Consider the following 117,167-nt stretch of genomic DNA (forward strand, 5'->3'; position numbering starts at 1 on the left):
CCAGTTACCTATGAACTGTACATGCCTGAGCGTCGCAAGAAGCATCAGATATTTCATGTCAATTTGTTGAAAGAATGGTGTGATCGGCCAGCATCTTCACTAGAGTGTTGGGCTCGTGCCGTGGTCGAAGAGGAGGAACCACGGGAGCTGTTCTTTCCTTCTCCAGCAGGTCAACAACTAGTTCCTGATGTGAGTCATCTTACTTCCAAACAACAGACAGAGGTGAAAGCAATTATGCCTGCTGATCTTTTTAGCACTAAACCAGGTTGCACCAATCTCATCCAACATGAGATACGTCTCCACTGTCCCAATCAAAAACCTATTAGGGACACCACCTCACGGGTTCCTGCGAAGCTGATGCCAGCATTAAAACAAGAGGTGGAAGACATGCTTGACATGGGGGTCATTGAGCCATCTAGAGGTGAGTGGTGTAGTCCAGTGGTTCTAGTGCCGAAGAAAAATGACCCTAAACAGAGATTTTGTGTGGATTTCTCTAAACTCAATGCTGTTTCTGCTTTTGATCCTTATCCGATGCCAAGAGTAGAGGAACTGATTGAGCGTTTGGGGAACGCTAAGTATCTTACGACATTAGACCTTTGCAAGGGCTACTGGCAAGTACCTTTGACTGAGTCTTCGAAAGATTTGACAACTTTTAGAGTTCCCAGTGGACTTTATCGCTTCAGAACAATGCCTTTTGGTCTGCACGGTGCACCAGCCACATTTCAGAGGTTGGTGGACGAGGTTTTGAGAGGTGCAGATGGGTATGCTGCAGCATACATTGATGACATTGTGGTGTTTAGCGAGACCTGGGAGGATCATGTTCAGCATCTTTCTGATGTCTTTCAACGGATTAAGAGAGCCGGGCTTGTCATAAATGCACACAAATGTCACATTGCTAAGTCTGAGGTGGAGTACTTGGGTTACGTCATCGGGGGTGGGGTCATCCGCCCTCAGGTGTCAAAGATTGAAGCCCTGAGTGCCTACCCACCTCCTACGACCAAACGGAAAGTGAAATCGTTTTTGGGTCTGGCGGGGTGGTATCGCCGCTTCATTCCCAACTTCTCTGCTAGAGCAGCAGTCCTTAGTGACCTTACTCGCAAATCTAGCCCCACAAAGGTTAAATGGACTGCCGAGTGTGATGCAGCTTTTGTTGATCTTAAAAACTGTTTGTGTAGTGAACCTGTTTTGCAGTGCCCGGATTTTACCCGGCCATTCACTTTGCAGACGGACGCTTCCGGAGAAGGACTTGGAGCAGTGTTGCTGCAGGGTGAGGGTGAGGATAAACGACCAGTGGTGTATATAAGCCGTAAGCTCTTTCCTAGGGAAATGAAATATTCCACTATTGAGAAAGAGGCACTGGCAATAAAATGGGCTCTGGATACATTGAAGTACTATCTAATGGGTGATGAGTTTGTTTTGGAAACTGACCATCGTGCATTACAATGGATGAACAGAATGAAAGACTCTAATGCCAGAATCACTAGATGGTATCTGTCCCTACAGCCATTTCGCTTCAGGATCCAGTATAGACCAGGGCACAAGAATGTGGTGGCCGATTTTCTGTCCCGTTCCATGGAGGAGTGAGTGCCTTAAGGGGGGGGGAGTGTGACAAAGTGGAGAAGCAGTTGTAATTCTCTCCATTTGTCCCATATGTGTTTACCTTTTTTTTGCACATTATACACATTATTCTGTTTCTATGTATTTGCTATGATTTGCTATTTGTCAAGTAACATTGCTTCACTCACTATCCCGGGTTTGTTTGTGTAAGCGTTTTGTTGCCGGCAAATCAAACATTCTGCAAATTAAGACAAATACTAAGTTATGTTTCTTTATACTTTATTATGTTACAGATTAAGTCATTTGTTCATACTTACTCTGTTTGTCTTTTCAGTCTTCATGAGTGTCAGGTGTGGGGAAACGCCCGCTTGGCATTTCCTCATTTTAAAGTCCTGATCATGTCACACATGACATCATCAGGTCAAACCATGTGGAGGGGTTTCTTTTTCCAGAGAGATGCTTCCTTTTGTTTGTGTTAATGTTTAAAGGGATTTGTTGAATGTTTTTCCTTTTGTTAATACTGCCATTTAGTTGTGTAAATGTGCATATTAGAAGTGTGTAGAGATTTTGTGTTTTTAGATAACCTGAGTAGAGTTTTAGATCCCTCAGTTGAGTGAGTGGTACTGGCTGGGCAATTGGAGGGAAATTGATGGCCCTATTTAAAGCCAGTCTCTACCAGATGCAGGAGAGAGGAGAGGTGAGCTGTGTCACCAGAGCCATGTTATGTTGAGTTTTGTTAAATGAATTGATTTGGGGAAAGTTTTGTTAAGTTATACATTAAATTAAGTTCACTGCAAATAAATTGCTCACCTTGGAAACCCAAAATGTCTGCATAGTCTGCTTCCCTACCACCTTCCTTGACGTTCGAGTGTGACTACCTCACAGGCATTCGTCTATTTTCCCTCCTTTCGTGCTTTTTCTTTTGCAGAAGCTTTCCTTCCTTTCTCAGGACATCACAGCGGAGGCATGTGTCTGACAGAAGATTAAAAAGTACGAAGAACCAGAGAGAAAGAAAAAAAAACACCTCAAAAAACGTGTGCTGCTTGCCGTGTCAGACACGATTCCCTGTTGCCATAGAAACCAGGGTTCTGTGATCTGCTCTCTGCAGAGTAAGAAGGCTCATCTGGAGAGGATTTCATGTCTCTGGCTGTTCTGGAGGGTCATCTAATAATTCACACGTACTGTCTTCTTCCCATGCTGCTCACAGCAATCTGGCTCTACTTAGCTCAGCGAGCAGCAGGGGTCCCTGCTCCTCCTCGCAGCCACCCACTGAGGAGATATCTGAGTATACCGATGCTGTGGCAACAGCACTGCACAAAAAATATGACTGTGATTACTGTGTGGTGCCGAGGTTACATAAGGCTTTAAGCCAGTCATTAGGAAAGATGTTTTTAAACATTTGTGAAATCTGTAGTTGGCCCTGGACCTGCTCGTAAATGTTGATGTTTGCCGTGCCGGATTATTTCCGTTTCACCTTTGGTCTGACAGGAAAGCCTGCGGTTAATTCCAAACTCATGGTTAGACCGCAGGCCTCCCTTCAGTCCCTAAAATTAATCAACTCTGAAACGAGTTAAATGATGCTGTACTTTTGGATCTTTGTTTTACCAGGCTTTCAGGAGTATTATAGTGTCACTATAAATTAACTATGAAATATTTCTTTTTAAACTTGATTTCCCCTCCCTTCCATTTGATAACAATTTAGATAACAGAGTTGCTGATCACGTAATCCATGTGCAGCAATGCTGCTTGCGTGCTTGCATCAGGTTCAAGCACCACAGCTGCTCCAGTTTACATCTGACAAAATAAGACCAAAAATGGTACGATGCTGCAACAGAAAATATTGATCTTCTTCAGCATCATGGTTTATTTATATCCACTGAGGGATTTGACTTTCTAATGCAGATCATGAAAATAACCAAAAAACGTACATTGCGGATTAGTTATAATATTAATAATCGTAAATATTACTGCCTATGGTGATGAAATAAGGCTTTGTGGGTATCGGCCCTTTTGGTACGTCATGAAGCAGCACAACAATAAAATACTTCTCAGGAACATTTCTCACAGCATTATGCTAATATCAATTCCAAGAATCCTCCCAGACGAGATGTAATGAGAGCGAAACGGTAAGAACATCAAGTCAGAATCTCAAAGAAAGCAGATAAAAAAAAAAACAATTTTTCGGATAGTTGGACAAAAATGCAGGAAGAGAAGCAACTGCTGCAGGTGACAAAGCAAAAGGCAACATTAAGTGTTGGGCGACAACTTTTCATCAGAACAGCTTCAACGGGCCTCAGCATAGACTCTCCAAACGTCTGGAAGTCTATGCTTTTACAAGATAATTCTTCATTTAGTGTTTTTTGTTGAAAAAGTGGAGATTGTTGTCTAATGCACTGGTACAAAATCTCCTAAAGGTATCCAGTTAGGTAGTGATCTGGTGACTGCAAAGGCTGTCACATGTGATTCATTTTATTTTCATACAGGCTCTTTCCTTTGGGGAGGTGACTACCCCTGGCTGTATGAGTGGCTGGTCCTCGCACATTAAAGACAATGTGTGTGTTATCTTATTTGACACAATTTGGTACATTTTCTAGTTAGTTCTGCCAATTAGATAAACAGTGATCTCTTCTGTTCCATCGTATGCAATCGAATGACCAAATCCGGTCTATAACTGGATTTACTTTTGGGGTGGCTTAAAACTTTTCGAGGACACCGAAACAAAATCCTTTATGCAGGAAAAACATGCATTCCGGGATCCCTGTAGTTGAAGCATGACTTCCATTGGGAAGGTCACAGGATTCATGTAGACAATCACCTAGATTGACTATATATTGATTTTCACTGACCCATTTCCTTTAGGGGACCAGTGCATCCAAGCCACAGCACCAGTTCTCACTGCTATAGGGATTAAGGGTTCGTATTTTATTAATTTAAATTGAATTAAATTTGTCACCTACACACTTACTGAGGACTTAGCACAATACCCGTGTACACAATAAACCCCTCTAATTACAAAATGTAAAAATTCAAAAGTCAAAGAACTGACAGACACAGTCTATGTCGCCATCTGTTGGTCAGTAGCCAGCACAGCAGGAATGCTTCAGTAAATACCTATAACAGAGCTGCAGGACGGACTGAGTCACACTTTACAGGCCCGAACAGTGTAATAAAATCCAGCCCAGGAAGAAATGCATTGAAATGCTTCCAACAACAATAATCTGATGGATGTGAATCAGAGAAATCACATTTCAGACCACTGGGATATCCACGTTGTGAGGCGTACACTGAAAGGTTTATTGCAGGGCTTTGTTTGCATAACAACTACTGTACTTGAAAATAAATAATGAAACTACACTGAAAGTTTCATTTTACTTGATCTATTTTCATTTTAGATGCTGAAATGAAAACAGTCTGATATGTATTTGTGTTACTTAGCAGTCACCCAGGTCATTGTAAGGAGCAGGGAGGGAAAATAAAGAAAGCTCTTAAAATGTGGTTATCCCAACTGGGCCTTTAATCAAACCAGCAAAGATGCACAGGAAACAAGGTCAGACACCAACTAGGGAGAAACAGAATGGCAAACAGAACAACATTGTCATCCATCACGTGGCATGTTTATCAGAGAAAGTCATGGGGACTTTTCTCCAAGCATGACAAAACAAAGCCACACCCTCAGACAAAGACTAGTTCATCCCAAGCGAGGAGTGCTCAGACCTCTACACAGGAGAAACCAAACGGCCGCTCCATAAATACATGTCACAGAAGAGACACCTGGATAGGACAAAACTCAGCTGTACATCCCCATCATAAATCAGGTGATCTCAGTAGGTCACATGATAAAGTGAGGCAAGTTCTCACAATGGTTTCACCTGAAACCTCTGGTGATAATGACCCATGCCTTTTTTTTCTTTGCTCATGTGTTGAGACACATGATTAGTAGTGGCTCAACAGCCCTCTGAAGGTACAACTCTTTAATTCAATTCAATTATTTTATTATTTTAATATTACTTTGCAAAACTTAAAGAAGTCCAGTCACTTTCTTTCCAAGCTCCTTGAACAATCTGATATGTAAGACACTTAACCTCTTAAGCCCCAACGCCCCCGATACAGGGGCAAAAGGCAGGAGATCAGTTAGGCTTGGGGCTGAAGAGGTTAGGTACGCTTTGGTAATATGAGGCTGGAAACACTTGCCGTCTTCCGGTCAGCTCGAAGCAGTCTGACCACTGACCTCTGGCATCAACAAGGCACAGGAAGCTACTGCTCACTAGATATTTTCTTTTTTTGACTGTTCACTCGAAACCTTCGAGATGGCTGTCTGAGTAAATCCCAGTAGACCAAAAGTTACTGAAAGGCTGAGACCAGCCCATCTGGCAACAGCAACCATGCCACATGCTGTCATGTGACTGAGTAGATATTTGTGTTAACAGTCAGTTGATATACAACATGTCTGCATGTTTAATATTTATGCAAAGATGGGTCAGATGAATATTTGGGGTTTTTTGGAGCATGAAAATAGCATTATACTTCCAGTCAAACTCTTCTTTCAAATATTATTTTAATTGCATTGCTGAAGTTTGTGGGCTTTATAAAGGTATGTAGCACCACTGGAAGAATAAAGGTTGTTGGGCTTTACTACTTAATACGATGGAAGCACAGGACTTCCACAGCTAATTTGTAGAAAATGCCTGTAGAGAGATAAATGCATGCAGATAAATCCCTGTTCATTAATGTTCTGCACGTCACATAACGCCTGCAAAGTTTAGAGTGACCTCAGGAGATGCCTGCCTCCGCTCCTCACTGATCCCTCAGACAATCTGCACAACACGTCACCATTCTGAGAGGATTGCACTGCTAGGATTACACCATTTGGCATTTTTCTGGTTGGGAAAAAAAAGCTTAACCACATTGATTAGAGAAAAAAAATGACGAAAGCAGATCAATTCAGGATATTTTGGGGCTGATTATGTTGTTGTGGGATTGATGCTGCTGAATCATAAATAGACGAAAGATTATTTGAGGACAAAGATTTCTTGCAGCAACACACTGTGCAGACCAAATGTTAATGTTATTGCTCTCTATCTGTGGCAGATTTCCAAACAAAAAATAAACATATTTAGTTTATTTGTTCACTGAAATTATTAGCTAAAGACCGATGGGCTAACACCCTGGCAAGGCGTCCATTCTTCCACAAGACGCAAGAATCACTGCTTTTATTTATGGAAGCCCGTTTCCACCACTAAAGGGAAAAAAAGGATCCATAACTCGAAATTTCGAGTTATTTTCTCGAAATTTCAACTTATTAACTCAAAATTTTGAGAAAGGTAACTCGAAATTTCAAGTTAGCGCTGCCAATCAGTAATCTACATGAATGACGTCAGTTCCTTGTTACCCAGAAGCTGAAGTCCTCAGGTACAAATGCTACAGCTAAGCTACCAGTATTAGCTGAAAAAATGATGAAATCCTCGTGTCATTAGCTAAATCACATTGCGTTACTATCGGCAAACGTACTCGCGAAAGCGCCATTTTGTTGCAATCCCGTTTTGAGAGAGCGTTACTCTGCGCCATATGCTTCCGGGTAACAAGAAAGTGACCTCATTCACGTAGATTACTGATTGGCAGAGCTAACTCGAAATTTCGAGTAATTAACTCAAAATTTTGAGAAAAGTAACTCGAAATTTCTAGTTAATAAGTCAAAATTTTGAGTTATGGATACTTGTTTTTTTTTTGTGGCGGAAACAGGCTTTCATACTTATTGCTCAGATTTCACTCAGAGCATTTCTCTGGATTGTAGTGTTCATTTAAAGAATGTTTACATTCCCCCTCTACTCATAAAGAGCCCCATCAGCTTCATTTATGATGTGTTAATGTCTCAAGCTAGTCAACAAACAGGTTATTAACATAAGATTCACAGTACTGATATTTATTTCAGATGTAAAATGATGTGATAGCTTGAAATAAACATACACTTGCATCCTGTTAGGTAGTTATGGTCATAACCATATTGGTTAGGATGATTGATCCTGTTGGTTGACTCCCACATACAGAAAGCATGGCTGTGGGCCTTTCTATGACTATTATCCTAATATCAGAATTTTAATCAGTGCTATGAAACTGCTTTGCTATGCTGATGCTTTTTACATTTTCATTGACGTAATTACTGCTGACCATGCAGTCCTTAGACTCCTGAACTACTTCTACTTGTTCATCTTTCAGTTGATCCTTCTAGAGGTTACAACAGCAGATCTCTAGCATCCTTGTCTGTCATACAAACATCATCATCATCCTTTTTGCATCCACATTGTTGCCCTTTCTGATGAAAGTCAGCAGCAGGAATACACTGGCGTGTAGTCTCATGACTGGGTTATATTCCCAAAGTCAAAACTTTAATTTGATAGCAAACTGGATTTATTTCTCCAGAATATGACAGTTTGTGAGCTCTCTTGACTTCTCACTGGATTTTATTCTAATTTATTTGTGTAATACAGCCAACCAAAGATAAAGCAGCGTGTCACTTTTGTTCTGAATCGTAAACAATCTTAAGGCCACATGAGCACCTTTTAGTATGCTCGTTTATTTTAATGTCACTGACATTTAAGGGAAAACCACAGATTTTGGCAATTTATCCATGTGCTGCTTATTATTACAGCCAACCACCTTTCTTTTATTTCTTTTTTTCATGTTTCTAGAGTTTTAGTTTAAGAGCCAAAACTGTCTCATGAAAATATTAGGAGAGCAAAAAAGAGATCCTTACTCATATCCTGAACATCATTTTAATTTATATTTATATGCAAAAAAAAAAAGGATTTGTTGACCTGTTCCAGATTTACCATGCTAACTTCAGCTGTTTTTTGCCATCCAGCTCTTATTAGCTTTGCCTGTGGAGTGATAAATCATGATTGGATCGTTGCATCATCTACAATATACCAGCGTTACCAAAGAGAAATAGGATACTTTTTCTTCAGTGATATATCATATCATATCAACAATGCCTTCACATTCTTTTCCAGACAGCAGAGATAAAATATAAAAAGCAGAGAGTCTGTGTAGCCAAACATCTGACACCATTCAACTGTAAATCAACCACATAGTAGTTCTGTGTGAATTGTGCAAGTTCCTCTTACAGTGTGCTTCATGATCCTGTGTTGTCGTAAAATTAAAGCAACCGTACTGAGCAAATATTTTTGCAACTTGGAAGTTGTCAGATTTTTCTCTCAAGCTCATTTTTTACAAACATTTCATCCAGAGAGCACAGCAGAGAGAAACTCCTTTTACAAGTCACTTGATGCTTGTGTGAAAATGTGAAAGCCATACTGTTCAATAGTGACCCCTCTTTTTTATTAAATCCCTTCAGGCATATTTTCTAGAATCCCATATGCAAGGATCTGAGGTCATCTGGGGGACAAGTCCATGAAAACAAAAAAACATACGGCTTATAGCCATAGGCATGAAGAAAATGAAAAAAGGTTTGAAACCAAATGGCTAACTTATGTGGCATCGCAGAGCCTGATTTTAACGAACGTGGGAAACTGCTTGTACTGTGCTACAGCTGCTGCATTAAACAGCAGTGTGTGCCAGCAGCAGCTCTGGACGCACGTGAAATTTGGCCTCCCTTGGAGAGATGGAACATACACAATTACACTATTAGCTTGGCCTTGCGCATAATTCATCAACTGGGCTTCTTTCTTGCCACTTCATCCCTCAGCCACTGTGAATAAATTCATTTTCAAAATCCCCCTTCATTCATTAAGATTCATTAAAGACTCTCAAGGACAAAGAAAAGGGGATGTTTTGCAGTCCCAGAGAGGCTGTATGTTCAGTAATTGCTCTCCCTTTGTTGAAATTGCGATTAGTACATCATGAAATTGGCAGCATATAATTTGTCATCAGTTACCACCATTAATAGAAAAAACACACAGTGATAAGAAATGAAATGGTCTAGATTATTTCCATATGCAGTCATTAGTGTAGTATCTAATAGTGGCAACAGCAGATAGCCTTTACTCAGTAAGGAATAACAATAATTTCAAACAGGGGAAAACATGTTCACTTACTATATGGTAAATGGCCAGTATTTGTATAGTGCTTTTACTAGTCCTGCCTAGGGACCCCAAGGCGCTTTACACACCCAGTCATCCACCCATTCACACACTGGTGGAGGCAAGCCACAGTTGTAGCCACAGCTGCCCTGGGGGAGACTGACAGAAGCGAGGCTGCCATATTGCGCCATCGGCTCTTCTGGCCAACACCAGTAGGCGGTAGGTGAAGTGTCTTGCCCAAGGACACAACGACCGAGACTGTCCGAGCCGGGGGTTGAACCGGCAACCTTCCAATTACAAGGCGAACTCCCAACTCTTGACCCACGGTCGCCCCACATTTAGCATTTACTATATGTAGGAGCAGGTTTCTACTGAACTTTGCAGCTTTGATCAAGCCTGCTGCTCTTCCCTTCAAAAAGGTTTTTATACAACTGCCTTATGTGAGGTAAGGGCATAGGTTAGGTTACAATAAGGTAACTGCTTGTTGTGATACAATAGGATCGGACAGAGGGCAGGCATATAAGGAAAATACTGGTCAGGATATGGTTTGACCCCAGAATAACGCCAACCCACAGCTTTACCAGTTTGCTTTACTCTCACCACTCCTGTAGTTTTATTGACCCAGAGCAGGAAGCCAGGTCATATTATTGACGCAGGCCTCTTGAAGCTGTGTGGTGCTTTTAGGGTTAGGGTTAGGGTGATAAATTGTAGGTGATAGCAGGCAGATGGTTTGAAGAAAAGGTCTAAAGATATTTTCCACCTTTGAATGGCTCCAGGTTGCTGACAAATTCAAAACACCTCTGTCATATATCCATCCTACAAACTGCTCCCAGAGCACCATATTAGTCATAAATCTGTAACGTAGGGCCAGTGCAGCTGATAGTACCAAAGGTAGCCTGCAAGCAATGAAGGAATTTTTCTCTCTCTTCATGAGCTGAACATCCTACATCCCTCCAATAAATAAATAAGCTAACTAATAAGCAGTTCTTATCGAATTTCCCAGAGGAACCCACCCGAGGGATTAATAAAGTTCTACCTTATCTTATCTTATCTTATCTTATCTTATCTTATCTTATCTTATCTTATCTTATCTTATCTTATCTTATCTTATCTTATCTTATCTTGTGAACACAGCATGAACATGAACTGTCCCCTAGCTTCTTAATCAAAGCTTGCTTTAAGTGGCACCTATGGCCCATCGTTCAGTCTGTTCTGGCATTGTGCTCCTACCATTTGTGGACCACATTAATTTCCCGTGGTTGTTTGGCTGTTTAATGGTGACCCTACCCTACTGCTGTCTTGCTTTGGCTTATTTAATTGTGTTTTAGCTTGACAAAATATTTTAAGTTGTTCATCACATCTGTGTTTTATATTTTTAACTGAGCTGCCCTCTCTTCATTTATTTATCTGGTTTTTTTTGTGAGTTTTTCTTTTAGAAGGTAGAGGGGCAAAGAGAGGCGAGGCTCTTAAATCTTTAAATCTTTCTGATGCTGTAGTTTTTTGTTTTTTTTTAATTAATTAGCCAAATAAATTATTAACTTTAATCTGCCATGCCTCGCTTCGCCAGTAATGAGCTTGTGTGCATTAATGATTGGTAACTACACTTATTAGGGTGATATTTCCTATGCTGAAATCCCTCAGGTGGTGTTGCTTGTCTCCTTTCTTCCAGTTTTTTTTATGCCAACCCCATCAGGTTCCCCCTCGTTCAGGTGCAAGAAGATTTAGATGTCACCTCAGTACTTGGGTGACAGAGTTGACTGAAGCTAACAGTAGTAGGACAGGCCCTGTGCTTGATCAGGGAAAAAGTAAAAGTGGATTTCAACCCAGCTCTCTTTGGCCTTAATCTGCAGGATTAGGGCATCAGAAAGTTCACTACAGTGGGCTGAAGTCTGCATGCGTAGAAATGTGTTTGTATGTTTGCGTGAGAGTGTGCGTGCATACTTTCTTTGTAGAAAACATACGTTTAAATTGAATGTGCTTGCATGTTTTTGCACATCAACATAGGTGTGAAACAGTTGGTGAACTCTAGTATCCAGAGCCACATGTGAAGCAGCAGCAGCAGCAGGCAGAGGGACGGGAGGGGAGAGAGCTGCCCGTGGGTTAAGAGCTAAAGCCGCTTGGCCCAGATGAAGATGGCTCTCAGGCTCTCTGCCAGTCAAAGCCTAGCCAACAGCCCACTCTTACTGACAAGTCAGGGGAACGGCGGGACAGGTCACACGCACAATTTGTATATATTTACGGTATATAACAGGAAGTGCAAAGTACGATGCCTCAAGAATGATGCCTGTACTTGAAATGTAATTAAAGATTAAACATTTTATATGAAATATTGTTTAAATTACCTACTGGCTACCAAAAGGTGACAAACCCACAAAAAGTATCACCTAACTTTGCAGTTCCCATGATTTCCATAGAAGCCTTTTTTTGCCTTGGGTTTTACACCCCACAACTTTACTGCTTTGATTCATTTTCACAGCTTTCATCTGATCATTTTCAGCCACAGCAGGCGTCCATTTTCAAAGAACCACACGAAAAACACTCTGAACACCAGTTACTCTCACAGGGCCTGGCACCGAACAGCAGACAGGCGCTGTTAATGAATACAGCGACGCATTTAACGGCTAAGAAAAAAACGAATATCATCTCAAACCCCAATGGAGACCAAAACAGAGCTTAAAGAAAAGTAAATATTGGACCTAAACTCTACTTTGTTGCTCAAAGTGTAACTTAATCCAGGATGTTTCACTGCCATCTCTGATTGAAAGTTTTACTGTTTACTGCATTACTGATGGGAGTGGCTTTGTTCTCTCAGTACGCACAGCAGGAGTGACATCATAAAACCACTGGAGATCACATATGTCACAGTTTGAGTGCACCATTTATTTATCCACCTCCCCTTTCTGAAATGCTTTTGCACAAATATGTTATGCAAAGCTATTGCATAAATAGACAGTATAAAACATGTATATACAAAAGACACAAGATATAGCTACTGTGAGCCATTGGGCTTTATACTGCTTCAACCCCTTTGGATTGTAAAGTCCTGTTTTGAATCTTCAAGTTGAGTGTTGTCGTTGTCACCATCCTGGTCCAATTGTCGACTTTTTTCTAAGGAGAAGACTGCATGACATGTCTGACAGACACAGCAATGTCTGGTCAAATTCTCTAAATGCATTCATGAAACGAGCACTGCACCAAATACCTTCTTGCAAGTGCTTTGGCCTCTAGCAGACTGCTTTGGACACCCGTAGCTTGAATGGCCAACTTGTCTGGAGAATGTTCACCTTCAAAGTAAAACTTGCACCTTTTGAAATATGTTTGCTGCAGCAGTGAGGCACAGCTTTTACTCTGAAGGTAAATGTCTCCAGTGTGCAGAACCCTTTTTGAGGTTTTACTACCACAGATTAAATAGCGAGTCTTTTAGACAAGTTGGTGTCTTCTCTGAAAATGTGCCTGCGACAATCTGTTAGTAGCAAAAAGAGATCATAAAGATGGTTTTGCAAAGGATTTCATCTGGCAACAGTCAGCAACCTTCAGCAACGAGTCACCGACTGGGATCCACGTCTTTCCTTAGCGACCAGAAGACCTGTGTGACTGAGGCCTAAGTGTTTACAGAGCAGAGGGCTTTTTTTCCATAGACTTCTATATGATCATTTATTGCAATCAGCAGTTTCAACTGCTGATGGCTGCAAGTCCAACGCACTTTCATGTTGGTTTCATTTTTTAGACATGAAAGTTTCATCCATCTTTTATCATTTCTGTGTTTATAATCTAATATAACCCCATGTGTTTTAAGCACGCTCTCTCTCATGCTTGCAACATTATTATTCACTCCACCACTTGATTTTTCCAACATTCAAATTTTCTTTTTCTCATCTTTTAGTCATGGTGGAGTTTGATTTTTTTTTTTTTTTCATTTAAATATCAGATGAGCCAGAGTGAACATGATGTAATGTGTAGCTGTTTTCTGGATACTGTTGTCAGGATCAAGTCTCTCTGAACATCTGCCAAACCTCAGAGATCATCTTACCAGAGTTGAACACACAGTTCACAGTGACATAATGTCAAGAGTACTTTAAAAAAAAAAAAAAAAGCCTTTCTCTCTTCATTTCATCCATTAAATGCCAGTTGTGTTTTTCGCCATGCCAGGCAGGTGGTGTGGATTAGTGATGCTCTCTAAATTTCAGTACAGGATATTATACACAGTTCAGATTAGAATATATCATCAATGAAGCCACAGATTTGGATTTTCTTTTTTACTTTTAACCATCAACATCATGCATTTTTTTGTTAGTGTCTTCCTTAATTGCTTCATTTTCACTGTGATTCTTTACATCACTCACTTTATCATTTGTATATTTTCTTGATTAGCTGTCATCCTTTTTTCCTCCTCTGCCACAACCAAGCCGTTCTATTCTTAAATATTTCTGTCTGCGGCCGTGTTATTTTGCATTCCTCAAAAAATTGTCATTTCGCTGAAACATGGAGTGACCACAGCATGATAATAGCAAACTGAAATGTGATTCCTAACCAGAAGGGCCCAGACTTGGTAAAGTTGGAATACATTTAAATATAATTGACATAAATGGTCTATTAGAGGTTAAAACATAAGTAGATAAACCTCTTAAAAAAGGGTGTTTTTATTACTACCCATACATTTCCTTAGACCATTTTCAGCAGAACAAAATATATAGAAAAACTTTTGCAATAGTATATCTTCCACAGTTTTCTAGGAGACAAAAAGTCTTTTGGCACCCTAGGATAGTTCAGCCTGTGTGGAAACAGATTTAAGTTTAGAGATATGCAAGTGCAGCCTGTAGCTCCCATACAAATAATGGGCTACGACCACATAGGTAAATATTTCAAAACGTTGCAAGGGGAACTGTAACAAAAGAGCAACAAACAGACAGTAATGCAATCTTGACTTCTGTCTAAAAAGAACATCAAAAGCAATGCTTAATCTCAGGAGGCAATACTTTGTCATCTGATGTGCATCCTCTCTGTCTCTCAATCCCTCTCCGTCCGTCTCTCTCGTGATGAGATGGATGATGATGACTGTGGGTGAGGGAGAGAAAAGGGAGGGAGGGAGAGAAGGATAATACCTTCTGAATACATGATGAATGTATTCATCAGGCTTAAACTGACTTGGGGGGGGGGGGGGGTGAGTGGTGTGCAGAGACAGAGAGAGCATGCATGTGAGTGACACCGAGCACTATCATCAGCTCTACCCTGCGGCCGCTCTCAGTCTCTCTATCCTCTTCCCAAAGAGAGACAGAGGAAGTCACGCAAGTTAAAAGAATACACATACACAGCTTTCCTTTCTCTCGTGCAGCCAGAGGCAGGAGGACAGGAGCTGCGAGACTCACGAGTAAAGCGCAACTTGTCTTTGGCTGCTGCCCACCCAGAGCTTTTTACTCAGCAACAAGCTCAAGAGCGGTGCCGCTCAGTGCGCTCAGCCTGAAGAGGACAGAGGATGCTAAACAATATGACGGACTGCGAGGAGGGAGAGGGGGGACCCAACAGCCAGGGTGAGTGACGAAACCTGCTGCCGAGTGATGAGAAGGGAGTGTGTATGTGTGTGTGAGTGCGTGGACCTCGATGCATCAGTCTCAGCGTGGGTGCTGGAAGGGAACGCGCACATGTCAGTTAATGAAAGTTAGAGAAACAAAATGATGTCAATGCAGAAACGCATAAATCGGAGTCATTTGTTGTATTTGCATGAGACCTTTCAGATAGTAACTGTAATCTGAATAGGACTAAATTAAGTCCAAGTGGAGGTGTCTGAGATCAGTCTGCTACACCTTCACTTTGCTCTGATGCGTTTCACCTCCTGAATTTCATATGTAAACCTTCATCTGCTTAAATAGTTCAGAAATTTGCTTCTTTTTAGCTGATTGGCTGCTGCTTTTCGAAAAAAATAAAAAGGCTGGTTTAGTCAGAAGCTCAGTGATATATGTGACTCAAATGTGGTCCAATTCATCCTGCAACTGTAGATATATACAAAAGGTTCTACAAAAAATAAACGGTCCCAGAAGACTTGAGTGCAGCCAGAAAAAACAGCCTTTCTTTTCCCATCAGGAACATCTTACCCAGGGGGCAATGTCAGCCTTTCATAAGCTTGCAAGTGTATGTCTCTGAGTGTTTAAATGCAGACTGGGTTTTTATTTTAACATTTTCTATTTGCTGAAATGATTCATTTCCTTTTTTTAAAAAAATATGTTACCGGTACAAACACTACAAGAATGCTGACCACTGGTCACAGTTGGTATTTTTCCCCATTTTTGGACATTAATTATTCATGGCAATAATTTTAAGTTGCAGCCTTGGTTGTAACAATTTTTTCCCACTGTGTTTGTGTTCACGTGTGCACCGTCATCAGGGAGCCATCCACCAATTATGTATTAAATTATCTTTTTAATTATGTGAGGGTTTTTTAAATATTTGACAATATGTTAAGACTGTATCTGCGCCATTTGAGTTTCAGTCATTTAGACCTAAATTATCTTAGTGTGTTTTGATTATTTCCTTTAAATATGACACCTGTCATTTATACAGAGCAATATCACTGTGGCTCCTTATTTTGATGAATTCTGTTAATTTAATTTGGTATGGCCCTATTCAGAGTCTTTGTCTTAAATATACTTGTTCTTTTAAAAGTCACATAATGGGTTTTGTTAAACGATTATAGACAACAACCCTGATGTGTAATAGGAAGAAAATAACCCACATGAGGATTTCATTCTGATTTATACATCTGGGCTGATTTGGCACTCCACTCAAGGCCTGTTGCTTCAAAAGATTAGGGGAGAAAATTGGATTACAAGAAAAATGTAAATTACATTCATAACTCAAATTTTCATGTAAATAAATGCCTGTAAATGTGTTCCAAAGTAAATGTAATGAAATTATCTCAATTAAAGGAACTCAATATGGCTCCATTCAGAATTATAGTTATGACAGGTTTATTGTCAGTCAGCACGGTGGCACGGTGGTTAGCACTGTTGCCGCACAGCAAGAAGGTCCTGAGTTCAATTCCAACATCAGGCCGGGGTCTTTCTGTGTGGCGTTTGCATGTTCTCCCCGTGTTTGCGTGGGTTCCCTCCGGGTACTCCGGCTTCCTCCCACCGTCCAAAGACATGCAGCTTGTGGGGATAGGTTAATTGGATAATCCAAATTGTCACTAGGTGTGAGTGCGAATGGTTGTCTGTCCCTGTGTGTTGGCCCTGCGACAGACTGGCGACCTGTCCAGGGTGTACCCCGCCTCTCGCCCTATGACAGCTGGGATAGGCTCCAGCGCCCCCCGCGACCCTGAAAAGGATAAGCGGAAGCGAATGGATGGATGGAGGTTTATTGTCACTGATGCTTTAACATGTATGTACTCCTTAAATTATAGCTGATAATAAATAAAAGTAGACTGAAAATATTCACTTACGTAACGAGGCAAAACTCACAGAAGGTCTAAGCAAATATAAACAGACATCAACTGTCTCTCAACATTAACCGTAACATGACAGAACGACTATATTATCATCGTGTCGCTTACATATCGTTAAATTCTGTGTGTACTGCAATTGTTATCAAACCAGTCAAATCTTACTGCACCAGCAGGGTTTATAGCTACAGCCACCAAAGTGCTGTTTGCATCATCTGTAGCAGATGGCACAGGAGATAAATGAAGGTCAGAGGTTAGCATCTTACCATGAAACTCATAGACGAAAACTAATATAGATTGTAAACCTTTTAAAAAATAAAGCAAAGCTACGTAAAGCCACCATATTGTATCTTTGGATGGAACACACCAAAACCAGCAACCACAGACATACTGTTTAGTTCAGCTTCTGAGGACTAGATGTGAGTGTTTATTTGGCACTTTTTAGTGTGTGTTATTGCAGCTGAATGCTTTTTGTCTGTCTTTTTGTTTTTAGCTAACTGAAAGCTGTTTAATTGATTTTAAAGTTTTCCATAAAAGCAAGACTGCTAATCATCTCTGCCTCTGTCACCAGAACTGTTGGTTCATATCAGCTCATGGTGACTTCTATGACATCAGAATGACATCAAAATTCATTATTTGAAGGCCCTAACTGCTGTATCTGTAAAAAACAAACAAAAAAAAACATCTGAAATAAATAATCAGGGCAGCATCAAAGTCAGTCGGACTTGTTATGTGTAAGAATGCCAAAAATGCATCTAAATGTTGTTGAAATTGTTGATTTTTTTTTCCCCACTTTACTTATCTTAGAAATCTTCTTCTTTTCTGCAACACTTAGATGAAGTGCCAACACCCCCAGGGTTGAAACAAGGGTCTCGCAGCCAGCTGGTGGCCCTTATATCAATCACTGCATGTTACTGGCATTTATCACTTCCAACGCGGTCGTTCTGACTAAATTGCTTCTCTGAGCTGCTCCCACTGTCACTCTCTCAGGTGACTGATTACCAGCTGACACAACAAACCACACAAGACACAAATCGGTTGATTGTACTTAAAGGTGTGCGCTCGCATTTTTGCTAAATATGCCAATTTACAGTCAGAGCAAGATATTATAAACTGGCTCTGCATGAGTGGGTTTGTTTGAGAGAGTTCACAGCAGCATAGTTTGAGCACTTGCTGAAACAGTTTTATACCAGAGTGAAACATCAGTCTGATTTCATCCACTGACAGTTAACCCCGGGCACTATCGGCTCTGTGTTCGCTGCAGCTTACATTGCATCAGATTATATTTTCATTCGGCTGAGCCTTTTTTGAATTTCCCCTGTACTCTCAGTGGTCTAGGAGTCTGGCGAGCTCAGCAGGGGCACAGGGCTGCCAAGCCATCTCTGACTTATTGTTTGAAACTGTGTATCAGCATGTAAGTGGGCATCTTTCAGAAGGCAGACAAGCACCAAATTGTTATTGTGTTCCTTTGATATGTGTTATATTTGTTCTCCTGCACTAAGATTAATGCAAATCAGTCATGTCTGTAAGTGGTAGTCTTTGTTAACTAGCGATTTTTTATGTTTAGATGGGCATAAGTAATTTTGATCTGCTCCATTAGAGTGAATCTTAGCTACATATCTGCACTACAGTGCACTGATGGACTCAATCTGGTCACCTGGCACATTTGCACTGTTTCTCCCCTCCTTTATAGTGGACACAAGCAGCTATGAAATCGTATACATGGTATTATCTCATAGTGCTGCATTATATAAACCTGACCTCTTAATGCCATATGAAGGATTTTAATGTCGCTGCTTCCCTGAAATTTCACAGCTGCATCCTCAGCTGATTTACATTTTAATAAACAGAAAATAATCTCGCCATTTGGTTTGCCTTGTCAAACTTTGCAGATTAAAGCGGCTGTAATAACAAGGTGGTTACAAATGAAACAACTGAACAGTGAGCAACAGGTAGAAAGGCTATCTCGGGGATTTTCTGACATGCTGTCCTGCTCTGTTCTGTGACTGAGAAGAAGAAACAAAGGAGCACAGAAAAGTCCAAAAATCAGTTCTAGAGGTCTACCCGACCACAGGGCAAGACACAGTCAGGACATGACAACAAGATCTGGTGAGGTAGTAACTAACACAACGGAAGGACCGAAGGACAAGAGGGGAACACAAAAGGAACTAAACAATTAGTGATAATTTCGCAGATAAGTTACATTATTATTATGAATTATATTATTATGGCAATGATACAACATGCATGATTATGAAAAGTGACACATAATGAAAATGTTTGCCCTAGGTACTTTACATTTTGACTATAAAACATGCATAAGTAATTTTTTTCAACTATGCAAAACTATTATGCAACAAAATTGTGTTTTTTTGCAGAATAAATCAGCAATAAGATATAAGGCTGCAATTAAGCCTGAAAATCTCTCTCAATGTCTTCTACATTGTTATTATTACTATTAGAGAACCTTCACAGACATATTATTATTATTATTATTTAAGATTTTCCAATAATATAATTTTTTTATTATGTATTTTGATTTCCTAGAAACATCCCCACTTAAGTGTCCCGTGGCTGGATAGATTCATTTAGTTTTAAGCATTTGGAAAGACAAAGTTCTCTGTTGTCGTAAGAATATTTTCACTATTGTTAGGCCCTTCTGCTCAGTGACACCTACTTTCAACAACCACTGACTCACTGAAGCTTACTGAGACAACGACCTCAGAGGTCAACAGTAGGAGATCCAGAAACAGAGTGCCCGAAATGGAGAAAGCGAAGAGGCAATAGTGACACATCTCTTTTCTAATCCTCCCACTGAGCTACAACAATTTTCCCACCAAGTCATCTTAGATTGGAGATTATGAAATACAGAGTGGTCTAATCCTTTCTTCTCCATCATGTTCCTTCTCACAGCTCGCTCTCAGCAGTCCAGTCACATCACCCTGTCTGTGGAGGAATCTGAGAACATCCTTTACACAAACTCTCTATCACAATATATTATTGTAATGGTTTTGAGACAAAAAAAAAACTGCTAGAAGTTAATTACATTTTATATATTCAATAATCTGCTGTTGGGTGGGGTGCCTTACAAATAAGATACTTACACGATACTTTAAAATGTAACAACAAGGGGGCCTTAACAAAGTATGGCATATGTGATGAGATACCAGTGAAAAATGTGTCTTAGAATTGCTACAAACTAGAGGTGCACCGGTTGACCATCACGGGATCTGAATCAGCGGATGATCAGCGTTTTTCACTGTGAGTGAAGACACAAAGTTTGTCAAGTAAACCGCAGGTGGTCCAGCAAGACTAATCAAACACTTAAAACCCGTCGTTGAGCTGAACATGGACATTTTAAAGAAGCTAACACAGGAAAAGTGGACGAAGCTAAAGCTATCAAGAGTTTTTGTCCCTGATACAAGTGAGCAGTCGAAGTGGTTACTAGGAAAATTTTGGAGATGAGTAAAAGAGAGAAGCGATCATTGTTCTGTTATCTGATGAACTTATAACTTTGTTTTGTTATATATACCTGTTGCACCTGCTTTTGTTTGGTAAGGTACAATATGTCAAGTAAAGCTGGGTGGACAGCAGCTCATTTTACGTTTATTACCTGTATTTCTTTCCAGTGGCAAAGAGCTTTCACTATCTTGTATGCATAAAAAAAAGAGTTTGTTGTCCTTGCATCTCTGAAAGAAACCAACTGCACCTTCTGTGTATTTTGAATATGGGGGTAACACTGGTGTTCGTGCATCACTGTGGCATTTCTCTGTCAGCCTACAGGTCACAGTGAGTGTCGTTTGTACATCACCTGGACAACTTGCATATTAGTGCAAGTGTGATAAAAATTAAACTCTATTCTTTTTTGTTTGACTTTGTCCAGAACAAAGTCTAATGGCTGAGATGCTACTTGCAGCTGTAAGATTATTATCCTCATTAACACTTTCCTGTTCTTCTTTAATCTGATTGAATTATTCATATTTATTATTCGTTCTTGTCACTTATCAACTCCATTTGTTATAAAAAAAAATTATGCAGAAGTGCACTCTGACTCACACATTAGATTTCCTCATTTATCAACACCTGTTTTATGTCTGTGAACAGACATAAAGAAACGGGAGGGAAACAAATAAGACATCCTCCATGTAATATGATAAAATCATCCTCATTGACCTTCATACAAACTGAAGTGTTGTGGATGAATCATTTGATGTTCCCTTGCCGAGAAGAATAAACTAGCTGAGTGTTCAGATGAGTCATCCTTTTCTGGTTCAGCTTTTGATTTTCTTTTTCTGAAACTAGTAAGCTGAGGGCACAGTTAAGCAAAACTTTTCTTTAGAGCCTGTTCCACTGAGGTCATATGTGTGTTTTCCCACCTACCTTTACATCATTTTTTTCACCCTTTGTTTCTCAGCGTTCTCATTGTCACGCTTTCAGCTTCTGTGTGTTGATCTGCGAAGAGGAGTGATATGTAACAAATGAGGCACCCAGCTTAGGTGGAAACCTCAGACAGAGCGAGAATCAGAGGGTACATTTTGACAGTACTTTATATAAACATGCATCGTTCTACCTTTCTAATAGACAAAAAATTAATGTGAAACAATAGCAAAGTTAATTTTATTTCTGCTACAGTTGTCATTACTGCCTGCCCTGACAAAGCAACCTAAGGGTAGAAAGACCTGAACTGGGATAAAGAAATAGAAACCAGTTCTTATAAGAATGAAAGCTGTAACTGTTTATTTAAATGTCTCAACTGGTTTAAGACTGTTCAGCAACATGGCTCAGCCCAATAATACCACACTGGTGGGACACAGTCACTTACCACAAAGGATAAAATGACCAGACTTAATGGCCAGAATTAATGAAGCAGTTCTAGCTTCCTAAAACCAAACCAAACTGTTTTCTTGAGAACTATCGGAAAATTTTACTCAAACTTAAAAGTTCCGTCTTTTGCAAAATGCACTTTTTTTTACAGTTTCTCTCAAGAAATACGAGGGGCGATTAATACCACTATCACATCTAAGTGTAAATAAACAACCAGTTAATAGACAGCTATAGGAGGTAGTTGACTAATGGCACAGTGACAGAAAGTAAAACTGGGACACCAACCTCCTTGTGACTGGGAAAAAAAATCAGTGGTTACCACTTTTGATGACAAGGCAATTGCGCAGGTCGTCTGGTGGGATGTAACCTGTTTAAAAATAATGGGAGCCTGACTGCAATCACTTTCAGACAGACTGCCAAAGAAATGCAGACAGATTCCCAACAAGATCACTCTGCATCAGTATAGAGCGATTAATGCAACTCGTCTGCGTGGCATCTCCAACCCTTCTGCTTTCCAGCTGATTTGCTATATCCTTATATAAAAGCCAAACTGCAGAGCACCTATAACTTTTTGCAGTTAAATTGCTGTCTTGCAGGGACAATGTTACTATTTGGTTCTGAAATTCTGTCTCAAATTTGAATCTCTTTGTTTACAGATGGCAAAAGATTTGCAGCAGAGAGTGACAGATTTGCAGTTTTTGCTGATTTATCACAGATAATGGCCATATTATCACAAACAGATTGTATGTAATTGCCAGCTTGACCCCATTTAACTGCAAACTGATAGCAGACTGATAGCAGACTGACTCCGTCCTACTCCAGTTCGATTGCTGTCTTGATGCAACAAAGTCACAGATCTGGGCCCCATCTTCAAAGTAATTGTTTACAAGGCAACAAGATAACAAGCTCCCTGCACACGGTTGTGATATTACACTTAAATTGTTTGCAAAGATGGCAAGTCAGGTTAACAGTGCTGGTGTCTGAATTTGTTCCCTGCTGTACAGAGCATTGATGCCGTTTCCCTCTTTTCCCTCTTTGTGCTACGTTAAGTTAAAATATCACCAAGAAAGCAAATAATTGCATTTCCCCAAATGGCAAACTTGCTTTAATAAACACAGTAATCGTGATCCAACGAGTATATGGCTGGCTAGATAGATTTATACAACATATATAATACAACACTTTAGCATGTAGTGTCTGTATTCCTGTGCACGTTCTCACCATATTCGAATCTCTGGTGGCTTACATAAGTGTCAACAACCACATGAACATGGTGGTCTCATTAGCTGCAGAGTTATACTTGTATGTGTTGGAGGAGGAGATGTGTAAATGGATTTCAAATGCAACGAGATTGGTTTGTTCAACACAAAAAAGTTTTACATCTGGAAATTCTCAAGCTGGTGTGAGTGTTCTGTTTATACCTCCCTTATTTCTGTCAAAGTGTTAAGATCTGTTGACAAGTTGATAGAAGTTTGTGTATTTACATATATGTATCTTGGGACTCTTGCTTCTGAATTTAAAGCCAAGCAAACAATTGAGCTTAATGTAAACACATGAGGGGTTTTATGAGTTCAAGTACTCACTGCATATACAAGCTTACAATAGGCTCAGATGATTATTTTGGTGTCTATGCTGCTTAACAAGCTTTTTGTGATTCATCCATCCATTTATCCATCCATCGTTTTGCCTCATCCATTTGCTGGAACCTATCCCAACGATCATGTGGTGAGAGGTGGTGTAAACCCTGGATAGGTCTCCAATCTGCAGAGCCGACACTTTCGCTTTCACCGAGGCGTCACATTCACGCCTACAGGAATTTTAGAATTGCCAGTTAACCTAACATGCATGTCTTTGAACTGTGGGAGAAAGCCAGTGTACCATGAGGGATCCCACACAGCCATGGGGAGAGCATTCAATCGCTGCACAGAAAGGCTCCAGCCAGCCAGTGCACTCAAACCTTCTAGATGTGAGGCAAAGTTATCAGTTTTGCCAATATTTTATCAAACGAAGTGTAAATGCACAGTTATTACATGCAGTGAAGCATGAGAACCTGTACCAGGCAAAATATAAGTCAAGAGGTGAAATGAAACCAATGCTGTCTGCCCCACAGACTACACTGGAGCCATACTTGCCTTGTATTGGAAATTAAGCATTCATTTTGATGCCTGGCTGCTTTTGAGAAGCCAAATTCATGTACCTTATCATTTCACATGTTTAAATCACACTCTGAAGATCCTCCTGATAGTCCCTGTAATATCTTATTTCACTGACTTCCATTGGAGTAAATTGGCAGCAGTCTTTAATAAAGAAATAATAAAATAAATAAAGCGGAATGTTATATTATATGTGTGTGTGCCAGACAATGTACTACAAATTAAAAGCACTGAGGCAAGACGGCGAATGATCTTGTCTCACTTAGTACATATGAAATGGCATTCGGTGCCCACCCAAGAGAAGACAGGAGAAGAAGGGAAAAGTTCACTGATGTTTAAAATAAAAGTACAGTGGAAGGTTAACCTTTAACTATTATCAATTTTTAATAGAAATTATTTAATTTAATTCTATGTGCAACACAGTGACAGAGGCTCTCGGTGAGGAAACAGAGTTAAATGACACAAATAACTTCATGGAATTAGCTTTAAGTCCTTGGTTATAGCATGCGAGGTGAAAACGATGGAGGAATGTGTGTGTGTCTCATGTAATTGTGAGGCTGCTGTGCAGCTGATTGGTGCAGTTCTCTCACATGCAGAAGTTAATTTCTGCTTTTCTCTTTGGCCTTCAGCAGCTGCTGGATAATCCCCTTGAGCCTGTGTCCTATTAAGCTTTTAAAAGCCGGTATAAACTGTTCATTTTTTAATAACCATGTCACATCAAGGGTACAAATCTGCACCACCCACTGCCTTTCATCTGCACACTGTGGTCAAATTTCATCACAGCTCTGCTTGCTGCTCTGTAAATATAAGCATCTTCGTCTCCAACAACGTCATCTTTCTGATCAGATTATTTCTCATCGGTTAATCATATGTGTGTCAAGTGTAGGCAGAAGGATTATAGAAAACATTCTGACTCCATTTGCCCTCAATGATTATAGATTGGTTGCATTAACATCTGAATGGAGGACAGAATGGAAGCGTGTCTGCAGTGATCAGGGCCCCTCAGGAGGCTGTGTAATTATTTCTTTCTCTTTACCCTGTACAGTGGCGACATCCAGTATAACTTTGATTTAAATTCTCAGGTGATGCTACAGTTTTTTGGTTTTTTCAGTGGTGAGAAGAAGATAAAGTACAGGGAACCAGTGGGCAGAGCACCAGATACCTGGCTGTTCACCACAAGTGTAACACTGAGCCTCTCTACAGGAAAAGACAGAGCATATTTTACTTCCCGATGAAGCTTAGATCATTTAATGTATACAGTAAAATGTTCACACCTGTTGTTAGACTGCTGGTGCAAGTTTCTTTGTAGCTATGGAAGCTTAACACACTGATTTTGAAGGCTGGCTCGCTGCTAGGGACTAACCTGAAGCCCCTACAGTTAGTTACTGAGCAAAAGATGTTGAACAAATCACTTGACATCCTGGACAACACCTCTTACCTCTTTCACAACCTTCTAGTCAACCAGAATGTCATTAGCGGGATTCTTCAACCCTGTAATAAGGACAGAGGAAATCTTTCATACCTCTCCAGTTTTGTTTTTTTTTTGTTTGTTTTTTTTTTTGTGTCCCATTTGGATCTTTAGCCATCAGAATTGTTGTCTTAAGGCCAAGAAAGATGCCAAGCGGATTTATTTTACCAAGTGGATCATCATGGCCTTGCCATATTGGTCCATTTGATTGACCTTTATTATAATTATGAATTTATTTTATTTTCAGTTGCTACAAACGGGACAGACATGACTGGGGGATAGGACAGGGAGAAAGAATGAAAGAAAGAGAGGGAGAGAAAGAAAACCAAAGGGGAGAAGAGACGGTGAGAAGGGGGGGGAAGAAAGAAAAACAAACAAACAAACAAACAAAACACCTGGGTCACCTGTATGGAGAAAAAAAACAGAAGAGAAAGCAAACAACAAAGAGCAACATAATAAAAAAAACAGCACCATCACAATAAACTAGCTAGCAGTAGATATCAGTAGATACTAAATAATAAACGATATTGTGCAGCACGCAAGATAGACAGCGCACAATGTGCTTTGAGGCAGCAGCCAAGAAAGCTGTAGTCCGCGTCTGTGAATACCCGTGTGTACACCTGTGTGCATACCTGTGTGGATCAGCATGCTCGCATTCCAAAGGTTTCTCCATGTAACGATCTGCTAGGGAGTGTGGGGAGCCACAGCCCCGTCCCCAGGGCATGAAGCAGGTATGGAGGAGATCAAAACTCCAGACATCCAGAGGCCCCCAGAACACAAGAGACCAAGGAAGACCAACAGAGGGGCAGCCGCGCCACTGTCCCAGTAAGAGCTGAGGAGAGTCCCAGATGAGGGCTCACTCAGCAGCCACTGAGCAGAAGCCAAGGGGAGTTGCAGTGACGCGCCCGTGAGCTCCGCCGGCAGCCAGCCGTGCCTGAGTGACCGAGCCCCAGGCCGAGAGGCCGGGGGCACCCCACCTCCGAAGTGGCCCGAGCGAGCCCCAGGCTCCAGGCCCCGATAAGCGGCCGCCAAGGAGTGAGCCGGTGTGTACCCGGACGCCCAACCCCAGACACAAAGAACCACCAACGCACCGATACCATACCTCTCCAGTTAACGTAATAACGACTCTCTGTGACCCTCTGTGCTCTGAAAGGATACTTTCCCTCAGTGTGGCAAAGCACAAGCTCATTCTACTTGTTAATTTGCATTCATAAACTATAGACATTTGCCAGCTGCACCCATTTCTTTTGCATAATTTAAAGTTTTAGAATAGTCAACATCTGAGATCTCAGAGTGCACGACTCCTAAATCACTGTTTAATATCAAGATTATTGTGAACATTCCCATACTTCCATAAAGAGTTGTCTTGACTGTCATCTCTGCATGAGACTGAAATATCGTGATAGAATATGGGTAAAACGTGCATGCGCAGTGCCTTTGTTTTCATACGCACATGGCAGAAAAAGCATGGCGACGACGGAGAATTAGAAGGACTGTCGCTACCCGATCCGTACCAGAAACCCGATCGGTACCCCGCATGTGCAAATCTTACGTCACTTCCTCTCTTTGCCAACATTGCGACATTCAATATATTATATATATATTATATATATTATATATTATATATTGACACGGTTAGCGTCCAGTTAGCTCTTAGCATTTCTCAACAGCTCTGCCTCCTTTTCGACTACCGGGACATTTAAACAATGGATAATCCGTATCCGCAACAAATTTTTGCTGTTCTCCTCAACAGAGAGCGTCCCCCGATTGATCAACAGCGCCATAAAATAAGAAGAATGGTGCCTAATGACAGAGTTAATAATACAGACTTTGTAATATGTCACGTGAAGATTCAGCAGCCAGATGAAGTGTTTACTGGCAATTGACAGTGATAGCGGACATCATCATAACTATTCCAACAATCCTCTCCACACAGACAAGCATAAACACACTCGACTATCACTAAATCAAATTCAATACACGTTTGTAATGACGCTAATTCAGTTTACAATAGGGTTCATTCGCTCAGTCACCAGGTGGCAGTATCCTCTTACACTGGGGAGTAAACTGCCATTAAACGAACAGAAGAAGAAGAAAACCCCTGCAGTCAAAGGAGCTTGCAAAGAAAAGCGTCTGGACTTCTTTAAGTTGCTTGAAGACGTTTCACCTCTCATCCGAGAAGCTTCCTCAGTTCCAAGGTCAAATGGTGGAGAGTCCCAGACATAAACCTAGTGGGAGCGACCCCCCACAGAGGGACAAAAGGACCCCCTGACGATCCTCTAATCGCCTGAGCCAAGGTGGGAAACTGGGTGTGGGTCCCAATCAGCCAGAGTTTTGGGTGTGTTCATTGTGAAACCTGGCCCCACCTTATCATGCGAATTCCTGAGGTCAGATGGCCCAGGATGTGAGTGGGCGTTAAGGCGTCTGGGAAGGGATCTCAAAACTGGATTATAGATGGCAGAGAGTTGGTGTCGTAAACCCCCGCCTCTGTTCAAAGATGGTCGCTCACAGTGGACATAGATGGCTTCTTTCACTCCTCTTTCAAACCATCTGTCCTCTCTGTCCAAAATGTGAACATTGGCATCCTCGAAAGAGTGTCCTTTATCCTTAAGATGCAGATGGACTGCTGAGTCTTGTCCTGTGGAGGTGGCTCTTCTGTGTTGTGCCATGCGCTTGTGAAGTGGCTGTTTGGTCTCTCCAATGTAGAGGTCTGAGCATTCCTCGCTGCACTGTACAGCATACACCACATTGTTAAGTTTGTGTTTTGGTGTTTTGTCTTTCGGGTGAACCAGTTTGTGTCTGAGCGTGTTGCTGGGTCTGAAATGCACCGGGATGTCATGCTTGGAGAAAACTCTCCTGAGTTTCTCTGATACACCGGCTACATAGGGGATGACAATGTTGTTGCGTCTGTCCTCCCTCGCTGGTGTCTGATCTTCTTTTCTGCGTCTCTTTGCTGACTTTAAGAACGCCCATTTAGGATAGCCGCACGTTTTGAGTGCTTCCTTTACATGTGTGTGTTCCTTCTTTTTCCCTTCAGGCTTAGAGGGAACATGTTCTGCCCGGTGGTTTAGGGTCCTGATTACTCCAAGTTTGTGTTCCAAAGGGTGATGGGAGTCAAAGAGGAGGTACTGGTCCGTGTGTGTGGGCTTCCGGTAAACTTCGATGTTGAGTTTGCCGTTCTCTTCAATGTGCACAGCGCAGTCCAGCGCAGTCCGTACCCTGCACATGCGCGGTACGGATCGGGTAGACCCGATTTGTACAGCCCGACTTTGCACATGCGCAGTAAGGATCGGGAGTTCCGATCTGTCACTATCTTTTTATTTTTTTGTTTTTGTCTACATTATATTAAATGTTAAAATGTCGGAAACATTTTAAGAGATACTTGTTATTCTTAACATCTTAACAGATACTCTGACCTGTAACTATCGTAAAATGCTTCGACCGGAAGTAGACACCTTTCGCGCATGCGGGGTACCGATTGGGTTTCCGGTACGGATCGGGTAGTGACAAGGACGAAAGCGGATCGTTGAATGAAACAGATGAACCAGAATTGGTTTGTACAAAATGGCGCAACTAAAGTGGTGTGGAACTGGTTTGGCTTTCGCCCGTCAGATACACACCAAGGCACAACAAGAGCGTGCAAGCGGGCCGTCGTTATTACCGAACTGATTTTACATGATACACGGTGCTCAAAAATCTGTCAAATAAGTTTTAGTACAACTTCGGTAAGCTACCAAGCCACAACACTTGATGAATTGTCGGAGCATTACGGCGACCGTAATACGTACTGTGGTTCAATATAATATTACCATATTGTGTGTGTATAACCTCTTTTTAAGTTTTGTGGATATTTTACATGGTTATGCTGAGGATATGTCGGCCAATTTCAACTGGAAATGCCTTTTGGTTGAACTGTCAGCCAGGAATTTGCATTTGCACTGTTAAATTTTTATATATTAATGCACATAAAAAACAGCTGCTTGTTTAACTGAAAATACATTGATGGGGTTTTTTTTGCACTAATAAACTTGTGGAGTTGTAAAGTATTTTGTCTCGCATTAATTATATCGGCAGTTATATCGTTATCGCAAATTTTCAAATATATATCGTGATAAATATTTTTGGCCATATTGCCCTGCCCTAGTGTCAAGCTTTAACTTGTAACCATTTTCAAGCTCAAACAAAAATCTTCAGACAGAGCGAGACCAAAAGGATTACTCAGTTGTCAGACTGACTGACTGAGGTCGCTTCTGAAAACAACTGATTCTTCTGAATCACGACTACGTGAACTGCAATCTGCAAATTTGTCCTGTGCCGTGTATCACTGAAATACAACGTGCAATGAAACATTAAAGAACTGAAACTAATTTCTACCAGACTGAATGATTGTAAACGGACTGGCGGTTTTGACCTAACCGCTGTCCACGCGCCTCCGGGTACCTAACAGCCTGCTCCTGCTCTACCTGAGCACCCTATACAATATGCTTTTTTTATGCTTATGGGATTTCTAGCCAACATTCACATTCCAGTGGATGAACTGAAGAGCAATACTTGGTATTAGTACCTTGCTCAATGACAATTGGCATGCAGACTGGAACAACCAAGGATGGAACCATCAACCTTCCACTTAGCAGAGGACCTGCTCTCCTCCTGAGCTACAGCCACTCAATTGTCCACCAATAAAACTGATGTGCACTGACATTTAGGATTAGTGAGGCTCACACTTTGTGCAAGCAGTTGCAGTACCATTAAAGGCTTTGTGAACCACGAGTAAAATCTGAAAATGAATGATATATTCCAAGGGATATTTGATGAAAGGGGCCCTGTGATGAAAATGAAATAATGTGATCATCTCTCAGTGAAGAACGCCTGTTACACTATAGGTCAACATCCAATGTAGTAGAAGCTTAATCTTTCTATCCATTTGGAAGTTCCTAAGCCAGTCATAACATAAGAGGCCCTGAGCTCTCCTCCTATTTCGGCAATTCCAAGAACATCTCAGGTGTTAAACATGGCTGTTAATGGATTAGGAAGCAGCTAATCCATCAAAAGAAAATTAATTTCAACAACTCTACTACCGAGTCAGAAATTTGTGTCAGTTACCACCATTTGTTAAAAGCTAGGGTTAGCTGCTTTTCTACAGAGCCCACACCATCACTGAGACACCAAGTACTGGTCTATCATCAGAATAAACATTGCAACTGATTGTATCTATCACCCATTAGGGAGTGTTTGCAATTACTGAAGTATTAGCATTACATGTCATTGACCAAATGACAGTGAATGTATGTCTGAAACATTTAGTGAAATTACGTCTGAGTTCTGCTTCTGCGTTTTACACAACTGAGTCCTCATATGGAAAGTGGAGCTTTGTCCTTTGGGTAGGAGGATTTTTCAAAAGAGGTAAAGAACAGTGTCCTACCTTTGCAGGATTACTGAGCAGACAGATAGTAATCCCCTAGTATGTGCACCCTCGGGCATAAGAGGCATACCTTGAAGTATTAAACAACTTTCTGTTGCTTAACAAATCTGAACCATCTGAACAGCTCTGAGTGAGTACTCAGAGCTGTTCAGCGCTAAATCACCATTGCAGCTAGTTAGCTTGCTAAAGAGCTGAAGTTAGCATCTTAGTGTAGCATGATAGCATGCTGACATTTTCTAAATTGCACAAAAGGCAAGCACACCTGGACTTAGTTTCCAAATATTTAAATTAACCAAAGTAGCTAAAAATTTCATCAGAATGGTATCAGAAAGAAAATTAAGGGATCATCAAAACAGCCAATAGTGCTCCATAAGAAAAGCAATCAAGATGTTTGAAAAGCTACAGAAACCTGTCCTCTGCTTAACCTTTGTGATATGTTCTATTCTGTGAGCATTTCAACAGCTCTCGTAAAATAACAGTGCTTGCAGAACTTAAAAGAAAAAGCTGCAGCATGTGCAAAAATAAAGAAACTTTGTGACAGAAAAACATGCTATAGATCAGTTTTTTAGCAGCCATGCATGACACAGTTGGTCGACGACAGGGGAAGGATTTGGAGGGAAATGTGACTAATCTGAGGACAGTAATATCAAAAGTTTAATTTCTGCGGCTTGCAAATGTATTTTAGTTGACTTTCGGATTTGTCACGCACTACAACGGTGGAAGAAGTTAAGCTGTATATATATGAAAATAGTTTTGGAAAAGAAAAGCAAAGACAAAAAGCAGAGTATCAAAATGAAAAGAAAACAAGCAAATTTAATAGCCCAAAAATGCAGTAAAGGATATTCATCCCATGGTCAGGGCATCCATCCCTTGTGCCCTTGCTGTTTCTGACATGTAGCTTGGAAATATTTTAGAGCTGTTCATTTAAGGACATGATACAGAACAAAGACCAAAGACCGTGACTCAAACGTGACACACTTTTAGTTCTTTAAGGTTTACCAGATGAGGCAAAGAGCAGAATGGCACACAAAGCAGCAGGAAATAGAAAAGTATAAAAAGATTTATGCAAAACACGTCACCCACACATTCTAACACACACAAAGGCCTTAAGTAAAACATTATTAAATAGATTTTTTTTTTCTAAGCCAAGAGCAGAAACAAGCTTTAAATGCAGATTTAAAAATCCTGGTGGATTACAGAATACTCAGGTCGTTGGATTTAACATAAACATAAACATAAACCACAACCATAAGTGGAAATAAACAGAATTGCAGCATGAAGCTTAACGTCACAACACCTGGTAACAAAGTCATCTTAATTAGACATCTGCACAGTCTGGGATAGTTCTCCGTGTTTAACCACAGTGGGGTTTTTTTACTGGAGTAGTCCACATTAAAGACGTCCAGAAGGAAGAATGGACTTGAACATGTTGTGTTTAGGCACAGAAAAAGACATATAAAAATGTAACAACTTACAACCAAAATGTTTTCTAATCCAGTGTGACAGGTAACACGTCTTTAGGACAGTGGCCCACTGTGCAAGGGATTATGTGCATTATGTGCTGGCATTTGACTCTTCACTTTGCTTTAACGATTGGTGTATCATACTGTTGCAGCTTGGGGAATCGGAAGAGTCGACTTGATTGTATTGCTTATTTAACTGTGCAGTTGCATGCTTTCACATCAAGTGGTTCTCCATGACTGAAGCAGGCCTTAAAATGCCATCAACAGGCATTATGTGAAACATATGACTTGTTATGCAGGAGGTGTGGGATTCTGGAGTAGCGAAAAGCGTGTGCAAAAAACCAAAATTTAAGCGTAAATTTAAGTTTGTTCCAAAGGTCACTTATGTCCTTCTTTGTGACTATCAAGGGGAGGTTTTGTAAAAGATCTGACTACCTTCAGAGGCTTATAGCCATGATTATACGGTAATGAAATAACAACTATTAAAAGTCCCGTGCTTAAGGGCTTTTAGTTTGGTTTTTTCATAGTGTTTTTGATGACTATTACTCATTGTTAAATTAATCACAAATATAGGCAGACACAAAGGAATTAACAGCCAACACTGAAGTTCCTCTTAGTGTTACCAAAATTTATAGCCTCTTTGATTTGGTTTTTACAGCCTCCAATTTTAATTCTGTGGTTCATTCTCAGAGCTCAGCGCTGGTTACTTCCAGGCACAGGAAGCTCTTTCCAATGAAAAGGCTGTTAAAAACAGCAACAGACAAAAATACTGCACACCACTTACTCAGCACCATTCATAGACAAAGCAATTTTTGAAGCCAAATATGCAAATGTTTTCCTGCCCATTCATCATACTCCATAAGATGAAGTCTCCACTGCATTGGAAGGTTTTTTTCTAATTATATCCAACTTTATAAAAATGACTAAATGCAAGTTCCAATAAGGATTTTCTGTCATGGGAAACAGTTGCCCCAAATTGTGATTCATTTCTAAATCTAACCTGCTGTGAATAAAAAATTAATAATATCAGCTGGAATGCATTCATGCATTACATTTCTACTTGCACAAACATGCATCGTACTGACTTGTGATATCACTGTACACTCTAACCCTGTCCATCTGTAGAGAGGTCTCGTGGGATTAACAGGGCACTCATGCTGCTGGCATTTTAGTTGATGTGTTCTTCTAACCTTCTGTGGAAAATACAACGTGCACATGTTGAATGGAAGATGTGTTTTTCATCTCATTATTAATATTGTTTCAGAATGCTAACATAACCGCTGGAGTTAGAAATAACAAAAAAGACCCATAATGATATGACTTTTTAGCGTGTTACTTGTGTAATGAAGTGACTTGTCAGTGTTCCTCTGCTATCACTCGAAGAATGTCTCTCCTGGGACTTGTGGGGCAAAAGCAGGCTCAGCCAATCTCCGCTGCTACAAAATGACACAATATTAACTGGCCTTGAAGCTGCATGACCGGCAGCATAACAACTCCAAGGATCAGACACAAATCATCAAAATCTGTGACTCAGTGGAAAACAAACAGGCCAAGGACTCCAACAAAGAGCTCAGTGGACAAAAGCAGATATTAGAGGGGTGTGTGTGTGTGTGTGTGTGTGTGTGTGTGTGTGTGTGTGTGTGTGTGTGTGTGTGTGTGTGTGTGTGTGTGTGTGTGTGTGTGTGTGTGCCAGCCACTTCATTATGTAAACGCTGTAAACACACCGGTTGGAACTCCTTTTGCCTCAAGAACTGATTTAATTCTGGAAGCTGGAAACATGCCTCTAAGATTTTGATCCATATTAAAACATAGACTAAAATCTCTTAGCTAACTAGCATCAGTGATGTGCAGATTTCTCAGCTGCACATCCATCATGCAAATCTCCTCCTTCACCACATCCAAAAGGTGCTCTGTTAGATTAAGATTTGGTGACTGGGGCTGTTTGAGTCCAGTGAAGTCACTGTCGTGTTTGAGATGATTTGAGCTTTGTGACATGATGTATCCTGTTGAAAAGAGTCATCAGAAGACTGTGGTCATAAAGAAATGGGCACGGTCAGCAACAATACTCAGGTAGGTTGTTGTAACTGTGCTACCAGCATTCTTTCCTGGTCCTGTCATTTCAAGTATTGGAGCAGATATCAAGACTCACTTGGCCAGATAATGTTTTTCCGTTCTTCTGTTTTCCAAATTTGTGAAACAATACACAATGTAGCCTAAGTTTTGATCTGTTTCATGCTTAGATGTTGTTAGTGTTATTAAAGTTATTCGTTGCCTTCCTATCAGCTGAAAACAGCTCAAGCCCACTAAAATCACTCTTCACCCTTCTGATGCCCAGTTTAAACTTCAGTAGGTCATCTTGGCTGCATCTGCATGCCTAAGTGAACCGAGTTGCTGCCATCAGATGTGTTGATTAAATATTTGCATTAACAAGCAGTTGAGCAGGTGTACCGCATTGTCATCCTTTTTTATTATCTCTTCTTCTTTTATTCGCATTTAAAGAATTTAGTAATTTCTTTTCAGGAAGTGGTATGTTGGTACAGTTTGCTTGCAAATTTTCAAGCTTGGGAATTTAAAATTGAGTTTTAAAATTATTTTTATAACATTAAGAAAAACCTATACATGTTGTAAGTCATTTTCCTTCTATTTATAAATTATATTGCTGTTTGGGGTACATATGCACCCAAGCCTGAAGGGAACTTTGCATGATCATTATTATAATTTGATGATTCAATTAAAGTACTTCCCAGATTCAATGTGTTCTGAATTAAAGAAAGGATTGAAGGAATTATTTAAAATTATTAAAAAAGTAACCATGTCTGTTCTTATATTATGGGAAGACGTGGAAAACTGGTTTGATACAAAGTGAGATTTCAGAGATGGACTTTGTTTGCTTTTGCTCTTTTGATCCATTACTATTCCTAGCTAAAGTCTACTTCATTGGTAACACTCAGTTTTCCTGAGATCCACTCTAGATAAGAATCACAAATTTTATTATTATTATTATTATTATTAAATATAAAATGCATGTTCTACAACACTTAGGTTGGTCCACATAAAGCTCACATTCTGCACCGAAGTAAAAACAAAAATTATAGTAATGTGATTCAGTTGATTAAACTAAATAAATCCAGATATAAAACCTAAATAATGAATCTTTTAATTTATTCTTGAATATATTTCTGAGCCTCACAGTGTTTGTTTTACAGCCCTGAAAGTGACAACTCAAAGGCAGTGTGGGAAATCCAAATAAAACATTTAAGACCAAAACTTGTTTTGGCGATGTGGCTTGCATGTACAACTCTGCCTAGTGGTTTGGCAGAACATTGGCTGCACATTAAAACATTGAAAACAAATGAATAAATAAGTCCTTGCCAAACTGGGATTTAATCTGCTGCTGTGAATCTTGGCATCGCATCTGTATTTTTTGGAGATTTGGCTGAGATTTGGATATTTTGCTGTGATTGCACATTTCCTATCAGTCGTTTAGCTTTCTTTTTCTCTTCACTGTCTCAAGCCTCTTTGGTCCTGTTTAAAAAAATCACTCCCATCTCTCATGAAGTTGTCAGCCTTTCTCTTTATCTTTCCTGTGCCCTTCTGTCTTAGCTAATTAGCATCAATGCAGGTGGTCACGTTTGTGCTGCCATTAATAAGGAGAAAACACAAAGCAGGTGGTGTCAGCTTAAACTAATCTGACATTTATTGGTCACAAGTGTATAAGTTACAACATACAGTTTGACTAATCAAGGATTTTTACGTGTAGCATCTTTTATGAATTAAGCAAAGCACACCATCAGGGAATGCTCTTGAGAGTAACTAAGCTTTTTTATAAATGAGGATCTGACGCTTTAACCCGAGGCCTCAGTTCAAAACATCACCACGTCAAAACCCACAGTGGTGCTATTAACATGACTTAAGATTCGACTTTGACTGTGCCAGTTGGTTTTTCTGTGTTTCAGGAGATGGGAACCCTAAAGAGAGCAGTCCTTTCATCAACAGCAGTGCAGCCACTAACATGGATAAGAGCCAGCAGTATGATGGCAATAACATGGCTCTGTTTGAGGTGGGCGCACTCTTCACTGCCCTGTAATATAGGTTGCTGTCCTTAATTGTTATTATTAAGGAAATGTGACTGTATATGCTTTTAAGTTGAACTTTGCCTATATTTGTACTGCACTGCAGGAAGAGATGGATACCAGTCCCATGGTTTCCTCTCTGCTCAGCACTCTGGCTAACTACTCCAACCTGCCAACGGGCAGCAAAGAGCACGAAGAGGCTGAGAATAATGAGGAGGGGTCACGTCCATCTAAAAAACCTGTCAAGGTACAGTATGTTATATATGTGACCCATTTAACCTCACTCAAAACAACAAAAACAGGTGTAAAAGTGTCAAAATACTATCATATAATATGATTAGAAAATATCATAAAACAGGGAATTCTTTACTATTTATACCTATAATGTCAAACTCCCTACATGTAATTTGAAAATAATTAATATATGTCAAATCAAATGTATCTAATAATTTTATATTAAAAAATCCAAATCCTATAATATAGGACATAATAAAGGATATTTTTATTATGACCACACCTGTTTTTTCAGGTTGTCCAAATTTAAAAATGTAAAAACATAAAAAATTTAAAAATAAAAATGTTTAGAGAATTAAATACAGGCTGGTGAAATCACATGGTAAATGAAATTGGGAGTTCTCATAGTTTAACCATTTTTATTAATGTTTAGCAATGTTTAAATATAAGTGACTATAATTTATTAATTTAAATTATCAGTAAAAGTTCATAATAGAGTCAATATTTTTCTACTTTCTTAAATTTATTCCAAATCTGCTTCAAGTGTTGCGTCACTCAACACCTCATAAAAGAACGGTATTGTTTTGTTGCAGTTTGTACACAGGAAATAAGCTTTAAATTGCATCCAAACCTTTATCATCATTTTATGGAAGATTGGAAAAGAAAGCATCAAAGACAGTTTTTAACACCAGAGATGAAATTTACTACATTAAATTATAATGTAGTAAATTTATGTTTACCTACAAATGTTTAAAGGTACCCATATGGAAAAGAAATAGTAAAAACCTATATGATTTACTCTGACAATTATGGTGTAAGTAAATTTACGGACTGCATAAATCATTTTAGTTAGTGTGTAATTTCATAGCAATTTTGCAAAGACACAAACAGTATTTCCTCATCTTTTAAAAATGCTGCACTTTTTAGAACCATATTACGGAGTCGATTAACCTTGCCTTTTTACATCTTTATCTAATATTCATTATGCTGCAGTTGTTAGTCGATTGTCCTTTTATTGTACTTGCATAAATTTGATAAGGACTGTTCTCCTTACAAGGAAAAATAAATGCCATTAAACTTTGCAGGTCTATGTGACATTACAATGATGTAGCGAAGTCTACGTTCATATTTATTTATTTCACAATCACCGTTTAAACCTAACTTTCAAAAGAAGTATACAGGAAAGGAGTGTCTTCTCTTCCTAAGATCATATGGGCCAAAACGTACACTTACAATATAAGTCAGGGAAACATTGTTTGTTTTTCTTAAAATCACTTATGCAATACTTAAATTTACTTACATTATAATTATTTGTTTCCTGTTTAAACCTGACTTGTTGCCCTCTATTGTGGTGTAAGTTCAAATATTTGTAGGTAGATATAATTACAGGTGTGGGATGAATTATGGAGTGTTACTTTTTTCAAAAGCTGTTTTTCTTACAATAAATGCAATAACAGAATGACTGAACAACAAAGTAATAACTGACTTATTAGCCAGAAAAAAAGGAGTTAGTGCACTTTGTATCATAAAGTTTTTAATTTGTTATTTTGTTTTGTGTATTTTCCAGGCACCTCAGCTGGGCACTCTAATGGGAGTGTACTTGCCGTGTATCCAGAATATTTTTGGGGTAATCCTCTTCCTGCGGATGACATGGATGGTTGGGATTGGAGGCGTCTTTGGCTCGTTTATAATCGTCTTCATGTGTTGTTCTACAGTGAGTAAAACTGCAGGATTTCCTACTGTGGGGGCGCCCTGAGCCTCGCCGATCTGACTGCTGGCTGTTCAGCGTTCAAGATTAATCAGTCAACTAAAGGCACTCAGCCTATCAATCTGGAAAAAGAGTGGTTTTGCAAACATTTACAACTGATCACTGAGATATCACAACTCTAACATCAATGACAGGAAAATACCGAATACCTCCTTACTGTGAATCCAACTGTTGGGAACTATTCATGTGGATATTTGTCACATGCAACCTACCTAAACATTGTGGCAGACCTATAGATGGTATAGAAAAGATGAATGCAGCCACCGCCGGTTGTTATCATACTGTTTGTTTGGAGCCAAGCTAATTAGTAACAGTAACAAACTACAAATAGCAGAATTCAACTCACCAAAAGTTTAGTGCAGTGTCTGTACCAAAGAGAAAGCAATATTAGCCGTAAAATAGTTCCACTCAAAAAGCTCTAGAAGGCACTAACCCCACAAAAGTTGATGGCTACAACTGAAAAATCACACTAGTCAGATATTTTATATAATAATTCAGTCATTATAAGGAGGGAAACAATGTTTGGAGGCCCAAAACAATGTTTAAATGTTTAAAACAAAGTTTTAAACATTTTTTAATATGTAAGTCTGTGAGAACTGACTGGGACCCAGCCTCAAGTGGCCAATACTGGAACTGCAGATTCTGGTCTTTCAGGCGGAGATTCTGCTACTTGTGCAGACCAAGCAGATGCCATGTCTATGTCCAGGGGGGAGCTAGCAAAATATTAGGCAGGTGGCTTTAATATTGTTTCTGATCAGTGTACAACAGGCTGTGTGAATGTGATTTCCATTGTGCAGCTGCTGAAGGTGACATAGTAAATCCTGATAAACGGCATTCTGCCAGTAAACCCACTAACAGGCTTTCAGCACCATATTTCTCCCTGTATGTGGGCTTAATCAACAAAGGGGCTTAAAATGTATTACATGAAATGTTTTTCAAAAAATTAGAGAAAGAAAAAGGGAAACAAGTCTTTTAAGTAAGGGAAGACACTGACCGTTGGAATCTTACTATAATTAGTTTGTGTCTAAAAATAAGGTTTAACAAACCTAAATAGATAGCTTGTCTGATTTTTGCCAGCACTTTGTTGGAAGTTTCAGGGGCGTTAAAAGGACATGTCTGGATTTCATTGGATTTCACCCACACTGACATCACTAATAGATCATGTCTGGGCTTTATAAGTATAACCTCGGACTACTAGTTGCTGTAGTAGTATGCTGTTAAACTCAAATATTAAAGAGTTAAACTACAGACAAGTACCGTAAAAGTGTATCTAACTACCGTGCTCTGCTGTAACAGACTGTAGCTGAAGTGACAGCATGTGCCTAACCAGTCATTCCTGTGAGGAATGGTTCGACATGACCAGATGAGTCAGACTTTTGTGCTGCTGGATGTTTTCTCTACCATCCCCTCATTTCATCAGTGCCTCCCTGTCAGCCTTCCTTAATTTGACTTGCCCACCTGCTGCCTTTCAGAATCCTGTAATCCCCCCCTGTTGTCTGCTGCTGTTTTCAGACCATGCTCACAGCCATCTCCATGAGTGCCATTGCGACAAATGGAGTCGTACCAGGTGAGTGGATATCAGAGGGCATGCATTAGTACCGGTATGTTTGTGTGCAACAGAGCGGTGCGCTGAGCCCTGTGTGTGTTTGCGACTCACAGCTGGAGGTTCGTATTACATGATCTCTCGCTCTCTGGGGCCCGAGTTTGGCGGTGCTGTCGGAATCTGCTTCTACTTGGGCACCACTTTTGCGGGTGCTATGTACATTCTCGGCTGTATTGAAATTCTGCTGGTAAGTCGATTGAATTTTTAAATGACAGGTTTATATTGCTTTTCATGTTTTTCTTATATGCCTTCAATATAATAACAGGAAAAGCACATCTGGAGATAATAAAGGCTGAATTCCAGTTATGTTAGTTTTGGGGTCCTGTTACTGGTTCGGTCTTGTAGTTAATGTGTTAGTTAAGTGAAAGAGATCCATTATTATTTTTTATAGATGTATTTTGGCCTTTATTATTTTTATGACAGGACATGAGAGCAGACAGGTAAAGCAGGAAAGAGAACAGAGGAAATGACATCCAGGAAATTGTTCAGTGGGAAATCTGGGCCCCTGCAGAAGCGTTTCAGCAAATGAGCTGCCCGCTCAACCCACTGAACTCTATCTGTACCCCACATGTTGTTATTTGGTTGTTTACACCTGTGATCTTCTGGCTAAATTGTCTTCAAACATTGGCTGTAAAACAGGAATCATTAGCGTACAGCATGTTCCAATAAATGATAATGAAAGGATAGCAGGCAAGAAGGGGACAGGGGGGGAAAAGCAAGGTTACTCTCCCACTTTAAACTAAATAACTCACATTCACATAGTACAGTAATTTTTAACCCAGTGAACTTTTTTTTAATGTGTTAATTAATTTTATTCTCATTGCTTTAGTGTGTTTTCTTTTCTTTATTTCCATTATTATGAAAATGATACAAATGTGCTTTGGCGAGGTAAATTGCATTATTGAAAAAATAATGCAATTGAGGAGATTTGGTGACATTTTCCTGTTTCTGCAAAGTAGCTGACTGACGTTTTGCCAAACTGACAGATGATGTGGTTTCTCAGGAAAAAAAACATAAACCTATAAACACCGACTAGCCTCATGGCAAGGATTTAACAAGATGCTGTGAACATTTCTTTGAGATTTTGGTCCATATTGATATCACAGCATCGCACAGTTGCTGCTGATTTCTTAGCTGCACATCCAGGATCCAAATCCGTTCCACCACATCGCAAAGAGTCCAAACAGTTTGAGATTTAAGTCTTCTGAGATCCTGCTGGACACAGCAATCAGAAAATGGAAACACTATCATCATTTATGATGTGACACGGTCCATTCATTTACTAAAGTGTGTCAAAAAATACTTGCACTATTACAGCACCGCCAGCAGCGACAGCAGCAGCCTGAACTTTAATACAGGGCAGGTTGGATTGATGTTTGCATGTTGCTTTCATGTTGCCCAATTCTGACCCTAAGATCTCAATGTTGCAGAATAAATCAAGACTCATCAGACCAAGTAGTGTTTTTCCAGTATTGTCCAAGTTTTCAGTTTCCTGTTCTTAGCCGACAGGAGGAGAAGAGACACCTGTTGTGAAGCAGTTCAAAAGTCACTTAAATCACCATATGTCCCCATTCCGATGCTTAGTTTGAGCTTCAGCAGCCCATCTTGGCCATACCTACATGTCTCAATGCACTGAGCTACTGTCATGTGATTGGCTGATAACATATTCGTGTTAATACACAGTCACCAGGTGTACGTAATCAAGTATTTATAACATTATAATGATAATGTTTTGCTTTTTTAGAACTAAAAGGATAAATAATAAAATGTGTTTTTATATATCGCATGACGTTGTTTTTTTATTAACAAAAAAATAATTTGCATAAACATATTTATATGTAGATTCTCTACAATACTTCTGCAAACTTTGTCTTATTCTTCTCACCCACTCTAACCCTGTCTTCCTCCACTAATTTGTCTCTTTCAGATTTATATTGTTCCCCAGGCAGCCATCTTTAAGATTGAGGGCCTGGAGGGCCCCGAGGCAGAAGCAGCATTGCTCAACAACATGCGAGTGTACGGCACTATTGTGCTGAGCTTGATGGCACTGGTGGTGTTTGTGGGGGTCAAATATGTCAATAAGTTGGCACTGGTCTTCCTGGCCTGTGTCATACTTTCTATTCTGTCTGTCTATGCTGGAGTCATCAAGACTGCCATTGACCCCCCTGTGTTTCCGTAAGTGACTCTTTATTCACTGGTACAAATCCATAATGATGTCGAATTATCCTACGTGACAGGTATGCCCTGGGCTGGTTGTCTTTGCAGCGTCTGTCTGCTGGGAAATCGAACTCTTCTTTCTAAAGGATATGATGTCTGCGCAAAGGTCATTGAGATAGACAACGAGACTGTCACCACCAAACTGTGGAGGAGCTTTTGTGATTCGGAGTACCTCAATGCCACTTGTGACGAATACTTCAACAATAACAATGTTACAGAGATACAAGGTATTCCAGGGGTCACTAGTGGCATCCTGGCAGGTACATTTTTCAGTGTAAACCACCTTCTGTTGGGTTCTTGGCCAACCACAGTTCAGTATGTATTAAAGATTAAATTCCTAAACTTGGTCTCTCTTTCTCTCAGAGAACCTGTTTGGTAACTATCTGGAGAAAGGGATGATTCTGGAAAAGCGTGGACTTGTATCCGACGTGGATCCAGACAGTCCCACAACGAGCTCAAACCGCTACGTTCTTGCAGATATCACCAGCTTCTTCACTCTGCTGGTGGGAATTTATTTCCCATCTGTCACAGGTTAGTCCCAGGAAGGCACACTAAAGAGGTCCATTATGCTTTGTTTTTTTGTTTGTTGTTTTGTTTGTTTGTGTGTTTTTTTTTTTATCATAGGTGTCTGGAAAACTCCTCTAACTCGGGTCAAATAACTGCATGTAATATGCACCAGACCCTGCAGTTCTCTTAATGCCTGCTCGGAAATGTTAGAAATTGTTTTGGCTTTGTCTAACCACTTTAACCACTTTCCTGCTTAGCAGACAGCAGTTTCTACTTAGACAGTTTACTTTGTTTTCAGGTGTGAGAGATGGTGGTTGCAAATAAATGTTAATGTTTTGTTTTTTTATGCTCGCCGGATGTATAAATGGGAAAATATTTGCTTACAAGTTCTCCGTGCCAGTTTGTTGTTGTTTTTTGGTGACCTGTCAGTCTCGAGTTCACAGTTTGTTTTTGCTGCCCTCCAGTGGCCAAAGAAAACAGCACCTTTAACATGACTGAAGTCAGTAAAGTGCTTAGTATTCCATAAAGGTGGAAGTTAGTAATTACCCTTCTCATACTCTGTTTTATGTACATATATCATTTATATCCTCTGAAAACCTGAGTCTTATTATTATATCAGAATCTTATTATCAAGTCACAACTCTCCCGATTATTTAACCTTCTGCTCAAAGGTATCATGGCTGGCTCCAACCGCTCCGGAGATCTGCGTGACGCTCAGAAGTCAATCCCTATCGGCACCATCGCAGCCATTAGCACCACGTCAACTGTGTGTATCCTTCAGTGAACCAAGGCCGGTTAAAAATAAACATTAATATAACTTTTCACAAGTTATTGTTACCTTTTCTACCTTTTCGGTCGTGTGGTCCTTATCAGCTTTTTTTACCCAGACATGTCCTGTGTGGTGCTGTTTGGTGCTTGTATAGAAGGAGTCGTCCTAAGAGACAAGTAATTCTACTTCTATTAAATTAAATTTTGGACCGTTATACTCCGAAAATGTTTGTAGTTTGAGGTTTGTGCCTTAATATTATTGTAAACTGGGCACATGTGTGACAGCAAAATGTTTGACAGGCCCAATAAAAAGTCAGAAAGGAAGAATGTAGGGAATACAGACCTGCACAGGTTGCTAACAATTTTAACAAATGTGTAGCTTCAGTTTAATAATAGTGCATTTCACTATGTGCAGCAATAAGTGAGTACATTACACTTTACAAAATTAAACATTTAGCACAGCTTCAGACTGCTTGCAGTTGTGTTTATCTGAGGAGTTATTTTCAGTAAAAATCAGAAACACTGAATCACAGCTGAGTCTAAAACGATGCTCTCAGTCATCTGTTAGCAGAACTCAGCTGTTCACTGTTTGTACCTGACTGAGCACAGGTTGGTCGAACATTTGCATTCACTGTGTTAACGCAGGAGCTCTGTCTTCATGTTCCTGCAGGTTTGGCGAAGGGGTCAGTGGCAACCTTGTAATAGGTACGCTGGCATGGCCGTCCCCGTGGGTTATTGTATTTGGCTCCTTCTTCTCCACCTGCGGAGCGGGACTTCAGAGTCTGACAGGAGCTCCCCGTCTCCTCCAGGCCATCTCAAGGGATGGCATCATCCCCTTCCTTAGAGTGAGTACAGAAATCTATCTCTGTCTTAAATACAGACCTCTCAGAGCTTCCAACTGAGCCAGAAATGTTGTGGGGACTTGAAGATATTCTTGTCCCCACTCTAGGCTGTTATAGTTGACTAAAACTAAACAAAAAACTGAAACTAGATGTGAAAAACATTTTAGTTAACTAAAATAAAAAAAATGAAAACTAACTGACACTATTTTGTGAACTTGTGAAAACTGACAACTAGACATATTTATTGAAACCGAAACATATCCTCCATAAAACAATAATTTATAACAACTAAAACTAAGACTTAATCTAAAAGAAACTAAACTCAAACTAAAACTGAAGACACAATTATTAATAATTGGTAAATATGACATTATTTATTTGTATGTCACTTGTGTTGTTGCAGATCTTTGGGCACGGTAAAGCCAACGGGGAACCCACGTGGGCACTTCTACTGACAGCTAGCATCTGTGAGATTGGCATCATCATAGCCTCTCTGGATTCAGTCGCACCAATCCTCTCCATGTATTGCTCACCGATAAACACAACAACTAAAGCAAAGATTCTTTTTTGTGGTTTCTGTTCTTACTGTTTTCTCTCTTTCCCTTCATCTGTTTCTTTAGGTTCTTCTTGATGTGCTACATGTTCGTCAATCTCGCCTGCGCCCTGCAGACGTTGCTGAGGACCCCAAACTGGAGACCCAGATTTAAGTTCTACCACTGGTGAGTTTGTGGGTCAGAGTATGAAAGCTTTCTAAAAACTCTTGCATGTGTTTTATAATCTGAAATTTACATTTACTTTGACATGTACTTTGAGTTTCCACACCAAAATGCATGTTGGTGTTCATTGTGTGTAGCAAATATAAATTTATGTATTTATATCAAAATATATTATTATTTAAAGCTTTGCACATCCTTTTTTAAAATGTATTTTAAATACTGGATCATTTGCAGTCATATTTAAGTTTGCAGTCTTTTTCCTCGGTGCTGTTGCTGACACATTGCTGCTTTTCTTTGCATATTGATATTGCCTGTTGATCATTTTAACACTGAAAACACTGGCAGAGATGTGTATCACATAATGTGTTTATACTTGCAGTAGATGTGATTCAAACATGCATAAAATTCTTTAACTATCCCAAAGATATCATAGATATTCATCACATATGGTGCGAGGATTTAAGCTCTGCTTAAAGACAGATTCTGGATTTGATGTAAAGAAACCACCCCTGTGAGAATCTCCATAAAAAGACCTGAAGTTTGTGTGTTTGTCTTCCACGATGAGCTTAAAAATTTCTTGTTTCCATTAATCAGCCAGTTGTGTGAAGCTGGCAGAACTCTGGGTTTGACTAAACATGACGTCCTGTCCCCTGCAGGGCTCTGTCTTTCCTGGGTATGAGCTTGTGCTTATCACTCATGTTCATGTGTTCCTGGTATTATGCAATTGTGGCTATGGGCATCGCCACCTGCATCTACAAATACATTGAGTTCTGTGGGTAAGAAATAATAATTTGTTCAATGATCATTTGAGAAAGGATTCTTTGATAAAAGTCACAGAGTAGTCTATTTTTTATGTATCTGGATGCTGTAGGTATGACCAGAGCTAATAATTTAATGTGCTTTGAGACAGAGCTGAGAAGGAGTGGGGTGATGGGATACGTGGGATCTCGCTCAGCGCTGCTCGCTTTGCTCTGATGAGGCTGGAGGAGGGACCACCACACACAAAGAACTGGAGGTCAGCTCATCTTTAATAGAGCTGGTTGGCTTTTGCCTGTGATTATCACTGACTGATTTTGTTTGTTATTAGGCCTCAGATCCTGGTCCTAGTGAGCATGGACGCTGAGCAAAACATCGAGCAGCCTCGTCTTCTATCTCTGACCAATCAGCTAAAAGCTGGGAAGGGTCTGACTATTGTTGGCACCTGTGTTCAAGGAACCTTCCTTGACAATTACACTGAAGCTCATAAGGCAGATCAGGTCTGTTACTCTTTAACACACACTTAAACTTCTGACACATGCACAGAAGAATCGCCACTTTCTCTAACAGCTGCGCCTGCCCTCTATCTGTGTCCCTGCAGTCGTTGCGTAAGTTGATGGAGACAGAGAAAGTAAAGGGCTTCACTCAGGTCGTCATCTCCTCCAACCTCAGAGATGGAACATCCCACTTGATTCAGGTTGGAGGACTTGGAGGTCTGAAGCACAACACGGTGATGGTCAGCTGGCCCCGTAACTGGAAACAGCCTGAGTGCCACCAGGAATTTAGGAACTTCATTGGTAAGTTATCAAGTGAAATAGAAGCTCTCTTAGTTGTTAATAAACATCAGCATCAAATATTATACCAAATACCAAATCAGGGGCATTGAAAAAGTTTGGTAAAAAAGATAGGTAATCCTTTGCTCTGCCCCCCATCGGGTTACTTTTCTCCTGTTCCTCTGTAGAGGTGGTTAGAGAGACAACTATAGCCAGTATAGCCTTGTTGGTTCCTAAGAATATTTCCAGCTATCCATCCAATGGAGAGCGTTTCACTGAAGGCCACATTGACGTGTGGTGGGTTGTCCACGATGGAGGCATGCTAATGCTTCTGCCTTTCCTCTTGCGCCAGCATAAGGTGAGGAACAAGAAACTGTGGATTCTTTTCACTTAAATGAGCACAAGTTAAGTGTGATAGTAGTGTGTTTGGAAAAAAAAAACACTGTCTTCGAGGCACATTGGTTACGTCGTTATCGTTTTTTTTCTTGCTATAGGTGTGGAGGAAGTGCAAGATGCGTATTTTCACTGTAGCTCAGATGGATGACAACAGCATCCAGATGAAGAAAGACCTCATCACCTTCCTCTATCACCTGCGCATTGACGCCGTAGTGGAAGTGGTTGAGATGGTGAGAGATTTGTCTGGCACATATTCTGTGCTCACAAACAAATCCTGCCAGGAGCGGCCTAAAAGAACAGTTTCTCGAAGGATCCCTTTTTTTGCCGTTATTCCAAAGTAACACATGGATTTCATGTGACGTGTGTTTTTCCTTTACAGCATGACGGTGACATCTCAGCCTATACCTATGAGAAAACACTGATAATGGAGCAGCGATCACAGATCCTCAAACAAATGCATCTGACCAAGAATGAAATGGAGAGAGAGGTAAGCCAGGAACCTTCATACTATCTGTAACCGGAAAAACAAATTTAATTTTAGCTACGTTGACAGCCAAAGCACTGTTTCATTATCACTATGGGCATTAAATATCCGCTCTGGGGAAAGGAACTGCTTCATGATGAGGTATCTGTGTCTGTACATGTTTACACTGATTTGCAGATAGAAAAAAATGAACTCCAGTGGGAATATAGGAATCAGATGATGTTTTTTGTTTGTTTGTTTTTCTCACAGATCCAGAGCATTACAGATTCATCCCGTGGGTCCATACGGCGTAAAAATCCATCTGCCTTGCGGTCACAGCGAAGCGCTGAGGAGGGAGCTGGTGCAGCAGAAAAACTAGAAGAGGAGGTAAAGCTGATCCAGTGTGTAATGTACAGTACTTCTGTCCTCACTTCCTTCAAACACCTGTTGCATTTTATGCCAGGTTTTAGTTTTTCTAGTTGCTGCTCAATTATTCCTTACAGTTCACTGATCAAAAATCCACCTTTTCTGACAAGCGTCTCTTTTCTCTGTATCACCCGCTCATGTGATGGTGTTTGTCTGTCAGCCTGGGGCCGTCTCCAACCCAAAACAGGTACAACTGAGCCACAGCAGGAATGTCTCCACACCAACCAGCCCCACAAGCCCCACGTCCCCTGCTGCACCTGCAGGTGGTGCTGTCGTCTGGCCCGACAACAAGGGTGCGGAAAAGGAGAAGAGCCTCCTAACAGCGACCTCGGAAGCGGGCAAAGACTTCTTCAACATGAAGCCGTGAGTGATCTGTCAGCTTAATTTAGCTCAGCAATCCTGCACAGGAAACGGGCATCGCACCCAGGATAGTAAGATCAGCCAGAGTTTTAAAAGTGACCGTCTAAACTTGTGCAAACATGCTGAGAAAAACAGCTGTGATCCATCAGGGCATGGATGTGTGGCCTCTGGGATGTCTGGCAGCAGGATGTTGGGCCCTCTGGGTCTTGTTGGTTGTGGTGTGGTGTTTCTGTGCAACAGGCTTGTTCTGGCACATCCTCTGAATGTTTAATAGGATCGAGTTTGGAAGAGTTAACGCCAGTATGAGTCACGTTACCAGTGACTGTAATGTTGTAGCTAATCCAAATGACCCACACAGTCATTTGTAAATATTTGTGCGTATCGACCCATGTCACAGGACTTAAAGCAACACTGTGGCAAACAAAACTTTGAACTTAACAGTGACATGAAAAAGAATTAGTTCTGCAGTTTATTCGTCTTCTGTCACATGATCGTCAATCGTGGTGTGAGAGCATTTCTTTCATTTCATCTAATTCATAATTGCACACCAAATTACTGTCATGTTTTGTGTATTTGTAGTTCAGTTAAATTTAATTTATACAGTGTCAGTTGACAACATCACCGTTAGCCTAAGGTGCTTTATATTGTGAGGCATATTCCTTCAGCAATGCTCAGTCACACTAGGGAAAATAGGGGTAATCTTACTGTGAGAGGGTACAATGAAATTGCTATCTTGTTGCCTTTGAAACAGTTGCTTTGAAGAAGAGCACCAGATGTGGCAATCACTCGTAACTTCAGGGCCTCACTGATAAAACGGCAATAAGAATGAGTCAGCCTGCTATCAGTTTGCAGTTGACAGGGTTCAAATTTGGAAATACATGCAATATGTTTTATGGTAATACAACAATGAACTGTGATGTTGGCTACATACACAGAAATTCACATTACTTACATCAGAGTCCAGAAAGCATGTTGTGTTGGAAGCCTACATAAATGTATCCACAAATAGTGGCTATAATCTGCAGTGACATGCACGCAGAAACTTTGCATTTATGCGCCCCAGGGTGGCTGTGGCTACAATGTAGCTTGCCATCACCAGTGTGTGAATGGGTGGATGACTGGATATGTAAAGCGCTTTGGGGTCCTTAGGGACTAGTAAAGCGCTATATAAATACAGGCCATTTACCATTTATTTACCATATAAGAGTATAACCATAATGCAACTAGTTGTGTCGAGTCCCTTATTGCAAAGGGACATATTGTAGATGAGTGGCACTCATCTGCTCATCTCACAGACTCAGACTGACAATCTGTCTGTATTTATAAATGATGTGATATCCCATCCAGTCACCTTGATATTAAAAGTTGCAACAGGTGTTTATAGGTGTTACATGCTCAAAATCACAGTGTATATCCATATTAGGACATTAAAAACTACTACAGTCTTCTGTTCACTTCTAAAGATGCTCAGTCAATATGAAAGATTTAACCACCAATAAATGTAGCCTTCTGTGTGACCATATATTGTTTCCTTCTACACATGCTCCAGGGAATGGGAGAACTTGTAAGTATTTTCATTTTTAGACACCGTGAGTTGAGCTGAGCGATCGATTTAAAAATGAAACCTGCTGTGACCCAATGTTTCCTGCCTCAGGAACCAGACGGACGTGAGGCGTATGCATACAGCAATGAGGCTCAATGAGGTCATCACGAAGAAGTCCAAGGAGGCAAAACTTGTCCTGCTCAACATGCCGGGACCACCAAAGAACCGTGTGGGCGAAGAAAACTGTATCCTACATCTCACATACTGTTCGTCATATGTCTTAGTTCAGTTCACATCATCATTTTACTTAAGGATAAATTATTCATCTTGCAGTTTCAAAGAAAGTGCTTTATAGTAAAAGGAAATTATAATGGGCCGGGCTTTCTGCTTCAGGCTCACTCGTTGACTTTTCTTTAAGCAGAGGGTTGAAAGAGGCACAAACATCGTTACTTAGAACTGTAGAAGGAGAGTAATATTTGGTGCTGTCAGGAGATAAGGTGGAGGAGGTGCAGACTATAGATCAGGAAGGCCAAAGCTCAGAGCAGGACATACCAGCTTTCAATGATCCTAGGTAAGGGCAAAATGACAATGTCTGAAGTCCATTATGGAAAAGAAGTAACGGGTAAGCTACAAATCTGGAAGTAAGGGATTTGCTGCATGGCAGTTTATCCCAGGAAAACTAGGTCCCCTTCCAGTATTCTGAATAAAGTCTTTTCTGCCTATTTCAGCCCTCTGTTTCCTGTGATCTGCGTACAAAGAGAACCGTATTTGTTACACTGAAAGCTCTAGGATTACCTCGCTAATCCATTAATCTCATTTCATAGTGCACCCCTCAGGAGACCACAGCTTTTGTCTTAGTGTTTTGCTCTTTGTTTAGGTTTGCTTTCAGTCAGCGTTTGGTTAATGTTTGGTATTAAAACTACTTGTCAAGATTTTTTTAAAGATCGTGGTTTGGATTAAAGGAAAGATTTTGCCCTGCACTATAAGAATTGACGCTTAGGAGCTCAGTCTGTCCAGTCAGTGATGCTGATTGGTACTGATAAAGGGTCTATACTGTGTGTCTGTTGAGGTCCCAGTATCAAAGGACACTTAGGCATCTCTGACACTCAAGCAACAAAAATTCAGTATATGGTACCCTGGGAATGAGGACATACTGCTTATTTTAATTATTTCTCACTTGAAATAGGAGTCATGCTGCTCGCATCATCGAATCATCATCTTTCTCCCATCTATGTGACCCTTTGACAAGGCATCTGCATGATAAACAAATTATGTTGTAATAAATGAACGAAAGAACGAACGAAAGCATGAATCTTTGGACTCAAACTAGTAGAAATAAATATATTACTGTAAAAATTACAGAAAAAGTTCTGGTAGTTATTGTACAGGCTGTCATAATTATAAAATGGAAAGAAAGCATTTTTCTGTTAGCATGAAGTAAAAGGGTAGTAAAAGGGTAAGTGGGGTAAAACATCAAGTTAACTTGAAGAATTTTGTTTTTGCACAGCATTGGTGAAAATTGTAGTCTGAGTCCATGTAGTCTGAGCATGATGTAAGCTGCTGCACGTTCCTTAAATATGTACGGTAGTCCTTTCACTTCACTAAGATGAAAATGGACCTTTGCGTCACATAAAGTTAGCGAATGACCAGAAGAATATGGAAAGAAAAAAACTCCTTGACTGCGATTGTTTCCCAGACATGGAGTTTCTTGAGGTGCTCACTGAAGGTCTCAATCGGGTCCTCCTGGTGCGTGGAGGTGGACGCGAAGTCATCACCATCTACTCTTGAACTGCCTTCGTGAGCTCACAACAGCACATACATGGACTCTGCCCTCTCCTCCCTTCTCACACATCCATTCTGTCACCTGCCACCACACGTTGTACTCAGAGTTTTCAGGTGAAATACTATGTAGACTCAGCTGAATGAGGTTCCAGGTAACCTGTAGAGTACATAGTACACAGAATCGTGCACTCCAGTGATTAACTTTAGTATATAGTTGTTATCACCCAGGTCATTGTTCTCGACTCATCAGGTCAAGAACAGTTCAACAGTTTTAGAGATTTTAATTACAAACACAAGAGACAACTGTAAGTTTTCCTGATAAAGTAGAAGTTTGCCAAATATTAAAATCAGCTTTGTAGTCTAAGTGCTTTCCATTTGGCTTTATGTCATTGCTTTACCACTTCTATTTATTTTCTGTCATGTAGTATTGATGTTATTTATATATTTATTCACATGACAAGTTGTGTTTTTTCTGTTTTTTTTCTGTTTTTGTTCCTAGTGTGGTTATAAATATTTAAAAAAAACAGTGGGATCAAACTGATTTGTGACAGGTATGGACTCCTAAAATAGTGTGTTATCTGTGTTATCCTTTGTTTTGTGACATTAGAAGCACTAAAATAGATTATTAAATAAATCAACATTTTATACATTTTTATTTCAGTTTTTTTTTCATTGTGTGTTTGAGGGAAAAAAGATTTTTAAAGAAAATGTAAAGATTTTAGAGAAGACATATATTTAAAAAGAGCATCTCTAAATGCACACCACATCAAACCTTGAAGGCAGTAGCAGACCACTCCTGGCAGCTAAGAATAGGACACTGAGGCAACAATTTATACAGGGTCACAAAAATTGGACAATACTGGAAAAAAAATCATGTTCTGATGAATCTCAATTTCTGTTTCAACGTTCAAGTGGTAGAGTCAAAATTTGGCATATTTCTTTTCCAACTATTTATTTATGAGTGACTTATGTATGTATGTATGTATATATATGTATATATTGTACTATTCTTAGTTAGTGTATTGTCTGTCTTGTCTTAATGTTGGTTTAAAATGGAGCACTGTAACAAAAAATAATTTCCCCCAGGGATCAATAAAGTATTCTGATTCTGATTCTGATTCTGATAAACAACAAGAAGGAATGGTTTCATCCTGCCTTGTCTTAATGGTTCAGGCAGCTGGTGGTGCTGTTATACATTTAGGGCCCTTAATATCATTGAACCCCACAGCCTACCTGAGTATTGTTGCTGACCATGTCCATCCCATTATGATCACAGGGTACCCATCCTCTGATGGCTGCTTCCAACGGGAAGTTTAGATCATCTTAAACTGGATTCTTGAATATGACAGTGAGCTCACTGCATTCAGAATCTCCTCACCATCACCAAATCTCAGAACACATTTGGGATTTGCTGGAGCAGAACATTCAAAATCTTTGAGGAACGTTCCCGGTGCCATGCTACATTTATGCCACAAAGAATTGTTACATTCACAGAAGGCTGTTTGCTAGTATTTACCAGACAACCAAGCCAGCAGACTAACTCTCTGTTGGCTTTAATAATTACCTGACAGACAGGAGAACAGCATTGATCTTCTTGTATAGATCTCAGCAAGAGACAAAAAATAAGAGCAGCTCCCAAAATGTTAAACATATGTTTATCAATTAAATTTGCTATTGTGCTTATGCAGGCCAAATGAAAATGTGAAGGAAATAGCTGTTATATTAAAAAGGCAGAAAATCTAGAGTGACAAATAGAAGATATATTGAAGAATTGGAGAAGGTACATGTTAAACTTTTAGTATGACTTAGGCATTAAATATCCTGACTATCAGAAGATGGGCATTTTGTGTGTGGCCATGTATATAAAATATATTTAAATCTCTTTGAGTATGCTTTAGTCATTTTAATTATTTAATGGCATAGACATGAAGTTTTTGGTAGAGCTTTTGACTTGTTAAACTCAAACAATTTTGTAAAACTTTAGTAAGATAGGGCCATTTCCCCAGAATGTGCATAGTTTATAATGTCAGTATTGAAACAGTGTTTTCAGCAATGATAGTTCTTTTCTCCAAGTATGTATGTAGGCTATACAGTACACAGAGAATTTGATATTAGTTGAGTTTTTCCTCTTGACCTAATGGTTTTGTACAGAAATTTATACACAAAGACATAAAGAAAATTAGCCTAAGGGTTTTAAAAAGTTGTTTTAGTTCTCCTCTGATTTATTGTAAATATGTTATTGATTCTGTAGCACATCCATAAAACCTCGTAATTACTTTCTGTTTGGTTAATATTGATGCAGTATGACACTAATAAAGTCAATTAAAGTTTGAAAGTGATTGCTTAGAGACAGGCCTGTGCAATCTTGTAATCAAAAGTGACAGTGACCACCCAGAAGTTGAGGGTTTTGCAAGTTCAACCTATACGCAGCCACTTGGTCACTGCAACTATTTGCAATCAGTCACCGAAAGTAAAAATTCAATGCAATCACTGGGCATCAAGCAACCAAATGGGTGATGTCCTAGTTTTACTTTAGTGCAACTGATCAGTTACAACTTAACATGCCCAGAGCCAGCACATAATGAAGACCACTCATCTAATTCAGTTTAGTTTCCCTGAGGAATACCATAATAGGAAATTCTTGCTGAGGACTGCATGCTGCACAGCCAGTGATTCTTGCTGATGACAATCCTCTCTGTGTGTAAGAGCAGCAATACATTGTAGCCAGTCTGAGGTTAAGCCTAAACTTCAATAGCTGCATTTTCTCCATGATAACTTTTTCATTTATCTTTGATTTAGCTAGTGGTTGTTTTCACTGTGTTATAGCAGTGCTTTTTGGCTCAACGAAAACTTGGAAGTGAACAGGATCCAGACAGTCCGCCCTTTTATCAGCCTTTAAGATGAAAATCAGCTTGTGATTTGATTATTGGTTGTTGTTGTTGTTGACTGTGTCAAGATGCAGTGCTAAAAATCTAAGGGTGCATATTTCCATTTCCACCATGGATAAAATTGCACTCTATTCCTGCTGACTAAGACTGAACATCAGATATTTTGGAGTAAATATCTAACTATCCAAATTTCAAGGGATGATTAATGCTTAACTTTCCTGACACCTATAATGTTTAACTCCCTAAATAACTTAGCATTTAATAATTACATTTCTGAGAATCTTTGAAACTTAACTTGATTCTCTCTGTCCTCTCTCTGTGCAAAAGCAGCAGTATATTCATTGAAGATATTTTGAGGTGAAACTTAAACTTGATTAGTTTCTCTCCATTATATGGTGGCTGTGTGCATCTTAGTCTAGTGTACACAAGATTTAAAAAAAGAAAGGTTTCAGCTTCAGGGGCTCTGTAGTACAGCCCTCAATGTTTCCAAAACTGAAAAGCGTGAGTGCAAAACTATATAATAACTAGCAAAAACAACAAAAACGGAAATTATTTTTGAGACATATTACGGTTGCAGGGCATTGTGGGTGACTACAGTATGCAGGAATTTAGAGTTACATTTTTAGAAGTTTCATGGATAGAGAGAGTGTGTAGCTGTGTGTGTGTTTGACACCTGTGTTTGTGTGTAGAGCATGTTGAAGTGTGACACAGTGACATGACGGGACATTTGTAATACACATCTGTGATTTTAGTTGTAGGGATAACAACTGTCATGTGTCTCAGTACAGGTTTTATAGATTTATAGGTTTAAGACACTTCGTTTTATCTACCATGTGCACAATCATATCGTGGTTTAAAGAAAAAATTTTGTATGTAAAAACAAAATCAAATGTTGGCACAAGATTAAAGTAATTTTAATAAAACAGTTGAAATATTTGTCATCTTTTCTAGTGCATCTCCTTTTGGCCAGAGTTCTTATAATTTGGGATTTTCTACATAGTTTTTAATCCAATTGCATTTTGACTTTTTTGTTTTTAATTCAGTTCAGTTTCGGTTCATTTTCAGTTTAGTTTTCATTGTTTGAAAATGTTTATTTTCGGTCTTTTTAATTAATAATGAGGAGGGCACATATCAAAGGCAAGATTTAATGTATATCTATAAATTTATGTGGATGCACTCAGACTCCTGGAACAAAAAATTGCAGAACATGAGTCACATCTGGAACATTTTGGCCGTGCACCAGCTGTTGTCCATCAGCTGGATCATGCAAGCAGAATTATCCTTTAATCCTGGAGGGCATGAAAATTTAATTACTTAAAAGAATATTTAATTTACAGAGTGTGACTAGAAGTTAAACATTCTGTGTGTTACACCCGTAACACCGAGACTCACTTTTTTTCAGAAATGGGACTTTCAAATAGATTTTTTTTTTCATCTGTTACAGGGTACATGAAAGCTGTGGGAAAACAGAGGGTTTTCAACACACAGAAGAAAAGAGAATGCTGACTTTGCATGTCTTAATAACATGAGCAAAGTCCACATAGTGGCATTTCCCGGGGAGGAGAATATTGATGTGTTTCAGTGGGTTTACCAGTGCCTTTGACCTTCCTTATCTAAACAGAGTTAAACCAGGGTGCAAAACAAATGACTGTCACTCGCTCTAAAGAGCTGTCAGCATGAAGAAACAATCGACTAGTCTTCGAGTGCGGTTACCTGTGTTTGTGTTCATCGCAGAGGTGATTATTGTTGCCTTGTATTCAGCATTTGTTACATATGATGAAGAGGCTGATGCCAAATTTCAGACTAATCAGACCAACCCTATGCACAATGCAGTGTACAGGAACTACCCTTTCTTTATAGACATACACTTCATGATATTCGTGGGTTTCGGGTGCCTGCTGGCATTTTTCCGATTCTATGGTTTTGGGGGGATGGTTTTCAACTTCCTCACAGCTACTTTTGCCATCCAGTGGGCCATTCTGGTGCAGGGCTACTTCCAGTTTAGCCATGATGGTAAGATCCACCTCGGAGTGATCAATCTCATAAATGCAGAGTTTGCCTGTGCTGTGGTGCTGATATCGTATGGGGCAGTGCTGGGGAAGACCAGTCCTTTGCAGATACTGGTAATGGCTCTGCTGGAGGTTCCTGTGTTTGCCGTCACAGAATGGGTTGTGCTTAAGTATCTGAAGATCAATGATGCAGGAGGCTCCATTCTCATCCATCTCTTTGCCTGCTATTTTGGCTTGGGTGTCACTTTTGTGCTGTACAGGCCTAGTCTAAATGAAGGCCACGCAAAGGAGAACACAAGTTACCATTCTGACATCCTGTGTCTAATGGGGACCTTGTTCCTCTGGGTGTTCTGGCCCTCCTTTAACTCAGCTTTAGTCCTGAAAGGAGATGATCAGCACAGGGCTATCCTCCACACTTTCATTGGACTAAGTGCCTCTACACTTACAGCCTTTGCACTCTCTGCTATGCTGAATAAAAATGGCAAGCTTACCATGGCTGATATTCAGAACGTGACCCTGGCTGGAGGTGTGACAGTCGGGGCATCTGTGGATATGATGATATCACCTGTAGCTGCATACGCTCTGGGTGTAATAGGGTGTATTGCATGCATGTTGGGCTACAAGTATTTGAGCCCCATCTTGGCGCGACGTTTGAGGATCCAAGATCAGTGTGGCATTCACAACTTGCATGGACTAACCGGACTTATATCCTGCACTGCAGGGATATGTGCCATACTGACAGCTAGTGAGGAGGTTTACGGCCCTAGTTTCTATGAGATCTTTGCCCACAGAGCACCAGTGGAAGGGGACCCCAAGCTACAAGAGCTACGGATGGTGATTCCCGGTTTAAAGGCAGGTTTGGGGAGGACTGCCCAAAAACAGGCTCTCTTCCAGGTTGCAGCTATATTCTCCACCATAGGACTGTCAGCGCTGGGAGGCATACTCACAGGCTTTCTCTTGAGGCTGCCATATTTTGCATCTCCATCTGACGATTTCTGTTTTGATGACAAGCCATTTTTTGAAGTTCCTCCTGACTATGATTCACCAGTCAGACTTAAACACAGCAACACAAATAGTGTAGAAGACTCTACTGTGTGATGCTCAGCAGCCAAGGACTGTCAGTGCATTTAACTGGCATGATACAGGAAATATATATAAATGAGGCTATGTTATTGTTTGAGAGTAAAGAAAATTATTGCAATGATGGAAATATGTGTTATAGTAATTTTTTATTCTTTTTTTATATTAATTTCATTGTAAATGATATTTCACTAGTGATCACAGTGATGATACGGTCCAGCACAGCCTTATATTGATGGTCATTATGTTATTCGTTTCCATGTATGTAAACATTTGAGAAACTGTGTGTTAAAGAGCAAATTAGACATTGTTGTTTTTTCTACAAACCTTTGTAACCTTTGTAATATTACTAATTAATGGTCTACGGGGGAACAAGATAAACAGCTTAGAGCAGCAGTGTCTATATTTATTAACAGAAACTCACCTGGGGGCCAACATTTCTTCTTGCCTTTTTGAAACATAAATATTGTGCTTTTTTCAATAACAGAAGAGTTCTCATTACTGTGATCATGTGTGTTTAAGCCTTAACAAAAAAAATGTACTTTTCATTCACATATGGAGAGAAAATAACATAAAGATCAAGCTGTCGGGAATACCTGTAACTTCAGTGAAGCCGCTGAATATCAGTATCTCAGGCTAAATTTAAAAGAGACTCACTATTCTGTGTATTGTCTGAGCGTATAAAACTTTATACATTCATTGGCTGCACTGCATGGTGCTGCCACTATTAGGTACAAATTAAAATAACACTTTATTAATTCTGTTTGTGATGACAGGCCATAAAGAATACATTTTAACAAAGGAGCGAGAGGCTGTATAAGAGCTGACCAAGGGCCGTGATTGGTCACCGGGACGGACTTTTGACATGTTCAGTTTAGAGAACTGAACATAAGCAACAGAATTGGTAGAAAATATTATATATACAGTACTATTCAAACAGGGCCTCTCGGTTCCAGTAGGTGGCAGCAACGCAGCACCAAACGTTACCGCTGCAGTAAATGCCCATAGCAGAGGAAGAACACGAAGAAGAAGGAAGGAGATCGGCGAGGTACCAGGCCACGACCTGCAACTGGGACTTCCTTAAACGAGGTTATATAACTTCCGAAATTGTGACTTCATCTTGGCTTTGTGTAATCTACAAAGAGAAAGGCGTCGAAGAGGATTCTCTACACCAGAACGTTTTCCGCGATATTTTCACTTTGGCACAACATTTCCTTCAGTTTCACACGGTAACGTCAATGTTTGCTAATGAAGCTCGCTCGCTACCGCGGAAGCGCGGTTAGCTTTTTAGCCGTATTCGAACCTAAGCGTTTCTTTTTGGTTTCCACCATAAATATTATCTGGAATCGTGTAAAATACGTCAAAATGGTGGTTGGTTGATTATAGGTTTGCATATCTACAAGCCTGCTATTATTCATATTATCAAAATGGTCAGCATAGATTCAGTGCGGGCCTTTGAAAGCACGGCCGTGGTGGCTAGTTAGCATTAGCTACGTTTCGGGTAGACGCGTGCGCAACGTTGAGATTTTAGAAAGCTTTGTTGTTCTTCGGGTACAATTAAATATGTTTTTCTTATGTTGTCCGTATCAATCGATCATGTAACGGATTGTATGTTGAGCATGTGATACTAATAAGAAAATCTAGGACTCATCGTTACCACGCTGTGTGTATTTGTAGCGTTTACTCTGGGTATTACAGTTTCTCGTGCGCAAACGGATCACTGAAATGTTTTTCTTCCTTTTTCTTTCTTATTGCAGGATCAATATGGCTGATGACTTTGACGTTGAGGCCATGCTGGAGGCTCCATACAGAAAGGTGGGTTTAAAAGTCGGAGAAGTGAGGCCTGTGTTGCTGTTCGGCCTTTTTATTTTTAGACCTTTTATATTTGCTACTGTGACAAAGTTAACTTGAATGTTGTGTGGTGTGAATGAGTATTTAAGACGCAATACAGAATTATAAATAAATCCACATCTATCTCTCTTTATAGACTTCCCTAATGATATCTCACCTCTACTCCCATGAATTCATCTTTGATTCCACTGTGAACTGTGAAAAAAAGGAAGGTAGTTATTGCGCATATACTGATGTACTGTGGTTCACTTTAGGACTAAAAGAGATTCAACCCAGAACATCCAATCCCTATTCGGTTGCTACAAGGTGAATGCCAATGGTTGATAAGCCCATCTTTACTTGTCCAGCAAAGGAGGCAGTATTCAGATTTACAATCTGTATGTTGTCGCTGTTTATGAATGTGCAGGGTTTTTTCAATAAGAGCCTTTTTAAATGGAAAACTGTTTTGTATTGTTAAAAATCTCCGTGTGTGTGTGTGTGATTTCAACATTATTTTTCTGTTATATAGCATTAACAAGTCTAGTCTTTAGCAAGAATCAGTATATAAAGTTGTGCTAAAGTATAATTTCCTCAGGCAGTTGTATTTGTATGTAGTTGTGTCTGTGTCAATCTGTGAGTGGCGTAATTCCTGAAGTTATAATGCAGCAAAATTCTTGAAAATCCAGCGATTGCATTTTTGTCATAGTTCTACAGCAGAATTATCGGTGACAAGTTATTTTTCTCTCGCTGGTAAATATGAATACTGCCTCTTTGCCTTAGCCAACTGTAATGTGAATCAGCATCTTGATTTTTGCATGCTACAGAACACCACAGATATTGATATATTTCTAGAATAACTGTAAAATAGCTACATCTGCCTTTTATTGTATAAGATGATTTACTTTCAGTAGTTAATAATTCCTTAAGTCAAAAGGTTGTAAGTATTACTGTAAACTGAAGATGATGGTAGTGTAACACGTGGATGAATTAATCTTTATTTATTTATTTGCTTGGGCGTCAATATTACTAAGAAGTGTGAATCCCTGTTTGCTTCAGGGCAAGATGTGTGACAGAGGTGGCATCGAGCTCTTACAGTCCAAGAACGAAAATGGGTGAAGATCTCTGGACTGACACCAACCACACAGGATCTCTTTTAGTGGCCATGGGCCATGCGTGGTCACATGTTTAGGCACAAATAGTGGCATTGGTACGACCTATTAGAAGGGTATTGGTGGAGATGACCTGACTATTGTCAGCTTCCTGAACTGAGCTAATATGTTGGAAACTCTCCCTTATCTTTGCTTTGTTGCATTAACTATTGAGCAGCTTAGTAAAAGAGGGGGGGGGGGGGGGGGAACAAAGGATGGAGTGGGATGGGAAGCTATTGGGGTGGTGGAAGGACACTGTCCAGACATGACTGTAGGAAGTTTGTATTTTTATTAATTGAATATATTCTGCATTTTCTCTTGTCCCACCCCATCCCCTTTACCTTGACGACATGAAATGTTTCATCTACGTCCTCATGATGTTCTTCTATCGACCTTGCTTAGGATGAGAACAAGTCCTCTCATGCAAATGGACACGATGACCAGAGCAAGAAGTAAGTTTTGGTTATCCATCATGTTACCTAAATAGTGCTTAATCAGACAAAGTTCTGCTTTAAAGTGTGTGTACAACAACAGAACTGTTGTAACACTTTACAGGAAAAGGAGGAGTCGGAGCCGAAGCCCGGGCTCCAAAAAGAAGAGGAGCAGAAGCAAAAGCAAAGACAGAAAGAAGACTAAGAAGAGGAGCAAGAGCCGGGAAAGAAAAAGAAGCCGCAGCAGAGAGCGCCATCGCAGCCGCTCCCGAAGCAAAGATCGAGCTGGGCGGTACAGAGCACGCAGGAGTCCGATGTATGTGACCTTTTACGCTTGCTAGTCAGAAAAATATTACATTAACTTTATTGGGTACTGAAATTGTATGATTTTAGGTCTTTTTAATGTTGTTGTACTTAATTTATTTTTGTAATTTTAAGTTGGTTGCTTGTTTATGTGAAAAGAACATGATCCCCCCCCCCCCAAATGTAAAATAATTCTTATTTGTTTTTTAGTCGCAAACGTTCCAGAAGTCGGAGCCCCTTCAAAAAAGAAAAGAGCCCCATTAGGTAAGATAAAACAGTCACGTGAGTGGTTTTATGTATGCACACATGTCCTGATTTTTCGTAGGCCTTGACTCACCAAACATTTGAAAATTCAAAATACTGTTACACTCAGCTAGAAAGACATGCATAGCATACAAGCAAAGGAGCAGGTAGCACAGTGCTGCAAATGCATCTTCCTTAACGACAGGCTTTGAATAGTCAAAGACGGACTGTTAAAAACACCAAAAAGAACACTCTTATGAGGTCCTTCAGTGACTTACATTGGTATAAGTATTGTCTGTCGGCTCTTCAGTTGCCTACCTTGACAGGCCTAGCAAGCAAAGCTGCCATACCGCTCAAGTTAAACCTTACCTGTCCCTGAGTGTTTGAGTTAAAAGTCCTCCCAGTTCAGCATCAGTTTCCCACATCAGCAGCAGCAGCAATATTAGTGGCCAGAAGTGGTCATCTTTACAGTCTGTCATCTCGAGGGGTACCAGAACAAAAAAAACATGTATTCTCCAAATCTTCAAGTTATGGTTTTAGTTTTAGGTTTCTATACTATCACAGCTTTAAAGTTTTAAAATATTTTTAAGCATTTGTTATTGGTTTGTGATTAACATGCACATTTGGTTTTTGTCCTTTTCCTCCTAAGGGCACCAATTGACAATCTAACACCAGAGGAGAGAGATGCCCGCACTGTTTTCTGTATGCAGCTTGCTGCAAGAATCAGAGCTCGGGACCTGGAGGATTTCTTCTCAGCCGTTGGAAAAGTCAGTTGACTTTCAGTTTGTGTAAATTCCAAATGAATGCCATCCAGGAATTTGGCTCTGAAAATGTGACTGTTCTCTCGCTATAGGTTAGAGATGTGAGAATAATCTCTGACAGAAACTCCAGGAGATCGAAGGGGATTGCATACATAGAGTTTGTGGAGTCCTCCTCTGTACCTCTGGCAATTGGATTGACTGGCCAGAGGCTTTTAGGAGTGCCCATCATCGTCCAGGCATCTCAGGTTAGTGTCGTTTCTTTTTGTGGACTTGAATATAGAACAAGTCGATTAGTTCTACTCACTTTGACCAGACATATTAATAGTCAGCTGCCGTGTTGCGAACTCCATACCAAGAACTTTGAGGGGGAAAAAGAAGAAAAAAACCCCCATTTCTATCGATTTTAAAAAAAAAAAAACAGACCAGAAAGTGGAAAATAACTTAAAATATTAACAGAACTTAAGTAATTCAGATTGCATTAAAGCAAATGCTGATTCTGCACTAAGGTCCATTATCATTTTGACATTACTTAATGTAATTACACTAAAATTCTTCAATCATGTCATCTCTATTTCTAATTACAGGCAGAGAAAAATAGAGCAGCAGCTGCTGCCAATAATCTGCAGAAGGGCAGTTCAGGTCCGATGCGCCTGTATGTGGGCTCACTGCACTTCAACATTACTGAAGAAATGCTTCGAGGGATTTTTGAGCCCTTTGGAAAGGTCAGGAGAACTCTGCAAATATTAATTTGTTTTAATCTATTTAAGTGAATGTAGTATAATCATCTGTACGTGTGTTTCTTCTTCATAGATTGAAGGAATCCAGCTTATGATGGACAGCGAGACTGGCCGATCCAAAGGATATGGCTTCATATCGGTAAACAAAGCCTTTTGTATGTCTTTGGTAGCTTTTTGTTTGCTGCTGGGTTCACTTTGTAACCTTTTAACTTTCTGAAGTTTGCAGATGCGGAATGTGCAAAAAAGGCATTGGAGCAGCTGAACGGCTTTGAGCTAGCCGGACGGCCAATGAAGGTGGGGCATGTTACAGAGCGCTCAGACTCTTCAACAGCCAGCTCGTTCCTGGATAATGACGAACTAGAGAGGACTGGTATTGACCTAGGGACTACGGGGCGTCTACAGCTGATGGCTCGACTAGCAGAAGGTTTGTAATGGCACTTGGCAGGCATATCCATACCTGGAAAAATTTCTGGTCGTAATAAAAGAGGAAGAAACAGCTTATTAGCAAAGTAATGAGTCAGACCACAGGCATACATGTAATATGCAACAGTGTCAGGGTCATTTATTATACTGGAATAAGCCAGAATGAGTGGTTAAGTATTTTTACTTTACACTGACCTAAATTTGGCTTTTCAAACACAATTTTTATAAATGTAAATCTCCAAAATAACATTAATCCTACTTACTGTATTAGCATATGGACAGAAAGCAGGGGGCACTAGTAGACCATTTTAGGCGGGAGCTTTAGCCTCCTCATCTTCTTTGCCTTTTTTCTCTACTACCCCAATGTTAAAGTACTGTATAACTACAATTATTTAAACATTATTAAATATATTTTAATGTCCTGCCATGATTCCACATTGTTTGCTTTCCAGAAACGTTAACACTGAGAAGTCCGATTTATTTATTTATTTTAACACGTGAATTATGGTGTGCCATAACTCGCACCATAACTGGAACCAATTTTCACTGCAACGTTCTATGTAACCTGACATGCACCTCCAAGAAATGTAACTACCTGTTAGGTCTGCCCATACCACGATGATTTGAATGGCATGGTGCAGGGATGAAAGGAGTTTCCAGTTACAATATCAGTTAGGATGTAGATTTCCTACAGATGTGTAACTCAAGCTTTAAGCCTGGAAAGAAGGACACAACTTGAGTCACCACATGGCTGTGAAACCTGTTTTTGTTTGTTTTTCCCCCACCAACTACATGTCTTTGGTAGAGGGAAATGACCATGTGAATGAAAGTGATTGTTTCTCTGTCCTCATCAGGCCACACTACATGTCATGCTTCTGCTGCCTTTAAGTGTCTAAAATTAACCCTATGCAAAACAATTTCTTTCTCTCAACAGGGACTGGTCTGAAGATCCCACCTGCTGCTCAGCAGGCTCTACAGATGACTGGCTCCATACCCTTTGGGGGCATTGGCGCTCCAGCAGGTGAGCCTAGATGATGGAAGATATTTTAGTATTTGATATGTTTTCTTGCCACAGGTTTAGTGACAACTTTTTTTTTTCTTTCTTCCAGCTGTTCCAACCCCAGCTCCAAGCCAAGCTTTGAACCTCCCATCTCAGCCACTGGCCACACACTGCCTTCAGCTGTCCAACCTGTTCAACCCACAAGCGTAAGGACATCCTTCAAATAAGTTCACTTTAAGTTTGTCTTAAGCCTTTGCATCCCTGGACTGAGAGCAAAGCATATTGTCAGATGGCTTGTTCAAGTTTTCACTATCAAAGAAGAATCTGACTGTTTTAAATGAGGCATTTAATGTAATTCATTTGTGTTGGAACCAATTTAGTAGAGGTCTGAGTTTTTAACATCAGTGTCCAGTGATTCTTAAGTCATCAATCCTTTAATTTATAATTTTTCTCTACTCTAAACACTTTCGTGTATTCAAAATACCTCTCTCTTATCCGTAGATCGATTTCTGTTCAAAAGTTTGAGACAGAAAATATACACAAGGCAAGTGCTGAACCGAAAACAAGCCAACAACGAAATAATAAACTGGTCACATGCTTGAGCTCTGCAGTGTGCGAGCTTGACAAGTCTGTGTGGTCTCAGTTCCTCCTGTCAGTGAAGAAATCTCTTTTGAAATGACTTAACAGAAAAGTAATGGGGAAAAATCCAACTGTGCGTTATTTTTCAGGCTAATTCTGAATTTTGTTTCAATCTGAAAACAAAAGATGTGCATTCAGCTGGTTTTAAATTTGTGAAACTCATTAAGTTAAAAATCAAGCTTTTTGAGTCAAGCGGAACATTTTACTGGATTTCTAATATTGCTGATTATTTTTGCAGGGAAAATGATCCCAGCTGGGCAGCTGAAATCCAAGATGATGTGATTGAGGAATGCAACAAACACGGTGGAATCGTTCACATTTATGTCGACAAGAACTCTCCTCAAGTAAGTCGAAGATTAAAACGAGATAGTTTTAACATCACTGAGCTTGTTTTGCAACATTTTTTTTGAAATGCACAAGCAGTAAAGTTGATATCTCTCTTGCTCACATAGGGTAATGTGTATGTGAAGTGTCCCTCGATACCAGCAGCCATGGCAACTGTAAATGCACTTCATGGACGCTGGTTTGCAGGTATGCAGCACTGCTGAAGATGGCAGCTATTAACTAGTTTTTAAGCTGCAAATATCTTAGTTCTAATTCAAGTAAAATTTATTTTCTTTTTTCTTTTTTTCTTTTTAAATATTCTCGATCAAACTGTAGGTTCTAATGTTTACATTTGTCTTTCTTTCACAGGTAAAATGATAACAGCTGCCTATGTTCCTTTACCAACCTACCACAACCTTTTCCCTGATTCAGTAACAGCAAAGCAGCTTCTAATGCCGTCACGCCGATAGTCAGAGACAAGCTTCTGAAGTCTGTAAATACATTTGTTTGCATTCATGAAAATGTCATTGAAACATTTGCATTGAAATTAGTTGGCTGTGTGTAATAAAAGTGGCCTCAAGTTCACGTTCACCATTTTGGGGGAATTTTTTTTCTTTTTCTTTTTGTTTAGTTGCTTTTCAAATTTTTTGTGGGCTTGTGTTGTAAACTACCACTGAGAAGTAATCTGCAGATATCTATTGGTCTACATGTTTTTAAATATTACTGTCATATCTGCTTGTTTAAATTCAGAACTTTTAGATTTCAAATAAAAGTGCAGAGTTAGAAAAAAAAAGTGTTGGGATGATAGGCCTTAAATGCCAAAAGTACATCGACAATAATCCTTTGTAACTTTATACAGCCATAATTTCATTTTTGTATGAAGACTCCCAATAAACTTGGCAAATTTGATGGTTCATTTTCTTTTTGTTACCATTTTGGGGAGTTTTCAATGCCAGGTTAATGCCTCTGTGATTAAAGTCCTAATTACAGTATTGGACCAATGTTTTTACTCATTCCCTGCTATATACATGTCCCAAAAACCCACACATGGATGAGGGATACGTCTTTAGACAAGGCACTCTACCACCTAAACAAAATTAAACATACCTAGGGAATTCCCTCTTGGATGGGCAATCAGAAAACTGGTCATGTAAATTTGGGTTAATTTAGCAAGTTGATAACCAGTGTGTGATATTAGCACTATCAAATCTAAATGGAGTGTTTCACAGGTCATATGATGAATCTTCCACAGAAAATGATCCATATGACTGCCACCTACTCTGAGAGACCTTATCAGATAATGGTAAAATGATGACTGAAAATCTATAAAGAACAGAAAAATGCAACACTGTTGCAAATAAGACAAATTGTCCCGTCTTCCTTCACCCCCTCCAATGACAGGTAGCTGCCCTGGGGTTTCTTCCTGTTAAGAGGGAGGTTTTTTTTCTTCCCACTGTGGCCAAGTTCCTTCTCATAGGGGGTTGTTTGATTGTTCGGGTTTTCTCCACATAAGTGCAGGGTATTTTTTCAATTATAAAGTGCCTTGAGGTGATTAGTGTCATGAATTGGCACTAAATAAATAAAACTGAATTGCAGAAACTTATTGATCCAGTGATTCATCACACAGCAGTTTCAAGTTTGAGCTCTCTAACTTTAAACTGGATCTATTTAAACATGAAATCTTACTGTCCCACAACCTAATAAAGTAGACGACCTTCAGATCAATTCTCTGAAGATTAAAGTAAAATTGATTTAACAGCTAACCTACAATTCCAATAATGTAAAGAGAATCAACCATAGAAAATTTTTATACATTTTCAAAATTAACAAATGAATACACGCGCATTCCCGTGACAGTTCCTGTATAGTTTGAGCTTCATTCAGTGGTTTTAGTTAGGCACATATAATAATCTGTGAAAATGCGGAAACAGCTGATTTTAAACCGAACCTCTGAACACAACCTACTCCCGACAGTTCCAGTTTTTTTTTTTTTTTTAACACCGGAGAGTCTGTGCTGTTCAGGTGTTCAAGAGTAAAGGTTAGTCTATGTACAAATTTGTCAGCAACTACACAGTACTTGTTTGCCGATAAAAGAAAAACGAATAAAACAACACAGTTGCGTCTACGAATCAGTACTTACTACTGATTATCAAGGAAACGCAAAAACACTTGGCGTAACTGTAAACCTTTAGTCCCTCCTACTCTCCCTGTAGAGGCCCTTCCAGAATCTTCCAGAAATGGTGACGCTATTTTCCGGAGCCTTGATTGGTCAGTAGGCGGTGATTTCATACCTGTTACTAAGAGCCCTCGAGTTATATCCATGACTCTGTTGTTACCGTTACCATGGCGCTGTAACCCGGTAAGAAAACATCCCAGTACGTTAAACTCCGGGTTAACGTCAACGTTACCTGGATAGGACAAAATGCGGCTTAGTAGAAGGCCTCCAGTGAAATATACAATAGTAATTCTGAACTCTAAATTATGTAAAGCAACGCGAGTAGAATCCCAAAATGAAAACTTTGCACCTAGCAAAACACGTAAACACGTTGGACTTTGACATATTTTGTCCATGTTCGTCATCTGTGTCCTCATGTTTAGCCTGCCGCGGCCGCTGGTTGGTCGAGCCGTTGGTTGGTCGAGCCGTTGGCTGGTTGAGCCGTTGGCTCAACAACCAACTTTAAGTCCAGATTCAAAACCTATTTTTATTCCCTGGCTTTTAACTCTGTAGGAAACTGACACCTTATTTATTTTATTGTATGTAATGATTTTATGGTATTTTTAATTTGGTTGTTGTTTTGATCTGTGTTGTTCAGCACTTTGGTCTGCCTGGTGTGTTCGTAAAGTGCTATACAAATAAACGATGATGATGATGAGCCGCAACATTACTCTGGGCCATACATGGCCAGTCAAACCGTAAGTGGGATGGACCACAAAATATTGCCTTCAAGGCACTTTTTATTGTAGTGTAAATAAGTTCAATTTACACAAAATTACAGAAAAAGCCCGTTACTCAGACCTGGTCCCAGAAGTAAAAAAATAAATAAATAAACTTACTTACACCACCAATTTACTACTAAAAAAGACAAAATGTGATGCAAACATTTAGGACTGAAATTTATGTATTCCCCAGCCATATATTTGGCACACCTTGCCCAAGATCAAGATCATATTTAATGATACATAAATACTTATTTTTATTTAGCCTCACCGTAGTTTTGCCATTTGCTTATTTCACTATTGCTGTGTATGTTTGCCAACCTTGTGACACATACCACACCTTTTGCTTTCAATGATACTTTAAAGAATCCAATGCTTCTTTGGGTATGCTACAACAGGAAAGCTTCCTCTTTCTAGCAACAGATGAGATTTATGATGCAGCACCCACACAGGAAGTCATACTTCCCATTTTCCTATCAAAATATGTAGAAATGAGTAGTGAGTCAAGAATTTCGCACACCACTGTATATGTTGGTCAGTCACAGGAGCTCGTTCAGTGAGAGACTGAGATTACCGAAAAGCACCACTGAACGACACAGGAAATCATTCCTGCCTGTGGCCATCTCCCTGTACAACGCATCCACTTAACACACTGTTTGCTGCTACAACTACACATGTTTCTTTTCCAAATATTTATTTATAAGTGACTTATGTATGTATGTATGTATATATATGTATATATTGTACTATTCTTAGTTAGCGTATTGTCTGTCTTGTCTTAATGTTGGTTTAAAATGGAGCACTGTAACAAAAAATAATTTCCCCCAGGGATCAATAAAGTATTCTGATTCTGATTATTTACCAACAGGTTATATGTCATTTGGTGGTATTCTGCACTCTCCCCAGTAGTCTCAGGACCTGTCCACTTCACATCACAAGAGCTTTTTTTTTTCCATCCATAAGTCCATCAAGTCGCGGAATGTTATTGACTTCCTGGGTTCTCTGGTCGTCACTTCTTCTGTGGATGCAGCTTAATTCTTAAGAAATGTTATCTTGTAAGCTGCTCTGCTACTTCTACAGAGCAGGCCGCTTGTGGAGTGTGCAGGACTGTGTTAAAGGCAGGGCAAAGGTGCTCAGTACACTTAAATCCCATTGTAATAATAATAATAATAATACACTCTTTTTTTAAAAGGACAAATGACACAACACAGATTTAATGCATATATTGGAAACTTTATCATCTAACAAAAGTATTGCAACAACAAAACAGCTTCATCTTCTGTCTCTTTACATCATTGGTTTAATCTTCATAGAACTTTTTCTTTCCCTTTTCCCCCCAAAGTGTGCTCATTTTATAATTTCTCCTCCTCCAGAGAATTGTTGATATCTGAAAAAAAAAAAAAAAAAAAAAAAAAAATGTGAGCAAGACAATTTATCCTCCAGTTCATTCTCACTAAAACACAGCCTCTGACATTTCTTTCACAAACTTTACTTGAGAAATTCCGTAAACTGAAGAAGGCGTTCGTATCACTTGGGATCAAGGAATTTAGCATAGGTTTGTATCATCAAACAACACCTACAATTTATGGCAGGTTCATTTCTGAAAAGCAGCATCAACTGATAGATTTATACTGTCACTGAAGAGAAATACTTGCTAGTGTAAACCTGAACGCTGTATGTTGTAAATTACGGCTGCCATGATTAGTCAACTAGTCACGATTACGTCGACTATCAAAATCATCGACGACTAATTTAATAGTCGACGTGTCGTTTAAAGCTTTGTAAGATCCCAAAAGATGCAGAAGTAGTAGGATTTAAGAGTGTAATAACGGACTGAAACAGAAGATGGCAGCACTGCATGTACAAGGATGCCAGCTGCCGTTAAACCCAGAAGAAGAAGCAGTGTCCAGTGAAGAAGCAGTGTCTGGTATAGTAGCTGTGTCCAAATTCAGGAACTGCATCCTTCTGCACCCACATTTGTAAACCGATTACGTTACAGCGACACGATGAAGACTGTCCAAATTTGAAGACTCCGACAAAAGCGCCATTCATTTCCCCAGATTTGAAGGATGGGTCGGGTATATACTTCGTGACCCAACCTATCCCAGAATTCATAGCGCGGCCCAGCGCAGTTTCCAACAATGGCGGCAGCTAGTTAGTTTTAATGTTACTCTTATTATTCTTTCTGGGTCACAAAATAAACGTTTAACATATTTTCAGGCGAGAATGTAGCTGTGTAAACTTCAAATATCTGCTCAGTTTATCAAGACACCACATATTTTCAAAAGCGCTCCGACGTTTTTGGAGACGTCTGTTACCCACCAGTTCGATAGCTAGCCGGGGTTCAAGGCTCACTAGAGCCGGTGAGAACACCGGTCTCCCAGCAAATCGTTTTCAAACCCACCGCCGTCTTTCGCTACTCAGGTTAACAATGATATACAAGTCACTTGGATAACTTAAAAATGTTATTGTTTGGATTTTTTCAGTATTTTATTTGTTCCTGAGTAAATCGGTTTGGCTGAGATTAAAGTTACAGTTTTTACACAGCTGAATAAACCTCAAACAGACAACTGATTATCAGAAGTGTGAGATGCTCAAGAATATACTCCAGTGTCCTGTTATATTTTAGATAGCAAGGAGCAGACGGCTGAGATTATTAAACTTCACCGAAACAATCTGCAAATTTCATTAAAATTTAATAAACTTTCATCTTGTCTTTATTTTTAGTTAGCACATACCTTAAACACTTAAGGCTGTAAGCTAATGATAGTTATATAAGAGCAGATGCATGCTGGTGCAATAAGCTGTACGTTTTACATCCAATGGATGCATGATCTGATTAGTCGGCTAATCGTAAAAATAATCTGTGACTATTCGACTATCAAAATAATCGTTTGTGGCAGCCCTATTATAAATATAATGGTGCAGAGAAACAAAAGACGTTGTTGCTGACCTTTAAGGCCTCTTCACTGCTTAGGAGAATGTTCCTTCGCCTGGTGAGCCTGCAAGACTGCAATCGCCTCATCCACCTGACCCAAACAGTGGAAAGATTTTTAAAAAAGGGGAGAAAAAAAACAAAAAAACAAACTGAAACAACAGACCTCTTTCATAAATGGCAGGCAACAGCCAGAGAAGTGTTATACTAGGACAAAGACTGGAAATGCAAAAATATCTTGCTTGGCAGTCTTCTTTATGCGATAAAAATCAATTTACCGTAACTCTAAGGCTTACCAAGCATCGACCTTCTCTCCAATAAATACATAAAAATCCAAAAAGTGGAGAAAATTACAAATCAGACTCAGACCTATCTAATTTACCCAACTGGGAATGTAGTGACATTCCAGATGACTGAGAAAGCTATCCAGTCTTTAAGTATGACGTCATGAGTCGTGTCTGGGCCCAAACTCCGCTGCAGGTCCCAAAGTCAAATGATCACTGTGGCATCACTAAGAGTTAAAAAACTGTCTAAATTCTTTCGTATGTAATAAAATGATCAGTGTTGCTGCTCTACCAGATGTAACAATTACGTTTAACATCCAGGCATCCATGAAAACAGAATTTATTAAATTTAACAGAGTTAGAAGTTAGCAGGGAGTTAGCTTGCTAGTTTCCGTCTGAATATTGATTGATTGAATCTTTATTTTGAACATGTTGAAAAAGTATAAAAAAAAAATAGAATTAAAAGAGACAAATGAACAAAGCAAACAAAAGGAAAACAAGCAACCACAACTCCAAATAACGTCCATGTTCAAAAAGGAGCAGGAAGAAGCATAAGCTTATTTAATCCCACCCCTTTTCCACTATCTAGTATCAATAGACTACAGAAATACCTCCTTGTAATTACATTATATGTTATGTGTAATTTTTTTTTTTTTTTTTTTTTTTTTAATATATACACATATATGTTTCTATCTATCCATACCTACGTATATACACACATACGCACATATACACATTTTCAATAACCCTATTAACACCTGAAGGATACACAACCTACAATTTTATATATATTTAATATATATTTAATATATATATATATAATATACCATGTTCTGACTGAGAGACTTCTGAGACTAATTAAAACGTACAGCTCTGCTATCATTTCCGACATAAATGAAGACAGGAAAGTAAACAGCAGTGACATTTGTAGGGTTACTGAAAATTGGCTAGCTGGTATATAATGATGTGCTACATGATCGCTAGCGACACAGCTATGTTAGCATATTATAAACACTGAAGCTGGAGGATGAACGCTAACTTTTTTCTACTCTGTAAAAGTTAACGTGAGGGTTCCCGATGGTTTGGGACAAATGCAATCACATGGCAGGATGCTGTAAATGGACCAAACTTCAGCCAGGAGAACAACTGAGATAATCCATCCACAATACGACGTTAGTCATTAATATACTGCTGCATGGGCTGAGCTGTAGTTACATTGTAAGCTTTTAAAAACTGAGCTTTAAAATGAATAGCGGTATTAAAAACAGAGAGACAGACAGTGATCACTTACTGTTTTTGGGGGGTTTTGAGATTAAATAGAACAAGATACAAAGCATTAAAACATGTTAAATGCAGGGTAGTTTGGGTCCGGAAGCAGGATTCATCATGTCATCACTTAAAGACCAGATTGGGTCATCCCCCCCCACCCCTAGTAAAATAATTGCTGGACAGCAGTAGCCTCATTGACAGGTTCAAGAAACCAATATGAGATAATCTGAGCTTTGTGACATGACACATTAATCTGCTGGAACCAGCCATCAGAAGATATGTACACTATGGTCACTTAGGTAGGCATTTTTTTAACCAATACTCAGTTGGTTTGTCAAGGATATGTCCCACACACCATTACACCAGCACCAGGAGCCTGAACTGCTGATATAAGGCACAATGGTCAAATTGTTGATACCAAATTCTGATACCTATATGCATCAGGCTGACTGACTGCAATCGACTGATTAGATATTTGTTTAACAACTAAATTGTACCTAATAAAGTGGCCAGAGAATATTCTGAGATCAAACTGGACCACGTGTGGCACATTAACTAAAATAAATCTTTTTCCTATAACATGAGGAAGGATGAAGATGTGGAGGTAAACAGGTGGACCTAGACTTCCCTTTTGCTCAAACTACTTCAAAGGGAATAATGACAGCGATGGGCAAACAGAATTCAAAAGTATTTAAAAAAAAATTTCAGCATGGGGTGTCAAAAAGAAGAAAAGGAAGAAATGCTTCTCCCACTTGAGGTTTAGACGTTAAACCGAAGGTTTACAGATATGACTCCGACATCCTGCCGCCACCAATGTGCAAATGCTGTCACTAGAACAAACCAGCACCACCTATTTTCGAGCTATTTTGGTTTCACTGTTGTACAGGGGAAGGAAGTTGTGGCTTATCATCCATCTTTATATACAGTCTAGAGTGCAGACCAGCTCACAGAAAAACATGAACATTAATGTACCTTAGCGTGCAGGGACTCGGGCGACTCCAGCATATGCAGCAGCTCAGAGTTGTCGATCTCCAGCAACATCCCAGTGATTTTACCAGCCAGGTTTGGATGCAGAGTGTGAATCAGTGGGTACAGTCGCTCCCCTGTGTGTCACAGCAGAGACAATGGAATGAAGACAAATATACACAAGCTGTTTCAATCTGCATAGCAGGAAAAAAAACAAAACAGGCAGAACTGACTGATGACAGACCAAGGAGCTGTTTCTGATCCATTGGTGGGGCTGCAGCCAGCACTGAGGCGGTAAGCAGCTCTGGGCCTTGAATGTGTACTGGTGGCTCCATCACCGGCGCAGCAACAACCTGAAGACATCCAGATGCTAATCGCCTAAATTTTTTTGTCTTAAACATATTATAGCTGTAAACACCACCCACGCAGATACCCACACCCACTCACAGAACAAAACAATCCCACAGATTTCTCTCATTTTCAGCTTGTATATCACTGGTTAATTCATGTCAAAATGAAGTAGAAGAAGGGTTGTTTTCCTTAGCTGCGTTTTACATTTTCCAATGACTATTAATGCCCATTTGTTAAGTGAAGCTAAGCCTATATTCAGCAACAATCTAAAATAAGGTTGTCATTTAACCTCAACCTAAGTAACTAACTACACTGCAAGTCATTGTGCACCCTCAGTGCGCCAACTTACTGTCTGGGTTTCACACATTTTTCTTTGCTAAGTATTAAAAATAGAAATGATCACAGTGCAAACACTACCTGTAGTCTAGGCATGGGTGCAGGCACAGTAACAACCTGCTGAGGGTTCCTCACTGCTGACGCATACTTGTACTGGCTGCTTCTGGCCACATTGGCAATGTCAGTGCGCCCTCCTACAGTCTGGGTTCCAATGTCATCTAAAGACACAGTCAGCACCATCCACGTGAATGGGACATTTCAAAAGGAGACTGCTTGTCTGCTGCCATAGATCAGGAGCTCACTTGTCTTTTGTGTTGAGGTTACGATGCGTGGCGCCTGGGTGGAAGCCTGTCTGACTGTAGCGATGGGGCTCGATCCACGTCGGGGGACAGAGCCAGAAACCAGCTGAGTGGTGTAGGGGCCTAAGCATGTAGAGAACAATTATATCATACAGTACTGTGCAAAACTCTTGAGTCACCATTAGCTGCCTTTTGGTCTTTGTTCTGTTTCCTGTCAAGATGATCCCACACTGCTTCAATAATGTTGAGGTCCGGGCTCTGCGGATGCCAATCTGACTGGTATTGTTCCACCATGTGTTTTTCTATCCAGGTATGCTTTTACTGCACTGCCAGTGTGTTCTGGGATCATTGTCAAGCTGAAAAATTAATCCTAGAGGAATTACTCTTCGCTACAACTTTTACAGATCAATGTGTGTGTGTGTGTGTGTGTGTGTGTGTGTGTGTGTGTGTGTGTGTGTGTGTATATATATATATATTTTTTTTTTTTTAAAACCGCTACACAAGTGTAACAGATATTCCCTCACCCTGTGGTCTTGGTGGCTGTCCTGTCCAGCGAGGGACTGGTCTCACATTGCTGACAGCAGTGTGGTTGTAAAAGGAGCGCGTGGGAGGCTGCAGATATAATGCAAATATTAGCACTGGTGCAACTTCAAAATGTCAGAACGTTGGGAGCTGATGCAAATTTGCCCAGACTTAAACAACTGATAAAGCCCAGACTTTATCAGTTCTTTTTTTTTTCCCCTAACATTTTGATGACACATTTTGCTGCATTAATAAAATGGCCTATTTTGTTCCCAATGTCACCGTTTAAAGAGCCCTACCTGTGGTAATGTGACATAATATCCAGACTGATGGTATGAGTCGATTAGCGGGCTGGCCATGGTTCTCAAGGTAGCAAGTCTTTGCATGTACTTATTTGTTAGAATTGCTTTACGCTCCTCTCTCCGCTGAGCCAGAGCCACATACAGTGGCTTGGTTGCAACAATTCTCCCATTCATTTCAGTCACTGCTTTTGTTGCCTCCTCAGGGGAAGAGAAACAGACAAAACCAAAGCCTTTGCTTTGGGAGCCATCTGTCATCACCTACAGGAAACAAAACGTTCACAGTCAGAAATCTTTAAGGTTCCTAACACTAAAGCACAAAAGAAAACAAAAGGTAAAACCAGAGACATTATATAAAGAATCTTTAATGGCACTCAATACATCCTGTATGGGGAGGGGACAACAACCCCCCCTCCTCAACAAGACAATTTACAGTTCACATTCAGGAACACCCTTTTCACATATGTCTTTAGGAATATCTACATGTCAACAACTTGATATCACTATAAAAACTTAGGGATCGAACCACCAATTCTCAAGTTAATGAATAACCCGCTTTACCTCCTGAGCCACAGTGCTTTCACGAGATGATCAGAAATGAATTCATGTCAGCAATCTGCATAAATCCATTATTGAAATGTTATAAAGCACCTTTGTGGAAAATAATAATTTTACAAACATTATTTTGGCACAAAATTTTCTTACTGCTAACCAGTGTTGGTCAAGTTACTTGAAAAAAGTAATTAGTAACTAATTACTTCCCCAAAAAAGTAATCCTGTTACTTTACTGATTACTTATTTTCAAAATTACTTAGTTACTTTTTAAAAACACGATTTACAACCTGAATAGGCAATAAAGCGATAGATCTTTCAGCCCAATTCTACTTTTTCTGCAAAATCCATCATAAAATGTAATCAAATGGAAAAGTCTTTTTAAAACTTGTTTTATTAGTTTTAATCTTTTAACTTTATGCATCAAGCAAACATTAAATTATATGCCACATTCTCTGACTGGAAGAAATTTGTTTAAGATTTAAACCTATTTTCTGCACATTCCAGCACATAAAATAAAATATTTTTTGTGTTTACACTCACTATTTCAAATAAATGCAAGTGAAACACAGCAGAAAATAAATAAAATCAATCCTGCTGCTCTATTTTCACCTGTATAGCAGGCGGATGTTTGCCCTGGTGCAGTTGTGCCGCGGTGGCCAGTGGAAGAATCCGCGAGTTTCTGTGTGAATTTCCCATTCACTGGTAGCACACTCTGTGCTTGTTTGGAAGTTAACGGTTTTTTCGCTGTAAAAAGAAGTTTTCTTCCCACGCAGTGAACAGCGAACACTAATGTTTTTGTCACTTTTTACGGAATCAAACTCAAAGTAAGGTCAGTACTTCCGCGCTTTAAACGCTGCACGCTCATACTCTCTCCCGCACTCCATATATGATCCATTGTTGATCTGCACACAGCTGTTGCCATGAATGTCGCACTCGCTTACGTCATTGTCATGAGACACTCTCACAAAAAAATCAGTTTTAGTAACGCAGCGTGCTTATGGGAAAGTACCAGTAATCTAATTACCTTTTTTGCAATAGTAATCCCTTACTTTACTCGTTACCTGAAAAAGTAATCTATTTACAGTAACACGCCCACCTGTGTTGCTAACACAGAAGAGCATCGCAGCTACTGTGAACACACCACCCAGTTCAAAAATCATTCCCTCGCCATAAAAGCTATTAGATTTTAACAGGAACCTTCCAGAAGGAAAAAAGGTTTGGGCATTCATGGATTTGTGTACAAAGAACTTCATTACTTTAGTGGGACATTATCCTGTTACCTCACCTTTGCACTGGTGATGGTGCCATAAGGAGCAAACTCCTTCCGAAGTCTCTCATCGTCGATGCTGTCGTCCAAGTTCTTCACATACAGATTCACCCCCTGGAATTACAAAGAGTTACGTTCCTGTCTTCTCAAGCTCAACAATGTAAAAACACAAACCTAAAAGATGATCAAAATACCATTTTAGTTTTGAGTAATGTTTTGTTCAGCCTTTCCATCAACAGTAAAATGCCCATACACTCAATGGATCAATGTCACAAGTTAAAGCCTATCTGGCTAAAAACATTTCAAAGGAATTTCCTTCTCACCCATGAAATCCAATCAGCTCTGAAATTCTTTCTTTGTGGGCTAAATGCTGCTAAGCTATTTCATCATGCTTGCAGTTATTCAGTTATGTAGTTAAGCACTCCTTCATATCTAGATTAAACATTCCCATCTGACTTTAAGAGAAAGCACTACCAAAATGGTTAGATTGCTTTAGATTCCATTTTGTTGCTATTACAAACTTGATTATTTATAAAACAATGCCTGTGTTTTCTAGTTGGGATGGCCCAATGGACAGGTCTGCCTCCTATCCGGTTCATGACACACATAAATCAATCTAACAAAAGAGCATTTCTGATTCTAACCATTTGGCAATGTCAGCAAAATAATAAAACACCCAATACTCAATACTGAAAAACAATGGTGGAAAAAACAACATAACTTGAGCCTCATGCTGAACACCCACATATACTGTTTGGATAAATGACAACTTTTCCACTTTCATTTGGAATGATTTTCAAGAAAATGTTTGACTTTACTATGACAACATCAAGACTGTAAATTAATATCAGATAATGTACTATTTAGGAATGCAAGGAGGAGACCGAGTCTGCCCCACAGCTGACTCCTGATGACCCAGACCCAGGTAAGCAAGAGAAAATGAATGAATGGATTACAAGCACCACTAAGACTTTAAAATATTCAAAAAACATTGCACTATAATCACCTAATAATTAATTCAAAATGATCAACAGTAAGAACCATTAAGTAGTATTCATATTATAGTTTCATGCACAACAGCAGCACCTGATAGCGCTGGATGCGGTCCTGTTTTATTTGGTCAAACTTGCGTTTGAGCTCTCCCTGGCGCTCAAGACGCTTCTGAGCCCGCCCTACATAGAGGATTTTCCCATTGATCTCCTTTCCATTCATTTCATTAACAGCCTGGGAAAAAATAAATAGCATAGGGATCATAAACATACAGTGTTACGTACAGTATAAGCGCAACTGGAAAGTATTCAAAGTGCTTCACTTGTTCAATATTTTGCTATTTCAAAACTGATTCATTTTTCATGAAATTTCGTGAAATTCCTGGCATGATCGCCCGTCAGATCTTTCTACACCTTGACTTAAGTCCACCCCTAGTAAATTCAGTTGACTGGACATGATTTGGAAAGGCACGTGTCAGACCACAAGCCAAGCCGTGAAGTCCAAGGAATTTTCTGTAGACCTCCAAGACAGGCCTGAATGCCGAGCATCATGTCTGGAGAAAACCAAGTACCGCCCTTCACCTGCTATGGGGATGGTTTTCAACAACAGGAACAAGAAGACTAGATGCCAGATCTCTGATGACCACCTGCTTCACAGCACTCTGGACCTTGGACTGGGGTAAAGGTTCATCCTCTAATAGCACCACAACCCTAAGCCTACAGTCAACGTAACTGTGGCTTCAGTATTACTTAGCGACTGTCCTTGACTTGACATCTCTGAAGAGTTCTGAAAATGACTGTGCACTGATGCTCTCCATTGAACATGATGGAGCTTGAATGGTTCTGCAAAGAAAAATGGGAGAAACTACCCCAAAATGGATTGCATTTATATAGCACTTTTCTAGGCACCCAAAGCGCTTTACAATTACACTATTCATTCACGCTCACATTCACACACTGGTGCAGGCAAACCACAGTTGTAGTCACAGCTGCCCTGGGGCAGACTGACAGAAGCGAGGCTGCCATATCGCGTCATCGGCCCCTCTGGCCAACACCAGTAGGCGGTAGGGTAAAGTGTCTTGCCCAAGGACACAACGACCAGGACAGACAGAGCTGGGGGATCGAACCGGCAACCTTCCGGTTACCACAGTCGTCCACTGAAAAGTTCTTATTGTCCAAAAATAGGTGTGCCAAGACTGCAGCATACTCAGAAAAACCTGAGGCTGCAATTTCTACCTAAGGTGCTTCAACAAAGTAATGAGCAAAGGCTTTTAATATTTATGTACTTTTTATATTTTTTTCTTGTTTTTAATAAATTTGAAAGAACTAAACTTTTTGCAAAACAGGGAATAAGGCTATAAAATGACAAAAATGTGGATCAAGTGAAATGCTGTGAATACATTTCAGAAGCAATGTACCTTTTCAAGAGAAATTCAAAAACTATGATACTCAAAGAATTTAAGGTTACACTTTTCTTTCTTTTTTTTACCAACATTATATTTTCCAATTCAAAAAAAGGCCATCCTTTTCTACCTACTTAACTCAAACACTCCTGAACAGGATTCATTCAAGGTGTACAGTGACTGCATTATGATCCATGTGATCTTTTGTTGGGAGAAGTAAGATCTGTGTGCACACAGAAACTTGGTCTACACTACCTTCTGGGCATCTTCATGATGAGCATAGTTTACAAATCCAAATCCTCTTGAACGACCCTTCTCATCCTTCATGACCCGTACACTGAGAGTTCTCCCTGAGACCAAAACCAGACCACGAGATGCAAAGTGATCAAAAATAAACTAAAGGAACAAAAAATAAAATAAAAGCTCACAATATTTTTATCTTACCAAATGCAGAGAAAACTTCCTTTAGTTTCTCATCAGTGAAGTCTTCACCAAAATTCTTGATGTAGACATTGGTGAACTTCATAGCCTTACTGCCAAACTCCACCTCTCTTTCCTTGCGTGACTTAAAGTGGCCAACAAATCTGTAGATGTCATTTAAAATGTTAACCAGAGAGACAGCATTTCGAGGAACAAATAAAAGGAAATTAATTACAGTGTGTTAAATTATCTTTGGCTACAAGACAAATGATTAGGACAGATCAAGAACATCGCAAACAAACAGCTTTGTTCGTTTGTGATGAATACTGTTACCTGCTTAGCCCTAAAATAATTTTATAATACAGATAAAGACAAACCTAGACAGATATCCTACCTATTCACTGACCTAAGGAGATACAACTGACACTTTTCTCCCAGGAAACGGGCCTTTGAGCTGACAATGCCATATCCCAACCGTTTACCCGCCTTTTGACTGAGCAAACAAAAACAAAACAACAACACATGGAAAAATCATCTGCAAAACATGTGGAGTCTTCAGTAGTATTTAACAATTTAAATAGTTAAAATATATTTAAAAATCACCCACAACATTAAAACCATCTGATTAATATTGTGTATGTCACCTTTATGCTGCCAAAACAACTGGCCCATTGGGACATAATCATGAGACCTATCCCTGAGTGTGTCTTCCATGGAAGGAGCCATGTTTGCCACAGATTGTGAGTGCTCAATTGAACTGAGACATAGGAAGTTTGAGGAACGCCGGTGTGTCCTCCGGGCCACTGAGTGCCACTTCAGGTTTTTGGCAGTTTACATGGAGCCTTAGATCAGAATGAATAGGAATGCTCCATATAAAAAGACCTCGATCCAAATAAACAGGCTTAAATCATCTGAAAAATGTTTTTATATATTGCAGTAGTGGTTTAAAGGTAAGAACACCTCCTCCAAAAATAAATAAATAAATAAATTCACCAACCATTGCAGGCTACACAAAAACACAAAGAGTTGATGACAGTTAAAGTTTGATCTGTAGCATAGCACACAGAAACAAGTGTCTGGTGTCAATGTGAAATGTCACATCGCTTCGTCTACTGAAAATGACTTGCTTTTTCCCCACCAAGTAATGTGAACACCCACATTTAAAAACGTTAGGAGCAACACATAATTACAGCAACTACTGGGGCCTGTTTTATGAAGGAAATTCAATGTACTCTGGAATTGTAAAACTCGTCTCCAGAGAGCCGTTTGGCCATCAGGCACTGGTTTTGTACATGTTAATCTTTTTTGCTGAACCGAAAGTCACGGAAAAGCCACAAAGGATAGCCACAGAGGATTGTAAATGTGTGAATTAGTCATTGTTTTTACAGATGTCACACAGTTCTGATTAAATCCATTGGCGCGTGTAAATGTCAGATCACATTATATCATGTATAATGTAAAACAGCTCATTTCAGCCTTAAACTGAAATGAGCTCAAAATGAAGAAAAAAAAAAGGAAAATAAAAAAGGGAGCACATAACCGCAGACAATTTGATGTATCAGTGGTTTAATGTTGTGGCTGATCCTTGTACATATTCTGCTCTAATCTTTGCCTGAGCTTATTTTTGTAGGCTACATTTAACCACTGACTGGAAACAACAGTGGTAAACAATTGAGTATTTAGTTCACTCACACTTTCCTATCATTCAGTAGCATCCCATTCATTGTTTCAATGGCCCGGTTTGCAGCTTCTTGAGTCTCAAAATGAACAAATCCATAGCCTTTGGATCCTTTTTCATCACAAACAACCTACAAGACAAACATTATAATCGGTGCAAATTACAAAGCTTTTGAAAAGTGCCCGCTAAATTCATCTATACTATGTTACAAACACAATGTAAACAATTGCTTTTAACCAAACTGAATGTGAGGAGTAAAATTTGGAAATGGGTTTTAATAACTTAAGTGATATGTGCTGCACTTTGAAATTACACAAGTCCATGATTCTGAAATCTACCATTTCTACCCTCTCAGTGTTTGGAGGAAGACTCTAGTCAGTCACAGTAACCATCAACTTCAGCTGCTTCAGCTCTGAGAGACGGCCCAGGTCACTTACCTTACAGGACAAAATATTTCCAAAGGCTGAGAAGGTGTCATACAGTGCTTTGTTGTCAATAGACTCATCCATGTTCTTGATAAAGATGTTACCCACACCAGATTTCCTGAGTCCTGGGTCGCGTTGAGACCACATTATTCTGATTGGCCGACCTTTGATGACATCGTAGTTCATCGTATCCAGGGCACACTCCGCTAAAACAAAGCAGAAAAATGAAAAGAAATTACTTACAAAAATGTATAATAATATATATTGTATACAGTCCCCTGTCTTGTTAGGTACACCTGTTCAACTGCTCCTTGAGGTAAACATTCAATTAGCCAATCACATGGCAGAAACTCAGTGCAGGGAGGCATGTAGACTTGGGCAAGATGTCCTGCCGAAGTTCAAACTGAGCATCAGAATGTGAAACAAATGTGATTTAAGTAACTGGTGATCTGCTGGAATTTCCCCACACAGTCATCTCTAACCATCCAGTTAGCAACAGCTGGGCGAAAACACCATGTTAACTAGGGGCCTCTCCTGTCAACTAAGAGCAGAAAACTGAGGCTACAAATCACACAGGCTCACCAACACTGGACAACAGAAGACTGCGTGCTCTGATGAGCCTTGACTTCCGCTACGACAGATTGTAATGTCAGAATTCGGAATAAACAACATTAAAATCCATCCTGCCACAAGGAGTGGAGTATGTACCTAATAAAGTGGAGCATATATTCACTATGTTTCCATTGCATGTGTCACTATGGAGAATTAAGCTTATGCTCTAATTTAAGTGGTAAATTCATTCCACTCTGCAGTACTTTAGGTTTAAAATGTGGTTAATAATTTAGTTTACTTTATTTAGTTTATTCAATCATGATATTTTTCCTGACTTCTTTCAGGAAAAGTTATGAAATTTTTGACATTTCTTTGATTTTCCTGCCATTTTATAGACTAACCTCTCATCACAAATACCCCAACTATCATGAATTTGCTGATCGTTTTTAAGGTGTAGTGTCCTTCCTACTTTTAAATTCAGCTCTGAAGACAGTGATCTTTAGAATCACCTCAAAAGTTTGCTCTCATTAGACTGAAACAAGTCTTAACATTTTATAGCATTCACTGAGCAGCAAAAGGTCACAAATCAACCACACTGGTACTGTACCATCAGCAGGTTGCTGGAAGTTTACATAGGCATATCCCAGAGATCTGCGGGTGATGATGTCCCGGCACACACGGATCGACATGATTGGCCCAGCGGGAGAAAACTTCTGGTAAAGCATTGCCTCTGTGACATCAGGGTGCAGGTCTCCAACATACAGAGAAGCAAGAGGATATGCTGGTCCACTGCTGTTCATTTTGGGTAATAGCTGCTTGGAGAAAAACAGTTATGAGTGATTTAGACTTGTTTTTGTTTTGTTTCTTTTCTTGTTATAGTCATTTCTAATGTGCTGCTAAAATTAGATGCACTTCATTGTACTGATCTGCATTGGCAGAAATGTTTTCTTTGTTAATACATCACGTTTGAGAAGTTTTTATTTAGTACTCAAAAGTAGAAGAAATTATGTTAAATGTGTTATGTTATTAAATCAATACCTTTAACTGTGTTTTATCTAATTTCCATGAGATTTAGTGTCAAAGAAATTAATTTTAATGTGTTTTCAATGTCATCTACGTGTGTTCAAACCATTTATTTCAAACAGGGGTGGGAGGAATAACAAAAACAGATCTGCATGATGCAGTTTAACAGTGTCACAAACTACACAGCTTCCAAAATGTCAACACGTGAATCAAAACACGAAAGAATCTGCAGGCCCTGCTCCAGGCCTGACTGAATTAGGTTTGCATTAAGCACGTAAATTGTTAACTCCGTGTCTGAGTGGATAAAGTACTCCAACATAAAAATATTGAAGTGTATCCGAAAGTTAATACAAAGACAACTTCAAGACAGAAAGCTGTGGAATGTGGACAATTTGGAATCTAAAAATTCCTAACATGGTAAACATTTAAGTGATGAAACTTTAACACGTAGCACATGATTCAAAGCTAAGCGGTAAAATTAGCTGACGCCTGTGTCCTTTGTTTCTGAACTATTCATCAAAGTTAGCTAATATGAGGAACCGTGTGACTTCGACTAAATAAACTTACATTTCAAGCTACTGCGTCGTACTGGAGATTTCCCGTTAAGCAGCTCGTCGGTACACTTTCCACATGGGCGGGAGCTTGTTTTGATTTAATTAGCGCCGTTGAACACCTGCACCTCCTCTCCGCGCAATAGTTTCAATTAAGCTGTGAGGGGTACAAACATTAAATACACGTCACTCTCCGCGATGCAAAGTAGTTCTCATTAGCATATCAAGCGCTAATCTAATTTAGCTTGCCCTTTGCTTGTAGACAAGAGGGCAATTATAACCCTCACGTACCTTTTTGCTCAATTTCTGAGTTTTTTTTAGGCTTTTGTTTTACGTTTTAATTTTTAAATATACCTGGTGAACAAAAATGAAGACGTAATTTGCCTGTTATCTTAAACGAAACTTTATTTCACTGGATGGTTTTGACACGTTCCTATTTCTTACATGTAGAGTGAAACTAGAATGGTTTTAAGATACATAAACACAAAGCTAGAATTACACCAACCATTGTTTATCTCCATTTCGTCACTGCTTTTCTCGTTTTTTTTTAATAGCTAATCTAAATTTTCACAACCACGTGTGTGCACTGGGTAATAAGACTGTTACAGAAGCAAATTTTAGCCATTAAGACTTGTCAGTAAAAACAAAGCAAGTAGATACCTGATATACAGACAGGCTTCGTTCCACATTCACTAACTGCATTTTCATCAAGCATAATAATAAACTGACATGAATTTTTTTTTCCCCCAACAAATTATATCAATTCATTGGAGCACTGCCAGAGTAAACAGACTGTCAGCTATAATGTGGAATGGTGTCTTCAACTACAAGAGTGTGGAATGTAGTGGTGATAACATGGTATTGTGACACTGAGTTTCTTTTCAAAAGTCATGAAATGGCCTTCTAAACACTTTTAAGGAGACCTGATTTTAGATAATCCGTTAACATCAGCTACCTTTAAACAGCAGATTGATGAACCTGGGCGAAGACTAATAAATATTTAACTATTTCCTTTTAATAAATGGTTTAACTCTTTCTCTGTGAGATTTCATCAACAAGCAGATGCTGCTGTCTAAATGGGGGAGAAAAAAGAAAAAGAAAAAAAAAAGCTGCAAGAGAAAGCCAGGCACAAAAACATTTTTTGGAGAAAACAACCGCTTTAAGAGGAATATTTTGCAAGCAGGGTTGATACAGTGTGGTAAGACATTTTCAATTAACATCAATAAAAGGTTACTGTAGGTTTTACATACAGATGATAGTCAATCTTGCAAAATACATGGAACCACATTTACGCACATACAATTTCCATTGTACTGAGGTCAAGCAGCACCTGAACAGTGAGTAAAACTACAATGACAACCCATACCTAGTTCAAAATGAAAAAAAAAGCACTGCCTTTCCAAAAAGCCTAATAATGTGGAATGTCTTAAATTGAACATGACAAATTTAAGGGGTCCCTCAGAGCTTAAACTGAATTTTGTGAACATGATCAAGGAGCATTACACCAAAATGTCAGTGTCACAATACAGCCTGCCTCCTTTCTGTATGAGCCCACAGCAGAATTGCAGTTAGTTGAATACAGGATTGTATGTCTGAGAATTTGAACAAAAAACGTTTTTTGGGAGGGGGGCTTGTGAAGCAAATGGAATGCCTACCATCACAGTGTTTGGTGGAAATCAACTGCCAGTTTAATTACCATACAATAAAACCTGTAAATATCACAAGGAATCACAAATAATAAACGTAACAAAAAGAAAAAAAAATAATGGGTGGGGGGATGAAAAATGCACAACTAGCAGGGGACCAAGGACTTTGGAAGGACGATTAGATTTCACAATACCCCCCCTCCCCACCACAGACCATACGCACAACCTCTCACATCCACTCACGCTTGCCACACGCAGACTTGCACAAAGCTGACAAAGAACCAAAAAAAAATAAAAATAAAAAAAATAAAAAATAAAAAAAAACCAGCAATGTGAACTTGCTAATCAACACATTTTCCACAGAGTGACTGAATCTGCTAACAACTGAAAAAATTACCCTGTCACCTCACAGTGAACTGAGAGGGGTAAACTAGTTGGTCGGAAGCAATTCAGGCTGCTTGTCATACAGAAGTGGGAGGGGCTGATGGAGTGGAGGGGGATGTATATAAGCTGTCTGTGTTTAAGATAAAGAGTGTAGGTGGATTAACAGTGCAATTCCATTAGTTTTCCCCTCCTTCGGTCTCTCCCTCATCTGCCGTGTTTTCTGATGTCCACAGCTGGAAACACAGAGGACAAATGTTAGAGTGCCTTGTGACAGATATGCCCGCATCAATCTGAAACCAAACAGTGTAACTTAAAACTCACAGTCAGGTTGTCCCTTAGTAGTTGCATTATCAGGGTACTGTCTTTGTAGGAATCCTCGTTCAAAGTGTCAAGTTCAGCAATGGCTTCATCAAATGCCTGAAAAGAGTCATTTGTTGTGATTTACACCATAAGTAATAAATTAAATATGCACCAAAAAATATATATTTTAGGTTTTTTTTCTCCCCATCCCCCCCCCCCCCCCCCCAATTCATTTGTTAAAAAGCTCCAAGACATTTTAAAGCTATGCATGTAAGCCAGAGTACATACTGTTTTAGCCAGGGTACAGGCCTTGTCCGGGTTGTTTAGGATTTCATAATAGAAGACTGAGAAGTTGAGGGCCAGGCCAAGCCTAATGGGGTGTGTTGGCTGCATCTCACTCTTGCTAATGTCAAAAGCTTCCTGGTACGCCTTCTGGGAATTATCCACTGTAGCTGTGAAAGCATAAGGAAAAAAATAAATAAAACTATAATGAACCAATTTTCAGCAACTTAAAAGCAGAAAAATTAGACTATGAATAATCTCAAACTGTATTGTAACATTCATTAATATGGCAAAATTTTCTTATTCCACATGGTGCCATCTCTGCATTTACTGTAGACCGGCCACAAAATTTTCTGGCCTTTTCAGCTTGTCTTCAAGTATGTCAGGTTCAACTACATAGGTTTCTTATTTGGAGGGTTTTTTTATTGCTAAAAAGTGCAATCAGCTGTTGCTGAAAACAAAGCTGTTGACAGAACAATAATTTAAAAAAAAAAAAAAATCAGATAAAAAGCATCATGATTCTGCTCTTTTAAATCAACACATTTAGGGATTTCAGATTACACATTATTGATTAACTTAAAGTTTCTTTCACCACTCTTCAAAAGGACACTGCAGTAAAACAAAGTTATGATGTAAACTGTGTTTTCACTTACTCTTCTTATTATCCCCAGACGCAACCTCAGACAGGTATCTATAATAGTCGCCTTTCATTTTCAGATAGAACACCTTGCTTTCAGGATTAGATGCTTTGGCAATGAGAAATTTGTCCAGTAGCTCCTGAAAACAGCAGTAAAGGTTTGTTCAGATTCACAATAACACGTACCACTTTCACTAGAATCTAAATTGGGACTGAATAATGAGAAATCCTTACAAGCACATCGTTGCAGATTTCTTGCAGCTCAGCTTCTATCTTCTCCCGGTATTCACGTGCCATCTCCTGTTTTTTGTCATTGCCCTCAGTCTTCTGCTCAATGCTGGAGATAACGCGCCAGGATGAGCGGCGCGCTCCTACAACATTCTTGTAGGCAACAGAGAGAAGGTTGCGCTCCTCATTTGACAGCTCAGAGTCTTGCTCTGTCACTGCCTTCATGGCTGAAGCCATGTCATCATAGCGCTCAGCCTGCTCAGCAAGCTTGGCCTTCTGTACCAGGTCGCTCTTATCCATTTTCTAGACTGGGGAAAACAAGACAATATTAGAAACAGCTACAGTTGCAATTCACCAAAACACAAGAAAGAATGTTTCAGGCACATTAGCCATTCACACCTGTGTGGTGTGTGCGTTATCTTAGTTCACACGAACTTGCTTCACCTTGCCGTGGCACACCTGGTCTTAACAGATGAAAACACTTAATTCAATGACAATTCACAGGGTATGCTTTGTGAACTGGGCTCTTTGGCAAGTGGGTCAACCACACTCATCTCTTGCTATGGTTAGCCGCTAGCCAAGTTATTAGCTAACCCTGCTTCGCCCTTACCGTCCCAACCCAATTTCATATTCACGAGTTGAATCAGAACTCTTCGCATATCTAAATATGTCAAACCGTGTATAATTATTTGCTCTGCTGCCTTTTTGGCTCGCTTGACGTTCTTTCGACCGACACTTGCTGTACCAGCGGAAGCCTTCCCGGGTCATGTTTAATGCCCTCCCACAATGTTGCTAGCAAGGCTAGCGAGGATAGTAGATTTTCTAAATCGCGGCTAAACTGGCTTAACAAATACGACAGTGCATATTAGAAGACTTCATATTTTTCGTTCATATTTATAGCCGCTAAACTATCGTATGCGCGATAACCAAAGTAGGAAAAAACGAATGTAGTAGCTAACAGTTCGCTAGCATCGCCGCTAACAGTCACGGCTAGGCCAGCGAAAGCAACCGCGAATTTTTATGTAAAAATACGCGGTTTGGGTGATGGCAGTTAATATTTGTTATTTTAAGTAGTTATTACGAAGGGGAATACTGAACTGCACCGTATTACTTTCGCTTTGATTTCGTTTTAAGTAGCTGTAGCAGGGCCCGCCCTGGCTGCCGAGCCTGTCAGAACAAAGTGTCACGGAATCTCACCGTCCGCTAGCAAGCTAGCAGCTAACGCTAGCTTAGCCTTTCACCAACCGAGCTAGCCGTTATGTTTCGCTTCTCAGTGGGATTCGAACGAACACGATAGAACAGGCTTTCGAACAACGAGCTACCAATGAAAACCTAGTGTTAGCATGCGATATTCATACATTCGAGGTTATTGCACTTACGATTGCGGTGACTTTTAATCCTACTGTTTTTTCTTCTTCTCGCTCGCTCTGTGGACGATTCAGCCTCCGTCCTCCGTCTCACTTAGCGTATCGTTCAGGGCAGTACCACTTCCGCTACACGGGCACTTCTGTTTCCTCTTTTCTCACCGCACATCTGCCTTACGTAATGCAGCCTCTGCTCACACGGTAAAGGCAATCAATGGATCCAAGCGTATTTCTTTATTCAGAATTAATTCAACTGTTTGATACTCTTGCATTACATTGCTACAGTATTGACATATATATGCATTCAGCTTATATATGTATACAAGCTAAATGTATATGTGAAAGTCGCCAACTGGATGATTTTGTGATTTAGTACTCAGCCAAAATAAACATTATCCGCACGAGAGGAGCCCTCTTTACCATTTAAATGGGTTACAAGACTATAGACATGTATGATCAGATAATTGGAGGGTCATGTGGGTTTAAATTAAAACAAAGAAACAAAATAATACTTTCCATATTGATGATCAAAGGTCAAGGTCAGCGTTTTTCTCAAGGGCACTTGAGCAAGTCAAGATTTTAATGAGTGCAGGCGCTTGCTTGAACCTGATAACCAAACTGACGACTGAGGTTAATAGCAGCAGATATAAATATAAATGTAAATTTTATATATATGTAAAAAATTATTCATCTTCTACATATTTTTAAAGCAATTGTTTGTGTTAATAAAGTAAATGTCAACACAACAGTATAACCAGTCTTGTTATTTTCACAGCAAAATAGTATTTATTATTCTTAGTTGCACTCCTGTTTCCTCTATTTGCTCACACTCCACCTTCAATGGCTCTGTGTGCACATCTCCACCCTTCTTAAGTCATATAAGATCATTTTTGTCCCAACTCCAGTAGAAACTGAGGTCAGGCTGTGTTGCATAAGTGCACTTAAAATTGCAAGTTTAATAATACTTTTTCTATTAAATCATTATGCAGATAATTACATCTGTAACCTATTTTTTTCCTAATAACTGATGTTCTACAACTACTGTACTAAGGCCTGTCACTCCATTGCGTATGTCTGTGAAGGTTCTCAGTCATCCAGGTCATCGTAGTCAAAGGAGCTTGCAAAGAAAAGCGTCTGGACTTCTTTAAGTTACTTGAAGACGTTTCACCTCTCATCCGAGAAGCTTCTTCAGTTCTAAGGTCAAATGGTGCAGAGTCCCAGATATAAACCTAGTGGGAGTATCCCCCCACAAAGGGACAAAACGACCCCCTGATGATCCTCTAATCGCCTGAGCCAAGGTGTGAAACTGGGTGTGGGTCCCAATCAGCCAGAGTTTCGGGTGAGTTCATTGTGAAACCTGGCCCCACCTTATCATGCGAATTCCTGAGATCAGATGGCCCAGGATGTGAGTGGGCGTTAAGGCGTCTGGGAAGGGATCTCAAAACTGGATTATAGATGGCAGAGGGTTGGTGTCGTAAACCACCGCCTCTGTTCAAAGATGGTCGCTCACAGTGGACATAGATGGCTTCTTTCACTCCTCTTTCAAACCATCTGTCCTCTCTGTCCAAAATGTGAACATTGGCATCCTCGAAAGAGTGTCCTTTATCCTTAAGATGCAGATGGACTGCTGAGTCTTGTCCTGTGGAGGTGGCTCTTCTGTGTTGTGCCATGCGCTTGTGAAGTGGCTGTTTGGTCTCTCCAGATGCCCAGACCTCTACATTGGAGAGACCAAACAGCCACTTCACAAGCGCATGGCACAACACAGAAGAGCCACCTCCACAGGACAAGACTCAGTAGTCCATCTGCATCTTAAGGATAAAGGACACTCTTTCGAGGATGCCAATGTTCACATTTTGGACAGAGAGGACAGATGGTTTGAAAGAGGAGTGAAAGAAGCCATCTATGTCCACTGTGAGCGACCATCTTTGAACAGAGGCGGGGTTTACGACACCAACTCTCCTGCCATCTATAATCCAGTTTTGAGATCCCTTCCCAGACGCCTTAACGCCCACTCACATCCTGGGCCATCTGATCTCAGGAATTCGCATGATAAGGTGGGGCCAGGTTTCACAATGAACTCACCCGAAACTCTGGCTGATTGGGACCCACACCCAGTTTCACACCTTGGCTCAGGCGATTAGAGGATCATCAGGGGGTTCTTTTGTCCCTCTGTGGGGGGATACTCCCACTAGGTTTATATCTGGCACTCTGCACCATTTGACCTTAGAACTGAAGAAGCTTCTCGGATGAGAGGTGAAACGTCTTCAAGTAACTTAAAGAAGTCCAGACGCTTTTCTTTGCAAGCTCCTTTGACTCTATTGCGTACTTGTGTGCATGTGTGTGTGTGTCTACAGCAATCTCATTTTACGTGTCAAATTAAAATTTACAAATCTTTGCTCAATGAAAAAAAAGGAATTAATTAATCCCATTTTTTCTAATCATTATGAACTTAGATTTAAACTTAGATTTATTTAAAAAACAAAGAAGTAATGTTTTTTTGGGGGGGGAGATTAGGTTCTGATTTGAAGAACCTGGCTGTTCATGGTTTTAGGAGCAGCTTCTGCAACGGACTGATCTGATGTATGCTTAGAATAATTTGGAGAGTCTGATCTATTGGAAGTTAAGTTAGTAAATGATGGAACAGTAACTATCAAACTATGTGAAAGGTCGAGGCTGTAGTTAAGGCAAGCTGTTGTGATCAAACAATCAATAGAACTGATCGGGACACGTTTTAGTGGACAGGCACAGGACAATAACCTCAACCACAGCAGTTATTCAGAAAGAGAGTCACTTCTGATAAAGAAGCAGTCCAAATGGATGGAAAACAATCCAAGTAAAAAGATACTCAACAGTTTGCTCTCTCTGCTTCACTGCTGGTAAATCAATCAGTTTTTCAAATGTAATACCTTCATCCAGTACCAAGCTGTTCCCCCAGTAACAGCAGTGACACCCACAGAATTTAACTGTTTCATGCATTGGGTTTACTCAATGGTTTTCTTATGATCCAAAGTTTTCATCACTTACATCCCCATCGAGCTTTAAATGCTCATCTGTTGGACAGAAATAAGGCGACACAATCTTAAAGAGTGACCCGGACCAGTCGATGTGACACAAATACAGCGTGTATTGAGTTAAAACTAGTTTCCTTTTCTTACTCAGCAGTATGCTGGCAGCTTAATAAAAGTGGATGGAAAATTTTCCTTCTCAGATGTACCCCAGATCTCAGCCTAGCAGACAGCTCTGTCCTCCTCTCTCCAGCCACTGAGGCACAATGATACCATTAAGGATTTTAATTTTCACATATGTAATGCTCCCATGGATAGTGTCTTCTGCAGCAAAGGGTGAATACATGGAAGCAAGAACACCTGCAGTAAGAAAGCTTTGGGGGGAGGTTCAAAACTATCTTCAAGGACGATATGCACAAAAGTGAGAGCTAACTGAGATGATTTCTTCTTTTTGCAGAAAGCTACGGTACGTGCGTCGGACTATGGCGTCCTGCAAGACACAGATACTGATGGTGGAGTACTTCCAAAAGCAGAAGGTAAGGTTTATTAAAAAAAAAAAAAAGTTTTCCACAACTCTTTCAAAGCTGATTATGCAACACTTGCAAAGGCATTCTTCCACATTTTTGTGAATGGAGCTAAAGCTCATGTTACGTAATAATGGGACTGATCAAGTGTCCTCGGCTAAACTAGGTGCAGTGCATTTTCAAGTGCATACACAACTGTTTCTAGTTTAGTTGCAGCTAATTAAAGGACCTGTGTGTACACCACATTTATTTTTGTTTTGCTGGATCTTTGTTTTCTTTTGTTTTGGGGTTGTTGTTTTTTTTTTTTGGGGGGGGGGGGGGGGGTTGTTTTGAGAAGTGTATATAAATGATGCCATATGATGAAAAGATGTGTGATCATTTCAGTTTTGCCAACATGTCTACTGTGCGTTTGTCTGAGTGGATCAGTTTACTGCGAGGACGTGTCCCCTGACATGTCAGCCGTGCCAACCCTGCCAAAAGAAACGGCGTATCTCTATGCTCGCTTCAACAAAATCACAAAAATACACAGGGAAGACTTTGCAGACACAGGTAAAACAATACTAATAATTTTAAAAATCCTTTGAAGTATTCTTCTCCTCTTAAGTTTTTACTTCCATTATTTGCATTTTTCAGCTACTTTAAGAAGAATTGACTTGTCTGGGAATCTCATCTCTGAGATAGAAGACGGATCTTTCTCAAAACTTCCCAATCTTGAGGAGCTCAAACTCGCAGAAAACAGACTGACCAAACTTCCCATGCTGCCATCCAAGCTAGTAACTTTTAATGCCAATTTCAACAGGCTTAAAAACCAGGGTGTAAAGGCAAATGCTTTTAAAGTAAGTTGCCAAGTAAATGCCTAATGTTAAACCCCTGCAGAAATCATCATCGCATGTTAAATAGTGGCCTTGTGTTGTTGCAGAAACTCACGAGACTGGCATACCTTTATCTCGGAGACAATGAACTGACAGCCGTCCCCCATCTTCCAGAGTCTCTTTACGTTGTTCATCTGCATGTAAGTTCATCTGTTATTTATTTTGAAAAAACAAACAAAAAAAACTGCAGAAGAAATGAAATTTGTTTTCTGTCTGGAAGTTGTAGCCAAGGTTGTGTTCTTGAATTGATCTCCTGCAGAACAACAACATCTCAACAATAACAGATGAGACGTTCTGCAAAGGAAACACAAGCCACTACATTCGGACCAACATGTACGAGGTGAGACTGGATGGGAACCCCCTGAAGCTGTCGGAGCACCCTAACAGCTTCATCTGTCTGCAGTCTCTCCCTATTGGCTGGTACAAGTGAAACACAAAAGAAACTGAGGCAGACTTTGTGAGTCAGTTCTAGAGCCCGACCAATATAGGATTTTTAAAACTGATACCAATAATTGGATATTTAAAAATCTGATATATCTGCCGATATTTTTTTTCCTTTTGGGCAGACAAAACAAAAATTTCCCTGGCATTTCTTATTTCTAGTTATTCATGAGTCCTTACTAATGTGACAAAGTTGTGGATTTACATTCTGCCCGACTCTGCTCAAATCAGCTGGCTGTTGTGTTCATCACATTTCGAACATATGCTGCCAACAGGAAAGTTGGGGTGTGTCCTCTGATGGCCAAGCTATGCAACAACATAATGCCTCTTCTTTACTTGTTAATGAAATGTGTCGCTATGCACGTATTGGCAGATAGCCAATATCGGCTGATAATATCAGCTGGCCGATATATCGGTCGGGCTCTAGTGAGTTCTTGGTAAAGTGAAGGAGAGTGGGATTAAGATGCACAGTTAGTGCACAGAAAAAAATATAAATAATGAAAAATAAAGTTCTTAAGCGACATTTTTATAGTGATACATATATCGCACAGTTGAAAACTTACACAATTAGAAATCTTTTATAACAAAAAGATTTGATCAACAAATGAAACAGTGTGTTTTTTGTTTAAAAGCAATATCCAAAATAAAAACACCTTTAGTCATTTTTTTAGTTGGTACATGGCGAAGATGGTTTCTCTAGCTGGTGCTATGCAATGTTTGTTTTTTTTAAAAATATGAGGCATTACAACGATGAGATCTCAATATGGTTTCCACAAACACATAATGCCTTTGTCGTTATTATTTTCATCTTTCTGAAACGGATTCTTCTACCCTGTTGCTTTATACTGCAGTGCTGCAAATGAACACTATACAAATAATAAAACCTGCATGTTGGAAGTCATTGCACCATCAGCTTTTCACTCGTTTCTTTAGCAGCATTCATAATTGCATGGGTGTCCCACACTGTCTTTAGATGACGTGTCAAGTCCTTATTTAATCCAATCATCATCTTTCACTTGGCTGGAGACTGATTGAGAACTATCAATCCATCTGCTATCTTTTGCTGGTACTCTCGTTCTGACTGTTTTCTTCTGTAGACATCATCTGGAAAGAAAACAGATTCAAAAGACTGAAATGTGTCTCCAGTAAAAACTGCACAGAGAAAGCATTCTGGATACTTGACACTGATGTCTAACTGAAAATGTGCCAACTATCAGTTTATGTGTCACGGTAAGAAACACACTGGTTTATGCTACTAAACTGTCAGTGTCAAAGTGAGCATGCACAGCAGATATTTTGGCTTGCTGAAGAAGGAAAGAAAGACACATGTAACCGCATAACATTAGTAATGAGTGCATACCACTCAGGTGGGGCAGTTCCAGGGTTCCGGATATTTAAAAAAATCCCCCCCCCTCAAAAAAAAAGGAAAAAACACCTTTTTTTTTTTCCACTGCTGGATAATAAAAACAGACATTTTCACTTGCAGAGGCAGGTGGAAAAAGTTGGTGTTTCCTTTTTCCCTCTGCTACTGCAAGTGAAAATGTCTGTTTTTATTATCCAGCAGAATTTCTAAGCAATCTGGGCAATATCTAATATCTATAACAAAATGACTGCCAAGCTGACAAACAACACAGGGAATAGTTTTTTCTCCTCAGTAGAGAAAAACACTTCTTTTGTCCCCAAATGGCCTCTCAATATCACAGGATAATATGTGCAGGGTGGATTTTTTTTTTTTTTTTTTTTTAAACACAAGAGGATTTGAGCCCTTTTTAGTTCTGACAGCACATCTGGAATAATGAGAAATGGGTTTAGTGAGAGTAAAAACACACTGGAGTCCTTTTTCTTTTCAGTCTTTGAGTGACCCCGCTCACTCTATCTCTAGCATTGTGACAAATGTTCCCTGCTTTCATGCATTCACTGGATGGTCCATTTTCTTCAGCTAGAAAATAGTTCCCCCCATAACTAACTAACCTACGTAACTCTACCTGGACATATTATAAATTAAATGTTAGCAGGAAAAGAAAAAAAAAACAGTTTGCACCATTAGATTATAACATTTTTGCACTCACCCGGACATTTACTGACAACTTCCATGTTTTGTGTATATATCAATAACACAGCAACATGTGCATCAGCATTTTTTTAGTCTTTAACCTGTTTTTCCAACTTGAATGGGTGTTCGTATAATTAGGTGGAAACTTGTTTTTCCAGTGATTCTGACACCATAGTTCTTTCAAGTGCATTTGTTAGTTAACCACTGTACTCAAGTACTTAACTGGACCACCTACAACATTACCACATTTCAAAGGGACACACAGAGTATTACATGCATTTAATGGATGGTTACTAGTTATTTAAAGATTAATATTTCACAAACAAAGTTATTTATTTTTTTAAAAATAAGTTGTTTATATACTACTGCTTTATAGCAGATAGTGGTTTAAAAAAGCTCCCAGATATAACATTACAACACTGTTTCTACATTAATATCTTATGGTTACAATAATTACTGGAGCCTGTCCCAGTTGTCATAAGGCACGAGGCGGAGTACACCCTGGACAGGTCGCCAATCTGTTGCAGATCTAACACATACAGACAGACAATTGTTAACACCTACAGCTAATGTAGAATCACCATTTAACCTAACACACGTCTTTGGACTGCGGGAGGAAACTGAGGTACACACAGGGAAAACAATGCAGACACAGAAACTGCACAGAACAAGGCCCCAGGTTAGATTCAAGCACAGTACCTCCTTGCTGCGACAACAGAGCTAACCACATTGCCCTTAAAAGAAAATGAATATTTTCACAATTGCTTAATTTCTTTAGGTCAGCTCAAGCCTCCAAAACATGAGGATTTCTTGATTATATGACTGTAAACATAAAGGTTCCAATCAACCGGCCAACTGGGGCCTTTCAGTGTGGAGTCTGTAGTGTGGTGCCTGTGTGTTTCCTCTGGCAACTCTGACCTCCTCCCACAGTCCAAAGACATTCACATTAGGTTAACTGGTGGTGGTGTTAATGTGAGCCGCTCTGTCTCTCTGTGTGTAAGCCCTGCAAAAGACTGGCAACCTGGATGGATTTGGCCCAGTAGGAATCCCAGTAGAAGATAGGCCCCGCAAATGGCCTAATTTGGTTTGAATAGCCATCTATCCAACAGGGTGACCAAACCCTTTTAAAGTTTGCTTAAAAACACTTGATCTTTAGCGTATTCTGTGTCACACGCATTAAATTGGTGCCATTTGTTCTACGACATAGTTATCTCCAGTAATTTGGGATAATTATTCCATAATAAAACGTGTGTTTGTTTTTCAGCTCTGAAAATGTAATGTTGGCCTCTTCTCCTCCTTCTGAATTCATGAAAGCTCAAAAATGCCTCCCATTGGAAGGACCTGTAACTCACAGTTTTCATACTGTTAACATATAATAACATTGATAAAAAATCATCTGATTCTGATGGGATCACATGGGAACTCTTCTCTGATTAGACTGCTTTTAGACCCGTTTGGAAGGGTCGACAAAAGTGTTGGTACACACCGTAGGTACCTACAACTATCTAGTAACTACTGACTGTAGGCACTCTCAAGTGTGTCAAGATCACTGTAAACTCGAGGTAAACACGTGTACGAAAGCACTGACCACAAGCATTGGAGTAATTTCCCAAACCGGTAGCTAGCATATAACCAAAAGAAGAGCACACTGGCGCCTTTTATTTGTCCTTTAACATTTGCTAGGTCAGCTAACACAGCTAGCCTAACTTATTAAAACTAGCTAACTTATCTATTAAATAGATACTCAACGTGTCGGTTAGACTAGCTGAGTGAACCCATGGCTTACACTTACAGAAAGTCTCTTGTCCTATCCTCACGTTGATCATGATCCACTCCATGATTCCCCCGATACAGAAAAAGATTGGAAGGAACCTGTACGCACCGAGGCGACGTTTCCCCGGGACAATGTTCAGTAAGTCTTTAATGGTTTTACTCCTGTGAAACATCCTGACACACAAACTGTGTCCTAACAAACACTTCCACGGCGCCCCAGAGAAACTCTGAAGGTGAACTGTTAAGAAACAGCGTGGGTAAATACGAGCAGCACGTCCTTAGCAAATGTTATGAGAGCAACGGACGTGCTAAGTTGGGTGCGTTAATTTTGTACACTGGCTTATACAAAACGGGCGGAACACTCAAGGATCTACAGACTAACTGAGAGCAGCTCGAGGATTTGAAGGAAAACCAACGCACCCAAGAAGAGTCGTAACATCCGGGTGGTATCGGTGTATGTCAAGTGGTGATATTCTGCTCCTTTATGCATAACATGACAGAAAAATACACAATGGGTGTAATATCTAACTATATATTATTGTTTCCATTGCTTTTTACGCATTCTCTGAAACTTTTGAAAACGACCTCCGATTCATACCTGAGAATGAAAATGGACTATTTTTTTAAGTTTGATGTTGAATCTGAATAAATACAAGGCAGGAAATGAATCAGTCTTGTATTTGTAACAAAGAAAAGATGCAGTTACACCTGTACAAAATTACATCGCCTTTTTGTACTAAAGCTTTTGGTCTCACAAACATTGAGAATTAATGCCTAAATTCAAATATTCAGCTGTCTGTTAATGGCAAAAAGCCCCCAAAACATATCCATCACTATCCAGGCACTGCTACAGTCTCTATTTTCATTCACATCTTTCACTTTTTTGGATTTGAAATCTATAGCTAAGGGGACTGAGGACGGTGTAGGCAAAATATAATTTAAGAGGTGCAGGCTATGACACACGTTTAGTTAATAAAATATTAAAACCTTTTTAAAAAATCTGTGTATAGGCTACACATTTTTACAATTCACGCAATGATAAATTAAAAATATTATTTAAAAAACTGTTCTTTTCTACAAATGTTCATTGACACTCTATCATACCATACACTTACATCATCCCATCTGTGCTTTACCAGATGGGATGATGATTATTATTACTACTATGAAAGTATCACTTGTTATTTATTCTCTTATCACTCATTAACACTCTGTCCTTTTCTGCCTGTTTGCACTAATGCACATACTGATAGTTCTCAACTGTATCTTGTTTTTTTACTGCAAGTCTGCACACATTGTTTCTGTTTGTCTTCCTGTTTCTATCCCTATTGCATTGAGGATGCAAAAGGCACAAGAACTTCCCTCCAGGTTAATGAAGTTCTCATTGTATATTCATAGTAATCTAGTTTTTGGTCAAAACCACAGGGAGCCAGTGGAGAGAAGTAAAAACAACAACAACAGCAACAACAAAATGCCACCTGGTGTAGGCAAAAAATAAAATAAACACAAAACTTAATTTTATGATTATATCTCCTTATATTTTGGACCTGAAAATGTACATCAGACTGGTGAGAAAGACCTAGTTTTTCATGTTTTTAAGGAAATTGTACACTGCAAACCAAAAGAAGTTAGTAGAACTTAAAAGTTGAAGCTTATCACACCTCCAATATTTTGATTACATTTAACTAAAATAAAAGTAAAATGTTTAATAATTAAATTAAAAAATACTTAGCAAATCAACCCAAGTGACAAATAGAGAGGGATGGTTTGGATATGTGCAGAGGTGGGATAGTGGATCTTGAAGATTGAGTTCTAAGGCAGGAGAAAAGAAAGTGGAAAGCAAAAACTTAAGACAACGTGGGCTAATGCTAGAATTCAAAATCTCAGTTTGATGTTCATGATAAAGCTCTTTCATTTGTGAATTTTAAAAATTTCTGCCAAAACTTACCTGTATAGTATTTGGGAAAAAAAATCATCGGTCCAATAAGACTGCTGTCAAGTCTGGCGTAGAATGTGTTGGGCATGCTCTGTTTGAACCCCTTTGAAGGTGGATCACTGAGTGCATTTAAAAAAAAAAATACATATAACCAAAAATAAAAATTTATTTGTTAAACCTTGCATAATGTTAGTGCAGGAAGAGCAACTGATGAAAGACAGACATTTTACTTTTACTCCATTGTCTTTCTCAGAATCTAAACCAATCCAGCTGTTATATCACACTAAAGACTAATGTCATTTATGTTTGGGGTCAAATCAACCCCAGAAATCAAACCCTTCCAAAGAGGTCTGCCAATTAAATTAAAATAAATTAAAATAATATAATTTAATTTTACTAAGTAGCAGGTTCTTGTGAAAGAGTTACATTACTTAATTTAAGTACTTTGAGTATTTGGTTTTACAATGTACATAAAAAGAATATACAATTAAATCAAGATGGCTTGTTTTGTGAAGAAAATCAGTTTTAAAAAATATTTTTGCAAAACTATTGCACCTAATGTTAAACATATACACGCTTTATTATTCAGATGAATCATTGTGTTTCATAGATGTTCTACTGTATTTCCTCCAAATAACAGCTATAGTGACTTTGTACACGACTGCACGGAGCCTTGATGTTAGAACTGACAAATTACATCAGATCTAAACATCAGAGTTAAAATGAGAAACTATGCAAATTTAATGAAATGAAATACACAGATGGGTTTATTTTGGCTGCGATGGCTGGAAACATTACTGGTGATATGAACAGTAATAGTATGGTGTATTTTAAACCGCGCACAGGACATATGTACAATATACATACACAAAACAGTCAGACACATGCAACAACTACTGGGGGCTTCAGAAATAGTACCATACAAGGGGCTAGACCTAAGAGACTAATTTCAAAATCTACTAGAAACTGACCAAGAAGCTACTGAGCTAAATAAGTTATTATTCATATTATTAGTATTATAAAAAGTATACTCCTGACATCTTACAAAAACATTTAGTGATGTGTCTGGAGTCAATAATAATTTTAAATTAACTTCTACAGTTCTATTTTTTTCTACAAATTGTGGCTTAACTTCGTATGAATGCATTTTATTTTTTTTTACTATTAAGGTACTCGGCATAGGCAGACTCAAATCATACCTTCTTTATGACCTCATTTCTAAAGACTTTTTTCTTTTTAAAGCCACCGTTATTCCTATAATAATAATTTACCCACACTATTTTAGTACAGGGACGATTCAATGTCCCTATATGTATAAAATCCCATGTTTCTATGGTAGGCCTTGCACTCTAATAAACATGTGTAAGGATAGCACAGGAAAAGTTGTAGCCCCGAACAGGTGAATAAATCCAAATTCACATCTTCTTTGATTTTTGCTTTCTGGATTTTCCTTTTTTAAAATCATGATTTGCGTAATATAAAAGACAAATCCAGCAGTAGTGTCACCTATAACAATTGTGCTACGTAAACTCAGTCTTCAACTTTATGAGCGGGTCTGCAGAAAGTCCAGTGATGCTCCACCGTGTTCTCATTGGCACGCTCACTCATGTGATGCACGCGTGTGTTCCGAATGGTGAAGCCCTGTTTCATTATGTAGTCCATCAGGTGAACCCTTAGGGACACCTCTTGGTGATAGTCACATGGTCCAAAGGTGAATGACACTTGGCAGTCTCTGGTGTCCATCATGTGTTTGTTCCACTTGGTGAAGTTGTTAGAAATACCTTCTAGCAGGGCATGAACCTTAGTAGTTATGGTTAGCTGCGTGATGATAACAGCAACAGGGTTTGAGTACTTTGACAGTTTCCGAGTGCTGGAAAGCTCCACGACCTGCTCAAAGATGTCAGGAGGGTACAGCGGCTTTGGATCGTTGAGGCACTGGATCAAAGGTTCGATCTGGTAGAAGTCCGCCTCTTTCCTCAGGAGGTCCGTCTCTGTGAAGTCCAAAGGAAGGGTAAGCTCAGATGTCCGCAGGAAGTTCAGGATGTACCGGAAAAGTGTTCCATCCCGGTCGATGAAGTAATTCCCTTGGGAATCGCGGGTTGTAGGGAAATCTCCTCGGAACATGGCTCCCAGCATGGAGTCCGGATAGCGCTGCAGCGTGGATAAACTGGTGGTGTATAGGTGGCCTCCCACGTTCAAGGTAACAGGAGTAGTCATCTAAAAGAAAAGAAAAACCTGTCAAGCTCATGCTATTGGAACTATATAAAAAAAAAAATTACAATGAAAAAAATATGGTAAAACATGAGTGGACACAATACAAGTCACTGAATCTAGAGCCCCCCCCCCCCCCCCCCCCCCCAAAAAAAAATAAATCAAAAACCTTTTAAACATCAAAGTTGCACAAAATAGTTTCCCACCACACGAAATTTATTTTAAGTATCTTCATAGTTTTATTTTTGAAATACACCAATTTTTATATACTGCAGGAAAAATGAAAATAAATATTATAATGCAAATTTGCAAAAAAAAACAGCATATGCATCAAAATAAACTATTTCCAGCAGTGCAATATGAGTCCTAAGCATCCCAGAAACGACACAAAGTCATAAAGTCAAACATAACTTTTAAAAACACCAGTATAGGCTCATAAGGCCCTGATGGTAAAAAACTACATTTCCGCAAAATGACATCACTTCCGGTTTCGGGCAGGACATGGAGGACATGGATAGTTCACGCTGATGGACATAGGAAGTGTTACAAATAGCTGATCGGATTGGCAAAGCGTGTTTCTGGAATATTATGTTTTTGTTGCTGCAAGTGCTTTTTAATGCAGTTTTTGCAAAGCTATTGTAACCCACATCAGATTTGTGGGTTGTGCTGCTGCATAAGGTTGGAGGTGTAATTTTCCCTCCCCGCCGCTAGGAGGCGAGTATGCCTTGAGATGACTTTCTGTTAGTCAACATTTCCTGTTGTGGAAGCCGTTACTCACGAGGCAACCGTTACTCACGAGGCAACCGTTACTCACGAGGCAACCGTTACTCACGAGGCAACCGTTACTCACGAGGCAACCGCCAAATTAGCTGAAAGATCCTGGATCTGAGATCTGTGAAATACGGCCGTGGGAAGGGATCTCATTACTCTGTTGAATGTGTTAATGTTTAAAGAAGTTGATATATTTTTCTGAGAAATAATTCAAGTTGAAATATCTTAAAAAGAAGAACAGTTAAAAGCAAGCTGTTAAAAGGATAAATATGGGAGAGTGAATCTTATAAGTTTATTTATTCCCAAAAGGGTAAATATAAGGTATATTTTCTGTTGCACTAAGACCTTGTGTGATGTAACTAAAGTTATTTTATGATGGTTGAGACATTGTATAACTAAAATAATTTGTTATACTTGAGCAATACTTGACTGAAAGATGAGTGATGGAAAAGGCATAGATAAAATAGTAATGTATGCACTCTGCACTGTGTGCATAGATTGGTTTTTGACCAGGACTGGATCATTTGAGATCTGAACCCTGTGGGTTCAGTGGCGAGCCAATCCCAAGAGAGTGACTGTCGACGGACCCGAGTGCGGTGTGGCCAGCCGTGGGATCCATCTTCAGCGAACCTCAGGACTATTACTACCTTCCTTGATACAGATAAGACTAACACTTTAAAAATCTACCCGGGTAGTGTTAGAACCAATGGACAGAAACACACACACACACACACACACACACACACAAGGAACTCTAATTTCTCTTTCTAAAGAGAAGTGGACTGAGCAACGGGAGCGGAAGCTCTTTAATTGAAACTCTTTGGAGAATTTCCTTAAAGAGGATGTTGTTTTGATTTTATTTTTGGACCCTTTAATGTGCGTTTGTGCACTGTAGGAAGCCGGCTTTAGACAGGCAGGGTTTGTAAACTTTACAACTTTCAATACAGTTTCTATTCAAATCACATCTTATCTATCATTGTGTGGTTCCTTCTCTGCTGATCCTTTCAAGGCTCCATAGTCTTACCTAGAACTTTCTGATACTGGTCCAAAGTCGTCAAGACAATAATTTAATGCATATCTCATGTTGTTTAATTGTAATACCTGTTACACTATATGTGGAAGGAAACTTTGACTTAGGACAAGCTGATGGCATAAGATGTAAGTACAACGCCTCCGGTTTCATATGCAAAAAAAATTATTGCGCTAGCTTACGTGGTTGCAGTGCTACCGGGATTTAAAAATAGTTACGCAAAACAGAGCGTGCCTGCTCCGACTGGCTTTAAAGGGTTAATGCAGGATTTGCTTTATTAGACTAAACTAGTTTCAGCTAAAGTGGCAACAGAGCAAGTTTATGTGATTATGTGATCCATTGTCAGACACATGTCAGGTTTCTTAGGTGTCTCTTACCCTATGGCCCCAGTCTCCATTATCCATTTGTAGAAGAGTAGCAGCTTGGCCAGAACCAAAATAGAGAGGGAACGAATGAGGATCAGCTCACTTTGATTTCACCTGTGAGAAAACAGTGATATTAACATCAGCTGTAACAAGACTTCATATGCAGAACAAGACGGACACAGTCTTGTTCTAGGTTAAATGAGGTTTTTCAGTACAGACTTAAGCATCTGTGTGCATGCCTTGAGTTATTTGAGTAAGGGTAAGCGTAAATAAACAGACTGTGCAAAAGATTTGAGTGGTGTTATTTTCAATGTGACTTTACCCTCTTACTGTGAAGTCAGCAGCCTGGGATGTTAGTAGATGCTGGGACTCTTGTGATAAGATTTTATTAAATTTGCATTCAGGAACAGGTGGAGCTGAAGCTCTGAACCTTAATCCCAAAGCCAACATGGCATTGAAGTGCTTTGTGTGCTCAGCACAAGTCTGAATTTCTAAGTATGGATTTTATTTAATTTAAAGAAAATAATCTCAAAAGCCACTCTGCATAAACACGAGATGACAGGCTTTTGTTTTAGCCTCCACAGTTACTCATGATAGTTGTCATAAACCTTACTAATCTGGCTGTTCTTCTGGAAATTCTGACATTATTCTTTTTTACATAGTTCTCCAGCTGTACCCAATCAGGGTCAAGAATAACAGAAAAGGGAATATAAGAATACGCTATAAAAACAGTAATGTCCTTAAACCATCATTAAAGTAACAAGATCAACTGGGGATTAAAGAAATACAAATGACAATAACAATGTTACCAGATGTCACTATACAGTATTTCATTGATATTCACTGAGTGTAGTAAAACAATTTGCACTGCTGCGACAGAGGAGGATGTTAGGGTGCAGCAGGGTGATATGGAGGAAGATGACCTGCTGTGGCAACCTCCAAGGGAGGAGCCAAAAAAGGAAGTGCTTATAAACACACACAAACACGCACACACACACACACACACACACACACACACACACATATATATGTATGTGTGTGTATATGTGTGTGTATATGTATGTATGTATTAGGGGTGCAACGATACACAAAATTCACGGTTCGGTTCGATACTTTGGTGTCACGGTTCGATATTTTTTCGATACAAAAAAAATGTTCATGCCTTTTTAATTTGTCATTTATTAAAATTATAAATATATATTTTGACTCAAAAGTACAGTTTTTAAATTTAACCCTAACCCTTGTGCGTGTTTTTTATTTTGACAGCGAATACGCACCTGCGGACCACTTATGTGCAGCCCTGGTTATTTAGCTCATCATATTGCAGCCACAGAAATTCTTTTGTCCATGAAACCATAAAGCTGCACTTTCTTTTTGCCTTATAGTCTGATTTGTCATAACTTCTCCGTTTTGTGGTAAGCTTTTCTTTGGCTGTCACTTCTTCACCCTGACCTGTCTTATTTGGCTCAGCAGAACTAAAATATATATCTGTCTGTGAAGGTTCTCGGTCATCCAGGTCATCGTAGTCAAATATATATCCTGCTGCTTTTACACACGCACTCACATAAGCTCAGCAATTCTCTGCGCGATCAACCTCTCACATGTTTAAGCTGCGGGAGATTTCACTTGTCATGTTTGCATAGTAAGCTAACAATTAATAAGACGATGTCAGAGGAATTGGTGCACAAATTATCATCACTCACAGATCAGTGCTGTCGCTCTCTATACATAGTTCGCATGATTGCAAAGTGAAAGCAAAAAAACAAGCGCAAATTCAAACGCAATTTCAATATGTCACATATTGACAGTGGCTCATCGATGCCAATGACATAATTACCCAGCTACATTTCTGAAAGAATGCAAAAGCATTGACATATATTTTTCCTTCCTACAAAAGCCCGACAGGCAGGGCAGAGATAGATTTTGGTACCCCGACTGAAAAAAATCGCTAGCCCCAGGACGTCAGGCTAGCGATATTGCAAGCCCTGTATCTGATTGAGGAATCACTCATCTTTGGAAAAGAGAGTTTATTACAGAGAAATGTCTCTTTCCAAAATAAAAGCTATACTATCCGCTTCTTCTGGGCTATATTCTCAGCAGCATATTAAACAGCTGTCTAAATGACTCGGCTAAAGTTAGTAGCATGCTTACTTGTTTTTTTTTCTGCTTCCACTTGTCTTTGCACTAGGATGATGTCGGCGTAAATGTGCAGTCATATTCGTTGTGTTCCCACTAGTGCTTTCAGGTTAATCTCGTTGAAATGACCTTAACGCCACAGCACGGCAAATCTCCGTTAACGAGCTACCGCCGATCGCCCCGTGCATGGGGCTAGACGGCCAACACGTTAACTGCGCTAACACACTAGTTCCCACCCATGTAATTGAGCATTGCATGGCACATCCAACATACTGTTTTACTTTAGTCCATGACTCGCTTACCTTCAGGGTCATACGTCACATGAAAACCAAAATAATTCCAAAGGCCAGATCTGAATGAGGGTGGTCCATGGGGGAGGTCCATGTTGTAAGGGGAGCTTAACTTCTGTCTCGCTAGCTTGCCCTGCGCTCTTCCTTCTGACGATGCTGTCTGTGTTGAGCGCTCAGTGAATCTGCGTTCGACTACTCCGCCTAGGCTGCACTGTCGACCCTAGGCGGAGTAGTCGAACGCAGATTCACTGAGCACTCAACACAGACAGCATCGTCAGAAGGAAAGTTGATAAAATAAATTACAAATTTTGTATTGTTCGATACATATGCGTACCGAACCGAAAGCACTGTATCGAACGGTTCGATATCGATACGAATATCGTTGCACCCCTAGTATGTATGTATGTATGTATGTATGTATGTGTGCGTGTTAATTTAAAGGAAATTGCCAATTTAAATAATAAAGCACTACTATCCACTTTCCCAACTTGTGTACCACAAGGAGACACTTAGAGTATCTGCATATTTCTGTATACTTAAAGTAATAAAGCAAGTATAAGTAAGCCAATGTTCTAAGTAAGAGAGTAACTGATGTAAATTATACTCGCAGAATTTGGTTTTATGATCTGAGCTTTCATCTATAGGCAAATAACGTACGCGGTACAGTCCTCATTCTTAATTTCCTTTAAGCAACCCTTAGTACTCCCCATCTCATTTGTTATGCTACTATAATGTGGCTGGTTGCAGAGCAGCAAATACAAGGCTTGGTTCTATCAATTGCTGCTTCCCTGTTTAAATATAAACTTAACATTTCACTTTCAAAGCATGAAAGTCGGGACTAAATAGCAGAAACCACAAAAGCACTCAACTTGAAACTTAAACCTGGCGCAGATAAGCACCCTATATAAAACTGCCCACACAGACCTGTTTTACTTACAACATTTAACTAAGGTGTATTGGTTCACTGCATGCTAGTGAAGCCAGCTAACCAATGTTTCTTTAAAATATCCAGTCGACAGTGCCTTTGCAGTATTTGCTGCCAACTGGCTAACAAGCTGCTACAGCAAGCCCCGAAGTGCATTTTTAAGTTCAGTACCGTTACTACATCACAAACCCAGCTCGGATACACAGAGCTGTGTGGCGTGAAACACAATGAAAGCATACAAGTTAACATACAACCCGCTAATCTAGCTAATTGCTAGCTTCTGGTTAGCAAGCTAACGCAGCTAGCATCCCATTAGCTGCTCCTACTGCTAAGGTTAACGCCAGGGTCTTAGTAGGACCGAGCAGTGAGTGACACATGAGCTAAAACCATGTCTTACCTGCTCTCTTTCGTGCGTACTTGTATGTTTGTTTTTATTCAGCGACAGAAGCCTGTGGTTGGTGTCTAACGGTGCAGCTTGAGAGTCACTGATGTTTACCGCTGGTCGCACTGGGTAACTGTGCTCGGCTCCGGGCTAAACCAAGACTGCGCACACAAGGAGGATCAAGGAAGAGAAGGAGGGAGGTCCTGGTGCAGCTGCAGGCGCCTCTCAGTGAATCACGCTCACACATAAACGCATGGTCGTTTTATTATCGTCATGCAGCTTGTGTTATAACAGAAATGTGATTCATTCACACTGAAGAAATGCAGGAAGCCTTCAATAATTTCTTACTATCTTAATTGTACATTTTTGTGAGGTGTCTGCATCTTCTATACAAAAGCAGGAGCACTTGGAGCATTAGAATAACATGAAACGATGAAAAGTCTTTAGGTCAGGTGGCTTTCTTTGTGCCACTTCTGGCATTTTGCTGCAAGATGATGAACTCCAGAATGAGTCTGGCTGTCCGAGAAGGCCTCTCCATCACCACAGAGTGTCCGCAGTTCTCCAGCAGATCCACTCTGCATTCAGACAAGGTCTCTGCAATCACTGCCGCTCCAGAGACATCCACCACCTGAGCAAATGCAGATGATTACCAGTATGTCTATGACAGGGATGCCAAACTAACTTTGCACTGCTCACTTTGATCTTAAGTGGTGTGGACCAGTGAAACTCTTCTTTTTGTCAGTGTAAAGAAGTTTATCTATGAATTTAATCGAAGAGGAAAAATAGTGGGAAAAAGGAACTTCTCTGTTATTTCATTTTTTTTTAATTTGTTACCTATTTACTTTGGTGAAGTATAAATGGCCATGGGGGAAGTCTTTATCAGTAGCCAAAGCTGTAAAACGTATAAAAATGCAATTCAATTTACGACCTTCATATTTCCCAAAGCCGTCCAGTGGGCCAGACTGAAGTCTTTCTCAGCCCAAATCTGGTACCCGAGCTTTATGTTTGACACCCCTGCTCTATAAAGTTTCTCTTTAATAGAAAGCCTGAGCCACCACTTTCAGTGTACAGCACGTGTGCACCTGGAATATGAATCTTCAGATTAGTTTAGACGCAAAACCTGCTGTGTAATCATTTATGTACTTGGAGTCATTGTGTTAGTTTACCTGGTCTTGTTTGCCCCATATCACTTGTAAAGGTGTGGTTATTAGATGCAAGTGGTCCTGTAAGGCGTATCTTGATTTCTCACCTACAATCTCCATAAAAACTAAAGAAAAAGAGAATTTACTGGAATTTTTCCACTAAACTGGAAAATACTGAAATATTTCAATACAAAGTGAACTGACCCTCTTGGTAAAATGTGTTGTGAGGCTCTCGGACATCTACCAGGCCTTGAAGGATCTAATCAGCGAAAAAGTAGCTTTAACAAAAAGTTCACAAAATAAGCCAAGCTTCGAATAACAAAGCAATTCAGTAAGACGATTACTACTCTGTATTTGTTATTTTTATAGTCTACATCATGATTGCAAATTATTAGCGCATAAAACAAAACAAAAAAAATGTATACTTGAAATTAAGGCCTGACCTGCTGAGGAATTTTAAAGCGAACATGGGAGCACAGTTTGAACATATCCTCCATCTCCTCGGGTGTAGTGGGGATCAGCGGGATGTTCAGGGTGTAATTGCTGTGTTCCAGGTCCTGCACATGATTGTCAAACTTGGTCTCACATGGATGTCTTATTCCTGCAGAATAAAATGATGATTTTGGACACAAAGTTAATTTCATGCTCTGTATTAATCGGTTTGCTATTAAAAAGGCACTATTTAATCTCCAGAGAGCCCCCGTCCTCATATGGGGACAATAAATTGTGGCTTTCCTGCACCTTATCCTTTACTCTGTTCAATAATGTGATTTATATTTTGCTAAACAGTGTCTTTATCGTGTCTTGGCATAAAATAAACCCAGTCCCAATCATTTAATGTTGCGCCCTGGGAAAATTAATTGCATAATGGGTCCAATTACAGATCCAGTCTTAGGTGGAATGTAGGGTTTATATTAGTAATTAAATATTATGTCTAGCTGAACATATTTTTTTGTCATGAAAAAAAAAGTAACAAACTAAGCAACCTTCACACTTTCAGAGCCCATATGCTGCAGAATGAGTGCTCACTTGGCCAACCAGTTGAACAGCATTTCTCAGTGGCACTACTGGTTAGCCTGACCCATATCCACCCCCCCCCCCACCCCCACCTTCCCACACACACACACACACACACACACACACACACACACACACACACACACACACACACACACACACACACACACACGTTCCTCCTTAGGATAAACGGAAAACCACCATAAAAGAAACACTTTGTACATTTTAAATAGTCTCCCTCATGTAAATACACTGACGTTGTCAATATCTTGGTTTTTCATACATTGCATTGTTCATATTCGGCTAACAGTGAAATGTGTTTAATAAATAAACTTACATTAAAGTTCATACTCACTTGTGTTGAGTAATTGTGAAAACAGCATTAAGTTAAATCCACATATATCTGGCATGTCAGGATGTGTCTTTATGATGTTGAATTATGTTAATTTTATTAGCCATTTTGTCAAACTTTTAAAATATAGTATGGTATTACACTACCTCTATTTTGAACAAGAAAATGAATAAAACTAACTGTATTTTGTTAACCCACTGATTCTAAAAACTTTGGATTTTCTGTTTCTACATCTTATACATCTTAGGACCCTACTCTATTTCCATTTGATCACAGAGGTGAAGTCCTTAGTTGGAGCTCTTCCTACATCTAACTTCTTTTTCTGTTTTTTTGGTAAGTTCCTTCATTTCTTTCTATCTGTCTATTAAGAAATGTGAGTGCCTGTTTAAAGTTAAAATATTCACTCTTTCCTGCATCCAGCCTCTCTTTGGACAAAGCACAAAGGGCTCATTGATGATGGTTTACACAGGAACACACAAAAGTGTGTTTCCATGACTTCAGAGGACAGTGTACTGACTTTCATTTCCTAAAGAATTACCACAACTCTAAGCACTGATTGCCGAAACAAGTCTTCCCTCTAAAACGTACTCCCTTTTTCTCACCATATTAGAACTGAACCCCACAAAGTGACCTTGACAGCAGACAGATTTCATCACAGCATAGTACGATTGGGCTCACGCATACACAGACACACAAACACACTGACTGACCATCTGGACAGATGAGAGTCATGCTACAGATTTCTGAGGGATAGCAGGCTGCGTAAACCCCGGCTACATTTCCCCCCATGCCGGTTCCAACCAGATGGAACTGTTTCCTGTTTAAGCGGATGGTTTCCACAAACTGAGAAGAACAAAAGACAAAAACAGAGTTTTACTGGAATGATTTAGGCACCTGACAAACACACCAACATATTTTAAAAACTATCTATTGGGTGTACCTGATGGATTCTTTTGACCTGCCCCTGAATGGAATAATCATCTATGTTGGTGCGTGTTGTGCCCTCATGGCCAGGCATGTCCACACACATAATGTGCAGATGTTTTGGCAGATACTGGAGCAGCAGAAGACAAAAAAGAACGCTTAATGTCATTAATATGAGAAATGCATTCAAGCCAAGAAAGGGTGTTTTAAGAAGAATTTCATAAACAGCACAATATGTATTTATGAAATCATTTCTAATTAATGTTTAAATTGAAATAAATTCCAGTCTTTCTCTTGGATCGTGTGACTGATGGAGCATAACTCTACTGGATAAATGTCTGACTAAAAGCATACATTCAGCCTTTCTTTGACAAAAAGTTTGAGTGTTAGCTAGTTTTAAGCTGAGTGTTAGCCCCATGAGCTATTGGGAAGTAAAATGTGATGTCTAGTGTCAGCCAAACCTTGACAACAGTGAGCCATGTGTCTTTGTGAGCAGAGAAGCCATGCAGCATTAAGATCGAAGGTCTCATTCCAGGCTTTCCTCTGTAGGAGTAACAAAAGCGATAACCACCACAATCCGCATAGCCCACCTGCAGGCCCAGAGTCCTCCTCCAGTACCTGAAAACAAGCAGGTACCATATCTGAGCTACAAAGACTTACATGCAAATTCAAATCTGGGCTTTCTTCGCTGAAATGCTTTAAAGGATTAATGATGAGGCAGATTCTTTTTCTTGGATAGTCACAGCAACTAAGACACAAGAAATATCATTAAACAAAGTATGCTAGGTAACCAATGCCACAGTTTTCAACAATGTCATTGATAAATGAATATTATCTTTAGAGCACCTTTCCAAATTAGAAACCACAAAGCGCATGACAAGAAAGGGCAAAGAAAATCCAGGTACACTATACAATATGTACATACACCACTTTGTTAGGCACACTTGTATAACTGCTTATTAACACAAATATCTAATCAGCCATCACAGGGTGAGATGCGAAAGCTCAAACCGTACATCAGAATGGAGCAGAACGGTGATTAAGTGACTTTGAGAGAATGGTCAGAAAGAGAAACTATCCAATGAGCAGCATTTGTCTGGGTGGAAATTTCCTGTTGATGTCAGAGGAGAATGGCCAGACAGCTTTGAACTAATAGGAAGGCAAAAAAAAAAACCAACAACCCTAAAATAACCACTTGTTTCAACCAGAGTATCTTTGAACATTCAGCAGGCCAAACCTTGAAGCAAATGGGCTACAACAGCAGAAGATCCCATTGAGTGCCATTTCTGTCAGCTAAGGACAGAAAAATCACACAAGCTCACCAAAACTGGACAATAGAAAATTGCCCACTTTGATGAGTCTCCATTTCTGATGTGACATTCAGAGTGTATGGTCAGAATTTGGCATAAACAAGATGAAAGCATGGATCCATCCTGCCTTGTACTAATAGTTCAGGCTGCTAGTTGTGCAGTGGTGTGGGGAATATTTTCTTGGCACACTTGGTACCAGTTGAGCATTGTTCTAAATATTGCTACCTATTTGAGTATTGTTGCCATGACTATCCCTTTATGGCCACAGTGTACTCATCTTCTTATAGCTTCAATATAATGCACCATGTCACTAAGCTAGAATCAGGCTCCAATTACAATGAGTTCACTATACTCAAATGACTCAGTCCCCACATCCCAGTCCAATAGAGCCCCAGTGAGTGGGGTAATGGAAGCCAGCAAATCTGCTGTAACTATGTGATGCCATCATGTCAATATGGACCAAAATCTTTCAAGGATGTTTCCAGCATCATGTTAAATCTATGCCACAAAGAATCAAGGCAGTTCTAAAGGCAAAAAGGGGGTCCAGCCCAGTACTAGCAAGGTGTACCTAACAAAGTGGCTGTTGAGTGTAAATCATAGATTCAATCAGATAGAAACATCAATAATGTGATTAAACCTCATCCTGGATTAAGTTAGCATTCCAAACCAAACATTCTGACTGACACATAAAAATATATCATAGAATAGTATAAAATATAAATTGAAGCACAGCACAAGAAAGTCATCTACATTACCAGTAATACACTTTAATTAATGCAGAGGGCCAGAGAAGAAAGGAAGCCAGAAAGGCCAGGATGGGAATAGCCAGTGTTCCTCCAGCAATAATACACAGGTTCACCACATCCAGATCAGCTGCCATGGCTCAACTGAAAATAAATGAACACAAACTCACGCATTGTCCTTCTGGGGAGAAATCTGTTAAATAAATTCCACATAATTTCCATATTTAGTTAAGACTATAAATAAAGGGATGTCTTTAGGATGTGCATGTGCACAAAATAACATGATACAAGCTGTAAAATAACTAAAGCGCGCTTCTATAACAAAACACACATGCTAAAAAAAACTGTAAAAACTTACCTTTGAGATGATTTCCCCTCCTTTCTTCTATCTCAGGCGGGAGCATCAAAAGTGATTTTGTTAAATAGGTGCACAGCATGCACACTCTACAACATTTATTTCTGCTATTTTTATGTGCAGAAAGTATCAGTGGTTAACTAATATTTCTAAAATGAAAAGCGCCTGTTGCAGAGGGCAGTTATTCGTTTCAGATTATGCCTGCTCTGAATAAACTCATTGATTCTCATCGTCGGGGTAAAATAGGCCACTCCATCATTGGGTCGATCATTTAAAGTGAACACAGGCCAAGCTTTGTGCAGACAAGATAAATTGGGGTTCTGAATCAGACTTTAAATACTGAAAAAAAATTTTTTTAGTGTGTATGACAGACCTGTCTTACTTCCATCTGGGACGAATCCCAGAAATAAATGTGCACTTTCATAAAAGGTGCCTCGTTTGGTCAGATGCAGTGGCACTCACTATTTTTTACTGACACGGTTAGTCTGAGAGTGGAGGCTGAGGAAGGCCAGTCCAAACAGCCACATCAAATTACAAGCTGAAGCTTAAGGCTAAAACTAACCACTGGGTGTCATTATAGAGGCAGACTGTTTCCTGCAGTGTGTGGTAAAGTTTCAAGGGTCCTTTGCACAGGGTGTCGTGAGGACCTAACTTTAAGATGTCGTCACTTCCAGTTCAGTGGGGATTGAGGCTTTTAGGGAATTGGATACAGATTTCATTTGCAGATGTGAGCGACAGAATATCACATCTTTGCAGACATGCTGCCCTACTGCATTGATGCTGACTCATCAGACTTCCCCCAGTGCTGTGTACATTTCTATATTTATTTTTCTATATTTATCCAATGCATAGAGATGTGTCAAAAATATATACAGATAAAAACATGAAGCAGAAAAATAAATCATAACCCTAAAAATTAAAACTACATTTTCCAGTTATTTTCAACTAGATTAAATCTGCTCAACTAAACTTTGCAAAGTAACACTGGGTGTGATTCTGATTTAGAATTAATCAGCAGTGTTTTTCTGTTTATCACCTTGTGTGCATCAGTCCAATCAGAGTCTAAAGGTCTGTAAAGCACACAGTACTGACAACTGTTAAATAAACAGCTGATAACTGCTGTTGGGAAAGTGACGTTCAGCTTCTGAGATCTGCTAAAAACGCCCGAGCTGTTCATTATACTGTGATTTTAGTAAACTGGTTTAATCATTGTGGTTATTCACAAACGATGTCAAAATTTAAACTGAACCCAATACAAAACAAGGATTACAGAGTAAAAAGGCTGAAGTTCACAGATGCCACTCTGCTGCATCTCTGGTCCACTACAGATGACCTACATGCAAAGTAGAGCAGAACAAATGGACACGGCAATGCTGCAGAGGGGCTCGCCTTGCATGGGAATGATTCTCATATTTGAGTGTATATAGGATGGAGGGGATGCTCCCAGTCTGCTCGCTTTGACTACATCACGTTAGCCGTCGTATTATGTCCTGAGAGGAATACTTGGTGGAGCAAAGCTGGCAGAACAAAAAAAAAGAAAAGCAATGTAGCGACACAAAAACGTGTCACGATGACACATTCACACAGGTCAGCTGTTTTGCTGGGAACAACGACCTCATTGTGAAATTTTAAATTTGCCAATAGGATCGTGTTGAGAAACACTCGGCCTCATCCTTAAAGAGTAACTGTGAGTGTTTGGGTTGCTTTAAGGGAGTTGCTGCAGTGAGTGTTTGTCTCCCAGCAGAAAGACAACCACACAGGCATGGATCGATTAGTGAAGGAGCTTAAAAGACCAAGAATCCCTTCATTTGAGCCTCAGTTCAGAAGTGATCAGTAACATTTCTTCATGGAAAATAAACAACTACTAGAAATCGTAAAATTATTCATTGGAAGAAAATAACTAATGGGGTTGTCTGACTATTTTAGAAGAGTATCTTTTGCGTACATTTTCTGCTTGTATGGTTTTGTGTCACGCTTCCATGATACAATTCAATAAAGTTGGAAGGAAAAAAAAAAGAAAAAGTCAAAATCAAAGCAGCAGAGACTGCAAGGTCTGTACTCTGATGCTGAAGGTCCATCTGGTCACAATTTCTGGAACAGTTTGTTTGTGGTGGCAACCTTGTTTAACCCTGATGTGCTCCAACTTTGCATTCTAGGATGTGGAGGAATTAAACTCAACAGAATCAATGGTCTCACCTGGACTAGCATCACACCTTCATTTGAGCCTTCTGTGTTTATCATTTCTACGATAGACACATCTAACTAAAGAGCAGAGTGAAGGTTCTCCCGCGGTTTTCTTACATGTACTTTGGCTTACATTTCCCCCTCCCTCTTTCAAAGGAAATGAAACTGATGAGAAATACAACAAGTTCCCCCACTCTGCATCTGATTCATATCAGAGCAAACTGACTATATGTTTGGAAATGCCCTTAGCCGTAAAGGATTAACCCTTTAAATACAGTTTATGACACAACCTGTGTTGCAGCTATGTAGTGTTCAGTTGAAGCAGAGATAATCCTGTTGACATCACCAGGTATATTTTGCCAAAAAGTGGCGAATAAGCTGAAACTCTAATTTAAAAGAAAAAAACAAACAAAAACATAAAATGTTTTTCAAAAAAAGAAGTGAAAAAAGTGAAATCTATTAGCTCTGGGAGAATCAGGCATAGTTTGTCCTGTTTTCCAGGATTGTCTAATCCATTTAATCCTATGATCATGACAGCCTATACAATGCAGGACTAGTTATAAATGAGATGACCTATGTACAAGGATTTTTGTCTTAATTCCCACATTGATACCAGCTTTTGCTTTGCTTGTTGAAAAACAGGATGACGTTCAAGCTGATCAGTCTCGTCTGCCACTCTACGCCTCTATGCAAATAGAAGGTAAATTGCAGGCTGTCTACAAGGTCAACAAGGCCTGTCTACATGTTGACTTTACAACAGCACATGCTTTTCAGGTGATACACACCTTTTACCTAACAAAACATTACTCTCAGCATTAACCATTTTCTTTAAATGTCAACTGCAACACATAGTGTGATAGAAAAGGGAGGGAAAAACAGCAGATATGAGACCAAACTTAACCCTTCCTGGATGACAGGAGCGATATCAATATTCTAAAATGCTACAGAAAAGATATGACCTCCGGCAATTTGTCTACATGAAGACAATGGATGAATGAACGGATGGATGAAGATAATGGTTATTTAGGAGAAACAGAAGCCACCCTCTACTGTCTTCAGAATGAATTCCCTGTTGCATAGATTCAACAAGGTTCTGTAAATATTAGTCAGAGATTATGGTCCATAT

The 117,167-nt window shown here is 39.6% G+C and overlaps 8 protein-coding genes across 22 annotated transcripts; 3 read left to right on the forward strand and 5 right to left on the reverse strand.

Moving 5' to 3' along the window:
• The first annotated feature begins 14,780 nt into the window (after window positions 1–14,780).
• Window positions 14,781–58,111, forward strand: slc12a5b (solute carrier family 12 member 5b). 3 transcript variants are annotated; one of them, XM_026153909.1, is made up of 26 exons: window positions 14,781–15,121; window positions 36,312–36,415; window positions 36,535–36,675; window positions 38,230–38,376; window positions 39,943–39,997; window positions 40,090–40,220; window positions 41,961–42,208; window positions 42,299–42,510; window positions 42,614–42,781; window positions 43,429–43,527; window positions 43,645–43,702; window positions 44,196–44,370; window positions 44,771–44,889; window positions 44,988–45,086; window positions 45,740–45,859; window positions 45,994–46,098; window positions 46,171–46,339; window positions 46,441–46,636; window positions 46,801–46,970; window positions 47,107–47,238; window positions 47,388–47,495; window positions 47,742–47,858; window positions 48,058–48,260; window positions 49,807–49,821; window positions 49,912–50,029; window positions 56,273–58,111. In XM_026153909.1, exons 1-26 carry the CDS (start codon window positions 15,067–15,069, stop codon window positions 57,575–57,577), a joined length of 4,569 nt encoding a protein of 1,522 aa, XP_026009694.1. In that variant the 5' UTR covers window positions 14,781–15,066; the 3' UTR covers window positions 57,578–58,111. The 3 variants fall into 3 exon arrangements, with proteins under 3 accessions (XP_026009694.1, XP_026009692.1, XP_026009693.1); XM_026153907.1 differs by lacking the exon at window positions 56,273–58,111 and adding an exon at window positions 51,497–52,022 and having other exon boundaries at window positions 49,912–50,045; XM_026153908.1 differs by lacking the exons at window positions 49,807–49,821; window positions 56,273–58,111 and adding an exon at window positions 51,497–52,022 and having other exon boundaries at window positions 49,912–50,045.
• Window positions 58,112–58,535: 424 nt separating this feature from the next.
• rbm39b (RNA binding motif protein 39b) lies at window positions 58,536–66,390 on the forward strand. 5 transcript variants are annotated; one of them, XM_026155291.1, is made up of 16 exons: window positions 58,536–58,648; window positions 59,317–59,374; window positions 59,665–59,716; window positions 60,940–60,989; window positions 61,093–61,284; window positions 61,482–61,535; window positions 62,164–62,281; window positions 62,368–62,520; window positions 62,860–62,997; window positions 63,086–63,151; window positions 63,232–63,436; window positions 64,370–64,456; window positions 64,545–64,641; window positions 65,313–65,418; window positions 65,527–65,605; window positions 65,768–66,390. In XM_026155291.1, exons 1-16 carry the CDS (start codon window positions 58,558–58,560, stop codon window positions 65,866–65,868), a joined length of 1,647 nt encoding a protein of 548 aa, XP_026011076.1. In that variant the 5' UTR covers window positions 58,536–58,557; the 3' UTR covers window positions 65,869–66,390. The 5 variants fall into 5 exon arrangements, with proteins under 5 accessions (XP_026011076.1, XP_026011078.1, XP_026011077.1 ...); XM_026155293.1 differs by lacking the exon at window positions 59,665–59,716 and adding an exon at window positions 59,547–59,618 and having other exon boundaries at window positions 58,586–58,648; XM_026155292.1 differs by lacking the exons at window positions 58,536–58,648; window positions 59,665–59,716 and adding exons at window positions 58,662–58,788; window positions 59,547–59,618.
• Window positions 66,391–69,547: 3,157 nt separating this feature from the next.
• LOC113014003 (embryonic polyadenylate-binding protein-like) lies at window positions 69,548–84,620 on the reverse strand. Of its 4 annotated transcripts, none has more exons than XM_026155287.1 (17): window positions 84,476–84,620; window positions 83,493–83,700; window positions 82,346–82,539; window positions 81,923–82,038; window positions 80,625–80,723; window positions 80,255–80,394; window positions 80,066–80,160; window positions 78,505–78,642; window positions 77,437–77,532; window positions 75,597–75,857; window positions 75,300–75,387; window positions 74,779–74,898; window positions 74,558–74,694; window positions 74,034–74,142; window positions 73,796–73,926; window positions 71,289–71,364; window positions 69,548–69,722 (listed from the first exon to the last, which is right to left on the reverse strand). In XM_026155287.1, exons 2-16 carry the CDS (start codon window positions 83,683–83,685, stop codon window positions 71,302–71,304), a joined length of 1,980 nt encoding a protein of 659 aa, XP_026011072.1. In that variant the 5' UTR covers window positions 83,686–83,700; window positions 84,476–84,620; the 3' UTR covers window positions 69,548–69,722; window positions 71,289–71,301. The 4 variants fall into 4 exon arrangements, with proteins under 4 accessions (XP_026011072.1, XP_026011073.1, XP_026011070.1 ...); XM_026155288.1 differs by having other exon boundaries at window positions 69,553–69,722; window positions 80,637–80,723; window positions 83,493–83,697; XM_026155285.1 differs by having other exon boundaries at window positions 69,553–69,722; window positions 83,493–83,697.
• Window positions 74,905–95,043, forward strand: ognb (osteoglycin, paralog b). Of its 2 annotated transcripts, XM_026155296.1 has the most exons (7): window positions 74,905–75,085; window positions 78,286–78,343; window positions 92,763–92,841; window positions 93,214–93,378; window positions 93,463–93,665; window positions 93,749–93,841; window positions 93,961–95,043. In XM_026155296.1, exons 2-7 carry the CDS (start codon window positions 78,329–78,331, stop codon window positions 94,129–94,131), a joined length of 726 nt encoding a protein of 241 aa, XP_026011081.1. In that variant the 5' UTR covers window positions 74,905–75,085; window positions 78,286–78,328; the 3' UTR covers window positions 94,132–95,043. The 2 variants fall into 2 exon arrangements, with proteins under 2 accessions (XP_026011081.1, XP_026011080.1); XM_026155295.1 differs by lacking the exons at window positions 74,905–75,085; window positions 78,286–78,343 and adding an exon at window positions 92,397–92,670.
• On the reverse strand, window positions 84,845–89,462 carry LOC113014007 (14-3-3 protein beta/alpha-like). 5 transcript variants are annotated; one of them, XM_026155299.1, is made up of 7 exons: window positions 89,316–89,462; window positions 88,336–88,395; window positions 87,943–88,244; window positions 87,725–87,848; window positions 87,078–87,241; window positions 86,811–86,906; window positions 84,845–86,722 (listed from the first exon to the last, which is right to left on the reverse strand). In XM_026155299.1, the coding sequence occupies exons 3-7, from the start codon at window positions 88,234–88,236 to the stop codon at window positions 86,666–86,668; spliced, it is 735 nt and encodes a 244-aa protein (XP_026011084.1). In that variant the 5' UTR covers window positions 88,237–88,244; window positions 88,336–88,395; window positions 89,316–89,462; the 3' UTR covers window positions 84,845–86,665. The 5 variants fall into 5 exon arrangements, with proteins under 5 accessions (XP_026011084.1, XP_026011086.1, XP_026011083.1 ...); XM_026155301.1 differs by having other exon boundaries at window positions 87,943–88,239; window positions 88,336–88,400; XM_026155298.1 differs by having other exon boundaries at window positions 88,336–88,400.
• uqcc5 (ubiquinol-cytochrome c reductase complex assembly factor 5) lies at window positions 94,653–98,300 on the reverse strand. The gene is made up of 2 exons (XM_026155303.1): window positions 97,988–98,300; window positions 94,653–95,246 (listed from the first exon to the last, which is right to left on the reverse strand). Exons 1-2 carry the CDS (start codon window positions 98,139–98,141, stop codon window positions 95,155–95,157), a joined length of 246 nt encoding a protein of 81 aa, XP_026011088.1. The 5' UTR covers window positions 98,142–98,300; the 3' UTR covers window positions 94,653–95,154.
• Window positions 98,301–100,648: 2,348 nt separating this feature from the next.
• On the reverse strand, window positions 100,649–104,351 carry kctd6b (potassium channel tetramerization domain containing 6b). The gene is made up of 2 exons (XM_026154856.1): window positions 104,294–104,351; window positions 100,649–102,121 (listed from the first exon to the last, which is right to left on the reverse strand). The coding sequence occupies exons 1-2, from the start codon at window positions 104,318–104,320 to the stop codon at window positions 101,435–101,437; spliced, it is 714 nt and encodes a 237-aa protein (XP_026010641.1). The 5' UTR covers window positions 104,321–104,351; the 3' UTR covers window positions 100,649–101,434.
• Window positions 104,352–108,316: 3,965 nt separating this feature from the next.
• abhd6b (abhydrolase domain containing 6, acylglycerol lipase b) lies at window positions 108,317–114,134 on the reverse strand. The gene is made up of 9 exons (XM_026154855.1): window positions 113,861–114,134; window positions 113,515–113,646; window positions 111,911–112,067; window positions 111,466–111,579; window positions 111,236–111,368; window positions 109,600–109,757; window positions 109,361–109,415; window positions 109,181–109,281; window positions 108,317–108,642 (listed from the first exon to the last, which is right to left on the reverse strand). The coding sequence occupies exons 2-9, from the start codon at window positions 113,637–113,639 to the stop codon at window positions 108,463–108,465; spliced, it is 1,023 nt and encodes a 340-aa protein (XP_026010640.1). The 5' UTR covers window positions 113,640–113,646; window positions 113,861–114,134; the 3' UTR covers window positions 108,317–108,462.
• Between the last annotated feature and the right edge of the window lie 3,033 nt (window positions 114,135–117,167).

The sequence above is a fragment of the Astatotilapia calliptera genome, chromosome 20 (genome assembly GCF_900246225.1).
Source record: "Astatotilapia calliptera chromosome 20, fAstCal1.2, whole genome shotgun sequence".
Taxonomy (NCBI): Eukaryota; Metazoa; Chordata; class Actinopteri; order Cichliformes; family Cichlidae; genus Astatotilapia; species Astatotilapia calliptera.

What these genes read in the sequence shown, in the direction of transcription:
- uqcc5 (XM_026155303.1), bottom strand. Translation starts at nt 98,141, where the DNA reads ATGTTTCACAGGAGTAAAACCATTAAAGACTTACTGAACATTGTCCCG. An exon ending in GATAGGACAAGAGACTTTCT is followed by an intron (nt 95,247 to 97,987) that starts GTAAGTGTAAGC and finishes TTTTCTTTCCAG; the next exon opens with ATGATGTCTACAGAAGAAAA.
- ognb (XM_026155295.1), top strand. Translation starts at nt 92,572, where the DNA reads ATGATACCATTAAGGATTTTAATTTTCACATATGTAATGCTCCCATGG. An exon ending in AGTACTTCCAAAAGCAGAAG is followed by an intron (nt 92,842 to 93,213) that starts GTAAGGTTTATT and finishes TGATCATTTCAG; the next exon opens with TTTTGCCAACATGTCTACTG. An exon ending in GGAAGACTTTGCAGACACAG is followed by an intron (nt 93,379 to 93,462) that starts GTAAAACAATAC and finishes TGCATTTTTCAG; the next exon opens with CTACTTTAAGAAGAATTGAC.
- kctd6b (XM_026154856.1), bottom strand. Translation starts at nt 104,320, where the DNA reads ATGGATAATGGAGACTGGGGCCATAGG. An exon ending in ATGGAGACTGGGGCCATAGG is followed by an intron (nt 102,122 to 104,293) that starts GTAAGAGACACC and finishes CTTTTCTTTTAG; the next exon opens with ATGACTACTCCTGTTACCTT.
- LOC113014007 (XM_026155302.1), bottom strand. Translation starts at nt 88,236, where the DNA reads ATGGATAAGAGCGACCTGGTACAGAAGGCCAAGCTTGCTGAGCAGGCT. An exon ending in GTCTGGGGATAATAAGAAGA is followed by an intron (nt 87,242 to 87,724) that starts GTAAGTGAAAAC and finishes ATGCTTTCACAG; the next exon opens with CTACAGTGGATAATTCCCAG. An exon ending in CCTGTACCCTGGCTAAAACA is followed by an intron (nt 86,907 to 87,077) that starts GTATGTACTCTG and finishes GACTCTTTTCAG; the next exon opens with GCATTTGATGAAGCCATTGC.
- abhd6b (XM_026154855.1), bottom strand. Translation starts at nt 113,639, where the DNA reads ATGGCAGCTGATCTGGATGTGGTGAACCTGTGTATTATTGCTGGAGGA. An exon ending in AGGTCAAAAGAATCCATCAG is followed by an intron (nt 111,369 to 111,465) that starts GTACACCCAATA and finishes TGTTCTTCTCAG; the next exon opens with TTTGTGGAAACCATCCGCTT. An exon ending in TATGGGGCAAACAAGACCAG is followed by an intron (nt 108,643 to 109,180) that starts GTAAACTAACAC and finishes GCATTTGCTCAG; the next exon opens with GTGGTGGATGTCTCTGGAGC.
- slc12a5b (XM_026153909.1), top strand. Translation starts at nt 15,067, where the DNA reads ATGCTAAACAATATGACGGACTGCGAGGAGGGAGAGGGGGGACCCAAC. An exon ending in TTATTTCCCATCTGTCACAG is followed by an intron (nt 42,782 to 43,428) that starts GTTAGTCCCAGG and finishes TTCTGCTCAAAG; the next exon opens with GTATCATGGCTGGCTCCAAC. An exon ending in AAGCTCATAAGGCAGATCAG is followed by an intron (nt 46,340 to 46,440) that starts GTCTGTTACTCT and finishes GTGTCCCTGCAG; the next exon opens with TCGTTGCGTAAGTTGATGGA.
- LOC113014003 (XM_026155287.1), bottom strand. Translation starts at nt 83,685, where the DNA reads ATGAACAGCAGTGGACCAGCATATCCTCTTGCTTCTCTGTATGTTGGA. An exon ending in CACCCATGCCTAGACTACAG is followed by an intron (nt 74,143 to 74,557) that starts GTAGTGTTTGCA and finishes GGATGTCTTCAG; the next exon opens with GTTGTTGCTGCGCCGGTGAT. An exon ending in CCGAGTCCCTGCACGCTAAG is followed by an intron (nt 71,365 to 73,795) that starts GTACATTAATGT and finishes TGTTTGGGTCAG; the next exon opens with GTGGATGAGGCGATTGCAGT.
- rbm39b (XM_026155291.1), top strand. Translation starts at nt 58,558, where the DNA reads ATGCCCATAGCAGAGGAAGAACACGAAGAAGAAGGAAGGAGATCGGCG. An exon ending in CTGGGACTTCCTTAAACGAG is followed by an intron (nt 58,649 to 59,316) that starts GTTATATAACTT and finishes TTCTTATTGCAG; the next exon opens with GATCAATATGGCTGATGACT. An exon ending in GATGGCTCGACTAGCAGAAG is followed by an intron (nt 63,437 to 64,369) that starts GTTTGTAATGGC and finishes TTCTCTCAACAG; the next exon opens with GGACTGGTCTGAAGATCCCA.